This window comes from Malania oleifera, chromosome 8, assembly GCF_029873635.1.
Source record: "Malania oleifera isolate guangnan ecotype guangnan chromosome 8, ASM2987363v1, whole genome shotgun sequence".
NCBI lineage: Eukaryota > Viridiplantae > Streptophyta > Magnoliopsida > Santalales > Ximeniaceae > Malania > Malania oleifera.
This window is the reverse complement of record NC_080424.1, coordinates 77028892-77173070: the sequence shown is the minus strand read 5'-3', so window position 1 is coordinate 77173070 and position 144179 is coordinate 77028892. Positions and strand designations below refer to the sequence as shown.

General features: G+C 36.7%; 3 protein-coding genes across 9 annotated transcripts; 1 reads left to right on the top strand and 2 right to left on the bottom strand.

The window, feature by feature from the left end:
• Positions 1–18642: 18642 nt before the first annotated feature.
• Positions 18643–20946, bottom strand: LOC131162745 (subtilisin-like protease SBT1.7). Its single transcript, XM_058119350.1, has one exon. It carries the CDS (start codon positions 20944–20946, stop codon positions 18643–18645), a length of 2304 nt encoding a protein of 767 aa, XP_057975333.1.
• A 42424-nt stretch (positions 20947–63370) lies between these two features.
• Positions 63371–111777, top strand: LOC131161462 (uncharacterized). 7 transcript variants are annotated; one of them, XR_009138476.1, is made up of 3 exons: positions 63393–63832; positions 72675–72771; positions 83932–84698. XR_009138476.1 is itself a non-coding variant. In XM_058117234.1 (2 exons), exons 1-2 carry the CDS (start codon positions 63580–63582, stop codon positions 84122–84124), a joined length of 450 nt encoding a protein of 149 aa, XP_057973217.1. In that variant the 5' UTR covers positions 63371–63579; the 3' UTR covers positions 84125–84698. The 7 variants fall into 7 exon arrangements, 5 of the variants coding, with proteins under 5 accessions (XP_057973217.1, XP_057973220.1, XP_057973219.1 ...); XR_009138475.1 differs by having other exon boundaries at positions 63393–63836; XM_058117234.1 differs by lacking the exon at positions 72675–72771 and having other exon boundaries at positions 63371–63836.
• Positions 109070–111673, bottom strand: LOC131161461 (subtilisin-like protease SBT1.7). The gene has a single exon (XM_058117233.1). It carries the CDS (start codon positions 111671–111673, stop codon positions 109301–109303), a length of 2373 nt encoding a protein of 790 aa, XP_057973216.1. The 3' UTR covers positions 109070–109300.
• Positions 111778–144179: the final 32402 nt, after the last annotated feature.

Genomic DNA, 144179 nt, shown 5'->3' with positions numbered 1-144179 from the left:
ATGTTACAGGCTTGTGTATTAGACTTCGGTGATAGTTGGATTCAGTTTCTACCATTAGTGAAGTTTGTCTATAACAACAACTTGCAGGCTAGTATTGGGATGGCACTGTTCGAGGCATTGTATGGTCGGAGGTGTCAGTCTCCTCTCTATTAGGATGAAGTTGGTGAATGGCAGATATTGGGTCCCGAACTCATATAGCAGGCTTCAGAAAAGGTCACATTGATCAAGGATAGGATTAAATCAGCTCAAAGTCAGCAAAAAAGTTACACGGATATCTGCCGTCATGAGTTGGAATTTGAGGTAGAGGGTAAGGTATTTCTAAGAATCGCTCCAATGAAAGCAGTGATGAGATTCTGGAAGAAGGGCAAGCTGAGCTCGAGGTATATCAGACCATTCGAGGTACTGAAACGAATGGGTCCGGTGGCCTACAGAATTGTACTACCCCCAGTGCTCTAGAGGATCCACGATATGTTTCACGTATCCATGTTGAGGAGGTACATGCCGGATCCGTCACATGTGATTAGTTACGAATCTTTGGAGATTGGGGATGCTTTAGCATATGAAGAGATACCTGTTCAGGTTACGGACCGTAAAGTTCATAAGCTGTGTACCAAGGAGCTACCGTTAGTGAAGGTACTGTGGCTGAATCACGCGGTTGAGGAAGCTTCTTGAGAGTTAGAGATTGAAATATGCCAGAAATATCCACAGTTGTTCTAAGTAGTAGCTTGATAACAGGATCGGTATGGGTATGTATGTATGTATGCATGTATGTAATATTCTACTATTGTAGTAACGTTGTATGGTTAGTCTCTGGGGGAGAGTGTAATATTGTGAGCTCTCGAGACAGTGTATGTATGTAACCACGGTATTCCTTCGCCATTAGTGAGGGTATGTATGTATTTGGGATGGGACTGCTATGTGGGTGGCCGCTAACTCTTTCTAGAGTCGGGTTTGCGTTTAGGGATGTAGTTGAGTTGGTAAAAAAGAGACTACAAATTTCAAGGACAAAATTTTTGTAAAGAGGGAAGGTTGTAAGAACCTGACCTGAGATAAGTGTATTAAATAAATGAAGAAAAGAGAAGGAAAATTAAAAAGGTAAAATTTTGCAGGGCTCGTCGACAAGACTTATTTTTTCATCGATGAAGCCTCTTGTTTAGCTCGGTGATGAGATTCGGTAGCTCGTCGACTAGGAGATGCCGAGAGATTTTAGGAAATCCTAAAATCTCAGGCTTGTCGATGAGGCCACCATGGTGTTGACGAACTTCCTTCTGTAGCTCGTTGACAAGGACACTGTCTCATCAACAAGGCTAGCCGGGTCAAAGTGTTGTAAATATCTTATTTCACTTGCTTAATGGTTAATAAACCAAACTCTCTCTCTCTCTCTCTCTCTCTCTCTCTCTCTCTCTCTCTCTCTCTCTCTCTCTCTCTCTCTCTCTCTCTCTCTCTAGGGTTTTGGGCCTTCAGTTTCCAGAATCAACGATCCAACGTTACCACGTGGATCAGAAGGAGAATCTCTACGTTTATAGCGAATCGAAAATTCATTTCGAGGATTTGCGGGTTTTGACCCAAAACTAAGGTAAGGGTTTGATTTCAGTTTCGTTTCAGTATATATGTAGTAGTAAAAAATATAGTGAAGTATAGTTTTTGGATGTTTAGGTTTTGGGAACTCGGTTCGTAGTTTTGAAGCCATAGAGTTCGTATTTTGGTATTCAGGAAAAGGTAAGGGGATTCTATTTATATCAGTTATTTTTGAAATCGGAATCGATAAACATGTAGTTTACAATTGTATGTATGTTTTAGTTACTTATTTGGAAAACTCTATCAAGCAAACATGCGGGATTTTTGGGTTATAGTTTTTGGGAAAATTGGGGGTTTTGGGTATCATCTCTATTTCTGTTGGAAAATCATATGTTGGATAAAACTGTAGTAATGAGATGATCGTACCTATATTTGTATTAAGTTGTATTTCTAGAATTGAAAACGATATGATTTTTGTATACTCAAATAAGTGTGGAATGAAATGTTGTATGTAAAATGTTTCATGTTTTGTAAAATAGTTAGGGGCGGCTAATCATGGGACGCTGATGAGTATAGGAACATGAGTTCCAAAATTGATCCAGGTTTTGTAAATGAGCTAGGGGAGGCTAATTACCATATGTTGATGCCATGTCTCGGCTAATTACTGTGGGCGAGAGTGTCCAGCTCTATATCTAAGGGTGTGAAATATCGCATGTTTGTTTCGGCTAGTCATTGATGGGTGTGAATGGACATCGTATTGGCAACAATATCGCTATAAGGCTTTGGTTATTGTAGGGTATCACGTGCTTGAGTGTGACAACACTGACCGTATGTTTGGTATCGTATGTACTGGAACTGGATTGTAAAAATACTGGAACTGTATTGTGATATGTTTTGTGTTGAAATAACACTTGTATGCCACACACTGATATAACCTGCTTTCTTCTTTACCGAAAGGTGTCTCACCCTGAATATACAAATGTTTTTCAAGTCTTTCGGGTAGCTAAAACTAGCATCCTAGTGTTCGGGAGCATGAATGTTGGTTAGCTACGTAGAGTATTTATGTAAGTATGGATGTTGTAACTGGGTTGTCAGTATTGGGTTTTGTAGACACTCGGGGTTTGTAAGGTATTTTGAATGTAGATTCCAGTTATGTATAGACTCTGGTATAGTACGTTGTATGGTATAATGTATGTATAGAAAGAACATTTCCGCTGCATATTTAATGAGTAAGAATATGTATGTGAATGTGTATAGGGTGTATGTGTACCCCACGGGGTTGGACCCTCATTCAGCTTAGTATCATGTATGTTTTAATTGATACAGAGACAGGTTAGGTTACTAAAATCACACCTGGGATCCATTCGCGGGTTCGGGGTGTGATAGTCCCAGCAAATCCTCGGCGAAAACATCAAAAAAATCCCTCACTATTAGGATATCCTCTAACTTCAACTCCCTTTCTAATATCTCCTTCACACAGGCCACATATCCCTAACAACCCTCTGACAAGAATTGCCTCACATGAATGGCAGATAACAACTATGGAGGGGTGCGCACACAAGACCCCACAAATCTGTACTCCTATCCCCTTGGAGGTCTGAACACTAGCTCTTTGAGATAACAGTCAATACTGGCATAGTGCGTAGCTAGCCAGTCCATCCCAAGTATCACTTCAAATCCATGCATACCCAAGACCATCAGATGAACTAATAAAGACCTCCCCTGAATGCATACTGGAAAGCTCTTAAGTACCTTCTCACATGTCCCCACAACTGCTATCGGCATAGCCACTAAAAAAATGACACCCAACTGTTGTGTTTCTAACCCATAAAATTTAACAAACTCTCGAGCGATAAAAGAATGAGTCGCCTCTGAATCAAACAAAGCAGTAACTATAAATGACAAAATTGAAATTGTACTTGTCACAACATCTCTTGTCGCCTCAACATGCCCCGGTGTTAGCATGTAGACTCATGCTGGGGCGATATTCCTCTGCTATCCACCTCGAGGCGTCTGATGACCTCCTCTAAATGGTCTAGGAATAGGCACAATAACTGGTGGTGCTTAGCAGTCTCTCGCCATATGCCAGGCTGATGGCACTGATAACATATCACCTCCCTAAACCGGTATTCTCCCGAGTGTCTCCTGTAGCATATGGGACAAGAAGGGGGCATCTGCTTGCTCGGTACTTCCTGATCTCCCACTCCCTATCTCCGTATTCCTCCACTATCCTGCCTCCTCCAAGGCCCTTGGTTGAACTCTGCCTGAAAATCTGAAGGCACAAGCCTCTTTCCCTGGCTCTACGTTACGGTGCTTCTCTAAAGGCCACTCTCAATCACTGCAACTCCATGCATTACCTCTACAAATTTCACGGCCCGTAAACCTATATTCTACTCAAATAAACTCTGTCTTAGACCCTCCTTGAACTTCCTCGCTTTCCTTTCCTCATCCCGTACCAGATACGGAGCAAACCAAGACAGCTCAAAAAATCTAACTGTATACTATTGTACTGTCATCGATCCCTGCGTCAAATGCAAAAACTTCGCTGCCTTTGCACTTCTGACAGTAGCAGGAAAATATCTCTAGAAAAATATCTCCCTAAAGTAGCTCCACGTCACCACTACAGGGTCAGGTCTCTGCTCCTCCAATAATCTCATTGATCTCCACTAGTGCTTTGCCTCCCCTGTCAGCTTAAATGTCGCAAATAGTACTTTCTACTCATCCATATATAGGAGAACTACCAGCATGTCCTTCATATCTTGAACCCAATTCTCAACCACAAGTGGGTCAGCTCCTCCAGAGAATGATGGGGGTCTCATACGCATAAACTGCTCAATCATGCAACACCACTCCCCTAAACCTCTAGCCATCCCCGCCATCACCTGCTGGGTGACACTACATAGTATAGCATCAAGATCTCCACCACCCATACTGGAAGGCCCTACATCATCACCCCCAGCACGTGCACTACTATTCCCTGGATCCATCCTGCAAATGGTATAAAATGGTTTTAGAACTATAATTCACTAACACACCAAGCATACTAAAATCCACAAGATATTCTTCTATAAACATTTCTCTTAACATTCACAATCCCCATTTAAGATTCAATCCTACCACTTAGAAACAGGAACTGGCAATAGTATCCATGGTTTTCCAGAAGTCGTCACCTTAGGAAAAACACAGAAACAACCACGGAACTCCTGCCTCCAAATCACAAGACAAAACCATAAATTCCAATCTCATCCTCTAACAACAATAGACTCATATGTCGTCAATATCTATCAACTATTTCATCAAAATCCATTCCTATACTCTGGTATTGTATTCCGCAATTTACTAAAGTCTGTAGAACCTACCAACCTAAGCTCTAATACCAAACTGTGACGGCCCGATTTTTCATACCATTTTTTTCTCAATATAAATAAAATATATTAGTCACATATCGGCCACATCAACACCTCTGATACCATTTATACATAACCCGACCCGAAGTGGGTACTGGGTACACAATCATTCTCATATACACAAACCTAATAGCTGAAGTCATTATATATATACATACCACAGCGAATACACATACCAGAGTACTAATTCATCCATAAATACATGTCTAATATATTTCCAAAAAGAAACACAAAATGCTCTAGGGGAATCCTCCATCTGTAGCTCAGAACACTCACCGTGTCTATGCAAGGTATAAGCTCCCCTCTATCTCGGAGCTTTATCACCTAGTCTATTTTGGTTTCCTGAAATATTTAAATGATTGAGTGAGACACATCTCAATAAGACGAAATAAATTATCTACTATGTGTGGCAGTATGAGTTTCATTATATCGTAACATATATTCATTTTTGTGATAATATATTCTGAGAATAATACACCAATTCCACATTCATAATCATATAAATATAAAACACAAGTTTTCATAAGATTTTAATTTCATTTCCAAATCCATTCACACGCAACCCATACTTATCAATGAAATTCCTGAGAATAGGGGAGATTACACACCTATACATGTAGCTCCCCTCTACTCTGATATCATTTGTATCCTTGCTCGATTAACTCGAGTTTGACTACAACTCATACTTATCAGGGCGCTCACCTTACTCAGTAATTCCTCGGGCGAAATATTTTACTTCGCTTTCATTATTTATATTATTAGCTCACACTCTTTCATTTCTCATTTTCATTCTCATTTCCATTTTCATTTCCATTTCCATTCCATTTCATTTCCATTTCACATCTAGCTCATGAGTGTCCTTGGTAACCAATACATCCGCGTCTGTAACTCATGACTTCCAAAAGGGTATTTTTCACACCATGCTTCACCCCATGGTCGAGGTCACTCTCCATATTCCACGCCATGCTCCCCCCCCCCCCCATGGTCGAGGTTGTGCGGCCCAAAGGCTGGACCTAACCGCGGTTGGCCTACCCAGTTAGATCAAAATAAATGTACCATATACATGTTTGTAGTACGAATGACTTACCATATACCCTAATCCAGACTCAAGGGGCAAAACACTCCTTCACACTGGCTCATTCGACTTATCATGTCACACTCTCAGCGAGTCTGTGTGGTTGCACTTAATTACCACTAACAACGGTACCATGCTTATTAAAACAATACATCCATCCATCAGGGTTCCTATTTTCACATTTCTATATTTCACAATTGCAATATTTCACAATGCAATTTTTCACATTTCCAATATTCTCATTTCAGATTCATATTGCAGTATTCATGTAGCAATATTCCCATTCTCATATTCACATTTCAATATCCATATTGCAGTAATCACATTGCAATATTCACATTCTCATATGCACATATCAATATACACATTTCATCATTCTCATTGCAGCATTAACATTGCAATATTTTCATTTTCAGTAATCACATCTCAAAATTTACATTGTAGATTTCACATTGCAATATTTTCATTTCCTGCATTCACAACTCATTTCATCATTTCAATGATATTTCATCAATTCAATATTCATTTCATCTCATAATAACATAAACATATCTCATTTTGCGTTATTCAACATTTCTCAATAAATCATTTCCACATTTCATATTTCATCATTTCTTAGAAGGTACTTTTCAGTACATATCACTTTTCATCATCTTTCACATTTCAAATCTCATATTTCAGTATGTTCAGGTGTAATCACAAGAGGGGGGGTGAATTGGGTATTTAAAAATTCTTTGGCACTTATTTACCTCTTAAACTCTTCTTATATATTTACCAAAAACTTCTTGTTACTCAATTATGTATGTGTAAGACTATTCAACCTATACATGCAATATACACAATTTAAATACAGTGCTGAAAAATAAAGAGTTAAAGGAAGAGAGAGGAAAAACACAGTTTTACGAGGTTCAGCCGACTTGGCCTACGTCCTCGCCTTGAGCAACCACTCAAGGATTCACTAAACCTTGCTCCTTAAAGTGGGACGGAGCTTCCCTTACAATCCGCTGCTTACAAGAGGTATAGCTTCCTCCTACTCCACTGCTTACAAGAGATACAACTCTCTCCTCTCACACTGATTCACACACCGCACCGTATACAATAGAATCTGAAAATTAACACTCAAAACAATGCTTCTAACAAAAGTTGGTGAGTACAATTCAATTTCCTAATACATTAACATATGATATAACTTGAAGCTCATGAATGTATGAAAATGATACAATCATTTTATGTATGATATGCTTCAACACACAAATCCTTATTTAACCAAAACTCCCAAATAAAGACATATTTAAAATGTTTTGGAGTAAATTAGGGTTCTTGATTCACTTTGCAAAAAGGCACAAACATATTTGATGTGACCTTATTAATAAAAAACTTTGTCTTGAAAATTAAATCAATCAAAATCACAAAGTTTTATTTCAAGTATTCAATCACAAACTGAATACATTATTTTTCAGAAAAAATCCCTCAATAAAATGTATAGTTATAAGTACCAAGGATATTTAATCAAGCTTTAATATATCTAAATTATAGATCCTTTAGCAAACACATACTTGAATCAAACCTTTCAATCAATCACACAATTTAAATCAAGTAATGATCTTGTTTAGAATAACTATGTATATGCATAGACACTTTCAAGATCAATCTTGTAATCAAAATAGGTTTTTCAATAATATGCTCTATGAAAAAATATATATATATATATATATATATATATGTAAATTTATACTCTTGAATCAAAAATCAATCAACCAAGTTAAATAAGCTTTCTCAAGTAATGATCTTTTCAAAAATCAATTTTTATACGAATATGCACACTCAAGATCAAAACTTTTCTAATGATAGTCAAGAGCACGTAATGAGATGAGATGAGAAGTTCTTAAAAATAATAACTTAAAAGATCAAACCTCAATACTAGATTGAAGTACAATTGAATGAATGAATGCCCTTTGATTTTCAGAATAGATTTGCCCAAAGACAATGAAAGTAGAATGGAGTGCAGACAATCAGCTCAAGTTTCTCTACGATCTTGCAATACGATGTGATCTTCTCTTGTTGTGTGTCTTTATTTCTATTATAGGGTTTAGATGTTCAGAATATATAGTATATTACCCTTAGGATTGATCTCAGCCGTTGGATCAATAAAATAGCTCGCGAGTCCTTTTAATAAAAATCTGATTTTTAGACTTTCCCGCGACTTTAGGCAACTGAAGTGGGGTTCAGGCTCCTGAAGTGGCAACTTCAGGTGCCTGAGGTTCCAGGGTTAGGTGACCGAAGTACCTCTACTAGGTTCTGTGTTTCCCATTTGATTCTTCAGGCTACTGAACTTAATCTTCAGGCTCCTAAAGAAATTCTACAAGTGACTGAGGTTGAGTTAAGGCTACCGAAGTCCCCTTTTCTCAATTATTCATTTCCAGTTTAAAATTCTACTTTGCTTCTTTGATTGGGTCTTTTTATAAAACAAGTTTTCCATGATTTTAAAAACATTTCTAAGTTCATCTAAGTTCCCTGATGATGTACATGAAATACATGAATCCTAAAATCATTCTAAGTTATGTTGAGTCTCAAATTAAATCATACGAAAATGTAAATACATGATTTCTAAATACCCATTCCCAATATATTCTTGAACTTTGCCGCTTGCATCTTGATTCTCGTACTCTTTGAGTTCCATGGTGCTTTCCAAGATGTATTAGCTTTACTTTATGGCTTCCATGACTCGTTATCTTTCCATGCATGTTTAATGTAGGTCCTGTTCACAAACTCAATGCACAGATCAAATACCAAATGATTTGTCATTATCAAAATAGGATTGGACTCGTAGAGTCAACAATCTCTCCCTTTTTGATGATGACAAATGCACGAGTAAAATTATATAATGGGTTACACCTAACAAGGCTCCCCCTCAATTAATGCATCAAATAATCAGTAAATGACAATATGCTTATATTCATATACATAGTGTTTAGCTCAAATCCATATGAGATATGAAATATGCTTATGATGAATATGCTAGATTTCTCCCCCTTTGCATAACTTCGATAACAATTTTTGCTCCCGATTTTTCTTTGCTTCTAATTTTTTTTTTTTTTTTTTTTTTTTTTGTGTTATCATTTTTGCTCTCAATTTTTCTCCCCCATTTGACATCAACAAAAAGGTGTAAACAAATAAATCATGAATAAGTGTACCCTTATGTTCTTCTCCCCTTATAAATCTTAAGGTTTTAAATGTGTCCAATTGTTGATTAATGCAATACCAAGTGATTATATCGTAAATGATGTTGCTCCCCTTGAATTATATCATTTAACATGATTCTAAGCAATCTCTCGACTATGCATGAGACCTAATTCACGCCTAATTTAGATAAACCTATCCTCTGCAAGTGGTTTCATGAATATATCTGCCCATTGTTCATCCGTGCATACAAATTCTAGTGTTACATCCCCTTTTTGTACATGGTCATGAAGAAAGTGATGTCATATTTCTATATGCTTAGTTTGTGAATGTAATATGGGATTCTTTAAGATATTTATTGCACTCGTATTATCACATCTTATAGGGATTGTTTCATAGCTTAATCTAAAATCCTTCAGTTGTTGCTTCATGTAAAGCGTTTGAGCACAACAACTACTTGCCGCTATGTATTCAGCCTCAACTGTGGAATGAGCAACTAAATTTTGTTTCTTCGAAAACCAAGATACCAAGGAGTGTCCTAAGAAATGACAAGTACCACTAGTGCTCTTCCTATCCACTTTGCTACCCGCAAAATCAGCATTTAAATAACTAAGAATTTCAAAGGATGTGTACTTAGGATACCATAACCCAATGTCCACGGTTCCTATCAAATATCTAAGTATCCGTTTAACAGCTAGTAAATGAGACTCTTTTGGAGCAGACTGAAATTTTGCGCACAAACATATGCTAAACATTATATCTGGTCTACTGGCAGTCAGGTATAACAAGCTACCTATCATTCCGCGATACAGCTTGACATCTACTAGTATACCTTGTTCATCTTTGTCTAATTTCAATGAAGTGCTCATAGGTGTACCTAGTATTTTTCCGTCTTCCATATTAAACTTTTTGAGTAAGTCTCTAATATACTTTGATTGATTTATGAATATTCTATGATTTTCTTGTTTGATCTGGAGTCCTAGGAAGAAATTTAGTTCACCCATCATGCTCATCTCAAATTCATTTTGCATGGTGTTAGCAAATTCATTACACAATTCTTTATCTGTAGCTCCAAATATGATGTCATCTACATATACTTGCACTAGGAGAATATCATTTTTCTTTGACTTTATGAATAGGGTTGTATCTATCTTTCCTCTTATAAATCCATTTTCTAATAGAAAACCGCTTAGCCTTTCATACCAAGCTCTAGGAGCTTGCTTTAAACCGTACAAGGCTTTCGTCAGTCTATAAACATGATCTGGATTCTTATGATTTTCAAAACTTGGGGGTTGTTCTACATACACTTCTTCATTTATGTAGCCATTTAAAAATACACTTTTGATGTCCATTTGATATAACTTGAAATCCTTAAAAGCTGCATATGCTAATAGCATTCGTATGGCTTCCATCCTAGCTATAGGGGCAAATGTTTCTTCAAAATCTATATCTTCTTCTTGATTATATCCCTAAGCTACTAATCTAGCCTTATTTCTCACAACTACTCCATGTTCATATTTCTTATTCTTATATATCCATTTGGTCCCTATGATTGACTTATCCTCTAGTCTGAGAACTAAAGTCCATACTTTGTTTCTTTCAAATTGATTTAATCCTTCTTGCATGGACAACACCCAAGATTCATCCTCTATAGCTTCACTCACATTCTTAGGTTCTTCTTGAGATAGAAATGCAAAATGACTAACCATGTTCCTAAGAGAGGAGCAAGTGGCTACTCCACGTAATGGTTCACCTATTATTTGATCTATGGGATGATTCTTTATGTATTTCCATTCTCCAGGTGGTTCATTAACCTCATTTGTAGTTTGATCAATTTCAATGGATGGTTCTTTAAGTTCATTTTTATTTTTTGAATCATTCTCAATTGATAGTTCTTCTAGCTCCTTATTTAATTCAATTTCATCTTCATCAGTTCTTTTGGAGAAGGGATTTGACTCATCAAACACTACATGAATAGATTCTATGATCGCTAATGTTCGTTTGTTATACACTCTATAGGCTTTACTATCTAAAGCATACCCTAGGAAGATACCTTCATCTGATTTCACATCAAACTTTCCTAGATGCTCATTGTCTCTAAGCACAAAACACTTATAGCCAAAGACATGAAAATATGATATGTTTGGTCTATGGCCATTCCATAATTCGTAAAGAATCTTATTAAGTGATGATCTAATCAGAACTCTATTTAGTACATAGCAGGCAGTATTCATTGCCTCGGCCCACAAGTATTTAGCTAATTTATGTTTGTTAAGCATAGTTTTGGCCATTTCTTGTATAGACCTATTCTTCCTTTCAACTACACCATTCTGTTGTGGTGTTCTAGGAACTGAAAAATTATGGGCAATTCCTAATGAATTACAATAGTCTTCCATGCCTTGATTTTTAAATTCTCTACCCCTAGCACTTCAAATTTTAGTAATGGTGTATCCCTTTTCATTTTGTACTTTCTTGCACAGGTTTATAAATTTTCATATGCTTCATCTTTATGACCTAAGAATAGTACCCATGTGTATCATGAAAAGTCATCAACTATGACAAATGCGTATGATTTTCCTCCTAAACTCTAAATTGGGTTTGGTCCAAATAAGTCTAAGTGTAGCATTTGAAGTGGCCTATAAGTGGAGATCTCTTTCTTCTTCTTAAAGCTTGTTCTTGCTTGTTTTCCTAGTTGGCATGCATCATAGATTTTATTTTTAACAAATTTAATCTTAAGCAGTCCCTTAACTAATTCTTTCTTAACTAGTTTTGAGATTAAATCCACGTTTGCGTGTCCTAGCCTCCTATGCCAAATCCAGCTTATTTCATTCATAGCAGATAAGCATGTCACACTCTGTGAAGTTAAGTTATCAAAGCTTGTGGTATATATGTTTTCATGACACTTAGCAATGACCAATGCCTTATTATCAATTTTGTGTTCAACTATGCACTTGTCATGTTCAAATGATACTTTGTAGCATTTATCACATAGTTGACTTATGCTCAATAAATTGTGCTTTAAACCTTCAACTAATAGAACATCATCAATAATAAGTGAGAAATCATTACCGACTTTACCGACACCTGTGATCCTTCCCTTAACATTATCTCCAAAAGTAACAAAACTTTCATCCTTGAGTATGATGAATGTGAATTTTGCTTTGTCTCCGGTCATGTGGCGTGAGCATCTGCTATCCATATATAATCTATCTTTTAAGGATGTGGATCTTAAACATATCTGCAAGACACAATTAAACAACTAGCTTTGGTACCCAGATTGTCTTGGGTCCAAGGGGGTTAGTGCTAGATTAACCCTTGACCTTCCATACTTTCTTTATTTTTACATCTTTATTTTTGAAAGGGCAGTCAAATTGTATGTGACCCAACCTTCTACATTTAAAACATGTAGTGTTTCTATAATGATTCTTAGTTGGAACATATGACTTTGATTCTTTTGTAAAATACCCCATGTCAAGATGTTTTTTCTTTATATTTTCTTTACCATTAAAACCGAACCCTTCCTTTTTAAGGGAATTTCTTTGAGATCCTAGGAGCCTTTCAAAATTGTTTTGTCCTTCAATAAATTTACAGATAATTTCAGATTTAACTTTCAAGTCCTTTCTAACTCCTCAATTTTCAAATCTTTATCTTTTATGGAATATGCATGGGGTTCATTTTGGTGTTCAACTAGATTTGAAAGTTCTTTGACTTTGCTTCTCAACTCAGAAATTTTCTTTGTTTTCTTCTCAAGCATTTTAATAGTGTATAGGTATTCTTGTTTCAGTTCATCATATGACATCATATCATTTTCATTTTCGGATTCAGTAGAATAGTATGAAGATGATGAAAAATATTATTGTACCTTAAGGTCATCATGTGCCGTTAGACACAGATTGGCAACTTCGTCGTCACTAGATTCATATTCTGAACTGCTAGTGCGGTGTGTATCCCAGCCGACCTTCAGTGCCTTCTTCTTTTTCTTTGAAGCTTTTATGAGCCTAGGGCACTCGGGCTTGATGTGTCCAACTTCTCGGCAGTTGTAGCATGTTGGTGGCTTCTCCTTTTTTTTCTTCATGCTTTGCTCTCCACTTTCTGATTTGGAGTTCCGAAATTTTTTGTTGAATTTTTTGTTCTTTTTCAAGAACTCCTGAAGTGGTAACTTCAGGCCCTTGAGGTTCCAGGGTCAGGTGACCGAAGTATCTCTGTTAGGTTCTGTGTTTCCCATTTAATTCTTCAGGCTACCGAACTTAATCTTCAGGCTCCTGAAGAAATTCTTTAGGCGACTGAGGTTGAGTTTAGGCTAACGAAGTCCGCTTTTTCTCAATTATTCATTTCCAGTTTAAAATTCTGTTTTGCTTCTTTGCTTGGGTCTTTTATAAAACAAGTTTTCTATGATTTTAAAAACATTTCTAAGTTCATGTAAGTTCCCTAATGATGTACATGAAATGCATGAATCCTAAAATCATTCTAAGTTATGTTGAGCCTCAAATGAAATCATACGAAAATGTAAGTACATGAGTTTTAAATACCCATTCCCAAGATATTCTTAAACTTTGCCGCTTGCATCTTGATTCTCATACTCTTTGAGTTCCATGGTGCTTTTCAAAATGTATCACCTTTACTTTATGGCTTCCATGACTCATTATCTTTCCGTGCATGCTTAATGTAGGTCATGTTCACAAACTCAATGCACAGATCAAATACCAAGTGATTTGTCATTATGAAAACAGGATTAGACTCGTAGAGTCAACACAGTACACATTTCATAGACTTAATATTCTCAACATAAACCATTTAACTCAATTTCAAATACATTTGAGTATAAATCATATGCCACACAATTTTCATTTGATACTCATATCATAATAATTTCAAGTAAAATATCATATTTCCATTTCTTATATTTCTCAATCAATAATTTTCAGAAAATACTGCTATAATTTATTCCCCTTGCTTGACTTAATGAGAGGTCCACTAACACCCTAAATCATGCGCTCCTCGGCGTTCATAACTCAAAATCCTGAAATTCATTTTTTTCCCAAATCATTCAACGCAACCTCCACAATATTAACATTTAATATTCCCTAAGCTCTATATACTCCAAATTAACTTTAAAACTTTAAACTACCCCACTTACCCTGGTTTTGGGATGGTGCCCTAAAACCCCAAACTAAAAATCTACTCCATCTAAGTTGTAGAGAATTTTCCCAAAAACCTCATTGTGGTTTCTGATCGTCAATCCAAGCTTTAACAGAGCCCAAATCGAAGAGAGAAAGAGAGGGGTTTCATAGGGTTTTAGAGAGAGAGAGAGAGAGAGAATAATTTTATTTGATTAATGAAATGAGGCTTGCGGGTTCCCTTATGACACCCACTGTAGAGAAAATCGTCAACGGTTATGTGCACTATTCAAAAAATTGTCGACGGTTTGGGCTTTAACTTGTCCCTTTTTATTGTTTTACCAATTAGCAACCCACGGTAAAAAAAAAAAAAAAAACCGTCGACGGTTTTCTGTGGCCCTCACGAAACCATCGAAAATTTGGCTTCCCAAACCGAATTTCCTCCTTTCTTCAAATTTCTTTTATTTTTTATATTTTTTCGGGTCTCTACAGATAGCCAGTTTAGTTTGTGTGAGTGTCTATAAGAACTCTATTGTATGTAAATTATGTTTGAAGTCCCTGGATGTATATTAGGTGTGTATGGACTTAGGTGTTCTTTGTACTATACTATGATCTGTAATATGGATATTTAGAGACATTTGTTTATGAAGGTAGTTAGAACTCTAGTAATATGTTTTGTCGAATGTATCATTTATTTTCGCTACATTTTTACATGATGAACATGGTATCAGGTACACAGACATCACTAAAGTAGCACCCCGGGCCCACATGGCGGGTCAGGGCGTTACAATACATGTCTTATATCTATACTCAGTTGATCACTACAATTAGGTGTCTAAGTCGGGTCTACGAGGTCCAAACTTAGTGGGGTAAGCTCTCACATGTCCATGACATTGAGGTTGACGTGCCAAAACTAACAGTTCCCAAAAACTCTTCCTCAATTGAAAATTAGGCACTTAGAAGCAAATTTAAAGTACATGCCTTAGATCTATACTTAGTTGATTTAAGCACTCAAGTGTCCAAGTTGGGCGTATGAGGTCCAAACCAAGTGGGGTTAGTTCTGACACGTCCGTGACAGTGAGGTGGACATGCTATAATTAACGGAGCCCAAAAAAATCCTCCTCAACTGAAAGTTAGGTGCTTAGAACCAAACTTAGAATATATACCTTAGATCTATACGTTGTTGATTTCAGTACTCAGGTGTCCAAGTTGAGCATGCAAGGTCCAAACGAAGTGGGGTTGGAACTGACGGTGCCCAAAAACTCCTAACTCCCTGACTGATCAAAGTTAGATATTTAAAATTGAATCATTTGTTATTTAACTATATATAATAATTCTTGTTATCAAGTTATTTGCACTTATAGTATTAAAAAATTTTATGTTAATATTTTGTATAATTATTATTTTGTAGGGCCTGCGATTTGTCGAATAATGATAAGGACGACGATGATCACGATGATAATGATGCAGACTATTCTTTTTTTTTTTTTTTACATTTTTTGTTATGTGGATAGACCATATATCTATATATATATATATATATATATATATACACACACACACACACACACATTCTAACATTTTTTTATATAAATTTATTTTCATTTTCTTAACAATTATAACAATTAATTTGCAATTATGGTTCAATATGATGTGTGACAAAATTTAATTTCGCGCTTCTCACAGAAAGGCATGATTTTGTAAATATATTAATATGCCAATAGTGACGGTTGCTAATCGTCACTAAAAGTAAGACAATAGTGATAATTGTGAACCATTGCTAAAAGTTAACAATAGTGACGGTTTGAAACCGTCACTAATAGTAGGTTTTTAGTGACAATTTTCAGCCCAAAATTAGTGTTGGTAATACACTTTTAGTGGCGGTCCATCTCTATCGCTAATAGTCCATTATAACTTACGGTTTTCAAAATCATCACAAATAGTAAGTTGAGGTGACCGTTCTTGTCCCCAGTCTGTAAGCATCACTAAATCGTTACTAATATATAATTAATAGTGACGATTTACTATTATCAGTGATGGTTTAAAACCATCACTAATAGTCTTCTTTTCTATAGTTATAGGTACTATAAGACATGGCACTGCACTTGAATGTCATCGTATACTTTTTCTTCTGATGTAATTGGGTAAAACTTAACATGTCCGGCTCAACAGAGATTATTATTAAACTTGTTGATTTCAAATATATTTGGTTTCCATGATTTTCTCTATTAACTAGCCACATTTTACTCATTGAACGGGTTAATTATGTCGTGGTAAATGGAACTTGGGAAATAATCAATTAGAAATGACTCATTAAACTGCCCAATTTACTCCACCAATAAAAATAAAGAGAACAAAAGAAAGAATTCAATCAACTGAACACATTTGATTGTGCTTTATATGCCATAAATATAAGCTCTTGTTTAAATTATATTAAATTATTGTATTCTTTTCATCTACATTTTTTTGGTACTGCAGACATGATGCAGAGGGAGAAAAAGCTTGAATCTAAGAACTTGGTTAGTTTTGATCTTTTTTGCCATATATTTTTTCCTACTCATTAGTGAAGTACAACATGCCTATTTCCTTCATAAACCGATTACCTTAGGTTCTTTTAATATTCATTTGTTAGGACCCAATTAACAAATAAAGTAGAAAAAAGATTGCATTTTGCCATCCCTTGTGCCTGGTGGCTGGTGCAATGCCAAATAGGTAAGCACTAAGAAACATTGACCCATTTGTTGTTGATGCAGTGTGGTTTTGTAGTCATGACTAGGGTGGGTATATTTCAGTTATTCAAATTAAATTATTTTTTTTTACGAAATTTCTAAATTTATTGATAGTCCTCACTTATAACGGAAGAAAACCGTGACTATAAACGAGCCACAAGGGATTTACAAATAAACTAACAAAACCATCTCAAGCAACAAGACCAAAACAAACCTAACAAAACACGACTCAAAAACCAAACTAAATCAAACTAAACAATACCATATTAATCAAAAGAAACACAAACACAAACAAAAACCAAAATACCTGCAAACTGATGACAAGTACCTGCAAAACAAAAAAATTTGAGGAAAACATAGGAGAACCAAATTGAATCGAACTTTTGGTTCGCTAGAAAATGCAAACCATCATTGAACCATTTAAAATGGTTAACCGAAATTCGATTAACTGGTTTTTGGACTAATATCCATTGGTTAACCAAATCAAACCTTTAATTAAGCATAAATTAAAACTTTAAAGTCACTACAAATAATTTTTTTTTAAATAATAATCAACATATAAATTTAAAATGTTCAAAATAAAAATTTGGACATGAAAATTAGATTAATACAATTTTTTAAAATATAAAAATATAAAAAATTATATAATATTATATAAAATATGTATTTTTATATATAGTATATTGATTTGGTTTGGTTAGATTAATTGTGGTTATTGAATGGACCAAATTGATAACTGAAAAAATAAAAAATTTCAAATCAAAACCGGACCAAAAAAATGGTTAACCGATTGATCGATTCGATTTGGTTCAGTTTTGCTATTTGGTTTGATTTTTTATTTTTTATTTTTTGTTTTTTCTTGCCTATCCCTAGCCAAGACCATCACGATCTCAGCAATATAGATTCCTTCTATTTCATTTGATTCCATGCTTCATGTCTTTTGAGAAGAACCTTGCATCGATCAATTTTCTATTACAACTAGTAGAGTTGAAGTTTCGACTCATTTCCTGCCTTTCCAACCCGTTGGCACTGGGCCAAATCCATTATCTAATAAACTTCTACTTTTGAGCTATACCCCTATATCTAATACCGCAATAATCACCTAACTAATGGCATCGCAATTTGGCAAGGACGAAAGATCAGCACGATTCCCAATCCCAAGGTACACTCGTGTTCTGGCAATGAGGAGCTCATGTTTTACCCCAGGCGGGATGGAGAGGATGCCAAGTTGTCAGAGAGAGAGAGAGAGAGAGAGACCAATATGTTCAACTCTCAACTTTTGAGAGTTTCAACTTTTCATTTAAGATTATGCTGTGAAATTTGAGTGGAGATGAATAAAGTAACAAGCTGGTAAAATAGTCAAATGTCTCTAAGGTTTCATAAACCTTCATTTTTATACATACATATATATATATATATATATTATATTTATTCTAAAAGAGAAAGAGAGAGAGAGAGAGAGAGAGAGAGAGAGAGAGAGAGAGAGAGAGAGGCAATATATAATGATTTAAAATTGAGCTTTAATCCTCCAACAAACATACTCTTTATTCTAAAAAGCCCTTACCGGTTTTTGCCTCCAAAGTAGTATTGAAGACACCACAACATGAAAGTTACAATCATACCCACAACACAGTAATCGGACTGCGAACTTTATGTTTTCCGTCTGTCCATTCCAGACTTGCAAATCCATACGTACCGTAAGGCATGGCATTACAGTTGAATGTCACCGTATAATTCTTCTTCTGATTCAATTGAGTAAAATTTAACGTGTCAGGCTCAACAGAGATCCTCACTGACGCGCCCATCTGGGTGGACACTGAAACCTTGTACGTCGCCACTGAATTGCCAACATTAGTGACAGTTCTTAGGTACTTAAAAACTTCAGGTCTGTAGTAAGCTTCATTATGAACTGAAAAGGACGGATAATTTAGATCCTCCACGTTATATTTCTTGCTTCCATCACACTTGAAGTTGGCTATTTTTGCTGCACTGCTGAACAGTTGAATCGTATACGAGTTGTAGTTCAAGGCACAAAGGAAAGCCAAGTAGTCTTCAGCGCGTGCATCATAGACCAAGCCAGGATCCAAAGCCGATAGGATATTCACATGCCCAGCACCCAACTCGAGCGAAGTCGATGGACTCCCTGTGAAGTCTTCGACGGTTCCCCCATTTTTGTACGTGGTGTAGGCCGTCGTCATGAGAGCGGACCTGATGGCTGCAGGGCTCCAGCTGGGGTTTGCCGCCTTAACGAGAGCCGCTAACCCGCTTACATGCGGGCAAGACATTGATGTACCAGATATTATGTTGAATTCCACCTTTCTAGTGTCACCCTCTATCCCTGTGGGTCCAATCGTACCGGTCCAGCCGGCTATTATGTTGACACCTGGGGCGATAACGTCGGGTTTGAGAATTTTCGGCGTGATCCAGTTCGGACCTCTCGAACTAAATGATGCTACAACCGGCGACGGTTGAACGCCAAGCCGCGTCCCTCGGCAAAGGATTGCAGCCTTTGGGTTAGCAGTGGAGTTGATGTAATTCTTTATTAAATCGCCAGTTCTTTGGTCCACCGCTGCGGTAGGCACTAAGTGTGCATCGGCAAGTACGTCTTCATTAAGCGCCTCGTTCACTAGAATCATTCCTACGCCCCCAGCCTCTCTTACCACAATACCTTTTTGAGCTCTGGGATTTTTGCCTCGATCACAAACGACAATGCTTCCATTTAACTGGCCAGGAGCAAAACCACCCTTCATGCACAAATTTCCATCGACGCTCGTATTCACTTTGCCTGCATAGACAAGGGGGTAAAGCTTATCGATCAAGCCCCTTCCGCTGCAAATTGACACACCAGAGAAATTGTTATTGTTCCCAAGGAACACATTCACAGGAAAGTCGCGATCCAAGGTTCCAGCGCCTACCGTGGTCATCCATGGAGCAACATTAATCACGGATCCCTCATCGGGTCCATCATTTCCCGCGGCACATGACACGAAGACACCTTGTCCTACCGCTCCAAAAGATCCCTGGGCAACAGAGTCCAGGAAGTACTCCACTGCTCCTCCTCCAAAAGACAAGGACATAACATGAACGCCGTCTTCCACAGCCTTGTCCATTGCAGCCAGGAGATCAGTACTGAAACAACCGTCTGACCAACATACCTTATATGCGGCTACTCGGGCGCATTTTGCCATCCCTTGTGCTCTCCCAGGGGCATTGCCAAAAAGATTAGCACCAGCAACCATTGACCCAGCTGCTGTGGATGCGGTGTGAGTTCCATGGCCTTGATCGTCTCTCGGCGATATAGATTCACTCTTTCTCGGTTGATTCGATGCTTCAAACCCTTTTGAGAAGAACCTTGCGCCGATCAATTTCCGATTACAGCTTGATGAGTTGAAGTTCGGACCCGTTTCACATTGGCCTTTCCAACCAATTGGTACGGGGCCAAGTCCATTATCTGAAAAACTCTTGCTTTCGGGCCACACCCCTGTATCTAATAACCCAATAATCACCCGACTAACAGCATCACAATTTGGCAAGGACGAATGATCAGTATCGTTCCCAGTTATCCCAAGAAACTCTGGTGTTCGGGTCGTGAGGAGCTCATATTTTACCTCAGGTAAGATGGAGAGGACACCGGGTTGTCCTTTCAGTAACTTAGCTTCCTCTGTAGTTAGTTGAGTAGAGAAGCCATGGATCACGTTGTTGTAGGTGTAAAGCATCTTAGTTGACTCAGATACCAGTTTTAGAGAAGCCTCGTACCATTGGAGGTGGTCACTAAAGCTTGCCGGCATATGTGACTTGTCCATATGAACAATGTAAGTCGCCTTTTGTTGTTGATTCTTCATCTCCGATCCATCATAAGTTTGAAAAAGTTTCACAATTACAAATATTGATAACATAAACTTGCACCCAAATGATTTCATCTTCTTGACAAACTTATGTAGAGTTTAACCGGGAGGCATTGATGTTTTGAGTGAGTTTTGTCCACAATATTCTCAACCCTTTTTTTTTTTTTTTTTAATGTTTTTTACTAAAGGAGGGCACCACCTCTAATTATTTATTGATATACCCTCACTTTTGACGGACGAATACGGTGATCATAAGACAAGCAATGAGATATTACAAATAAAATAGACTTTAAAGGCCTCACAAAAACAACACCAACAACCAACTAAAACAGGATTACAAATCCAAACAAAACTAAATAAGAAACAAATCTAAACAAACCTAACAAAAAACAAACATAATATACTAAAATCAAAAAATTTAAACTAACCAAACAAAAATCGAGAGGATGAACTAATGACGATGGGAAGTGACACCCAACCTATCCATTTAAAAGATATCTTTCAGAAAACATAGTAAAAGATGTTGTTCTTCGTAAATAACATTATTTCTCATTTCTCTTTCTCTAGCGAGACGCACTATTATCTTCTCTATATTGATGGATCACCATGAAGTTCACTCCTTCTAACTCTGCCATAAGGTCCTAACCACTCAGCGATGTGGACCTTAAACCTAGACAAAGGACCTATACATTTGAGTGGCTAGACATTATTCCAAATGTCAAATTCAAGATGTTAATTATTTTCCTAGTTTAAGAATGTTCAATGACTATTGAAATTGCCAAAAGCATAGTCGCATGGGGTTATTTTTTAAATTAAAAATTTTTATTATCTTAAATTTAGGAAATGAATCATGTGATTGGTTCCTCGTTTTTCTATATTAATCAATCACTTTGTTACACATATTTGTTATCCTATAAATAGGTTATATCAACATAGTTAAAATGAAAACAATAAAAACGTTTAATGAATTAAACGTATAAAATTGCATACTAAATTCAACATGAGAAAGAATTTAATGTTCTTTTATTTTTCTTCCACTAGAACCTAACTTTTGGAATTTACTACAGGCTATTGAAATAGCACAAATTTTAAAAAAGAAAAAAAGTTATGTATCATGACACTAAAAACGTGAATTTATTAATATTTTAGTAGTCTAAAATATGTGCAATTAACTTTACCTTGTGCTCAATCTTGTTAGGCTAATTTTCTAAATATTAAACATTTTTATTTAAAATATATTTTTTTCCATGATTTTCTCAATTAACTAGCCACCTTTTAGTCATTGAACAAGTTAATTATGTCATGTGTTAGGGGTTGATAATGTGACCTCAGTTAAATGGGGAGGAGAGATGTTGAATAACTTGGATAATGGCTTGTGTGGTTGTTTTGTTGATTGAATATAACAACTAGTTTCACATGTCATTGAGTATGAAGGTCGCTTGTTTTCAGGAATTCATTATTGTTGGAACTAATATTTCAAGTCTATGATGACTTTCGAAAACCTCTCGAGTGTTCATAACAGCTGGATTGAACATGTAGTTATTGGCTAACTCCATCGAGGGAGAGCCTTGACGAGTGTCGCATGACCCATTAATTGAGTTGAAATTGACGATCCGTGACACCATGGTAAATGGAGCATGAGAAAGAATCAATTAAACATAACTCATCAAACTGCACAATTTATTCCACCCATGAAAATAAAGAGAACAAAAAAAAGAATTCACTGCTTGTACTTTATATGCCATAAATTAAATATAGGTGTAGGTCATATGCCTAGGGTTAGGTTTTCAAAATCTTACTTATTAGGAATACCTCTCTCAACTTGAATGTTAATATGAATTAAGTAGCTTAAAGGGGTACACCAGAATTCTTGCAATGGTGTACTGATGAGTAGTGTCTCGACCACTCACCAAAGTGGGCCTTAAACCTAGGCATAGGACCTACACCTATAAGTAGCTAGACATTGTTCCAAATGCCAAATGCAAGATGTTAATTATTTTTCTAGTTTAAAATAGTCATCAAGACAGTTGAAATTGTTGTGAGCTTTCTTCTTATTGGGTCGTTAAAATATAAAACCTAGTGACTAAATACATTTCATTTAACCAATGAGTCATGTTAGTAACTCCTTAATTTTGTCTATCATTTAATGACTTTTATTATTATATTTCATATAATTAGTTTGTGCCATAGTAAAGAGAACAAAAAAAAGCATTGAATTAACCAAAGGGAGGATTGTATGTTGACCTGATTGGTTACGCCCTGTTTTGATAATGACAAATACTCTTGGTACTAATGGTTGCACTAAGAACTGCATGCAGGTTCACCTTGTGCGCGCTTCAGGACTAAAAGACTTATCATGATGGCGTGCAGTGTTCGTGCCGATGAATGAAGAATCTTGTGATGCATTTGTATTTATTATTTAGTTTCTTCATTCTGGGATGTAATTTTATTATCGACTGTACACTCATATGGCTTGTAATAATTTGCATCTTGCATGATAGGTAGGTATGCTTAAATCGACCTTAGTTGGACATTAGGTACCTACACGGACTATAGAAAGACCTTAGGGTTTTCCTTTCGGTCGACCTTCGACACCGGACTTTTTTGGTGTCTTCAAATTGGACCCCAAGTGCCCCTAGGACACTTACACTTTCACATATATTTGTTAGGCACTTGAATAATGCTTGTTTGCTTCAATACGGGACCGAAATGCACACACGATGCACTTTCGGTCGACCAGCCAAGCCAGTTCATTTTAGCCTGGTCGATCGAGACACACTGGGTCAAAGTTTGACCACTCGGTCGACCAGCAAAGGTAGTTCAAAAGGCCCTGGTCGATCGAAACTCTCTGAAGTCAAAAGTTTGACCGCCTGGTCGACCAAAACTGGTAGTTCAAAAGTCCCTGGTCGACCGAAACCCTCCTGGGTCAACAATTGACCATCTGGTCGACCGAGAGCTTTTGTACTATAACTACTTGGTCGACCGAGGGTCCTCGGGAGCTGCCCCAATGGTCTGGTCGACCGAACCATTTAGTTCAAAATCTCCTGGTCGACCGAACCGCGCTAATTTGAAAAATCGCCTATCCCGGTCGATCGACCATTTAGTTCATTTTTCTCCTGGTAGACCGAACCTAGAAAAATTGCCCTTGACACATATATATAGTCAACCGAGCCTTCAGTTCAAAATCCTCCTAGTCGACCGAACCGTTTGTGTCCTGGTCGACCGAAACCTTTCTGGTTGACCAGACCTTTCGGGTTGCCCTGATTTTTACCGCGATTAAACATATTTTAAACATGGTTAATTATTTTAAAATGATTTAAAAATTTCTTAATAATGCCCAATAGGTCCCCAACGGTCAAAAATACCTCCTTGCCTATATATACCCATTCATTTATCATTATTAGTAAGGATTAGCAAACTTGATTAGGGCAAAACTCTCTCAACTCTCAAAACCCTATATTAGCCAAAAACTTCTTGCAAACACTCACATACTCTTCAATCTTTATTTCTCTAAGCATTGTGAGTATTTCTATAAGGCTATAATGTGTAATCTCTCTAGCTAATACTCTCTTTTGGTATAAAGTTTGATTGATTTTATTTGAGAGTATAGCCTAAAGTTCTTTCACGAATTTCATTTGATAAATCTTGTGTGTGAAGACTTTGAGAGTTGTGGTTCTTGCATTGTTGTTGCAAGATACCTAAACCTAGATTTTGTATGTAAAAATCCTTTTGTGAAAAGCTAATCTTTCAAACAACTCCATTGCGTTTTAGCATATTTGAAACCTTGATATGATCTTGTGATATTCGAATATTGTGTTTCAAATCTTGCTTAGATACACACTCTAGATCTTGATTGATTATTATACTTGATTGAGTGTTTAGCACACATTAGAGCACTGAGCATATCTACATATCATTAGTACTTGCTTTACTGATTGAGCTGTATTGGTGCACACATCTGCTTTTCTATAAGCATATTTCCGTGTACAAATTTTATACACATTTGTTGTATTTCCAGGCACAGGCTTGAAGAGGGAGACTAGCCCTGGAATAGTCCCGGATTGGCTTAGACCCACTTAGGAAAGCTAGGTGCATCGTCCTGTTAAGGCGTGTAGGTTGAAGTCAACCCCGCTAATTGACCTGGTTAAGGTTGAGGTCAGCCCTGTGTTAATTTGACCTGATTGTAAACGATGCCGCTCCACCCTTAAGTGAGCTATTAGTGGAATCCTCTGGCTTGTGAGTTAGAGGCGGGGATGTAAGCACTGTTGGCCGAACCTCGATAACATATCGTGCGTGTTCACTTACATTTCCGCAATTTACTTACTGCACATGTATGTTATATTGTGAATGATTAGGTTTACATTTACATAAACAAACCCTAGGTTAAGTAATACTGTTTATCTGGATTAACCTAGGCGATAAATTTTAAATATCCAATTCACCCCCCCTCTTGGGATTGCACCAAAGCTAACATTGTACTTTATAAACATAAATGTATGTTATTATTTTTAAGTAATTAACATTAGATTATTGTCCTTTTTTTAATCCATTTTTCAAAACATTGGATGTCAATGGAAAGAGAACTTGAATCTAATTAAAATTTTGTTTCTTTTACCTTTTCTCTCTATTTGTTTCCTCTTTTGACTTTTTGAGTTTGATCCATGTTTTGATACTGACCAAGCATATGTATCTTATGTGTGCATTTAGTGTTTGAACATGTCATAATTTACAACACACATATAAGGGAAAGAAAAATGAAAGCCTTAAGGACTTAAAGGCTCATACAGTTAGGCCCATTCTATGAAGACAAAAGAGCAAAGAAGAAGGAGACATTTATTATATTAATTATAATTACATTTAAGTTCTGATTTGTAATAATGCATATCATGCATGATATGATACTAAGCTCAGTGATAACCATAGACAAACCATAGTGGGCCAACATTTTTCACATAAAATATTTTTCATAAAAACTAAAATCATACAAAAAAGTTTAAATAATTTTTGAGAAAATAAAATAGGGCAAAAATGTAATTTTACCATAGCTCGATCGACCGATCGTTTCAAAGCCTTAATGGCTCAGTCGACCATCCTTGCCATGTGGTTGTTCTTGTAAAGCCTCGGCTGACTGACCATTTCCTTCTAAATAAGGCCAGCCGACCGACCATGCTCGATCGACCGGTCTAAATGACCTAAGAGTGCCCCAACTGACCAAACTTACGAAGATTTAGAAAATTGCCTTTTGCTCTGCTGACCGGCCATTTCCTCAGCTGACTGAACCCTGCTAAAATTTGAAAAATATACAAGGGTCAGCTGATCGATATTTTCCTCGGTCAACCGACCCACTCAAGTTGGCTTTGATTTTCATATGGTCAACCGACTAGCATTTCCCACAATCGACCGAACCTCTCGGGTTTGACTATTTTTCAGCCCCTAAATAAGTTTAATTTTTAATTAAACAAAATAAAAAAATACCCTTCATGTTCCCAATAATCATATTTTGAAAGAGATCTATAGATACCCTATCGTGATCCTAAAAAAAATTATTAAGTAATTATTTTATTATTATGAAATTAAATTAATTAAATGAATATAAGGATAAAAGTAATATATATATATATATATATATATATATATATATATATATATATAAGGATGAAAGTAATATATGTATATATATAATAACTTATATACTACACCTTTCCTGAAGATTCAGGAATGGTGATTTCAATTTGGAAATAGAAATCCAGAGAGCATTTACCACCCTACGCAAGTGTAACGACCTGTTATTTATTTTCCACTTCTGATTTTCTTTTTTTTTTATACTATAAAATTTATAATGCTCTGATACCTACTAGACTAAACCAAACCATCAACCTAAGCATCGAGAAGCGGAATTCATATAAACACATTCAAGAAAATGTACAATACCAGAGTGCTAAAATGTGTCCTCAAAATATACATATATGATTGTTTCCCAAAATACCCTCAATTAGGCTAGGGCTATACATAAATACTCCCAAAAATACTCACTCTACTGACAGGACAGTACTGAAACCCCTCTGTCTGCGAGCCTGATCTGCTCGCCTACCTGGATCACCTGAAAAATGTTAAATTCGTGGGATGAGCCAACGCACAGTAAGATGAAATATGATATTACTAGTGTGTGGCAAATGAGTTACAATACTGAGAAGACCTGTTTTTATATAATCACATATTACTGAATCTGTAAATATAGTACAAATAATATAACAACCACTTTCCCATGTTGCTTAACATATCTGTATTTTAGGTTTCTATACATAATACTTTTAACATATATATACATATATTCCCTGTTTTTGTGAAATTGTACATACATAATAATGACTGAAAACTTCCCTCAATGACTGTATGTCATGATTTAACCCTTCATGACAAGGTTGTGCGGCTCGAAGGCGGGATCTACCCTGGCTGGTCGACCAGGATAAACCACTATACTCCATCAATCTGATCAGCCCTCCTTAACTTATATCTGATGGGGAGCCTATCCACTTCTAGGCATTTGATCGACCTACTTACCACATATTATCTAAATAGGTGGTTGCACTCTATACTGAATATTTGTATATAGCAACGGTATCGTGCATATTTGTATATAGCAACGGTACCGTGCTCTACTAAATCTAATCCATCAGGGTCTGATACTAAATAATACATTACTATATACAATCTATTTGTTTTACCATGATTTTGTAATATCTGTATTAACCATGATGCTGTGATAAACTGTATCTATATCAACTGTATTTCTGAAATAAACTATAAAACTATATGTCATGGTACTAAAAACTGTATAATCATGGTATTCTGAAAATACTATAAAACATATTCCCTGTCTGTATAATCTGTAAAACATAATCCTAAAAATACTGTAAAAACATATTTCTGTACTATATCCATATTCTCATGCCACACAGTAATTTAAAACATTTTAAACGTATTTGATAAACTGTATGAATTCCTGTTGTGAAATAATAATCTGGTAAAAAAATATAATTCATACTGAAATCATACTAGTATTGCCTAGCGTTCCATATTTCCCTTACCTGATCTCTGCTAAAAGTTCCTTACTATGACGGGTCCTACACCCATAGGATTCTCCACTCAACAACCTGAAAATCATATATCCTAGAATGAAACATCATTATTTCTATGTCTATTGCATTTCCTACAACTGCTGGAAAGTCAAATTTCAACAAAAAGACCTTACCCTAAATCTTAGATGAAATCCAACTTTGTCCCACCAACGATCCGCTCCGGAAAACTTGAAGAGAACTTCCCCAAGAGCGTCATGGTGGCCCTAGATTGTCGATCTAGAGACTAACAAGGCCGAAATTGAAGAGAAAGAAGGGAGAGACCGTAGAAGAGAGAAAATAAGAGAGTTTTGCTAAAAAATTATGCATTTAACCCGGATTTAGGCTATTTATACTATGGGATTCGTCGACAAGCCACGTCACCTCGTCGACGAGTCCTGTAGAAAGTTTGTCGACGAATTTGCACCCTCATCGATGAATTTCAGACTTCCCAAAAATTCTCTCTCGATATCTTCTTGTCGACGAGACTGGACCTCGTCGACGAGATCCTGAAGAACCCTCTTCGACAAAACCCCTGTGTTTTTCGATGAGACTTGAAAAATTTCTTGGGATTATCACATCCAAAATGCAACTTTGTCGACAAACACGAAGCGTTCGTCAGCAAATTTGGCTGCCTACTTCTTTTCGTGCTTCCATTTCCCTCATTTTTTATTGTTTAAATATCATTATTCTTCGGGTCGTTACAGCAAGTCTCCCATGGCCAAATCTTCACTCTCTCTCTCTCTCTCTCTCTCTCTCTCTCTCTCTCTCTCTCTCTCTTTCCCCTCCATCCATCTCTTTCTCTCTCTCTTCAATTTTCCTAACAAACGCACGCCGATTAAAGAACGGAAAATATCCTTAGGTTCCAATTTCAGTTACCAACATTTTAACAAGAGTGGATTCGTTATTAGGATGTCGTAGGCACTACTCTTGGGATAAGGTAAGGGGAATAAATTATGTCAGACATTTTGAAAATTAACTGATTAATTTAAAGAATGAAAATAAGAAAATATTATATATGATTTTCTGACTCATCGAGCATATGAAAATAGTGGTTTTGAATTATCATATATTTTTATAAGCGATTATTATATTATGAAATATTACTCAAAATTTATGTGGCATGAGAAATGGTTTTGTTACTATACAATAAACATGTGGAAATATTTTATGATGAAATGTGATTTATAATGGTTTATGGCTGCCTCCTTCTGTTCCTGTTTCCATTTCTCTCCTTTTTTATTGTTTAAATACCATTATTCATCGGGTCGTTACATTCTCCCCTCTTTATAAAATTTCGTCCTCGAAATTTACTATTCATATAACTCATCATCCCTTAAGACAACGGTCTACTTATTTTATTACTTGCCCTCACTTATGGCGGAGGAATACCGTGGTTACATGGGTAGTTCTGGGAGATACAATTATAAAATAAAATTCCTAAAAACCAAAATACTACTTATCCTATACACTACAATTACAATTCCACTGTTTAAACAAAATAAAATTATTATTACCTTAATTATACATCACTGCTATAACCCACTAAACAGGTGGGGGTATTTCTATTTAATCTCGCCTTCAAGCTCCCATGAAGCTTCTTCTACTGCGTGATTTATCCACAAGACTTTCACTAACGGTGTCCTTTTGCTGCGCAATACATGTTCTTTTCTATCTAGAATTCGCACTGGAGTTTCTTCGTATGCTAAATCACCACTGAGTTTTAATTATGCATAGCTGATGATATGGGAAGGATCTGGGACGTATATCCTTAATATAGAAACATGAAACAAGTCGTGAATTCTAAATAGAGATGACGGTAAAGCCAGCCGATAGGCGACTGACCCAATCTTCTCAAGTATCTCAAATGAGCCAATGAACCTAGGGCTCAACTTACCCTTCTTCCCAAACCTCATGATCCCCTTCAATGGTGCGATTTTCAAAAATACATGTCACCCACTATAGATTCCAGTTCCCTGCAGCGAGTATCTGCATAACTTTTCTGCCGACTCTATGCTGCAATGATCCTATCTCGAATGAGTCAGACTTTATCGTATGCCTGCTGAACTATTTCTGGCCCCAAAACTTGCCTCTCACCCACCTCACTTTAGTATAAAGAACAACACTTTCTATCATAAAGTGCCTTATAAGGAGCCATGCCTATGCTAGCCTGATAGCTTTTGTTGTAGGCAAATTCCACCAATGGCATATAAAGAGTCTAGCTACCCCCAAAATCCAATACACACACTTGCAACATTTCCTCAAGTACCTGAATCGTTCTCTCTGTCTAACCGTCTATCTGAGGATGGAACACGGTGCTGAATGCTAGCTGAGTCCTCGATGCCTCCTACAAACTCCTTCAAAACTACAATGTAAAACGTGGATCATGGTCCAAGACTATGGATACCGGAACTCCATGGGGTCGAACAATCTCCTGTATGTAAATCTCTACTAACCTGTTCATAGGGTAGCTAACCTTAATGGGCAGAAAGTGTGTTGTCTTCATCAACCTATCAACAATTACCCAGACGGCATTTTGACCACGCGGCGCCGATGGTAACCCAATGACAAAATCCATGGATACATGGTCCCACTTCCATTCGGGAATGAAAAGTGGCTGCAATTGACCAACCGGCCTCTGGTGCTCAGCCTTAACCTGCTGGCACATCAAGCACTGCTGTATAAACTTTGCTATTTCCCTCTTCATGCCACTCCACCAGAAATACTCTTGCAGATCCCTATACATTTTCATACTGCCAGGATGAACAATGTACAAGGATCTGTGTGCATTTTCTAGAATCGTCTTTCTGATGCTATCATCAACAGGCACACACAATTTGGTGCGAAATCTCAAAGCCCCATCGTCACAAATGCTGAATTCTTCTCCCTGATCATCCTATATTCTAGCTATCACTTCTGCCAATTCTGGATCATTCCCCTAAGTGGCTTTAATCCTTTCATATAGTGTGGACTGTACAACCATATTGGCAATAAGCGCCTCAAGATCATCTCCTACTAACTCCACGCCAAGCCTTTCCAAGTCCATCTGAATCGAGTGCTGAATTATTGCTGCTAACTACGCTATATCCTCTAATTTATGGCTCAATGCATCAGCTACCACATTTTCTTTACCTAGGTGGTGACTAATGGTGCAGTCATAATCCTTGATGAGTTTTAACCACCTTCTCTGGCGCATATTCAACTCTTTTTGTATAAAGAAATACTTTAAGCTCTTGTACTCAGAAAATATTTCACATTTCTCACCATATAAGTAATGTCTCCAGATCTTCAGTGCATGTACAACTGCAGCCAATTCCAGATCATGCATAGGGTAGTTCTTTTCATATTCTTTCAACTGCTTGGATGCATACGCCACTATCCTACTATGATGCATCAGTACACAACCGAACCCTTTCAAAGACGCATCACTGTAAATCACAAAACCATCACCTCCTGATGGAATCATTAGTACTGGTGCAGTGATGAGCCACTACTTTAATTCCTGGAAACTCTGCTCGCATTCTACATCCCACACAAACCTAGCATTTTTCCTGGTCAACCGCGTGAGAGGTCTTGACAAGGCTGAAAACCCCTTAACAAACCAACAGTAATAACTAGCCAGTCCCAAGAAACTTCTGACTTCCTACACGTTTTTTCCGCCTCGCCCAATTCACTACTGCATCGATCTTGCTAGGATCATATGAAATACCGTCTCTTGAGATCATGTGGCCTAAACATGAAACTTTCTCAAGCCATAACTCACACTTGCTAAACTTGGCATAGAGTTTCTCTTCCCTGAGTGTCTGCAGAATTTGTCTCAAATGTACCTTATGATCCTCAAAACTTCTTGATTATACTAGTATATCATCAATAAAAACCACCACAAACTAATCTAGATACTGGTGAAAAACTCTATTCATGAAGTCTATGAACACGACTGGGGCATTCGTCATACCGAAAGGCATAACGAGAAATTCATAGTGCCCATACCTGGTTCTGAAGGTTTTCTTTGCAACGTCCTCTGCCTTTACTCTCACCTGATGATAACCTAATCTGAGGTCGATCTTGGAATACACCCGTGTACCCTGGAGCTGATCAAACAGATCGTCGATACGGGGTAGAGGATATTTATTCTTAATAGTAACCTTGTTTATTTCCTTGTAATCAATACACATCCTCAAAGACTCGTCTTTCTTCTCTACAAACAACACTGGATCTCCCTATGGCAATACACTGGGTCGTATAAAATCCCCTATTCAACAAGTCTTGCAACTGATTATTCAATTCTCTCAATTCAACTGGAGTCATACGATAAGGAACCTTAGAGATCGATGTTGTCCCTAGAGGCAAATCCTTACGATCTAATTTCAGTTACCAACATTTTAACCAAAGTGGATTCGTCATTGGGATGTCATAGGCACCACTCATGGGATGAGGTAAGGGGAATAAATTATGTCAAATATTTTAAAAATTAACTGATTAATTTAAAGAATGAAAATATGAAAATATTGTATATGATTTTTTGACTTATCAGGCATATGAAAATAATGGTTTTGAATTATCATATATTTTTCTAAGCGATTATTATATTATGAAATATTACTTAAAATTTATGTGGCATGAGAAATGGTTTTGTTACTATACAATAAACATGTGGAAATATTTTATGATGAAATGTGATTTATAATAGTTTATGGCAAATATTGAAAATATGACAGATATTGTGAAATGATGAAATATGATTTTATATTAGAATATGTGATGCCAATATCATACCGAAAATGAAATGACAGAAACGACAGTTTTTATACTGAGATGTGGAAATAGGAATCCTGATGGACCAATGATGTACTTGAGAGCACAGTACCATTACTAGTGAATGAGTTAGTGCAACCACACTACTCGGGGAGAGTGTTGGTATTGGAAGTCGATTGAGCCTGCGAAGAGATGTTGACCACCCCTGCGTCCAGACCAGGCTACGGTAGGTCAATTGTACTACAAACGTGTACAGTTTGACTTAGCCTGATAGGCTAGCCATGGTTAAGTCCCCCCTTTAGGCCGCACAACCCGGTCATGTGGGGTCATTACATGACGATGATATAAGAATGTCTGTTCGGGTTGGTTCCTCATTACAGACATGATGATTCTAAATTAACAGACATGTTATGTTTCGTACATAGAGAAACTTATTGAGCACGAGCATTTTTTTTTTTTTTAGAAAAATATATGATTGCAAATGTATATAGTTGAGTACAGTTTTCATGATTTCTTAGTTAAATTAATTATTAAATAAATGTGTTATGATACGTTAAAATTCATATTGTCACACACTGACAATAATTATTTATTCCTTCTTACTGAGAGGTGTCTCACTCCTATAATCTTAACATTTCAAGAAATACTAGAAATCAAGCCTAAGGAGCTCCAGGGCGGGATCTAGGAGGTGTTATTTAAAGTAAGTACCAGTGAGATACTGTTATGTATATAGGCATATATGTTTTGTCTAAAGGATCTGTAAAAATATTTTTGGAGAGTTATTTATGCAATTATGATGGTATTAGAACTCTAGTATTGTATTTGGGATTATATGTATATGTATGTTTCCGCTGCTTAGTTTGTCATGAGAGATGGACAGGTCACCCCAGTACCCCATTTTGGGTCGGGTTGTGATTAGGGTATGGTATCAAAGATATATGAATATTATAAAAAAAATTAGGGTGTTATAGTTTTGTATCAAAGCCTAGGTTGCGAGGTTATGCAGACTTCAGTGAATAGCAATACCAGAGTATAGGAATAGATCTTGATAAGGGTAGGAAATGGGTAGTTTGAAAATCTAGCAAGTCATTATTGGAAATTAAATAGAATCTTGGGTTTGGTTTCGTAGCCTAGAAGTAGGAATCCATTGACGATCTTTTGTGATTTTCCTGCGACGACGGTTTCAACAAAATTACGGCAAACCATTGATGGTCTTTGTTTCTAAGCAGAGAGATTGGAATTTGAGACGTTAGTTGGTTGGATTGATTGGAATCTTTGTGGATTAGAGGCTTGGTCCTTGAAATGGTTAAGTTTAGGATTAGTGAAGGGTTTTGGGCCAAACCTTCGATGATTTTGTGTGGCAGGGGAAAAACCATTGATGGTTTCCTTAAAATAGGCCCTCGAGATCTCAGGTTTTTTGCCAACGATTTTAGAGGTATCAGCAAAACCATCTACTTTTTGTGTCTGAGTTTCGTGTTGATGTTTACAATGAATATGTGAAATGTTAAATTGTTTTCTTAGTTAGATAATAGTACTCGTCACATTAAGATATTGAAATTCTAAGATTGTTTCTATCCTATTTTCAAGATGGACCCAGGTGGTAAAAACATGAATGTTGGAGGCAATAGCAGTAGTGACCTAAAGAATAATGGTATTTAAATAATAAAGAGGGAGGGAAATAGAAACAAAAATTAGAAGAAGGCAGCAGGTAACAACCCAAGAATTTAATCAAGGACTCGTCGACAAATACAGGGGATTTGTCGACGAGGATAACATAGGGTCTTGTCAACGAGGGTATGTTTCATCGACGAGAAGATATCGAAAGGCGATTTTCTAAATTCTAAAATTCATCAATGAGAGGATGGTGTTCATTGACGAACCTTCTTCGTGACCTCGTCGACGAGATGACGCGGCTCGTCGATGAAGGCTGCAGTATAAATAGTGTTAAACTCAGTTTTATCGCAGAAAATTCATCAAAATTCTTCCATTTCTTCTCCCCTACGAGTCCTCCTCCATTTTCATCGATTTCAGCCCCGTCGACAGCCAGATCAACGATCTGAGGCCACCACGACGCTCCTGGGGAAGTTCTCCCTAAGTCTGCTAGAGCAGATCATTAGTGAGACGAAGTTTGATTTCATCCTAGATTCAGGGTAAGGCTTTTTTGTCAAAATTTGACTGCCCAGAAATTGTAGGAAATTCTGTAAACGTAGAAATAGTGACATTTTATTCTGGGATATATGGTTTTTAAGGTGTTGAGTGGGAAGCCCTACAAGTGTAGGACCCGATGCAATAGGGGATTTTAGCAAAATCAGGTAAGAGAAATATGTTATGCTAGAAAATTCTATTATGATTCCGTACAAATAATATGTTTTAACAAATTATTATTCAAACCATATATACAATTTTCAGAGCCTGATAATATTGATGTTTAGTTATGTGGCATGAGTTTAATATTAGATCAGTACCAGGTTAATAAAATTTTTGGAATACCATGATTTTCAGTATACATACAGAAACTTGTATTTTATAGTATTTTCAGAATATTATGATTATGAATCATAGAACCATAACATTCAGTTACTACAGTTAATCAAATGCTTCAGTTATTCAGTTATACAGATATTTCATATATTCAGTTATTATGGTTTATTCATATTGGTTTATATAATGTTATGGTTATTTCAGTTGTTACAAAATCATGGTAAAAGCAGTATTTTAGAAATATCAGTTATTTATGTATAGTATCAGGCCCTGATGGACCATATTTAGCCAGTAGAACACGATATCATAGCTATATTAAGTTTAGAGTGCAACCCCTATTCAGATAGTAGGTGGTATTCAAAATTCGATCGTGCCTATGTTATAGACAGGCTCCCCATCAGATATGAGTTGAGGGGGTCGATCTAACTGTCAGAGTTTAGTTGACTTACCCTGGTCAGCCAGCCAGGTCAGGTCTGGCCTTCAGGCCACACAACCTTGTCATGAGAGGTTAAATCATGACTTTTAGTTATCCATCTAGGGAATTTTTCTCAGTTATTATATATATGTATGATCACCTTTACAAAAAATAGTTTTACCTATAAATATTAGCAGTATTATGGAAATAATATTCAGAAAAATCAATTTATGTTAAGCAACCTAGGTATGATTTATTTTGCAGCAAGTATACAGGTTTTATTCAGTTGTGTTATTTCTGGTATTTTTCTAAATTAGATTTTACAAGCATGTACCTCACTTGCCACACACTAGCAATAGCATATTTCGTCTTACTGAGCATCGTCTCATCCCATTAAATTAATATTTTTCAGGTGATCCAGTTAGGCGAGCAGAACAGGCTCGTAGATAGAGGGGGCTACAGTGTTACCCTACCAGTAGGGTGAGTGTTTTTGGGAAAGAGGGGTATTTTTGTGTAGCCCTAGTTCAGTTATGCATGTATACTTTGGGAGTATTTAGCACTCTGGTGTTGTATTGCATACGTATATGGTTGTAAATACTCAACTTCAAGTTCTCACTGCTTAGGTTGATGGTTTTATATTAATTAGAAAATAATGGAGCAGTGGAATTTCATAGTATTTATTAGTATAAAAAAAATAAAATTTTTAGCAGGTCGTTACAATAGCCATGTGGGGGCTTCCAGCTTAGGTGTCAGTGACTCAGATCAAGTCCTGCGTAGTGTAGCTCAGCAGGTTATGGCGGAGATAGCACAGAGTTTCAGGGAGCAAGGTTGCCTACCAATAGATCAGGGCTACACCATAGAGCAGACCACCCACATAAATCTCTTGGCTTTTCTAGGAAGTGCTAACCCAATTATAGCAGAGAAATGGATACAGGAGATTGAGAAGATCCTAGCAGTATTACATTGCACTAATGAGCAGAAAGTTCTCTATGCAACATTTAAGTTGACGAGTAAGGCCGAGCGATGGTGATTAGCGGTGAAGCTCCTAGAGGAGCAGAGGCAAGTACCCGTAACGCTGCCTTGGGGATGTTTTAAAGAGATCCTATTTGATCACTACTTCCCCGCCTCTGCTAGAAATACTAGGATGGAGGAGTTTCTGAATCTGGCCCAGGGTCATCTGACAGTGCCACAATATGCTGCTAAGTTCGTGGAACTATCCTGTTTTACCTCATTTATAATCCCAGATGAGTTTAGAAAGGCACAGAGGTTTAAGGGAGGATTGAGACAGGAAATATATGAGTAGGTGGCAGTTTTGAAGGTGCGGGATTTTTCAAAACTGGTAGATAAAGCCACCGTAGTAGAGACCAGTCGACAAAGAGGTACAAAAGGACAGAGTCAAAGGAAAAGGCCTATGCCCCCTGGATTTCGGGTAAGTACCAATCAAGGGCATCGGAGGAGATACGATGTGGGCCAGCGGCAGGTAGTGGGACATCGGGTTCTTCAGGGTAATCCAGCACCCCCTACTTGCCTTCGGTGTTATAGGAGACATATAGGGGAGTCTTGGGCTAGGGTAATTACTTGTTATCAATGTGGTCATCTTGGCCACATGGCACAAGATTGTCATGCCCCACCAGGTAATGCTCCCACTTTTAGACAATTCTAGAAAAACTACCAGGCACCCCGAGACAACCATGTTGACTCTATAAGTCCAATCATATTTTGACAATGACAAATTACTTGATATTTGATTTGTACAATGAGATTGTGAATAGGAACAATATTTAGCATGCATGGAATGCTAGAAATTCATCGAAGCCATGAAGATTAAAGTATATATATATCTTAGCACAATCCATGGAACTAAAAGAGTTGAAGAATGAAGATGCAAGGGGCAAGTTCATGATTATCATAGGAATGGGTATTTAGAGCTGAATGTATTTACATATTTCATATGATTTAATTTGAAACTCAAAATATACCCTAGGCTAGCCTTAGGATTCATGCATCTCATGAAAATCTTTAAGGGATATTTATGGACTTAAAGACCCTTTTTAAAACCCCAGAAAATATTTTATAAAAGAACAAAGAAAGAGAGCAAAACAAATTTTTGAAACTAAAATGAAAAAAAAAAAACAGAAAGTGTTCTATTTAGAAGACCGAAGTCCCTGCCCAAAAGTCTGAAGTGTCAACTTTAGAAGACTGAAGTGTACGCTCATTCATCTGAAGATTCAACTTCAAAAGACTAAAGTTTAAGCTCAATCATCTGAAGAATTTCTTCAGAAGACCAAAGATTAAGTTCAATCGTCTGAAGATTTATTGGAGAAACACAGAAACAGGTAGAAGCATATCATAAGACTGAACCTTGACTTCAGTCATCTGAACCCATAACTTCAAAAGTCTGAACCCCAACTTTAGACATCTGACCTTGTATCCAGTTCAATTTTTTGAAACTTTAAAGAACTTCAGTCATCTGAGCCCTAATCCTCAATCATCTGAACCTATAGGAACATTAAAAATTTAATCTTTAGTGAGAGAACATGCAAGTTATTTTTTAATCAAGTTGATCCAATGGTTAGTACTTATCCTAAGACCAAGATTACCTATATAACCAACCTTTAAACCCTAGTGCCCCAATTTTTTGGCATAAGATTGAGTGTATTGAACACTTAGCACAACTTGGGAGAGGATTAAACACACTGCTGAATTTTTGCTTGGGATTTCAAAGCTTATACGACTAATCTAAGCTAAGACTACATTGATCTTCAAAAGGCATTTTAGCGATTATTGTGCATTCAACTTGGTATTATGGTTTGGTAAATCGATATGCTTGTTACTTCTTATTCTCAAAGAGTTTTTCATTTCAAAATCTATCATTGAATATTATTTAAGAGATTGATCTTGAGAGTACTTATATACATATAGATTGTTTTGAAAGATCACCACTTGAGATAAGCCAATAGTTAAATATTTTTTATTCAAGTGTGTATTCATTTAAAGACTCGATATTTTTTATATTACAAAACCACTTGATTAAATATCCTTATAGCTCATAACTATTTATATTATTAAGGGATATTTTTGAAAAATATTATATTAGGTTTTTGATCTTTGAAACACATATCATATATATATATATATATACATATACATATACATATACAAAGATCATATTGTGTTTTTGATATTAGGAATAAAACTTATCGATCTAGATTTTTTGAGGAAAATAGAATTACATATTTTTATTGAGCTCATTTGGTTGGAGTCAATATTTGAAGCGGAATAGTCATATTCTTTTAAACCAAAGATTATTTAAAATACTAACTTCTCTAAAGCACCTACTTATATAATTATTTTGGGAGATTTGAGCAAAGGAAAATTTTGTGAAGCATGTCATTCATATAACGATTACATCATTACATACATACTGAGCTTCAAGTTTTATCATATGGATATGTATTAGGTTTTCCATTGTACTCACTAGCTTTGTTAGAAGCAATATTAAGTTGTTTTGCATATTTGAAATTCTATATTGTAATCACGGTTTGGGTTGTGAACTGGGTGAGGAGGAAGTTATGCCTCTTGTAAGCACCGGATGTAAGGGAAGTTCCATCCCAATTAAAAGAACAGGGATTTGGTGGAATCCTTGAGTGGGTTGCTCAAGGCGAGGACGTAAACTGGGTTGGCTGAACCATGTAAAAATTGTGTTTGCCTTCTCTCTTCCCTTACTCTTTTAATTACCGCAACTCATTTCATAATCTATCTCACATATATGTATGTTGAATAACCCCACACGCACTGGATAATTAATTGGGTAAACTCAAATTTATTTAGATAATAACTTGGATCAATTTCAAATCCCTGCAATTAATTTTTTAAATATATAAATAGGGATTAATTGGTAAATAATCTTAAAGAATTTTTAAATAAACCCAATTCACCCCCTCTTGGGATTACACCTGAATTAACATTTGGTATGAGAGCGGGTTCACATAGACTTAATTGTTCATTTTGTAAAAAGATCACATGGCACACATCGGTGTAACTCCATTCGGTGAGGGACACTCGTCCACTAGACCACCTATTTTCTGCGATGTAAATTACACCTACTGGAAAAGAAGGATGAGTATATATCTTTTAAATGTGAATTGGAAAGTGTGGAAAATTGTTTCCAAGGGAAGCCATGTTCCTATGAAAGTAGTTGATAAGGTTAATGTACCCAAAACTGAATATGAGTATACTGAAGAGGATAGGAAATCTGTGGAAATAAATGCTTCTACAATGAATATGTTATTTTGTGCACTATATGTAAATAAGTTTAATAGGGTGATGGCCTGTAACATTGATAAAGAGATTTGAGAAAAATTAGAAGTTACATATGAAGGTACTAAGGAGGTAAAAGATACTAAGATAGACATGCTCATTAGTGAGAATGAAACATTTAAAATGACTACTAATGAATCTATTCAATCCATGTACACTTGATTCACACACATCACGAATTCTTTAAATGCTCTTAGTAAATCTTACCCTACTTATGAGTTGATCAAGAAAATACTCAGAGGACTACACCAATTTGGGAAGCAAAAGCTACTGTAATAGCAGAAAGGAGAAATCTCAAGGATATGTCTGTTGATGAACTAATTAGATCACTCATCACCTATGAGCTTGCAATAAATGAGAGGAAAAATAAGAAAATTAAATCAAATAAAGCTACAACACTTATGGCATTATCTCACTGCTCCAGTGGGGGAAGTGATTCAGAATCGGATGAAAACATGGCACTCATCACTAAGAAATTTGGAGAGTTCATGAGAAAGAACAAGAAATGCATCAGAAAATTCAATGGCTCAAAAACAAACAAGGGAGAGTCAAGCAGAAGGAAGCAAAAAGATGATCCTCACATGTGTTATAGCTGTAGAGAATTTGGACACATCAAGTCGGATTGTCCCCATGTGAAGAAAGTGTCTAAGAAGAAGAAGAAGAAGAAGGCTCTAAAGGTGGGCTGGGACACTTACAGTACTAGCAATTCAGAATCTGAATCCAGTGATGACAAGATTGCGAATCTTTGTCTGATGGCTCACGATGACCACAAGGTACAATCCTTTTGTTCTGCTTCATCTTACTATTCAAATGATTCAGAAAATGAAAATAGTATGCTTTCTTATGATGAATTGCATCAGGAATATTTGTTTACCCTTAAAATTCTTAAAAAATGAATAATAAAAATTCTGGTTTGAAATTAAAATTGAAAGAATTTTCGAAGTTAGTTGAAAGTCAGAATGAACCTTATGCATCTCTCATGAAATACAAGGATTTGAAAATTGGGGAGTTAGAAAAGACTTTGAAAGATAAATCTAAGATTATTTATAAATTTACAGAAGGTCAAAATAATTTTTAAAAACTCCAAGGAGCTCAAATAAATTCCCTAGAAAAGGAAGGTCTTGGTTTTAATGGAAAATAAGAATCTAAAACAGAGACATCTCTACATAGGATATTTTGTAAGAGAGTCAAAATCGTATGTTCCAACTAAAGACTATCATATAAAGATTACATGTTTTAGATATAAGAGTTTGGGTCACATAAAATTTGAATGTCCCTTCAAAAATAAAGATGTCAAAAATAAGAAAGTCTGGAAAGTCAAAGGGGAATCTAGTACTAATCCCCATGAACCCAAGAAAATCTAGGTACCAAAAGTAGTTATCTGATTATGTCTTGCAGATATGCTTGAGATTGTCCTCCTCAAAGGACAAGTGGTATATGAATAGCAGATGCTCGTGACATATAACAGGAGATAAAGCTAAATTCGCATCTATCATATCCAAAGATGAAGGATTCGTTACATTTGGGGATAACTCTAAAGGTAAAATCATTGGAGTTGGTAAGGTTGGTAAGGAACTTTCACTTGTCATTGATAATGTGTTATTAGTTGATGGATTGAAACATAACTTATTGAGTATAAGTCAACTATGTGATAAAGGTTATAAAGTCTTATTTGAACATGACAAATGCACTATAGAGAATAAATCTAAAAACAAAATATTGTTTACTACTGATCGTCATGAAAATGTATACACCACTAGCCTTGACAACCTTGCTTCTCAACATGTTACTTTTTTTTCTGCTATAAATGAGATTAGTTGGATTTGGCATAAGAGACTAGGACACGCAAACATGGATTGAATATCTAAACTTGTTAAGGAAGAATTAGTTAAGGGATTGCCTAAGACTAAATTCGTGAAAGATAAAATCTGTGATGCATGCCAACTAGGAAAACAAGCAAGAACGAGCTTTAAGAAGAAGAGAGTAATCTCTACTACTAGGCCACTTCAAATGCTACACTTGGATTTATTTGGTCCAAACTCAATTCAGAGTTTAGGAGGAAAATCATACGCATTCGTCATAGTTGATGATTATTCAAGATATACATGGGTACTATTTTTAGGATACAAAGATGAAGCGCGTGAACAATTCATAAATCTGCGTAAGAAAATTCAAAATAAAAAGGGTTATGCTATCACTAAAATCCGAAGTGACAAGGGTAGAGAATTTAAAAATCAAAGCATGGAAGACTACTGCAATTTAGTAGGAATAGCTCATAATTTTTCAGCTCCTAGAACACCACAGCAGAATGGTGTAGTTGAAAGGAAGAATAGGGTCTATACAAGAAATGGCCAGAACTATGCTTAACGAACATAAACTACCTAAGTACTTCTGGGCTAAGGCCGTAAATACCGCCTACTATGTTCTAAATAGAGTTTTAATTAGACCATCTCTAAATAAGACTCCTTACGAATTATGGAAAGACAATAGACCAAACATATCATATTTTTATGCCTTTGGCTTTAAATGTTTTGTGCTTAGAGACAATGAACATTTAGGAAAGTTTGATGTGAAATCAGATGAAGATATCTTCCTTGGGTATGCCTTAGATAGCAAAGCCTACAGAGTATATAATAAACAAACATTAAGAGTTATAGAATCCATTCTTGTAATATTCGATGATTTAAATCCCTTCTCTAAAAGGATAGATGAAGATGAAATTGAGATAATTAAGGAATTTGAAAAACTATCCATTAAAAATGATTCAGAAAAGAGAAATGAAAATGAGGTTAATGAACTACCTAGAGAATGGAAGTACATAAAGAGTCATCCTATTGATCAAATAATAGGTGAACCATTACGTGGATTAGCCATATGATCCTCACTTAGGAATATGACTAGTCATTTTACCTTTCTATCTCAAGAAGAACCTAGAAATGTGAGTGAAACAATTAAAGATGAATCGTGGGTGATGTCTATGCAAGAAGAGTTAAACCAGTTTGAGAGAAACAAAGTATGAAAATTAGTCCCTAGACCTGAGGATAATACAATTATTGGAACAAAATGGATATATAAGAATAAGAAAGATGAACATGGGATAGTTGTTAGAAATAAGGCAAGACTAGTAGCTCAGGGATACAACTAGGAAGAAGGAATAGATTTTGAAGAAACCTTTGCACCTGTATTTAGAATGGAAGCCATTCGAATGCTTTTAGCCTATGCTGCTTTTAAGAATTTCAAGCTATATCAAATGGATGTCAAAAGCGCGTTTTTAAATGGCTATATAAGTGAAAACGTATATGTAGAACAACCCCCAGGCTTTGGAAACCATAAGAATCCATATCACTTTATAGACTAACAAAAAGCTTGTACGGTTTAAAGCAAGCTCCTAGAGCATGGTATGAGAGACTAAGCGGCTTTCTACTGGACAATGGATTTATCAGAAGGACGATAGACACAACACTTTTCATAAAGTCTAAGAAAGATGACATGCTCCTAGTTCAAGTATACGTAGATGATATCATATTTGGAGCTACAAATAAAGACTTGTGCAATGAGTCTGCAAACACTATTCAAAATGAATTTGAGATGAGCATGATGAGTGAACTAAATTTCTTCCTAAGACTTCAGATTAAACAAGAGAAACATGGAATTTTTATAAATCAATCAAAGTACATTAGAGATCTGCTAAAAAGTTTAATATGGAAGATGGAAAAATACTAGGGACACCTATGAGCTCTTCTTTGAAATTAGACAAAGATGAACAAGGTATACCAATGGATGTCAACCTCTATCGTGGAATGAACAGTAGCTTGCTATATCTGACTACCAACAGACTGGACATAATGTTTAGCGTATGTTTGTGTGCAAGATTTTAGGCTGCACCAAAAGAGTCACATTTGTTAGCTTTCAAACGAATACTTCGATATCTGATAGGTACTGTGGAACTTGGGTTATGGTATCCTAAGTATATATCTTTTGAGATTATCAGCTATTTAGATGTTGATTTTGCTAGTAGCAAAGTGGATAGGAAAAGCACAAATGGCACATGTCATTTCTTAAGACATTCATTAGTGTCTTAGTTTTCCAAGAAGCAGAATTCAGTAGCTCTTTCCATAGCTGAGGCAAAATACGTAGCGGCAGAAAGTTGTTGTGCTCAAACACTATATATGAAGCAACAACTGACGGATTTTGGATTAAGCTATGATACAATTCCTATAAGATGCGACAATACGAGTGCAATAAACATCTCAAAGATAAATATAATCTATCCAACAAGGAATATAAATGGTAGAGAGTAGAGGATAGATTTGAGTTCAATACAGTGATGTCATTCATTAAGGCATATAAACTATGATCGTGAGAGCATTTAATATAAATAGTCATAAAAGAGAGATGCTCCCCCTGTGTTATGTACTTATTCATTTTATGACTTTTCTTAGAATTCAAGTTCTTTAGCCAAGTGTTATAGTATTTTCAGTGATTATATCTTGGCGGTAGATGCATAGGCTTTAAAGGACCAAAGGTCACAATGTATATTCGTTTAAAAGTGATAAGCCTATAACTGCCTCTTTTCTCATCATCTTCAAAATGTTAAAGGCATGAGTTGGAATGACTTTTAGATTTAACTGATCACGCATAGGTTTCTTTCAAACTCCATTTCATAATCTAAATCCAAAACCTAGTGCAAATAATTTTAGTCATTCAACACATTTCTAAGTAAATGAAGCTCTAATAGAGTTGATTTTAACTCGAGAGCTTATAAAGTGAAAATAGGTAAATACCCTTAATAGTTAAATTATCATTTAGTTTAGAAGATTATTTAGAATGAGCGGACATATTCAATAATATTTTCGTGCTTAGTAATAGTGTCCGGGTATAAGCAAAGAGTGTATAGAAGAGTATGAATTTTTGAATATAGCTTTTTGGATAGTGGAAAGTACCCTATAAATATGATTACAATCTAAAGAAAGGATACAAGTAGATAGGTGTAACCTTACCGAATATGATCATGGTTTGGTAAGGATTTCCTATGAAGTGATTCAACCAAAATTAAAGGATTTGCGATTTAAGCTCAAAGGGACCAATCCCCTAGTGGATGCCTCTAATTTGGTTATAGTTATAAGAAGCACTCAAAATGTATTAATTATTTATGATCAATAGTGCTTTAAGCCTAGAGTGATGACTAAATTTTGATCCAGGATTTGGCTAATGAGATTAGGGTTAATAATATATAGAATAGGACGGATCCCTAAGACTTATTTTTGTGCAATGGACAACAGTTGCTTAACTTTGTGATTTTCATGTTAGCATGGATTAAACATTTAGAATTAAATATCGAGCTTAGTCTATTGGGAAGTGGATAAAGGTTCTTAGTATAACAAGATTGTGTATACTAAGATTTTTATTTTCAACAACAACCACTTCCTAACCCTACAGTCATCACAACCCCCTAAACCTAAACCTAGGATCTAAGGACATATTTAATAATTAAGTAATATTAATTTAAATCCATTTTCCTTAGGACCTACGAGGTTCGCTTTCATGATTACCACTTCATCTTCCTATCTAAACCTCTGGCACTTCTAGATGGACAAGTAGATTGAATGTGCCATTTCATTTTTCGAAATAAGCAGGCTTTGGATTTTCATGAAGGGACATGCTTATTTATTCCGTTTTTACCTAATGAGATATGACTATGGGTTTGATAAATAGAACATGAACCCTTTATGAAAATATTTTTCTCTTTAACTTCCAAGGGTTTATCATTGTTATTCTTTTCACAAGAGGGCTTGAAAATCATTTCAGGATAGTCTTCAGTTTTTCTTTCTAAACAAATGATTTTCAAAATATTCTCAATTTTTCTCCTTTCTAAAGTGGCTTGATATTGTTTCAAATCATTTAAGAGCTTTGCCACCTTTTCATTTTCATTTTTCAATAATGTTTTCTTCTTTGATATCTCAATTAGAATTCTATGCATTTTAAATGAAGTACATTCCAGTTCTTTGTTCAAGGGCATGCTTTCATTATAAACTTCAACATATGATTCATTACAAGATTTTTCACAACAAACATCGCATGAATCATTTATAGTATTATCACATGGTTTGACAGATGATTCAACATACAATATGTTACAATATTTTCCACAAGAATCATTGCATGCATCATTAATAGTATTATCAATAGATGATTCAGTATATGACACATCACAACGTTCATCAAAAGAATCATCAAACGAGCTAGAGTGAGAATCATATACCTTCTCGTTGATTTCTAGCTCATGATTTACCTCCTCCTAATCATTTGAGCTTGGAGCCTTCGGAGGAGTTACGATCTCCTTCTCCTAGGATTCTCCATATTTATTTTCAAGTTCATTCCAGATTTCCTATGCACTGTGACATGTCACAAACTCAACAAAAATATTAGAATCTAATGCAAGATATAACATGTCCATTGTAACGCCCCGAACCCTTAAACTTGAGTCCGGCGCGTTATACCTGATAAATCCATAATTAATGTATACGCAGCAAAAAACATAAATATAATCTCCCTATTATAATACCAAAGTTTTCTAAAATCTATCTATAATCCATAATAAATTATCAATCACCTGCATTTCCATAAATATGTAACTCCCCAAACAATTCAGTATTTTCACAATCATTCCTTACTTAATAGCCTTAAAACATAAAGGCATAAAATATAAATATTTACATTCCCCAAAATTAATATAGAAATAAACCATTTTCTTTTTCTATTTATCGATAATGCTATAAAAACCCTCGAGCTTTCAAAGCTTGATCTCGAGGAAATCCTGAAAAAGATAAATTCGTATTTGGGTGAGACACATCTCAGTAAGGAAAGAAACAATATATTAAAACAGTGTGTGACTAATATGAGTTTATATATGACATATTATTTAATATTTGAAAATCGTTAACAGAATTTTTGAAATTATTCCCTGAATCTAATCAAACACATGCAAATGTTTAATCCACGAGATTACCCAAGGATAGGGGTGATTACCCACCCATACAATTAGCACCCCTCTGCTCTGATATTTAGGCAACCCAAAGGTCACAACTAAAGCATACCAGGGCACTCACCTTACTCAGTAAGCCCTCAAGTGATAAATTGATCCCGTACTTACACAGTTCATACAAAAGTTTACCGGCAAAGGCCCTAAGGATAGGGAAATCTATCCACCCACCCATACAAGTAGGTTCCTCTACCCTAGTACGTTATGCGGCTACTACCACATCTGTAACTATTAGTGCACTCGCCTTACTCAGCAAACCCTCAACGAAAGGTACGCCTCGCCCAATCCTAACATGTTCTACGTACATACATACTTCTAATATCATAATACATCATTCTTTCTATCATTATTCAATCATACACATTTGTTCATATTCATGGCTTAACATTATATTACATTTCACTTTAAGTGACTTTTTCCCATTTTACATTGTTCACATTTCACATTTCATTTTCATTTCATTCATTTCCCTTTTCATTTCATTTCATTTCATACCCAACATCTTTCAGCTGTTTTACCCAGCATTTTTCACCTGTCATACATTTACCTAGCCACTTTCAACTGTTTCACATTTACCCAGCCACTTTCAGTTGTGACACATTTACCCAACCACTTTTAGCTGTGACACGTTTACCCAGCCACTTTCAGTTGTGACACGTTTACCCAGCCACTTTCAGCTGTGACACGTTTACCCAGCCACTTTCAGCTGTGACACATTTACCCAACTACTTTCACCTGTTACACATTTACCCAGCCACTTTTAGCTGCTACACATTTACCCAGCCACTTTTAACTGTTTTACCCAGCATATTTTAGCTGTTTACCCAGCATATTTCAGCTGTTTACATGGTTGCATTAACACACACAAACAACATAGTCCATGTCATGTTTTATTCACGATACATTACTTACTTGACCTGCATCTCATATATTTAACATATATTTCCACACAATATTCTATTTACTCATGCCAGATAATTTAGTAATAAAATTCACACACTGCCTGTAAAATAAGTCAACTAACATTTAATGTTTATATACTAAAAATACCTTTCATGTCTTACATAAATATTTTGAAAATATTTTTCCACTTTCATCAGTTCATTTTCACACATACATATCTAATAAACAGTTCCAAACTCGAAAAAAATATAATTTAAACAGTTGGCATTTTACCCATACGGAAACATATACACGTACATATAACATAATTTATTTTTTCATTAAATTCATAAAGTTCTGATTTAATATATATTTTTCCCCTTACCTAGTTTCTTGAACTACGCCAACAAGGATTCCGAAAAATACCTGTGGCGCTCACCCGGACCCTGAATCAAAAATCCTAATTCCATTAAATTAATCCTAAATAAAATATTTATTTAATACTTCTTAGGCCCTTAAATACCCAATAAATACTTATCTCCTTAAATTTAACCAAATTCTCAAATCCCACTCTCGCTTTGGAGTAGGGTTTAGAAAATCCCAATTGGAAAATTACCTGCGTCAAAATGACGATGACGACTAGGATCCCGTGGTGGTGTCCGATCGTCGATTTAATCGCATATTAACAGCGAAATTGAGAAAATGGGAAAAAATTACCTTTCCCCAAGAGTAGGGCCTAAGCCGTTCCCACGACAAATCTGCTCTAGTAGAAATGTTGACAGTGGAACCAGGAATCCAACCACACCTTTCGTTTCCCGATCCGCTACAAATCCGTCGAGAAATTGAGAGAAGGAGACGAAAGCAGGAAAGTTAAAAAAAAAAAAATTTCAGAGAGGGGGGGGGGTTTGCGTGCAACCTCTATGTTCTTCTTCTTCTTCTTCTTCTTCTTCTTACTTTACTTTATATACATATTATAATAACTAATATATATCATTCTAATTAGTTTTTTTTTTAATCCAATGTAAAAATATTTAATTTAATAACTAATTATTTAATTTATCTTAATTTAATTTAATTTCTTTATTTTAATTTTTTTTTCTTTTCTCACGACATTCCTTTTATTTATTTATCTGTTATTTTATTTATATATTTTTTTTTCTAATTATTTTAATTCTTTTAAATTTTCGGGTCTTTACATTCTCCCCTCCTTAAGAAATTTCGTCCTCGAAATTTGTTACCCGATCTTTCATTCCCATAATTTTACGATTTACCATATCCCACACCATAATCTCAACAACACAATTATATACTTTAAATCCAATACACATCCAAGTTCTCCATATAAGGACCAGTCTCATGGCTAAGAAACATCACCGTCGATGGATTTACCATGGTTTTCAGAAACTTTCGAATGAATCAGAAAATCACAGAAGTCCGCCAAGGGATTTCCGCCTCCAAGCTATAAGGAAAAATCCTATACTTCCCTACACCATACCTACTTCTTAACACCTAACCTAACCCATCCATTTAGCATCCTTATCCTAACGGTATCCTATACTCTGATATAAATCATCTCTAACCTAATACTTTAACATTTCCATATCCAGGCGATGTGAAATTAATCACACTTTCGGCTGGCGCTTTGATACCATCTGTAACGACCCCCCTTTTGAGCATTGTCACTTTCCCTTAAGGGCCTTGCGCCCGTGGCAACAACGGGTACCTATCAGAGCACTCACTGAGATTGAGGTGTTATGTATCGCCTTCCCTCAATTCAGTAAGCCCCCGGACGAAGAGTCTTACTTCGCCACAATCATTCATAAGCAAGAGTTCCCAGGGATCGGGGGTAACTACCCCTTTGCTCTGATCCGAAAGGGGGGTCGTTACAAATGGTATCAAAGCCAACACCCAGCCGGAAGTGTGATGAGATTCACATTGCCTAGGTTTGGAAATGTGGGTTCGCAACGAGGACATTGCGTTTTATAAGTGAGGGAGAATGTGATACCCCATTGATGAAAAGATTTAAAAAGATTAGATGTTACTACCCATATCAACAAGGTGCATCTTTCTTTTCGGGAGCTTTCCCATAAGAACTCCATAGTTAAGCGTGCTTGGCTTGGAGCAATCTTGGGATAGGTGACCACCTGGGAAGTTTTCTCAAGAAGTGTGTGAGTGAAGACAAAACACACTGAAAGGGACATATGTTGGTTTGTAGGGCAAGTCATTAGTATGATAAGGCCCGCCCCCTGTTGTCTGGTCTAGGTGGAGGAAGAGAGACGCAGTGCTCCCTGGTAGACCTAGGTTGGGGCATTACATCCATGGCATATGAATTCGCATGCATTAACCTACTATTGTTTTCATTTAAGGGCATACGAATTCCATTAATAATCACCCGCCAGGCCATCCAATTCATTGATATTATAAATATGCTCATTCTAATTTTCCAGGTGGTGTAATCGACACCACAAAATACATGAGGCCTAGAAGGTGACTGTCCCTCTTCGAATGGGGATACACCAAATTGAGTCATTGCGATCTTTTTGAAAAAACGTTTAAGTCTAACGCAACGAGGCATTGATACCAATTGTTAGTTTTGGTGTATTCCCAAGGGGGGGGGGGCGAATTAGAATTTAAAAATTTATTGCCTAGGTTAAACTAATCTAGCAGTAGTACATTCACAACCTAGGGTCTGTCTATGCAGTTCCAAATGCGCAGATAGATACAACGTTCGAAAATTAAAATCATGCGCAACATTTACCAGTTATAACATACATGTGCGGTAAATATAAAGAGAAGAAATATAAACAAGGCACACAATATGTTATCGGGATTCAACCAACTGTGCCTACGTCCCCGCCTCTAACTCGCAAGTTCTAGGATTCCACTAATGCTCACTTAAAGGGTGAAGCGACATCGATTACAACCAGGTCAATTACCACATGGCTGACCTCAACCTTAACTAGGTCAATTAAGGGGCTGATCTCAACTAACACGCCTTACCAAGATGGCACACTTAGCTTTCCTAACCGGGTCAAAGCTAATCCGAGACTATTTCAAAGCGCTAGTCTCCCTCTTTAGGCCTGTGCCTGGAAATACAATAGTATTTGAAATACAACGAAATGGTACGGTGATTAAGCTTTTATGTAAAGCAGATGTGTACCCATATACGTGTAGTATACTTAATCAATCAAATGCACATCAACAATGTAGGTAAATGTAAGCTCAGTGATGTGTATTTTTGTGCAAGCAACACTCAACTAGATATGATAACAAGTATGGTCAAGAGTGTTCTAAGACAAGCTATATCTTTGAAATAATTTATATCAAATCTCAATAGCAAATCAGGGTTTCAAAGATGCTAGTCAAACAATCCAACTAACTCAAAATATTTTCTATTAATGTAATGAGCTCAAGAGTAGTTTGAAAATTATTATAACTTGTAGAAAATATTTTTGCACAACAAAATCAAAACTATGGGAAACTTGCAATAACAATGCAAATATCCTAAGCTTGCAAGTTTATCCCAACACAAGATTCATACTATGAAAATCTGTGGGATAAACCTAAGCTAAACTCCCCAAAAACAATATCTCAATCACACAAGCACACTGGGAGTATTAGCAATACTAGCACAACAATATACTCTCACAACACTAAAATGTCTCAAGGGAATAGAAATTTGAGAGTATTTGGGCAAGAATAGGATTTTTGAAGTAGAGAGGATTTTGTTAATGATTTTATACTAATCTCCTACTAATCCTCACAAATGAATCCATATTTATAGACAAGGTTAAAAATATAACCGTTTGGGACCTATTGGGTATTCTTAGAAAAGTTTCAAATAGCTTAAACACAATTAACCCAATTTAACCCAAATTTACCATGGTTAAAATATTTTTAACCCGCCGAGGTTTGGGTGGCTGAACCGAGGTTCGGTCGCTCGAACAGACACAATGAAGAAAGGTCTTTAAATAGCTTCAGCAGCCCGAGTTCAGGTTCAGTGGCCCGAATCAAAGACAGAGAGTTTTGCTTCGAACTTTCGGGTGCTCGATCATAGGTTTAGTAGCCCGAACTCATATGTTTGGTCGCCCGAGACTTGATTTGAACTAAAAAGGTCGGTCGCCCGAGTTGGTGGAATGTCACTTTCGAAAGGTTCGGGCGCCCGAGGGCGATGTGCACAAAATAGGTTCAGTCGCCCGAAGCCTGGTCAAAATGTTAACTTCTCAACAGCTCGGGGTGCCCGAGGTGATTTATTCACCCGGGGTTCGATCGCCTGAGCTCTCTCAAATTCCTTATAAATATTCAATTTAAGCATATTTTTAACACTCCTATATTTTATATGATATGTGTACGAGTGTTGGGACCTAAGGCCATACTAGGGTCTTTACCAAGGCCGTTTTGAGATAGTCCCAAAAAATTCGGCATCGGTCGACCAAAGGGTGTCCTAAAGTCATTCTGTCCCTATGGTCATTTTACGGTCACTTTGAGCTTACACATAACTACATGCATGACATGCAGAGATTATTCAGACCGATATAAATGAAATTATTACAGACCCATTAAAATTACAACAAATAATAAATGTGCCAGGGTCTTCACTTCTCTTCAGGTTGCCGCATGCCATTATGAGAACCTGCACACAAACTTGGCAACCATTAAATACTTGAGTATTTGTTATCATCAAAACAAGGTATGACTTATAAGGTCAATAACTACAATCTCAGTAATCCTAGTAGTCACATCTAAGTTGCTTTGGCTACCTTAGAAGCATGTGGCATTGAGAGTTCCCAAATCCAAGTAATGATCTTCAAAGTTATTCTAACTATCTCAAAGGCATGTGGCGTTTATAGTTCCCAAATTTGAGTAGTTCCATCCAAGTTATTTTGGATAACTTAGAAGATATGAGTAGCCACATCCAAGTTGTCTTGACTGTCCCGGTAATCTGAGTAGTCACATCCAAGTTGCCATGGTTATTTCTCCAAATAGTCACATTCAAGTTGTACTAACCACTAACACTCTAAGTTGCCTTGGCTATTTCTCCAAATAGTCGCATTCAAAGTTGCACTAACCATTAACACTCCAAGTTGCCCTTGCTATTTCTCTAAATAGTCATGTCCAAGACACTCCAAGTTGTCTTAACTCCAAATAGTCATATCAAAAATGCATTAACCATTAACACATTCAAGTCACTCTAATTATCTCGTTAATTCGAGTGGTCACATTCAAGTTGTTCTGATTGTCTCAAAGGCATGTGGCTTTGGTCCCGGGGCCTAGGAAAATGTTGCTTTCACCGTACTCAACAAGTTTATCAAGTTGACATGGAATTCCATGCATTTTGGTAAGTTTACACATTGGTCTCTTTTGTTATATTTGGCCTAGTCCAAAATCTACGTCTACTGCACAAGGGAAATTGAGTAGTAATTAATATAGGGTTGGTTGTTGAAAATTAAATGCATCCCTAGGCATATAAATTGAGGTTCACGTGGAAAAATAGAAGCATAAAGATAGATAGAGAGTAACCATAATAGCAATATTGAGCAATTCATAAGCAGAGAGGTTCTGATATTCAAAAGTTGCCAATTGAAAGGGGCATCAATATTCTAATTAAAGGAATGGACAACAACAGGTAGGTATTTTGAGTTATTATTCTTTGTTATTTATTCAATATTCATTAAAAAACAAGAATAGAAACATTTTGAAATAAATTGGATTCGACCCATGGGTCTGCAACTGCCCGTTGACTCAACCCATGGGTTGACCAAACCCATTGACCCAGACTCCCCAAGACCCAAGTTCAAGTGGACCTGCATCTGTTGACCCATTGACCTACCGACCAAGCCCACTGCTCATTTTTAAAAAATAAAATAAAATAAAAGGCCCTAGGCCTATGTTTTTCTTTTTTTTTGAACCAATTGTTTTCTTTAAAAATACAACCCATGCTCAAAATTTTAAACCCAAAGCTAAGGGCCCAATTTTTAAACCCATATTTTAAAACAAACAGACCCAAGGCCCAATTTTTAAAATCCACTATTTTCAAAATAACAGGCCTATGCCCATTTTTTGTAATTAAGCCCACTATTTAGAGCCCAATTTTTAATTCCAAGCCCATTTTTAAAGCTCGGCCAATATTTTTAAAACTAAGCCCTATAGTGGGCTGAGGCTGATACACCCAAGCAGAACCCAAACAGAGCCCAAGTCCCCACTCGATAGGTTGACTCACCCCTAATTCAATCCAAACCCAACTCAGTGAGTTGACCCAAAACCAAACCAAAACCCCAATTCAATGGGTTAACCCAGCTTGGTGAGTTGACTCACCTCTAAACCAAACCAAGCTGTGCAAAAATCCAATCCAAACATAAATCCATGGAACCTGATTGAATCTTACAAAAATAAAACCTCTCCTCCCCTCTTATTTTTCAAACCTACAAAATGAACAAAAAAAAACAAAACAAAAATTGGAGAAAATGAAAGGAAACAGAACAGAACGGAGAAAAGAGAGTGAGAGAGAGAAAAACAGGATAAGGAGATCATAAAATAGGAAAGAAAGAGAAGATGAGAAGAGAGAGAGAGAGAGAGAGAGAGAGAGAGAGAGAGAGCAAAAGAAAAGAGAGTGAGGAGAGAGAAAATGATTAGAAAAAATGAAGGGATGAAAAAGAAAAATGCTTTTATATGGGTGGTTAGTGGGCCACGTGTCACCACCACAGGGTGACACGTGGCACATTCTAGTTCAAGTTTTTTATGGGTGACGTGGCTTCATTTGGATCGTTCAATATGTGTTTCCTTGGACGATTGGATTGTTGCTGCATCAGTAATCCCCGTCATTTGTTCAAGGCCACTCAAAGGCTGCCACGTGGGAGGGTAAAGTCATGTTGACGTCAGCCTCTGGCAGAAAATAAAAATAAAAATAAAAATAAAAAATATATAAAATAATAAAGTGGGACATGTGTCACCATACGTACAGTGACACGTCTCACAATCTCAACCCGTTAGATATGTGTTTTCCCTAAACAGTTGGATTGCTACCACATGAGTAATCCCTGTCATTTGTCTAAAACCACTTAGGGACTGCCACGTGGCAGGATGACATCATGATGACATCACCCCTGTTACAATAAATTCCAAAAAAACAAAATAAATAAAATTTACCACGTGATCACCACTTTGAGTTGACATGTGGCCCTCACTTCTTGAACTGGTTGACCCGGTTCAGACTAGTTGAACCAATCTATTTCATCCAAACCGTTTTTATTTATTTATTGTTGACTTTATGAGTCCTATCCTATTTTGATTATGACAAATCCATAGTATCTTACTTGTGCATCTAGTGCTTGAACAGATAATTCTCTTAGAAGGCACGTAGAGTCGAGGTATGATCAAAGCCATGAGGATCTCAAAGCTCATACTACATAATGGCAAGTAGGAGAGCAAAAATAATGAAGACATTTTATGTTGTATTGTAATGCATTTAAGTATTGGCCTATAATAATGCATATCATGCATAATGGAAATGAAAGCTCAAACACAAGACCATAAACTGGCCTTAGGTTCCAAAATTTTCATGGAAAACCCTTCACTAAAATGTCATACTCATACACATAGGGTTGGAATATTTTACGGTCAAAATCAAGGCAAAACCTTAGGCTTTCACTGACGTTGGTCGACCGAACTATGCACATTATAAATACCTCAGTCGACCGACCTTAGTTATTTGGCCAAAATACACAGGCCCGGCCAACCGGCCAATTTTTCTCCTAGAACGCCCAGTTGACCGTCCACTAACTCTCGGCTAAGTTTAAATCCCCAGCCGACTGGCCTTAATGAACTAAAAGGAGCCCCAGCCGACCGAACCAACGAAGGTTTGGAAATCACCTTTGGGCTAGGTGACCGGCACCTTGCTCAGCCGACCAACGCTTCCAAAAATTTGAATATAAACAAAGGCCAGCCGACCGATGCTTCACCCAACTGATAGACCCTCTTAGGAAGGTTGAGTTTCTCTTAAGGACAGCCGATTGGTGGCTTCCTCGGTCAACCGAACCTCTCTGGTTGGCCTAATTTCTCAACGCTAAATGTTATTAATTTTCTAATTAAACTTTTCTAAAATGACGAGTGTGTCCCTAATGGTCATAATTTTTTAGAATTCTATATATAGCCTATTCTAAAGCATAATTAGCAACTTGATAAGCTTGAAATTCTCTCTTAATTTTTTTGTACTGCTATTTCATATACTCTCATATATATGAGCTTACATTCATACTCTTTCTCATTATTCCTTAATATTCCTTTGCAAAATTTTCATAGAAAGAGAGCATTAAGTTCATCTTCTTCATTTGCAAAGTCATTGCGACTTGAAGATTGATTGAATACTTATTCTTGTGGGTTTTTACATTCATTTCAAAGCTTTTATTCTCATTCATTCATTCATTGTTGAAAATCCATTTTTAGAGTGTAAGCTTGAGTTCTTCCCATATTATTTGATTGATAAATACTTTTTGGGAAAAACTCTTTTACAGCTTGTGAATCTTTGCACATTCATTACAAGATTCGAAAGCTTATTTTTGTGCTTATTGCAAAAGTACTTTTATAAGCTAATCTCCAACATCTCCTATACTTTATTGTTGAAAAATATTTTTGGTGGAGATATTTCTTGGGCTTTAGATCTTTGAAATACACTAGAGTGTATTGTTTTTATTGTTGTACATATCTATTTATTGGAAAATCACTTTATTTGTACAAACATCATTTTGTTATCTTTGTATTCCCGGCGTGTGGTATCATCGAAAGAGGAGGTCACCATCTTATAAGGTGTACCAATTTGGCTCAGCCTGAGTAATTGAGTTAGGAAGGCATCGTCCTGTAAGGTGTCAAGGTTGGTTCCGCCAGGTAAGTTAACCAAGGAGTCTCTGCCCTGTAAGGAGAGGTTATAAATGGCGTCGCTCCACCCGGTTAAGTAAGCATTTAGTGAATCCTCAAGTGGGCTGACTTAAGGTGGGGACGTAGGCAGTATTGGCCGAACCTTGATAAAAACCTGTGTCACTCTTTCCCTACACTCTTTATATTTTCGTATTTGCTTGCTTATCCTTATCCATTGAATTTACTGATGCTATAGTTAAATACTAATTCGTGGTTTATTGGGACATTCTAGAACTATCATATTTGTTTAAATTATTTGAAAACCATTATCTATCCGATTTGTGGTTGATTAGATAGACCATAGGTTAAGTAATACTGATTGTGATTTTAAATTGACCTAAAATTTTTTAAAATATCCAATTCACCCCTCTCTTGGAATTATATCAAAAATCACATTTATTTATTTATTTATTTATTTATTTTATTAATTACATTTTTAATTAGTTTTTTTATTGAAAAAATAATAAAAATTTTAAAAAAATAGGAAGCAAATTCAGAAAAATTAGGAAAATTTGGGGAAAAACGAGAAAAAAAAATTTGAAGGTAAGAAAATATATTTTGGATAGTTTCAAACTGGAGAATGAGGAAAAGTCTTTAAAATTTTCAAAAAACTTTAGAAAAATATTTAAAAATTTTGAAAAATTTCTGCACAAAATTATGAAAAATTTGGGGATGTTTTTAAAGATTTTTTTTGCTTATAATTTGAAAATTTTCCCTAGTTTTTACTTGCATGTGTCCTTATGATTTTAAAAAAGGGCAATGAGGTATTTTAGACCTCACCTGTATTAGCTCTAAGGGACGTTTATCTAACAAGATTCCCTCATTTGGAGGTTTTTTTAGGCATTCCTAAATTATACTGAGGTTTAACCTCCTGTTAATTAATTTATTTGTTTGTTTATTTTAAAAGGGAGTTAATTAAAGGTTATTAAATTTAATTTGAAAATAATTCATAATTAATTTGGTACCATTCGTCAAACGGGTGTGTAAAGAGTGCAAATACCTTACCCTCACATAACTGAACTTCTGATCCCAACTCTAGTAAAAAAAACACCGAAACTATTGATTTCTTAATTTAGGATTAGTTTATAGACCAATCAAATAAGTAGTAATTAGGTATTCTAACCGTACCAAGGTAAATAATAGGTTAGTGGTGATTCTATCAAATTTTCAATATTATTATTTCTTCGCCGTTCGGGACCCTTCTTTGGGATGTTGCAACAAATACTAATGTATCACCAATTCTATAAGCTTAAAGTTGGACAAAGCTTAAAAAAAAAAAAAAAGCAAAAACAAAATGATCATACCCTTTTTTTTTGGAAAAAAAATTCATATTTTAACTTCTCCCCATAGTACAATAGTAAATTTGAATTTTAGTTTTAGCTTAAATGTTTCCTTGATTTTTTTGTGAGTTCAAGTATATAATTAACAAATAATTAATACTTTATCAGAGTTGGACAAAAATATTACATTTAGGTTATGTTTCATTCTCAAAAACACTAGGACAAAATATAATAAAAAATTTAACGGTAAGAATTCCATGACATTACCTTATCTACATATTTTATGGTAGGAAAAACTTTTCTCTGATAGGTAAAACTTAAGAACGAAAAAATATTTTGGCACATGAGAGCAATCAGTTTTTTAAAAGTAAAATTTTACTGAGATCTCATATTTTCTAAATAACTGAAAACACGTCCTCTTGATTTTTAACTTATTGGATACTTTTAATTTTTTTTTAACTATTATTTTGAAAAAGTATCCGAATACTGAAGGTTGTTGAAAATTATTTCTAAAAATGTTTGAAATGTATGAAAAATATTGTTAGACCTATGCCTATTACATCATTAAATTTTGCTAATTAGCACACAAAATTGAAAATTTCATTAAAATTTTATTTTTGAAATATTAACTCATGCTATGGTCTCTACTAGCATAAAATAAAGCGATGTCGTTTTACTAAGAAGTCTTCAAACCTCAATTCATTTTTTTCTCACTTAGTGTTGGGTTCTCTTGATCTCCTACATGCCATCGTCTCCCTTTACTCTTTCTATTAAGCTTAACCCCAGATCTAATGCATTATATGTACATTATGGCTAGTAAATAATGAATATAACATTTAAATCGCAAAATATAATTTGTTTTAAATTATCCCCAAATCAAAGAATCTCGAAATATAATATTACTACTTTTTTTTTTTTTTCCTTTTTTGCTTCAAAAAACTCAATTCCAAGATAATGGTAAACTGTAGTGTCAAAAATAACTAGTTTGAAATATTTATAGTTCGAACTTTCAATTACCAAAAAATTAAAGATAAAATGAGTGTTGATATTTTCCCATCTAATAAAAATTGTCTAAAAAAACTTAGGCGAGTTTGCTAGAATCCCTCAAAGTCTTGAAATAAAAAATGAATAAGAACATTACAAGGAATAAACGGCTATAAAAGCTAAAATGTAAAGAAACTAATAATAAAATATAATAAAAAACATATGCAAATTTAAGGGATAAAGAGTCAAGAAAGCATAAATAAAAATGATAATGGTGAAATAGAAAAGAAGATAGAATAAAATAACGGCCCTCTAGTATTTTGGTTGTCATGGATAATGCCAACTAAAAATATTTAAAATAAAATGTAAAAAAAAAAGACAATAAATTAAAAGTGTCATAAACAATAAAAAGATAAATATAATGTTATAATACAACTTTACTTAGAAGTTTAAGCTATTAGGTTGAGGATCAACAATGTATATCAAATTTTAACACTCTCTCGCATGCGCAGCCCAACAATACGTGAGATAAACACACAATAAATAACACCCATAATAGAGAATAAAATAAATTTTCTTCTAAATACCATAGCAAAAGACTAGAAGAATCTAAAACCTCCTGTCAACCGGCTCTGATACCATGTTAAATTATCACTTTACCTAAAAGGTTAAGCTATTAGGTTGTGAACCAACAATATATATTAAACTTTAACATATAAAAAGAAAGCAGTAAAATGACAATTGAAAAATAAAAATATACTATGAAAATAGTAGAAATATGATGTCAGGGAGTATTAGATAGGCTAGGGAAAAAAATAAACTCATAAAAAAAAAATCGTAATCATCATATTATTTGCAAGAATAAAAATAATATTAATAAACATGATGATAGTGTTATAAGTAATTAATAATAATAAGTAAATAATTAAAAAAAAAACCAACCTGAGACAATAATAAGGGATGACAAGATAAATGTTGTAATATGACACAAGCTATGAAATCAGCAAAACAATTTAGTTAATTAAAATTTAGAACTCAATTAAGAGTGTCAAAAAGATTTCGAATTGATTTGGAATGATAAAAAAAAAAATAATTAACACAAAATAATAAATAATAGGAATTTCAAAATATTATTGAAATTGTGAGTATGTATCTCTCTTGCATTATAGGGTTTTTCATAGTTTGCATGTCACTCCGTCGTTAGGTCGCATTTGTTGCTTGATATTACAAAAATCAATTAGAAATAAAATTCACAAAAAAAAGCTCACAATTTTCTTAAAATCAAATATAATGAAATATTTTTAGGTAAGTTAACTATTTTATTTTTTTTTAATTTTTTCTAACTTAATTAGCTCAATATTCTTTTATTGACAAAAATATATAGAGTATCCTTGTTTGCATACAGAAAAGGAGAGGTTTTTGAGTTTTAGATACCTACGTTTTTCATAAATTTTATTATAACAAACAAAAATACATTTTTTAATAAATTGCACAAGTGTTTAATAATTAGTATTTTGTTTTAGAAAAAAATAAATTTACATTTACTTAAATGAATACAAGTTCAGTGAATATTGGATAAAATTAAATTTATAAAATTTCTTTTAAATAAGTTACGATTTAAACTTTAAAAAAATCTAATTGATTAAAAAAATTTAAAATATAATTGTACTTAAATGCAAAATGAATTACACATCTCAAAATGAAATGCGTAAATTCCGTTGATCTCTTTTAAAAAATTATTGTATAGTGTTTAACATAATTTGGATAAATAACTAAACTCCTAAAAGATAAATTTTGGAAATAAAATTGTAAATCTAGGGATACCTCTTAAATAATAAAATTTAAATTTAAGAAATTCATTAATGTCTTGATCATTAAGTTAAACAACAATTACAAAAAATTTTAGACACCAAATCAAAATTTAGAAATTACAATAATGTTGTTGATGTTTTTGTTTTTCGGAAAAATTATATATTTATATTTTTTATAAAATAAAAAAAAATGAAAAAAGCATGTGTATTATTAGAATATGAAATTTAATTTTTTATTTGAAAAAAAAAGAAGAAATATATGTAATCTAGCTGGGTACATGTGGATTGCACATGTCTCTCCTATTAGTTTAAGACATGTATATATTGAACTCATTTTTTGTGCAACTACGATGACTCATACAATTTTTGTCAAAATTTATGGAAAAAAAAACAAAAATTTAAAAATAAAAACTAAAATAGAAATTATTATGATTATATTACCTAATTATTTTGTTGCTTTGTTTAGTGTTACAAGTGCAAAAAATGTCTTTAAATTTTTTTTAAAATGTATTAATAATTTCATTTTATTTATATTTTAAACTTACATGATCATTTTAATTCTAATAATATATAAAATAAATAATAAAATTCATAAAAGTAAATATTAAGGTCCTTTTTAGCTGTGTGAAATAATTTCCACTTTCCATTTCAGTTTCTAAAAAATTACAAAAAAATAACTTGATTTCCATTTTTACAACATTTGTATGAAATAAATAAATAAAAAATGTTTTGACACAATCTGTTTGTGGAAATATTTTTATTTTTTATTTTTTATTTTTCAAATAATTACAAAAACATAACCTTATTTTTTCATTTTAAATTTATATAGAAAAGTTGGGAAACATCTTTTTATTATTTTTTAAATTCCTAAGCCTTACTTTATGTAGAAGAGCACGTAAGTAGTATCTTAAACTTTTATTTTTGTGAATTATATATTAAATTTCTTCTAACTCCATATAAATCTAAATTCAAATATCCAAGTCCATGACATTACTTTACATAATTTTTAGAAAATTAAACAAATTAAGTTTTTCATAATTATTATAAAATTTAGAATTTAAAAATAAAAAAAAATTATTTTGCAAATTTTAAACGAACTCTTTATTTTTCATCTATTTAATGAAAACCTTATAAAAAATAAGTTAAAATTTTTATTTTCTTTCAAAAACAAGAGGATGAAAACAAAAAATAAAAATTTCAGAACTGAATAGCCCCTAAAACATTCCTCCAATTTAATTTTTCAAGAACATTTAAAAATAAACTGTAAAAATAAAAATTGAGTAACCTAAATAAACTAATATTACAATTAATTTTTACAGGATAAAAAGAAAAAAACAGAACCAAAATAAAAATATTGATATATAATAGAATAACAACCCCATGAATCTTTATATTTCAATTCATTTATGATCCACGAGTGTATAATTGTTATCTCTAAAATATTTGATGCTCGATAGAGATGTAAATGGATTTGGTTGGTCTTGATCCGCTCTAAATCCATTTTGCCCTCACTATTGCCCACTTAATCGAAACTCGTCCCAAATTTATCCTAAATATAAATAAATAAGCGAGCATCTATGTATGCATGCATGTAGTCGTGACAAAACGGGTCCATGGGCCGGATTTTGGTGGGTCATAAACGGATGAATATTACATAGGTTCGGATTTGAGTTGACTTATTTATTAAGGGATAAATAACTTATAAACTCAAACTTGTCCATTTAATAAACCGGTACACCTATTTAAAAATATAATTTATTTATTCATATTTTTCTCTAGCATTTCACCGAAACTAACTTAATTTTTTTTTAAAAAAATAACACTCATATAATTATTTATTTTAATTATTAATATCTTAACAAAAAAATTAAAATTTAAAAAATAATACATCTCTCAATTTTTTTTGAAAAAAATATGATTTAAAAATTAAAAACAATATCAATATAAATATAATGATTCACTTGCGTTATGCATCAAGTTTCCCTTTTCAAATTTTGTAAAATTAATTCACTACCCATACTCCCTATCAAACACTAAAGATGGAGTGGGTTACAAGCATAAAACAATTTAATTTTTTTACAACAATTTATTATTTACTTTGTAATAACAATTTAATTTGTTATAAAATTAATCAACACTAATTTATTAATTATATACGAATCAACAACCTGACGTGAACTAAACATAACCTAAAACTATCAAATAAGAGACATTATTTTCTCTTCAAGTTTTTAAAAATTTCAAAAATTTTTCTTGAATTTTGTAAAAAAGAACATAAATTTCTCTTTATATCTTGCAAAAAAGACAAAATTTTTTGAATGGATATCTATATCTTTTTAGACAAACTTCGGGGAAGTTTGCAATATTTTTGAAATCTTTAATTTTTAAAATTGACATATCCGGTTTTTTTTTTTTTTCATAAAATTATATTATTTTTATAATATAAAAACTTGAATTATTTATTTATTTTTAAATATATAGTTTTTGAAAGTTCGACATGATTCGGGTCTGCGGCTGGGAGGCTGACTCCATGATGAGGGGTGGAATGGTGGTATAAATAATGCTTCAAGATGGATTCGCAGCGGTATGCAGGAGGCATGATGTTTTTTGACTGGGCAAATTCGAGCTGTGCCCTTCCCACTTCAAACCCTTCGTCTACACGCCTCGGGCATCTCTACTGGCATAAACGAATTGAAACATTGTTCTAGGCTGAATGGGAGATCGGGCGTGCACGGACTCCGGGGGCAGCGCAGACGGGGCGGAATGGGAGCCGCCGTGCGAGGCTTCAAGGAACGGAGACGCGGACGGCAAGAGCCCGTCTCGTTATTGGACGGTGAAGGCCCCATCCCGCTCATGTGCAGCCGCCGCCGTTCTCAACGCGGTCAAGAGCCTGATGGAAGCCGCGGCCCCTGGAACCGGCGATTTCCCATGGATTTCGGCCAAAGAACCTTCTCAAGCTTCTCGATGTAGGTACACTGACAATTCTTAGTTTTCCAAGCCTTCGTCGCTCGTATTCTTTGTGCCTTGTCTAGTAAGGAAGAATGAAAGGAGATAGGAATGGCAAAATTTTGTGAATAAATACAAATGTGAAATAAGAACGCTAAAATGGATAAACACTTGTGGTTGTTCGCGAAAGATTTGAAACACGCCATGTTAACATAGTGGTTGGACTCACTATATATCTGACCTACATGATTGAGACACAAGTTCATGCCTCTCATATGTCTGGACCCAAATGCTAATGTTGCATTTTTTCGGTTCCAAATCCTACTCTTTATAAATCTTTCTAATTATAATGATGTTTTCATTTTTATCCTTATTTCCCTTTGGCATGAATATTTTTAATGCTGAAATGACTTTTAAACTACTTTTAAAAGTCGTTCTTCTTGAGACATGTTTCATAATAAATATTTTTAAGTTTAATTCATACAGTTTTCTAAGGAGAATGAATAGCTGTTTAATTTTTCATTCTATGAATAATATAAAAACAGAATAAATACAATTTATGATTTGCGATGTAGATTCAAAAATTTTTCTAAGTGGGCCACATGCCATACTAAGGCGGATGTGGTTTTGTACACTGATAAGATATAATAACTATTTTTGAGAAATAAATACGTGCATGTCTTCTCATCCTTCCATAAAATATTTCTTCTTCTTTTTATCACTACAAATAATTTTTTTTCTCAAATATCTCTTTTAATACCCATTTTCTCAAATGTCTCTTTTAATACCCTCATCTTCCGACTATTAGTTTTCTTTATTTTTAATTGTCCTCTCGTTCTTTTTCTCTTTTCTCACAAATGCTAACCAGATATAATCTCATCTATATATGAGGGCGGGCATTAGATCCATAGCAAGGTTATCCTTTGTAATTGGTTGGTCATGGGTTCGAATCCAAGAAAACAACCTCATTGCATAAAAGGTAGGGATAAGGCTATGTACATAGTAACGACCCCCTCCCTACCCTTACAAAGTAGGGAGCCGCTTGGCACGGTGTCACGAGTTAAGCTTGTTTAGGGCATTATGCTTGCCTGTGACCGCTTGCCTCGTGTGTTTGGATGAGTTTTCATCATGTAAATACTAGTGTAGAGTTATTTTTCAATATTTATTTCATTGTAAGGCAAATAAGGCAGTATGACTCCTCGGTCACTTTGATGTTTCCTAGTGTCAAAGTGAGAATGACCCAGAAAGCTCTTTAGGGTAGGGTGAGTGTTCATCAGTCATTGTAAAACTCACTAGCAATTATCAACGTGCTTAGCCTACTTGCCTCCCTCGCTAAGTACACCATGTCAACGGAGGATTTGTTAATGAATTACGTTTGCTTCAATGTTTATTGCTTGCTTGCCACGACTTTCATGAATTGATTACTGTTTCCGATGCTATTTGAATGAATGCTAATGAAAGTATTTCGTGGATGAATGTTGGTAAACGATAGGCTAGTTAGTTAAAACAAGAGTGCTTTAGTTAGAGCCGCACGACCCTTCACAACGGTGTGAAAATAGTCGGACTGTGACACTTGGTATCAAAGCCAAGGCTCAGCTGCTACGAGAATTCAGTTACCTTCATTGTTGGATTTTGGAAGCTTTGGTAATTGACCATGGCACCAAACAATGCTGAAAGACTTAGTGCACTGGAAGCACAGGTTGAAGAGACAACCAACAATATGGCCAATGAGATGAGCCAACTAAGGGGACTTGTTGATGAAGTGATGGGATCACAGCAGCATCAAGCAAGTTTGACAAGTGAAATGTTAGAGGACTTTCACCACACTGTGGAAACTTTGCAGGCCCGGATGGCTGATCTGGATGCAAAGGTGAATCTGATGGTTCTTGTTATGGGGAACTCCAACACTCCGGGAGTTAGTAAGACTAAGGTACCTGAACCCAAGACGTATGGGAGTGCCCGTGATGCTAAGGAGTTAGAGAACTTCTTGTTTGATATGAAACAATATTTTTGTGTTGTGAGGATGACCTCAGAATAGGTGAAAGTGGATACTGCAACCATGTACTTGGTAGGTGACGCCACACTGTGGTGGCATGCTAAGTACAATGACATTGAAAATGGAAACTATGTAATTGATAGTTGGGCAGACTTGAAGAGAGAGCTCAAGGCCCAATTCTTTTATGAAAATGTTGAGTACAATGCAAGGAAAAAGCTGAGAGACCTCAAGCATACTGGGTCGATCAAGGAATATGTGAAACAATTTTCTGCTTTGATGCTGGATATCCGGGATATGTCGGAGAAGGACAAATTGTTCTATTTTCTAGAGGGGATGAAACCGTGGGCAAGGACTGAACTTCATAGACAAATAGTTCAAGACTTGTCTACCGCACAAGCTGTTGCAGAACGCTTGACTGACTATGCTGGGGAGAATACCACTTCGTCCAAAGGATCTGGCGGAGAGGGAAACAATGGAAAGTCTTTCAAGAAAGGCAAACCCAAGAGTGGGGGAGCCGACTATAAAGCATCAACCTCAAAGGAAGTTTCGTCGTTTCGAGGGTTCAACACACCCAAGGGAAAGGGTAAACTTGAGTGTTTCTTGTGTCGAGGTCCTCATAGAGTTTTTGAGTGCCCTTACAAAGCATCACTTAATGCTTTACAGGCTTCCATTGCCGAACAGGCACTGGAAGACAATGGGGAAGAAGATGAGACCCCGAGGATGGGAGCAATGTGGCAGGTGAGCGCATTAGAAAAGCAAGCGAAAGCCCCAAATGTTACACGAGCTAGAGGGCTAATGTTTGTGGACTTGAGAATCAATGGGAAGAGCACCCGCGCTATGGTGGATACCAGGGCTACCCATAACTTTGTTTCGCAACCAGAAGCTTGGAGACTCAACTTATCCTTGGAGAAGGATACAAGACGCATGAAAGCAGTTAATTCTGTAGCCCAGCCTACTCTGGGAGTAGCCAAGCTAGTTACTGTGAAGCTTGGGCAGTGGGAAGGTCATGTGAATTTCACAACAATGCCATTGGATGACTTTCCAGTCATTTTGGGAATGGAGTTCCTGAGGGGAATGAAGGGAGTGCTGATGCCTTCGGCTGGTTCCCTATGTCTGATGGGAGATCACCCATGCATGGTGCAAGCTGCTGCAACGAAAGGAGACGATGGAAGTTCCTTTCAGCCATGCAACTCAAGAAAGGTTTGAGGAAGGGAGAGCAAACATATCTAGCTACGGTGGTGGTAGATAAAGAAGTAGGCAAAGAGCTAGTGCCTACAACCATCCAAGCGGTGTTGGATGAGTACAAGGAGGTGATGTCGGATAAGTTGCCTCACGAATTACCTCCATTACGAGGTGTGGAGCATGAGATTGAGTTGTTTCCAGGAGTGAAACCTCCTGCAAAAGGGCCATATCGAATGGCGCCTCCAGAGTTAGCAGAATTGAGGAAGCAACTTGATGAATTATTGGAAGCGGGATATGTTCGCCCTTCCAAAGCACCATTTGGAGCACCGGTGCTGTTTCAAAAGAAACATGATGGGTGCCTGCGGATGTGCGTAGACCACCGCGTGCTCAACAAGGTGACAGTGTGCAACAAGTATCCTATTCCGTTGATTGCTGATTTATTGGATCAATTGAGTCGCGCCAAGTACTTCACTAAACTTGACTTGAGGTCAGGCTACTATCAGGTGAGAATTGCTGATGGGGATGAGCCGAAGACTACTTGTGTGACACGGTATGGGGTATATGAATTCTTGGTGATGCTATTCGGGTTGACGAATGCGCCTGCAACATTCTGTACCTTGATGAACCAAGTTTTCCGCGAGTACCTTGACAAGTTTGTTGTGGTGTACCTGGATGATATTATTGTCTACAGTTCCACTCTGGAGGAACATAAAGAGCTTCTGCGGAAGGTGCTTGATAGGCTGAAGGGGAACAGTCTATATGTGAAGAAAGAGAAGTGCTCTTTTGCTCAGCAGAGTATCAAATTCCTTGGTTATGTGATTGAACAAGGTCACATCAGAATGGATATGGAGAAGGTAAGGGCAATTCATGAATGAAAGATCCCAACGACAATGAAAGAGTTGCGTTCCTTTCTTGGCCTTGCCAACTATTACAGCAAGTTCATAGAGGGGTATTCACGGAGAACGACCCCTATGACAGAACTACTAAAGAAGGGTCATGGGTGGAACTAGACAGAGGAGTGCTAGGGAGCCTTTGATGACTTGAAGGATGCCATGATGAGAGATCCGGTACTGGCTCTTCCGGATGTCATGAAACCCTTCAAGGTACAGACAAATGCATCAGACTTCGCCCTTGGAGGAGTCTTGGTACAGGAGGGGCACCCAGTTGCGTACGAAAGTCGTAAGCTTAGTGAAGCAGAGCGAAAGTACACAGCTCAAGAGAAATAGATGCTAGCGGTGATACATTGTCTCCGTGTGTGGAGGCATTACTTACTTGGGTCAAGGTTTGTGGTGAAAACAGATAACTCAGGTGTTAGCCATTTCTTCACACAGCCAAAGCTGACACCCAAGCAAGGCCGATGGCAAGAATTCTTGGCAAAATTTGATTTTTCATTTGAGCACAAGGTGGGGCGATTGAACCAAGTCGCGGATGCATCGAGTAGAAAGGCTGAACTGGCGGCCTTACAAATGGTAACACATCTGACTTTAAGTATTGTTACCACAACGATGCGGGAGCGCATCAAGGAGAACTTAGCCAAAGATCCAGTTGCGCAGAACTTAATGAAACTTACCAAAGAAAGGAAGGCACGACAGTTCTGGATGGAAGATGTATTACTGATGACCCATGGTAACCGGCTCTTTGTGCCACGAGCAGGTGATTTGAGGAAGACATTGTTGAAGGAATGTCATGATACCATGTGGGCCGAACATCCAAGATGGCAGCGCACTTTGACCTTACTGAAGTGGGGGTACTATTGGCCGCACATGCATGATGATGTGGTTGATTATACCTGAACTTGTTTCACTTGCCAACAAGACAAGGTGGAGTGGAGGAAAATTGCTGGGCTGTTGGAGCCCCTACTAGTACCGTCCAAACCGTGGGAAAGTGTCTCACTTGACTTCATTACCAACCTGCCCAGAGTGGGAGACGCAGGGTCTATACTTGTTATTATAGACAAGGTTTTCGAAGTATGGTACATTCATAACTGCACTGAAGTACTGTTCGGCAGAGGAGACAGCACAGTTGTTTTTTAAGAACATTGTGAAATATTGGGGTGTTCCCTACGACATTGTTAGTGACTGAGACTCAAGATTCACCGGCAACTTCTGAACAAAACTTTTTAGAATCCTCGGTTCACAACTATAAATCTCTTCGAGTTATCACCCATAGACAGATGGATAGACGGAGAGATTCAATGGGCTACTTGAAGAGTACTTGCGCCACTTTGTCAACGCCAACCAGAAGAATTGGGTGCAACTACTTGATGTGGCTCAGTTCTATTTCAATGCCCAAAAGTGCTCCACAACCAACAAGAGTCCTTTTGAGCTTGTTACAGGCCAGCAGCCGCTGTTACCTCACACAGTGGATGAGCCGTATAGAGGAAAGAGTCCCAGGGCATACGTCTTTACCAAAGAATGGAGACCGAATGCTTAGATTGCCCGAGCCTACCTAGAGAAAGCTACTAAGCGAATGAAGAAGTGGGCAGATCAGGGGAGAAGACCGCAGTACTTCAATGTAGGTGACTTGGTGCTTGTTAAGCTCAATCATGAACAGGTCAGGTCACTACGAGAATGAGATAGGAGACTACTTCGCAAATATGAAGGACCAGTGCCCATCTTGGCCAAAGTCGGGAAGGTCTCCTATAAAATTGACCCTCCGACTTGGATGAAAGTGCATCCTGTGTTTCATGTCAGCTGCCTTAAGCCGTACAATGCCAACGCCGACGATCTGAGCAGAAATCAGTCAACCAGAGCAGAAGTGAGTACAGTTCAACCTGACAGACGTGAAGTTGAAGATATCCTTGTAGACTGAGAGTTCACATCCTTAAGGAAGAAGCGGCAGGAATTCTTAGTGAAGTGGAAAGGCCTTGGTGACGAAGAAATTAGCTGGGTTTCTGCGGAAGATATGCAACCATTCGTAGACAAAGTTGAAGTGTACCTAGCGTCAAAGTCTACTAGGACGTCGACCGCATAAGTGGGGGAGAATGTCACGAGCTAAGCTTGTTCAGGGCATTATGCTTGCCTGTGACCGCTTGCCTCGTGTATTTGGGATGAGTTTCCATCATGTAAATACTAGTGTAGGGTTATTTTCCAGTATTTATTTCATTGTAAGCCAAATAAGGCAGTATGACTCCTCAGTCACTTTGATGTTTCCTAGTGCCAGAGTGAGAATGGCCCAGAAAGCTCTTTAGGGGAGGGTGAGTGTTCATCAGTCATTGTAAAACTCACTAGCAATTGTCAACGTGCTTAGCCTACTTGCCTCCCTCGCTAAGTACACCATGTCAACGGAGGATTTGTTAATGAATTACGTTTGCTTCAATGTTTATTGCTTGCTTGCCACGACTTTCATGAATTGATTACTGTTTCCGCTGCTATTTGAATGAATGCTAATGAAAGTGCTTCGTGGATGAATGTTGGTAAACGATAGGATGGCTAGTTAAAACAAGAGTGCTTTAGCTAGCGCCGCACGACCCTTCACAACGGTGTGAAAATAGTCGGACTGTGACACACGGGGATGCCCCTTTTAATAATCTATCTATATATGATTTCTAAACCCTGGATGGGGCACATGTTGCCATTAGGGTTTTTTTTTTTTTTTTTTCTTTTAACTTCTCTTTCCCCATCTCTATTTGGAGCTCCCCCTTTTCATGTGAGTGGATCCCACACTTTGTACAATTGGGACACATGTTGGTAGGCCTTGTTTCCACCTTTTTTTTTTTCTCTTTTCCCACCTATTTCCACTTATTTTCCTCCCTTTTCTTTTTCCTCCCCCTTTTTATTTTAATTATGTCTTTGTTTCTTATAGCAGCAAGCCCCCCCTCTTCTGGTTTCTCTCTCTCTCTCTCTCTCTCTCTCTCTCAAGCTATAGGCCCCCACCCCAATTCCCTACCAACACCTTTACACACATCTGCATTTATATAAATTAAAACTATTAATCTAGTCCAAATCATTGGCTTCCACCTTATTTATCCTTTATTTATATGCGTGTACATTAAAACTATAAAAATTAATTCAAATTATTTTAAATAGATGGGATTCTGTACATCGTGTTACATTTACATTTATATACATTTACATAATTAATTAATTTATATTATCTATGTTACATTTTTCTAATCTTAGAATAAATCCAATATGTTGTGTCATAAAATTGGGATTCAAAGTACTTAATAAGGCTTTGGATTAAAATACTAATTTGTCATATTTTTGTTTGCACTTACTGTAAGTTTGTTCTAAATTTTTTGATCCATCTATTGATGTTTTAGTTTCAAATCAGTACATACATACATACTATATATATATATATATATATATATATATATATATATATATATTTTTATGTTTACAATATTATTTTTTTTGCTCAATTATTAATGAGATATTATATTTGTTTTAAAATATTTCAATGAAATGTGTAGAATTAGTTCCTTTTTTTTTTTTTTAATAAAAAATTTCATTCTTAATTGTTAGGATCGGATGAGCCCATGGGTGGGTTTGATACACATGGGTGAACACCAACTTGACCCAAAAGTTTAAGCCTATTGGGTCTTGGGCCCAACCATGTATATAAGCACCCATCATTCACTCTAATTTTCCAATGTGAGACAAGCTCACAAGTGGAATTTTCAACAATCTCCCCCTCACTTGTGAGTTCCAACTGCTCCCTCTTAAACAGAAACCATCTCCTTTATGGGAGTATGCCCAATTCTCCAAAAGTTGCTCAAGTGGGCCTTACCATTGACGCCTTACGTCCGTTAGATTGCATTCCACGTGCCTTCTAACCAATCCTACCTCTCACGTCTTGACCCTATTCAGATCCATCCTCAGCCTAGATGATCCTTATTGGCCTCAGCCACACACTTGGTTCTCCAACTGTTAGCACGTCAAGAGAATTAGCTTCACGTCTCGACTTTTTATGATGTCGTTCACCCAGAGTTACGAACTGTTGGCTCTGATACCACTTGTTAGGATCGGAGGAGCCCATGGGTGGACTTGATACACATGGGTGAACACCAACTTGACCCAAAAGTTTAAGCCTATTGGGTCTTGGGCCCAACCATGTATATAAGCACCCATCATCTACTCTAATTTCTAATGTGAGACAAGCTCACAAGTGGAATTCTTAACATTAATTCTCCCATAGCATATTGCGGGCCCGTTTCACGTGTATAATATAAAAGCAAAATAGTAATGTTTAGAATTGACATGTAGTCTTTTTTATGCATGAGGAACTGAGGAAGTTGTCACATGGATGAGCTATTGGTTAATATATTATGCCTACAAATTGGAGCATGTTTATCGTAGATTTTTCTTAAATTTTATTATTTTCAAATGTAAATATTTTTAACTTTTCTATGTGACTTGTATCATCTTCTGCTTTAAAATATATTAGGTTCATAAACTTAATTCTTAAATGTTTTTCACCATTTGCTGTCTACTCCAATCACGTTTGATACTTCTCAAAATTTATATACTTTTCACTCTGCATGCCGTTAACTTTTTTTTTTTTTATTCATTTCTTTCTCACTCTTTCATATGAGTCTTTTCATTGAGAAATAAATTAAGGCATTTCACTACACTAATTGTGTTTCTTGGTGCACTCTTAACAATTCTACGTCAGTAATCACTTAGCTCTTCTTTTTCCAAGTTTACTATAAGCAGTATTCAAATCAATATGTGATGCAGGACTGCATCAAGGATTTGCAGCCAAGAGAGAATGTGGGAGAGATAGAGGGGAAGAAGAAGGAAGAGAAAGAAAGGACATACAAGAGGGAAAGTGCACGTAAGCTTTCAATTCAAATTCATCAAAACTTAACTCTTACATGGCTTTCACACACTATAAATAAGAAATCCTAAAATACATGAAATCACACATATACCCCTAAAGATGCATGAAATTAGAAATAGAATCTAAACTATGCAAACATTCAATCCAGCCCCAAAAATACATCATCCTATTACAAGCAAGCTAAGCATAAATAATAAACAACTGATTCTACAGAGTTGGGTTTAGGAACCAATAATCTATTGACCCTATTCTTTCACATAGGCCTCCAATTGGGCCAAAATGATACACCTAAATACCTGCTTCTTGTCCTACATCAGTATGCTTCTATACGATCCACAATACTAGTTTGACTTTTTGTTACAATTTTGTTTTGAGTTGCTTTTGTTTCATGGATGTGTGTTAACTTCATCAATTTGAAAAAGCTTATTAATTGTATGATATTTGTCTAATTCTATAATATTTTACATAAATCAATGTATGAGAACTTTCTATTTTCTTCATTGAAATATTCAATATCATATGTTTACACAAATTCAACATAATACAAGTGAATATGTTGGCATGGGTTATGTGAAATAAGAAAAGCTTATTTTCTAGTTATAGAATATATAAAATTATATTAAAATTAGAGTTTTCAATTTCTACTCCATATTTTGAAGAAATTTATACATTGATTAAATGACTGAAAGTTTCTTTTCCGTCCAAAGAACTAAGTCATCCTTAGCCATTTAGCAGCATTTGTAACAAAAAATCCATGTTGCGAAGGTGTTTTGCTTGCGAGTATGCTAGTAAGGGGCAAACAACAATGTCTTATAAGTGGCCCAGAAATAAATAAATTAGGGAAGGATTTGAAAAAGTCCAACTAAACCAACTAGAGTCACAACTAACATTGAAAGAAGTTACTTGTGAAATATAGATAACATCCATAGAATTAATTAAAAAAAGATCTTTATTCACTCTTTTAGTTTTGAAATGTGTAGTTTCTAAGAACTTCCATTAATTAAGGAATGGTTATGTAGATTTCCATTAGAATCTAATTCCTCATGGCATCACATAATTAAGAGTAAATGCGGAATGCATGGGAATGGGTAGGATCTAGGGGGAGTGGCAACGTTACTCGAGCCCTTGGATGTTTGTCTTCTAAGTAGCTTGCCTTTCTCTCCTTCCACATATTTTTAAGTGGGAATTGGGGATAAAATTCATTTCTGGGAGGATATCTGAGTTGGTTAGATTTCACTGGAGCTGTTTCATATTGCATTTATTTAAACTTCTCTTTTGTTCAATATGCATCATTTTCAACTTTTTATTTATGTTATGACGGCCTAGCCCCATTTGAATCCTTGGGTCAGCCATATATGAATGTTTCATGATAAATCTCTAATTAAGCTCTCATTCAAGAGGGAGTTACTTGTCTTTCCATGCCTTGGTCAATGCATTCATGCGTCAAAGTAAATCACTCATTCAAGAGAAAAGTTATTTGTAATAAATTGAGAGTCAATTATCTCTCTTATTAAATAGAGGGAATATATATATATATATATATATATATATATTGGAAGGCAAAGAAAAGAATGTTGACCTTAAGGGGAGTTAATTTTTTCATTCTTGATTTGAGGTGCAGTTAATTTGCTTTTCTTGATTTGAACGGGAGTTATTTTCTTTTTCTTTTTTTGGGGGGGGGGGGGGTTGTTATTTATTGATGCTTTTTGGGTCTTTCTTGGGTGCGAGAGAGTATAACATCTTCGATGTTATTTTCTTTTGTCTCTTCACAATTGTGAAGTTCTCCTGTTATCTTTTCCTGTGGATGTAGGCTATAAGCCGAACTAAGTAAAACTTGTGTCTACTTTCTTACATTTTTTTTTTCTTTTTTTCTTTTTACCAGCAATGAGAAAATAATATTAGCAAGGCATCAAGGGGATGCCAACTGTGGTACAAACCATTAACCTCTCTATAGAGTGTCACAAACATCAAGGATTACATAATAATCATTAACAACCACTAAGCCAGCTGGGGACAGTAGCAATCCATTGGTCTTTGCAAATTTGAAGTGAAGTAGTTGAATCTTTGAGGGCTCTCTTATTTCTTTCTTTCCAAGCACACCAAAAGATGGTGAAACGAACGAGGTTCAAAGCCTTTTTCTTCTCCTTGATGGCTCTGATGCCTTTCCAAGCCCAAATCTCCCCTTCGCCTCCAATTGAATTTGCCGTAGCCCACTACTATCCAGTTAAGGAAAGAAGCCAAATTCCCAAAGTTCCTTGTCCAAGGGTAGTGGAGAAGAATGCGGTTAATTGATTCTACATCACGACATACATAAAAAACACCTATTTATGACTGAAAGCCCGCTTTTTTTTTTTTCCCTAGATTGTTGAGGGTTAAAACGTTTCTATGTACGGAATCCCAAACAAAAAAGTTAACTATTGAATAGTGTTGCATCCCCCAATGTGAATCCATGGGAAGTTGTTGCAATTTGTTCCTAATGATGAGAGTTTCTTGTAGAAAGATTTAAAAATGAAAACACCATTTTTGTCCAAAGCCAATTTTGGTTCATATTGCATTTCTCTTTTATTATTCACTTATTTTCTCAGTATTGAAGGAGGAAAGGACTTTTACCAAGTCTCCTTTTTCTCATCAATCTGATAAGATTCTTTCAAGTTTTTCTATAGCTCCAAAAATATTTTTGATATGGAAGTTTGGTTTACTAATAACTTTTTGGGTACTTCTTTTTGCTATCATTCTTCTCTTAATTACCGCAATGGTCGTAGGGTCTGTAATTTTTTATTCTTGCAATGAGTTAATTAATTTTGGAAAAGGTTGCTCCTTTGTGCGGTTGGTCATAGGTTTGAGTCCAAGGAAATGGCCTCTTTGCATAAAAGCAGGAGTAAGGTTGCGTACAATATAACAATCCCCCTACCCTTGCAAAGTAGGGAGCCTTTTGGCCTAGGGATGCCCTTAAAGGTGTTGTGCCTACACCTATGGTTGACCTTAATGAAACGAATTAACTTTTTGCCAAAGAGATCTAGATTCTCTTGGAGGGACTTAAATCCTTGACCCATTAGGAAGTGAGAGGGATAGTCGGGGCCCAAAGGAGCTTCTAGATAGGTTGGGGTGCTCCATGGTTAATCCTTTAGGCCAAGCTATTAAGGTGGCCGTTTCCTTTAGAACCTGTCAAAGGAAGAAAAAGAGAGTGGAGAAAGAATTGCAAGAATTGTCCTCTAATATAAACTATGGAGGGGGGAGGGTAAGAGGTTTAGGGTTAGTAAGGTGGGATACCAGATTTACTAGCAAGTTGGGAGTTCTCATTGGTTCCTTTTGTGTATTTGTGCATTTAGATGTCATAAGAAAGGGCCAGTGGTTGTTTCCCTTGGTTTTAAGGACCGAATGATCCTAGTTGATAGTATTTTATGTGATGAATTAGCTGCAATTCATGTTTTGTGTTCCCTTTATTGGTGTTTGGGGGGTGATTTCAATGTCATTAGATTCACTAATGTGAAATCAAGAGGCTCTGAATTTCCTTAATGTTGGAATTGGTGTATTCTCAAGAGGGGGGGGGGGATGAATTGGGTATTTAAAAGTTTCTACCTAGGTTAGATCCTGATTCCACAGTTAGTATTACACAAACCTAAGGTCTTTCTATATAATCATAAACCCAATCAAATATTCAAACAATTAACCACATGTACTGCATATAATAAATCAAACCTAAAACATACATGTTCTGAAATTGAAAGTGCGGAAATAAAATAGAGAGCCGACACAAAATCTGATATCTGGGTTCGACCTGCCTACATCCCTGCCTCAAGCTCACAAGTAAGAGGATTGCATTATGACTCATTTAATGGGTGGAGCAACACCTAATACAACACCTTATCAGGATGGTGCACCTAGTTCTCTTAACCGGGTCTGAACCAATCCGGGACTATTCACAGGGCTAGTCTCTCTCTTCCGACTAACACGTCGGGAATACAACACAGATATGAATTTTGTGTACAAAGAGATGCTTCTAATACAAGCAGATGTGTACTACAATATGCTCAATACACTTACATATGATAAGGAATTAATGCTCAAGTGAGATCTTGAAAATTTAATTCAAGATAATATATTCAATAAAAGAATATTCAAGTTTACCTCAAAACCTTAATCAAGTATCACAAAAATATTTTATCAAATATAATCACAACAGATTCTTAGGGTTTATGGTTGCAGAAAATTTTTCAAATGAAGTATGCAAGCTCTCAAGTCTTGCAATTTGAATGCCAAGACTAGGAAGCTAAAACGAGTTATTTCCAATCAAATATTTATGTACGAAATATAATGGGAATAAACAATCAAGCAAGACTCTCAAAAAAATTTTTCAAATATATGTGAATATGTGAGAGTAATGCCAAGAAAATGGTTTGAAATGATGCACAATAACACAATCAAATCTCCCTACACCCTTGCAATTGATTTGCAAGTTAGGAGAACAATAAAAAGGAACTCTCTATTTCAAAATGATATGTGCAAATAAGTATGTAAGAGAGTATATGAAATTATACTTGAAAAGTTTGAGTATATAGCAAAGGGAATATAAAAAAATTTGAGAGAAAATTTGCTTAATCACTTTGCTAATTAGTTACTAATCTAAGCAAATGAGGGGTATATATAGATATCCCTCAAATTTTGACTGTTGGGGACCTATTGGGGATTTTGAAAAAGTTTAATTAAAAATTAATCCCAATTACCCTTAATTAACCACGGTAAAAATAAGGCAACCCGAGAGTTTTGGTCGCCTGGTTCTTCGAGTCGGTCGCTCGAATAGACACACAGAGAAAAGTTAAGATTTTGAGTTCGGGTGCCCGAGGAAGAGTTCGGGTGGCTAGGCGAAGGCGATTTTCCAAACGCTCAAGGTTCGGTCACCCGATGAACAGTTTGGTCTGTCAAACTTCATTATTCGGTCTCCCGGGATTATTTTGAACTTAGAGTTCGGGCGCCCGGGGAAGGTAAAAAGTGATTGTTCTTATGTTCGGTCGACCGTGGACATTCAGTTCAAATTAGGTTCGGTCGTCCGGGCCATGGTCAACTGTTGACCCTTTGCACATTCAGTTGCCCGAACTATTTTTAACACTCTTGGTTCGGTCTCCCGAAACCCTATTTTTGTCCTTGAACTTATTCAACCATGTGTGAATAAGTTAAAGCATTTTGTGCTAAGGTTTTAGGGTCCTAGTGGTCAGTCTATGGTCTCTTGAGATTTAACCCCAAAAATCCGACGTCGGTCGACCGAAGGTGATCCCTAAGATCAATCTATGGTCTTGAGCATTAAACCCTATCATGCATGATGCAGTTATTACAGACCATAATAAATTACAAACCAAACTGAATGAATGCAATTACAAGAAATAAAAGTTGTCTTCATTCCTTTTGCTTGTTCAAGAGCCATCTTAGACTTGAACTTTATGGACTGTATGACTTCCTTGTGTTCCTACCCTTAGTGCATGCAAAGGATGATCCTGTTCAAACAACTCAGTACAGTTAAGATACTTTATATTTGTCATAATCAAAACGAGATAGGACTCAAAAAGTCAACACTTATGCATGAAGGGTTTTTTTATATTTCTTAGGGATTATAATTTGACTATTTGAGGGATGTTTCATTTTCAAGTGCTCATTGTGCTTAGTTCGCTGATGGCATTAGATCAGTGACTACTAGGATTGATAAGTTCTTGTTTATCACTAATTGGGAAGAGGCTTTCCTACTCTTACTCAAAAAGTACTCCCTAGAGGTATTTCTAACCATTGTCCTTTGATTCTTGAATCTAATCCCGTTAAATGGGGCTTACTCCATTTAGATTTGAAAACATGTGGTTTTCTCATTCTGATTTTCGAAGTTTGGTTAAGAGTTGGCGAGTGGCGTACATTATGGAAGATTGGGAAGGTTTTTGCTTTATGAACGAATGGGGGTATTTGAAAGTGTAGTTGATAATGTGGAATATGGAGACTTTCGGTGATGTTAGATCTAGAAAAAAAATTTTCTTGAGGAACTTGGGGTGATTGATAGACTAGATGAGAGGTACCCATTTCTGAGGACATTGTTTAAGGACGTATTCAATTGTCCTATGAGTTTGAATAGGTTGTTTTAAGGGAAGAGGTTAGCTGGAGGTAGAAATCTAGAAGGAACTAGGTCAAGGGCGTAGATTGTAACTCTAGACTTTTCCATAGGGTGGTGAATGGTATAAGAAGAAGGAATTTTATTGAAGAACTTGAGGACTATAGAGGGGAGGTTATTAGGGATCCTCATCTTATTCCGAGTTTGATTGCTAATATTTATAAGAGTACTTCTTTAGGGGAGAAAGAGAGGAGAGTTATAGGGGTGGATTGGTGTTCTATATCAGCTCATAAAGCAGTTTGGTTAAAGAGACCTTTTGAGGAAGAGGAGATTAAGAGCTTAGTTTTTGAGATGGATAGAGAGAAGGTTCCTAGGCTAGATGGCTTTACTATAGCTTTCTTTCAAGATTGTCGGGAGACCTTCTCAAAGTTTTTCACAAATTCTTTGATAATGGAAGGAAGTAAGGAGTCTAAATTCTTGTTTTTATTACCCTAGTGCCCAAAAAAGATTGTGCTGTTAAAGTTAAGGACTTTAGACCAATTAACTTGGTTATGAGTGATTTTGGCTAAGGCGCTATCTAAGAGATTGGCTACAGTTTTGGACACTATTTCTTTTAGCTAGAATGGTTTTGTGCACTGGGCTGCCCTTTTTTTTAGAATGGTTTTTTAGGTGATAAACAGATTCTAGATGCTGCCTTGATAGCAAATTAGGTGGTTGAAGATGTTGCTCATAGGAAAAAGAGGGGTCTAGTGCTGAAATTGGATTTTGAGAAAGATTATGATAGGGTGAACGGGAGTTTCTTGGACAAGGTTATGGATAGGAAATGTTTTGGTCACAAGTGGAGGAAGTTGATTAAAGGGTGCTTATCTTCTATGATCTTTTCTATCTTATCAAATGGCGAGACTACGCCTTGGTTTCATGCTTCTAGGGGGAATTCTCTCTCCCCCTTTCTCTTTACTATTGTGGTTGTTGTTACCTTCAGTTTCCAGATGAGTCTATATTCTTCTTGGAGGACCATAAGTCTTTAGTTCTAAATAGTGGGGCTTCGTCGAATTTTTGAAGGGGTATTGGGGTTGAAGATTAATATGGGAAGAGAGGTATTGCGGCTATTAAAATGTGCTTGTAGAGAGTGTTAGGGAATTAGCCCCTTGGAAGTTAGGTGTGCTAAGTTGGGGTGGCCGATGACCTATTTAAGGATTCCTTTGGGGGCAATCATAGAGTAGCTAGTTTTTGGGATTTGGTGGTGGAGAGTGTCCGAGCGGTTAGATGGGTGGAAGGAAGCCCTTTTTTTTTTTTTTCTAGGAGGGAGGATTACTTTAATTTAGGCTTGTCTTTCTAGTATTTCGTTGTATTTTTTGTCTATTTTTAAAATTCCAATTGAAGTCTCTAGTGAGATTGAGAGAATTATGATAGATTTTTTGTGTTTAGGGGTAGGGGGTTTTACGGAGCACTTGGTGAATTGGAAAGTGGTGTGTAGGACTAAGGGTGGTTTGGGTCTTGGAAATTTGTTGTCTAAGAACACGAATCTTTTGGCTAAATGGCTTTGGTGGTTCCTGTTAGAAGTTTCCTCCTTGTGGAATAAAGTTATCAAAAGCAAATTTGGACTTGATGGGAATGGGTGGGATACTAATTTTTAGGTTCTAGATGTTCTTCGGAAAGCCTGTGGAAAGTTATCTTCCAAATTTACCCTCTCTTTATTCTCCACACCAAATTTGTGATGGGTAAGGGTTGCAACATTTAGTTTTGGAAAAATACATGATTGGGGAATGTTGTTTTCGCCACCTCTTTTCCTTGCTTGTTTCATTTGAGCTTAGGGCAAAATGACCCCTTTTCTTCTTCTATTGTGGATTCGGGCGGTCCTTTACCTTCCTGGGATTTTTGTTTTAAGAGAGCTTTCAATGATAAGGAAACTATTGAATTATCTTCTTTGTTGGTTGTGATGAACAATTGTAGAATGTCTTTTGAGGATGATAGTCAATCTTGGTTGTTGGATTCCTCTAGTTTTTTTTCGTGTTAATCTTTCTTTGATTTCTTGGTTGGTACCAATCATTCCTTTCCACTCTACAAAGTAAATTGGAAGGTTAAAATCTCCCAAAAAATCAGTGTTTCTTTGGTTGATTGTGCTTAATAGAATAAATATTAATGACTTGCTACAAATGATAAGACCTTTAGAGGCTCTTTCCCCTGATATATTTATGCTTTGTTTTGATTGTTTAGAATCTATTTCTCATCTTTTCTTGCATTGAGATTTTTCATGGAATGTTTGGAATAAGTTATTTAATTATTTAGAAGAAAGCTGGGTTTGTCTAAGAACAATGGAGGAGTTCTTGGCTATATCTTTTGTGGGGTTTGGAAGGAGGAAAGAAGCTATTGCATTATGGAATTGTGCTTTATTTGTAGTGCTATGGGGCTTGCGGAAGGACTGTAATTTGCATATTTTTTTCGGGAAAGAAGATTCCATATTGGTTGGTGTGAGAGAAAGTGCTTTTTAATGGGTTCTTTGCAGTGTGTGGGCGTAGACACACTATTTTGTCTGGCCAATATATAGCAAAATATAGGCTTTTAACCTTAGTTTTCATTTCGATTTGAGGTTTTGAAATGTCATCTAAGGCCTTTGTCTAAGTGATCACTCTTTGGGCAGAGTCTAGCAAATCTTTGTAGTTTTTCTTTTTTTCTAGCTTTTCCTTTGTGTTTCACATTTTCTTCTTTGCTTTGGCCATTTTTGATCATTCCAGGTAGCTTGGAATGGCCCAAAGTGTTTAGGTGGGATCAAATAGTGATTTTGCCTTTGTGCATGCAAATTAAGGTAAAATCCCTATCATTTTGGGCTTTTTCGATCCTTTTTTGCCAAATCCAACTGCACCGGGTGATTTGGGGTAGTCTGAAATGGTAGGTAGGGGTGTGACAATGATTTTGATTTTGGGCACACAAATCGAGGTGAAATGCCATCATTTTGGGCCTTTCTAGTCTTTTCCCACCAATTCTGAATGTACTGGGTGATTTGGGGTAGTCCGAATTGGTAATAAAATGTCCTCCAGCAATTTCGCCTTTCAGCATGAAAATTAAGACAAAAGCCCCACCGTTTCTAATTTTTCGGCTTGTTTTTTGCCAAATCTAACTGCACCAGGTGATTCGGAGTAATCCCAAATGATAAGAAGGGTCAATAATTTTGGGTTTTTTTTTTCATGAAAATTGAGGTGAAATTCTAGGTATTCTGTAATTTTCTGACATTTTTGAACACTCTTGGAATATTTGACCTTAGTCTATGTGTATTTTGTTTAATTTAATAAATTAAAAAAAATAATTAAATACTATAATATTATAATTAAACATATACGTACTCCCCCTCCAATATATATATATATATTTATCCCTATCTTCACCACTTTTTTTTTTTTGTAAATTTTCTATTGTTTAATAATTTTTCTTCCATTCACTCACTTTCTTCCCTCTGTCATTCTTCTTCTTCTTCTTCTTCTTCCCCGCTCTCCCTACATGCTTGGGTGGCCGAAGCATCGTTGGAATGCCATGGCTGGCCTGCCTCCCTCCACCGTTTTCCTTCATTTTTTTTTTTTTTCTCTATTTGTTTCTCTTTCCATCCACTCTCCCCACTCACATACTGCCTTTCCCACTCATTCCCAGCTGTTTTGGCACCATTCATGGTGCCCGATAGTGCAGCTCCGATGAGCTGCACTATCCCCCACTCCTTTCCTTTTTTTTTTTTTTTCATTACTTCTTTCCCTCTCTCTCATCCTCCTCTCACCTATATATAGCCCCGAAGGGCTGGACACAAAAGGGGAGAGGAAAACAAAAGAGAGGATTGGAGGAAAAGAATTGGAAGTTTCTCTCTCTCTCTCTCTCTCGGTCTTCTCTTTTTCTCTCTCTAATTCTCTCCCCTTTCCCTTTATTCTGGCTCTCCATTTTTTAGGCTGAGACCCCTTGACAGGTAGCCCTCTTTCAATCTTTCTCTTTCTTTCGGTTTTCTCTCTCTCTATCTCTCTCTCACGCTCTCTCTTTCTCTCACTTAGCTTTACCTCCTCTCTCTTCCACCTCATGTATGCGAGAATGTGTGAAGCATGCATGAAGGCATGCATGCATGTGTGTGTGTGCATGTGAGAGTGTGTGAGTGCGTTTGTATGTGAGGCATGAAGGGATGCATGCATGTGTACGTGTGCAGGTAAGAGCATGTGAGGCATGCTTGAAGGCAAGCATGCATGTGTGCATGTGCATGTGAGAGGATGTGAGGCATGCATGCAGGGGTGCATGTGTATATGTGTGTACGTATGATGTATGCATGTGTGTGTGTATGCTGTGTGATGTGTAAAGATGCATGCATGTATGCATGTATGTGTGCATGTATGAAAGCATCATGTATGTGTGTGTGTGTGTGTATGCGTGCATGGGTATATGTGCATAAGTGACATGTTTAATGATGCGTGCATGATAGTATGCATGCATATGTGTGAGGGTTTGTGATGCATACGTGCATGAATGTATGTGTGTGTGTGTATGTATGTATGTATGCATGCATGTGTGTAAGGTGTGCGTAATTATGCATGCATGATGGATGCATGTACATTTGTATACATATGTGTGTGTGTGAGAATGGGCGATACATGCATGTATGTGTGTGTGCATGTGATGGAATGAGTTATGCATGAATGTATGTATGCTTGTGTATATGTGGATGTGGATGTGAGAGTAATTATGCATGCGTAAATGTATGCATGTGTGCATGTGCGCATGTGCGTGCATGTGAGATCTGTGTATGCGTGGATGCATGGGTGCACTTGTGATTTATCCATTGTGTTTGTGTATTTATCCATGTGTGTATATTTGTTTATAAATATATATACCTATATATATGTGAAACTTTATGTATATATATGTGCGTGTGTACATGTATGTGTGAGTATGTGTTTTAGCATACATGTGTTTTTATTTGCAAGTATATCTGCATTTAGCATGTATTATTTTGGTCACTATTTTATTTTGGTGGCAATTGATTACTTTACGAAGTGGGTGGAAGCGCCTCATATGCCAGCTTTGACCTAGAACATTGTTTGCAGGTTTATGAAAAGAGAGATCATATGTCGACATGGCTTTCCTGAAAGACTGATCATAGGCAATGCAAAGAATCTCAACAATTCAACGATGAAGAAGTTATGTACTCAATTCAAAATCATGCATCATAATTTTGTTCCTTATAGACCAAAGATGAATGGGGCAGTAGAAGCAGGCAAGCAGCTAATAAGAATGTGAAGAAGATTTTAGAGAAGATGACTGAAACATACAATGATTGGCATAAGAAACTCCCATTTGTCTTGCATGCATATTGCACTACAACCTGAACATCTACTAGGGCAAACCCCTTTTTCCTTGGTTTATGGGATGGAAGCAGTGGTATCGGTAGAGGTGGAAATTCTCTCTTTGAATACTTAAGGAGTTGGAATTAGATGATGAGGAATGGATGGGGATTCGATATGATCAATTGAACCTCATACAAAAAAAAAAAAGATTAGTAGCTTTATCTTATGGATAACTTTACCAATTATGAATGATGAAAGCCTTCAACAAGAAAGTAAGACCAAGGTGTATTAAAAAAGGGGAGCTTGTTTTAAGATAAATATTGCTCATCCATATTGATCCTTGGGGAAAATGGATCCAAATTATGAAGGACCTTATTTAGTCAAAAGAGCTTTCCTTGGAGAAGCACTACTATTAGCAGACATGGATGGGGAGGATTTGCCAAATCCTGTGAATTTTGTTGCTGTAAAGAAATATTATGCTTGATGTATCAATTTGAGATTTCTGAAATAAATGAAAATTTCCCTTATGTTCTTTGTGCATAATGATTTGTATTTGAGTTAAATTGCCTGCATTAGGGGCTAAAGACAGGTGGCCATCGTTTGGCCGATCAATGAATCCGTAAAGAACCCAATTCAATTTTCTTTCCCCTTGCAAGCCTTTTGCGCCAAAATAAGCCATGTTTTTCAAAAGCCAGTTAACTAAAGATCACCATGGATTGGGGTACTATTAATTGACAATTCAATCGAAGAAATGGTAGGTATCAAAGTGGAAGTAGGCCATCTTTCTATTATATTTATCCATTGCTAGCCCCTTTGAGCCTATTTATTCATTCACAACTCGTCATAAGGTCATCCCCCACACTGGGGCAGTTTTAGGGATGAGGGAAATAAAAGTCATTGTGAAAGGCCAAAGAAAATGAAGGAGAGTAGAATTTGAGTAAAACAAAATGTTGAAAAATGAAAAAGAAAGATGATGAATAGAAAATTGAAAGAGAAAAGTATCTCCTTCAGTTAAGAAAAGAAGAAAATGAAATACTAATTGAGGTTAGAAGTGGTGACTATCTTTGAGAGGTTTTCTTGTGACCTGGTTGAAACCCTCAAGTCTTACAAATCCTTTCTTCTTAACCCACAACTATAGCCCACATTACGGTCCCAATGAAAAGCCTTGATTGGATCGATTAATCCGATTTTGCTTCAATTGAATTGTCAATTTAGGACGTGTGTCCTAAACTACGTAATGACCTAATCCCATAATAGGTATGTAGGTAGCTCATGGATCCTTGATTCATGAGTACGGTTGATTCAACATAAAATAAAAGGGGAAGCCCCGAGAAGTGGCAGATTGGGGATTTTGAGCCTAGTTGCCTACTTTTTCTTAAACCTAGAATCCTAGCCTATGTTTCGTCTGAATCTTTAAAGATCACCTCGAGGTCCCGAAATGTTGGCAATAGTACTCATGAGATAATTCAGTAAGTAACATAAATCAAAAGGAAGATGATCCCATTTAGCAAATTTCCACATTGTAGGCATTGATACATAGATATATCTCTTTGGATTTATAGCCTTTGTTCGGCGCCAATCATTGTTGAAAATCAAAATGGAGTTGAGCATTCAAAAAAGAAGAAAAAATATAGAAATAAAAAAAAAAGAGAAAAATGAAAATGAATAAAAGCATTGAGTATTCGAGGAAGATCATATTTCAGAACTGAACTTTGGGATTGTAATGCTAGTCAAGGAAAAGCCATTGCCTAAAAGAAAAGTAGGCAAGGAAAGCATGGATAATACATGATTGATAATATTTGGTTGTGGTGTGAAATTTTTTTCGTTTTTTCTTTCTTTGGTACATGTTTTGCAAATCATGAATTCATTCTAGAGAAATTTGAGAGCTTAGTGTCCCCAAATGTTGGTAACTGGGGCATTGTTCTCTCCTCAAATGTTGTTGGCTAGGGCATCTTTGTATCCCTGAATGTTGTTAAGAGGGGCATCATGGGTAAAACATGATTTCTCCTCTCCACGGTTTGGGAGTCAAAAGATTGTTAATGTTGAGTTGAGATACATTCGAAGATTGGTTTCAGAATTCCATTTGAGAATTGATTAGATGGACATTTTTTCACAAGCCTTCCTAAAGAGGAGAATTGTGCATCTTTATGCATTGCATGCATAGTATCAACAATGAGGTGAAACATTCCATATATTGCATGAGCAAAATTTGGATGTGTCCTCACTTCATGCATCATATTGTTCATATCATAAAAGTTTTTGTCATAAGATCTTGTGAGTAGTGTTCGATTCACCTCTCGCACCCCTGATTCATTACCTTTTGTAGTCCGATATGGTGTACACCCTACTTCCGGTATAAGGGTCGATTCTCCCCAATCCTTGATATTTTTCCTTTTCATAACCTCATATGGTCCTACCTTGAGTATAGGGGCCGATTCTCCCTAATCCTTGATAGTTTTCTTTCCAGCAAACTAGTACGTTTTCATCTTACTTTCGAAGGCATGTGGTTTAGTTCCCAAATCCAAGTAGTTTCTTTACAAATTGTATTGATTTGTCTATCTCGGGTATTGAGGTCGATTCTCCCCAATCATTAATAGTTCTCCTTTCTATAGACCAGTATGGTCTACATCCTAACTTAGGTATAGGGGCCGACTCTCCCCAATCCAGGTAGTTTCTTTACAACTCATGTTGATTTGTCTATCTTAGGTATAGGGTTCATTCTTTCCAATGCTTGATAGTTTTCCTTCCAATAGACCAAACTACATCCTACCTTCGGAGGCATATGGCTTAGTTCCCAAATTCAGATAGTTTCTTTACAAATCGTGTTGGTTTGTCTTTGACTTGACTCTAAAAACACCTTAGAGATTAACTCTTAAGTATAAGAGTGTCAGCAAGTAGCAATTAAGGGAAGTCCCTAAGTCATCTCTGTTGATTCAGGTGTAATCCCAAGAGGGGGGGGAGGGGGTGAATTGGGTATTTAAAAATTCTTTGACACTTTTTACCTCTTAAATCCTTCTTATATATTTACTAATGAATTCTTGTTACTTAGTTACTTATGTGTAAGGCTATCCAACCTAACCATGCAATATACACAATTTAAGTCCAGTGCTAAAAATAAAGAGTAAAGGGAAGAGAGAGGACAAACACGGTTTTACGAGGTTCAGCCGACTTGGCCTACGTCCTCGCCTTGAGCAACCACTCAAGGATTCACTAAATCCCTACTCCTTAAATTGGGACGGAGTTTCCCTTACAATCCGCTGCATACAAAAGGCACAACTCCCTTCTACTCCGCTGCTTACAAGAAATACTGCTCTCTCCTCATACACCGGTTCACACACCGAACCGTGTATACAATAGAATCTGAAAAATAACACTCAAAAATGCTTCTAACAAAAACGTGTGAGTACAAATCAATTTCCTAATACATTAACATATGATATAACTTGAAGCTCATGAATGTATGAAAACGACACAATCGTTTTAATGTATGATATGCTTCAACACACAAATCCCTATTTAACCAAAACTCTCAAGTAAAGATATATTTAATATGTTTTGGAGTATGCTAGGGTTCTTGGTTCACTTTGCTAAAATGCACAAATATATTTGAAGTGAACTTGTTAACAAAAACTTTGTCTTGAATATTAAATCAATCAAAATCACAAAGTTTTTCTTTCAAGTATTCAATCACAAACTGAGTATATTGCTTTTCAGAAATTATCCCTAAAAAATATATAGTTATAAGTACTAAGGATATTTAATCAAGCATTAAAATATATCTAAAATATAGATCCTTTAGAAAACACACACTTAAAACAAACCTTTCAATCAATCACACAACTTAAATCAAGTAATGATCTTGTTTAGAATAACTATGTATATGTATAGGCACTTTCAAGATCAATCTTTTAATCAAAATAGGTTTTTCAATAATAAGCTCAATGAATGATATATATGTATATTTATATACTCTTGAATCAAAAATCAATCAACCAAGTTAAATAAACTTTCTCAAGTAATGATCTTTTCAAAAGACAATTTTTATATGAATATGCTCACTCAAGATCAAAACTTTTCTAATGATAGTCAAGAGCACGTAATGGGATGAGATGAGAAGTTCTTAAGAATAGTAACTTGAAAGATCAAACGTCAATACTAGATTGAAGTACAGTTGAGTAAACAAGTTCCTTTTGAGAATCTAAGTTGATTTGCCCAAGCTCGAAGATTAGAGATTGAAGTGTAGGCAATCGTATAGCAATAGGAGCAAATTTTCATTGTTCTTTCAACAAGGTGTATTCTTCTCTTTCTTGCGTGTCTAACCTTTTTTCTAGGATTTAGATATTCAGTATATATAGTGTCTTACCCTTAGAATTGATCTCAACCGTTGGATCAAATAAAAAGCTCGCGATTCTTTTTAATAAAAATCTGATTTTTAAACTTTCCCGCGACTTTAGGCAACCGAAGTGGGGTTCAGGCTCCTGAAGTGGCAAGTTTAGGCGCTTGAGGTCCTCAGTTCAGGCGACCGAAGTGCCTCTGCCAGGTTCTGTGTTTCCCATTAATTCTTCAGGCTACCGAACTTAATCTTCAGGCAATCGAAGAAATTCTTCAGGCGACTGAAGTTGAGTTCATGCTACCGAAGTCCCCTTTTTCTCAATTATTCATTTCCAGTTTAAAATTCTGCTTTGCTCCTTTTCTTGGGTCTTTTATAAAACAAATTTTCATGATTTTAAAAACATTTCTAAGTCTATGGAAGTTCCCTAATGATGTACATGAAATACATGAATCCTAAAATCATTCTAAGTTACGATGAGCCTCAAATTAAATCATATGACAATGTAGGTACATGAATTCTAAATACCCATTCCCAAGATGTTCTTGAACTTTGCCGCTTGCATCTTGATTCTCATACTCTTTGAGTTCCATGGATCTTGCCAAAATTTGTTAGCTTTACTTGAAGGCTTCCATGACTCGTTGTCTTTTCATGCATGCTTAATATAGTTCCTGTAGTTCTTGTTCACAAACTCCATGCACAGATCAAATACCAAGTGATTTGTCATTATCAAAACAGGATTGGACTCGTAGAGTCAACAATCTCCACAAAGAATGGTGTATGTGAATTCCAAATTTAACTATTGTCCGAAATTGAAGAGAATTAAAACACTACAGCTAACTAAAATGGTATTTACAATGAAATGGGGTTTCCGGACATGATCAGAAAATGGTTCCGGACCTGATCCGAAAATGGTTATTTTTCTTGATTTTGTATGAGATGGTAAGTTATCTAATCAATGGACTAAATGAAATTAAAACGCAACATGTTCATAACCCAAGTAAGACAAAATATAGTTACGTAACAAGTTCAAAAATTCGCGCACCAATGTCCATGTCACCAACACTATTTTTGTCCCTAAATCATAAGAAATTGAGGATGTGCGTTGAATGAATAGTGATTATCCTTGCTTCGAGGAGCTAAATCACATTCAACAACATCATCTAATCCACTATTTCTAACAATAAATGGTCAAATATAGTGTTCATGCTCTAACGGAGATTTTATCGAACACCTCATGTGCAACCTTGTTACTTAACCAAATTTTAATGTTTTTGTGTTTTAAAACATCCCATGAATGCAAGTAAAACCTAAACAACTACGCAAAACCAACGCAACCAATATTACTCACTCAATGATTCATTCAAACAATAAAATAAATGATAACAAAATTAAATGAATAAAATAATCCTACGTTTAAACATTCAAACAAAGAACCAAATCCTACGTTTAAAAATTCAGACAAAGGACCAAAAATGGGAACTTTATTAATCAAATAAAAAATTCAACCATAAAATTCTCAATCCAACATTAATTTAAACAAAACAAACTCAAACCAACAACTTAAATGAAACAAACTTAATCCAACAATAAATCAAAATACGGTATTGAAATAAACATGAAATTTAAGCAATAAAGGTCAAAATATGGAAGAATGAAGTAGAGGAGAGAAGATTTCGCGGTGTGGCCAATTGGAGGGGATTTCTCTCTAGGTTCGGCTGCCCCATTAACTCCAATCTGCAGCTTTGCAAAGTCCCTCCAATAGCCTTCAAAATAAACTCCAAAATGGTGAACACAAGAACAAGGAATGGAAGAATAGAGAGGGAAGGAGGAGAGAAGAGTAGAGAAGAGGGTTCTAATCCTTGTGATTACACAAAGATGCCCCAAAACTCCCAGCTGCTGCTGCTCTCAAGCTCCCGGCCTCCAACCCCCACAAACTCACGGCCATCACATGCTAAAAACCCTTCTTTTCTTGCCTCCTTTGCTGCCCTAGCCGTATTCCCCTTGAGATAGGGTCGTGGGCCTCTTTTGGGTGGCCCATGTGGCTTCTTTTTTTCATAACTTGGCTGCCCTTGCAGCCCTGAGCCCACACACAAGTGCACACGGCCTCCACTTGATAAAACTTATTTTTCCCCCAAAAATCAGCCCTAGCTGTGTGGGACTCCTTCAAGTGGGTGCATGGGCCCATTTGGATGGTCCATGTGACTTGTTTCTTCATAGCTTGGCTACCCTTTGCAGCCCACAACATATATGCACGAATTTGCAACCTTCAAAACCCCAAATGCAACCAAGAATAGCCTTTTTAATCTTTTAAAACTCTAATCCAACAAAGGATAGCTGCATGGGCCTTCTTTGCATGGCCCATGCTCTTGTTTCTCTTTAGTCTTCATGGTCCATCAAGTGTGTCCTCCTTGTGCATCCTTCATTGCTTTAAAATATATGTGCCTTCACCTTTTATTCCCGAGCATTTCCGTGCAATAATTAAGCACGAATGTCATAAATTTATGGATAAAAATAGGATAATTATCTCAAAATCATCAATTGAGCTCAATGTTGAAATACTGGACATAATTAGGCATTTAAGTAAATTTGTAATACTTAATTAAAGCATTTAAACACCTAATTATACAACTTTGAGGTGTAATCAGTCTCTCTTGGGTGTAGGGGCCAATTCTCCCCAATCATTGATAGTTTTCCTTTACGTAGGCTAGTATGGTCTACACACTACCTCGGGTATAGGGGTTGATTCTCCCCAATTCAGGTAGTTTCTTTTCAAATCGTGTTGATTTATCTATCTCGAGTATAGGGGTCTATTCTCCTTAATCCTTGATAGTCTTCCTTTCAGTAGATTGGTATGGTTTGCATCCTACCTTTAGAGGCATATGGCTTAGTTCCCAAAATTCAAGTAGTTTCTTTTAAAATCGTATTGATTTGTCTATCTTGAGCATAGGGGCCGATTCTCTCCAATCCTTGATAGTTTTTCTTTCCATAGACTTGTATAGTGTAAATCCTCCTTTAATTGGAGCTTTTGTTCCGCTATCTTCTTCGGTCTGATTCCTGGTACGTATTGAGTCTTCCAACTTTGGTCTCCGTAAATTTGCATGTTAAGTCCATTATCCATTTGTCCATGCTCCCTAGCCAAAATGGTTGTCTACGTCTTTATATGTTCCCTATAACAACATATAATGAAGTAACACTTCATCATATTTGTAGCCAACATATAAAAGAGGGGCAGCTATAGACACCCTATTTCATTCAGTCGTTGTATAGCAAACTATAGGCCTTTTACCTTATTTTTCATTTCGATTTGATGTTTTGAAATGTCGTCTAAGGTTTTTTTCTAAGCCATCACTCTTTGGCAGAGTCTAGCAAGTCTTTGTATTTTTTTTTTCTAGCTTTTCCTATGTGTGTCACCTTTTCTTCTTTGCTTTGTCCGTTTTTCATCGTTTCTGGTAGCCCAGAACGTTCCGAAGTGTTTAGGTGAGGTCAGACCGCGATTTTGCCCTTGTGCATGCAAACTGAGGTAAAACCCCTACCATTTCGTGCTTTCCTAGCCCCTTTATGCCAAATCCAACTGCACGAAGTGATTTAGGGCTGTTCGAAATGGTATGGTAGGTGGGGATGTAATATTGATTTTGATTTTGGGTGCACAAGTCAAGGCAAAACCTTGTCATTTTGGGCCTTTCGAGTCTTTTCCCACCAATTTTGATTGCACCGGATGATCTGGGGCAGTCTGAATTGGTAAGGAAATGTCCTCCAACAATTTCGCCTTTCGGTGCGAAAATTAAGACAAAAGCTCATCATTTTTGGTTCTTTGACTTGCTTTTTGCCAAATCTGATTGCATCGTGTGATCCTTAGCGGTCCTATATGGTAAGAAGGGTCAATTTGTAATTTTGGGTTTTTTTTTTTTTTTCACAAAAATTGAGGAAAAATTATAGGTTTCTGGAATTTTCTGGAATTTTTGGATACTCCTAGAATATTTGACCATACTATGAGAAACCTGTGAACCTACTGAAGTTAGTTAATTTAGTTATTTAGTTGAAAAGTCAGCAGACAACTCAACTTACAGTCAGCAGAACATTTAGCAAAAAATTATTCAATTAGCAAGTTGCAGCTAGTGTGATTCTTATTCAAAGTTCTGCTCAGTTTTTCAAAGTGGAATACAACTGTCATCCATTAATAGCACATGAGTGAGTTATTTAGTCTTGGAACTTGTCATATTCTTTGCCTTGTTTGTAGGTTTATTTAATGAGTTGTTAAGTTCCTAGAATATTAAAATTTCCCATCTATTCCCTATGTACTCTACCTTATAAATAGTGGCCTTATCCCAGTCATTTTAAGTAGTGAAAAATAGAAAAGAATCTCAAAAATCCAGAAAAAAGTGCTGCAACACTGTAGCTTTTTATATATGTAATTTATTCATCAAGTCAATAAATTAAAGAGGCATTTTTCAGTATTTTTCTTCTCTGTTTTTTCTATTCTTTTGTTCCAACAAAATTTGGTATCAGAGCCATGTCGTCCAGCACCTCTTCCTCGGCTGGAACCATGTTCAATTATTCTCAAAACCAAGTACCCATCTTTGAAGGAGAAAATTATGGGTACTGGGCTGATCAAATGAAAATTTTCTTCATTGCACAAAACTTATGGGAGATTATTGAAGAAGGGTATGATGATTCGACTTCAACAAATGATGATTCATCCTCTACAAACACAAGCACAACAACCTCATCTCAGAGATCTGCCCAAAACAAAGAAAAAATAAAAAATAATGCTCTTGCTTTGAGTTATCTTCATCAAGAGATCAACATGACCATCTACCCCCACATCTTTGGCATTCAAAAGGCTAAAGACACATGGGAAATACCGCGGAAGGAATTTCAAGGAAACAATAAAGTAGTCTCGATCCAACTACAATCTCTTTGGAAGAACTTTGATTGCTTGGCAATGAAAGATTCTGAAAGCATCAAAGATTTTTTCTCCAAGGTTGTTGAAATAGTCAACCAAATCAGAGCTTATGGTGATCGGATAGAAGAAAAAAGATCGTTGAAAAAATTCTCAGAAGTTTACCGCCAAAATTTGATCATGCAGTCGCAGCAATTGAAGAATCCAAAGAACTCTCAATTATGACTATGTTTGACCTCTGTGGTTCTTTAGAATCACATGAGGAAAGAATTAAAAGATCTTCAGGTCAACCCTTGGAGCAGGCTTTTCAATCAAAGCTCAATTTGAACCGGAAAAATCAAGAGAGGAAGCGAAATTTTCAGCAACAAGATTAGTCTCAAAGAGGCCAAAATAATTAGTGCCGTGGTCGTGGAAGAGGCCATGGCAGAGGCAGGAATTTTCAGCCTCAAAGGTCCAGCAATCAAGGACAGAATTGCATTATATGCAAGAAGTCAAATGACACCTCAGTTGAATGCTATTTAAGGTGTAAAAGGTGCCGCATTCCAAACCATTCAGACCGGGATTGTTGGCACAAGAAGAATGAAAGTTCAGAAGCAAATTTCAGTAAGGAAAATGATGAAGAGCAAGTGTTTCTCACTTGTCTCAATGTTGAAAGCAAGGACGACACGGTTTGGTACCTTGACTGTGGCTGCAACAGTCATATGACAGGTAACCATGAGTTATTTGTTAAAATTGATGAAAATGCTTCAAATTCCGTTATTCTTGGTGATGGGAAATTTGCAAAAGTTGAAAGAAAAGGTGTAATAGCAATGCAGTCCAGATCAGGTGAGCTAAAATTTATCCATGATGTTCTTTATGTCCCAAGCCTTGCTCACAATCTCTTAAGTGTGGGGCAGTTAATTCAAAAAAGGATATCAAGTCCATTTCGAAGGAAATGAATACAGAATCATAGACAATAAGAAGAACTCATTGATGGCTAAAGTTGAGATGACTCGAAACAAGGTTTTTCCATTCTCCATCAATTACACAAGTCCAGTGGTTTTGAAGAGTGAAATTTCAAAAGAATCTCAACTATGACATCTCAGATATGGGCATTTAAATCATAAGGGACTGCAACTTCTCAAGCAAAAGGATATGGTTCGTGGTCTTCCCAAATAAATCAAATCGAAGGAGTTTGTGAAGGCTGTATTTACGGGAAGATGCGCCACCTTCCTTTCTCCAAAACTTCTTGGAGGGCCAAAGCTCCTTTGGAGCTTGTTCATGCGGATATATTTGGTCCCACAAGAACACCATCTCTTGGAAACAAAAGGTATTTCATCCTTTTTGTTGATGATTTTACTAGAATGATATGGTTGTATTTTATTCAGCAAAAATCATATGCCTTCTCAATATTTCTGGAGTTCAAAGCCCTCGTTGAAGGGCAAAGTGGGCTGAAAATGAAGACCTTAAGAACTGATCGTGGAGGTGAATTCATATATCACCCATTCATGAATTATTGCAAGAAGGAAGGCATTCAAAGGCAACTAACAGTGAGTTCAAGCCCTCAGCAAAACGGAGTTGCTGAAAGAAAGAACTAGACCATTGTTTAAATGGCTCAGGGCATGTTAAAAGGTAAAGGACTTCCTAATTCTCTTTGGGCTGAAGTTGTACATACCACTGTTTATATCTTAAACAGGTCACCAACAAAATCAGTGAAGAATAGAACTCCCTATGAGGCTTGGAGTGGGCGAAAACCAGATGTTAGCCATTTGAAAGTATTTGGTTGTCTAGCCTACTCACTCAACAAAGCTCCTAATAAGGACAAGTTTGATCAGAAGGGAGAAAAGCTTTTGTTTAGTGGGTACAGCCAAGGACTTAAATTTTGGTCAAAATGTCGAAATTTCGACCGAAATTTTGAATTTCGAGGGGTCCCGAAAGGAAATTTAGAGACAAATTCGATTTTGAAAAAATTCGACCGAAATTTTGAGCTTTCGGCAAATTTCATTCGAAATTTCGAAAATTTTGGCTGTTCTTCCAAAATTTCCTAGAAATCAGGTAGAAGGAAAAAAAAAATTTAAGGGAGGAATTTCAGCACTATTTTGAGTATTCTCAGATTTTTTTTTGCTTTTCCCACGTGATTGTGCACGTTGTGAAACCCGTGAGCTTATATAGTGAAAAAAAAAATCTCGCAGAGATACTCTGCACTCTGCAAATCCATTATTCAACCAAATAATTTCACCGACCACTACACAAATTATTTGTATAAATTAACATGCATTCGGATACATACCTCAAACTCAAACTCTCAAAGCCTTCTTCTTCTTCTTCCATCTTTAAACTTCAAAAAAAAAAACCTTAGATTCTAAATTTCTGCTACCTTCTGCCTCCACCTTTGAAGTTCGAACTCCGAAAAGCCCTAGCCTTCGAATCCCCTCCTGCCAGCCCTTCGAGCCTCTGCCTCTAGCCTTCGGCTTCACCCTCCACCTCCATCGTTGTCAGCGTCGCACACAGTCGCAGCCAGCCGCAAGAACTCCGGCCTGCAATCTTCCTTTTTGTCGAGGCTCTCGCAGAGTTGCGAGCAAGAAACCGAGAGAAGAGAGACGAGAAACAAGGGACGAGAGTCTGGAGCCTCTATCGCCCCTCCCTCCACGAGCAGCAGCAGCTCCACAAAATAAAAGGGCTGCCTAAAGGCTGGTTTATATTTTAAATAAGATGTCTTAACTCTTAAGTTTTTTCATTTTCTCAAAATCCCCCTTGCCCCCAATATATTTACAGCAATGCCCTCCTCTCCCATTTACTATTTACCCCTTAGTTAATTTTACTAACTTACTAGTTACTACTTTCTACTTTACTAGTATACTAAATAATAAGTTAGTATAAATGTATAATAAATAATTAGTTAATAACTAGTAAATTTAATAACTAAATAAAATTAGAATAATTTACTATTATTGTCTTATTATAGTATAAATTAATAAATTTATTTCATTTATTTAAATATATTCATTTTAAAAATTTATTACTTAATAATAATTTTCTAAATACTATCATTAATTTTGTAATTTTAATTTAATAATTTAATATTTCTCTTAGTAATTAATTTATATTTATTTAGCATCGAAATATTTTTATTTTAAAATTATAGAGTAACATCCAAATAATTTTTTTATTTTTTTTTTTTTTACAAATTTAGAGTTATTTAACACCTAATCAGTATAGCCTAGTAATTAAATAAATTAAAGTACTTATTAGCTTAATATAGTTTAAATTAGTAATTTTGTACATTATCATTAAATTTTGTAAATTTAATTTAATATTTTAATGTTTGTCTTATTTATTAAAATTATATTGATAATAATACATCTCAAATAATTTTATTTTAAAGTTGTTGACTAATTTAACACCTAATTTTCGATTCATTGTTACCTTGTAGGAAAGTAAAATTATCTACAAAAATGTCTGAAGGAAGAAAACAAGATCCAGCATGGGAACATGGATATCTGATGCCCAATGTCAAGAATGGATTTATTTGCAAATACTGCAGAATACAAATGAAAAGTGGTGGTGCAACAAGATTAAAAATGCTCCTAGAAAATTACGACCCGCAGCATAATATAAAATTCTACGACAAAGTACCTCCAGAAGTTGAGCAGGAAATGAGAATTGTTTAGAAAGAAAAACAACAGCTAAGGCCAAAAAAATAGAAAGAATGGATCAAATGAAAAATGAATTGCATGGGAACTTGATGCAATCACAACAAATTGATGAAGTTGATGATGTTGACGATATTACATACCCGCTTGACATTTCTTCCTATGAAAGGTTTGCATATCGTCAAGCATTCTGTGCTTCAAAACAGACGGAATGGGAAAGAGACCAATCTCATAGGTTTGCTGGTAGGCAACAAGGAGGCAGTTCAGGGGCTGGTAGTAGTGCAGGGCAACCTCATAGAGTCATATATTTCAAAGCCTTCTCAACATTACAAGTCAGATGTAGCGAAGCAAAGAAACTTGAAAAATTTATTCAAAGGGGGTAAAATAAAAGAAGAAATGAATAGGTTGATTTCGAAGTTTTTTATATATGATAATGTTCCACCTGAGAAGGCAAAATCACCTCATTTTAAAAACATGGTATGGGGTTGCCAATCAGCTGGAACGGGAGTCGATCCACCGACACCCTATGAAATCAGAACAAAATACCTTGATTTAGAGGTAAAAGAAATGGAAGACCACGTACAAGAAGTGAAGAAAAAGTGGGCCACGTATGGCTGCACTGTAATGTGTGATCGATGGACAGGCCCAACAAAATTATCCCTCATAAATTTCATGGTTTACTCAAAAGGAAGCACAATTTTTCTAAAATCGGTAGATGCTTCTGACAAAATAAAAGACCATGAATACATATATTCCTTATTAAAACATGTTGTGCAAGTGGTAGGAAAGCAAAATGTTATCCAAGTGGTGACCGATAATGGTAGTGCCTACAAGAAAGCGGGTCTAAAATTAATGAAAAAATTCAACTTGTATTGGACTCCTTGCGCCGCTCATTGTATTGATCTCATTTTTTAAGAGATCGGAAAAAGATAGGCAATAAGTATAGTGATCTTGCAGGGGAGACAGATCACTAATTTTATATATAATCATGGATTATTGCTTGCTAAAATGAGGGAGCACTGTCAAGGGGATATTGTGCGTCCAGGGGCCACACGATTTGCTACAAACTACATTGCACTTGATAGCCTACAAAAAAAAAAGAGTAGGTTTAAAATCTCTATTCACATCGGATGAATGGGCTGAGCATGGTCTTAGTCGAACAAAAATGGGTAGAGAAATTGAAAGTACAGTTCTTAACCATCAATTTTGGGATAGAGTGGCAAAAGTTTGTAACATTTATGAGCCTATATATCGAGTATTGCGTATAGTTGACAGTGAAGTGTGACCAACATTAGGAGTTGTGTTTGAAGCAATAAGGGTGATGAAAGAGGCCATTGAAATAAGTGCAAGAAGTGCAAGATGGGTTCTCAAAGTCATTAATGACCGGTGGGAAAGAACCCTTGAACATCCTCTTCATGCAGCAGGTATAAAATATTTATAAATTTCAAGAAATTCATATATCAAAATACTTATTACGTATTTATATTTTACTTTATTTGATTGGCAGCTTATTTCTTAAAATCCAAAATGTCAATACAAAGAAGGTGTTGGGGAAGATCCTTATTTTCTTGATGTAGTTCACAAAATTTTTAATACCCTTGAGCCACATTCCTCGGGCCTGGATCAAATTGGAAATGAGGCATATTTTTAAAATAAAATTTAAATAAAATAAGTCTTAATCCATGTTTAATTATTCAATAACAATATTTTTTTTTAGATTATTATATTTAGAGATGCTAAAAGAAGTTTTGGAGAAGCAGCTGCTAAAGCAGCTAGGGCAACCATGATACCTGGTAAGTATTTTTATATAAATGTATAATACAAAGTTACAAACTTCAAGTACAATCTACTAAGTAGTAAATACTAACTTGTGTTCTTAAAACATCTTGCACAACTGATTGGTGGATGATGTATGGATCAAGTGCTCCAATCTTAAGAAAACTAGCATTGCTCATTTTGTCACAAACCGCATCTTCATCAGCTTGTGAACGAAATTGGAGCACATTTGCACTCATTCACACAAAGCAAAAAAATAGACTAGCCTACAGCAGACTTCAGCAGCTTGTTTTTTGTTATTACAACATGAAGCTTTGAATAAGAGATATGGAGGCCGAAATGGACAAAGTGGCTGAACAAGATCCCCTAGACCTTCTTGACATATCAGTTGAATTGGGTGATGAGGATGAGTATCCACTTTTTCAATGGATTAGGCCATCCCATCTTGATGAACGAGATGGAAGTCCCCATCCACAAATGGCCAAGCATGCACAAGATGACTTTGGCATCGATGTTAATCAGGTAATGGTAGAAGAAGTAATATCTAGTAGTGATGATTCTAAAATGAATCTTGATCTAGATATGGAACTTCATCCACTATGCCCTCTAGTGGTGATGATGATAATGACGACGATGATGCTGGTGGTAACAGATCTAACCCCGGCGGTAGCAGTGGGCAAGGTGGTGATGGTGGGGACTATGGAGGAAATGAAGGATGGCAAGATTATAGACTAGAAGTGGAATATACACGTCCTTCCCAACTAGAAGATGAGGATCCACAAAGAGAAACACGTCCAGTTGATAGGCAGTACAGTCGTAGAAAAGGAAAAGGGAAGATGCATCAAATAGAAGAGGATACCTTTTCCCTTAGTATGGAATCTATGAGTATAGGAACAGAGCACGACTCTAATAGTTATGGTGGTTATGAATCTACACAGAATAGCTCCTCACAATCTACATATGGCCAACCGTTTTCACATGCAAATGAGCAGGCACAACAATATGGAAATTGGCAACCACATGTCTATGGGTATGGACAAACAGGTCAAGAATATGGGTATGAGTATGACCAGTATGCAAATGCAAAACAATCCTATGGACATACACAACAAGTAGAACCTGCAAGAAGAAATCCTAACACACGAAGATCTTCTGGCCGAGTAGAAAATACCATGAACCAGATGACTACGAAGGAGTATGAACAACACATGTACACCTATACTCAATATTTTGGAAATTATATGACATGGAGTGATTATTGTAAACAATATATGTCATCTCGAAATCCTAATGATAGGGATAGGAGAGATGACTTTGAGTCACCAAGAAAGTCCATGTGGTATTAGATCATTAAATGTATAATTTTTATTGAAAATGTAGTTGTTTAAATGATAATTTGTTGCCTTAAATCTTAAAGGAATAGTTTCAAAACTTTATAATCATTTGAATGCTCTTCAGTTCATAGTTTGTTTCGCGATATGCAGTTTAATATCCTACACACTAGAAACTTGTCATATATGCATTTTTTTAATGTATTTTGATACCATATTAAGCATAATCATCTATTCTAATATTTCCTAAAGTTTTATTGTAAATTTCCATCATTTACTATAAATTTTCGTAATTTCTTTAAATCGAAATCGAAATCGAAATTTCCGTAAATTAAGACCATCGAAATTTCCATCGAAATCGAAATTTAAGTCCTTGGGTACAGTGATGAATCAAAGGGCTACCGGCTGCTGAATCTTGTTAATCAAAATCTGTCAGTGGAAAGAGATGTCATCTTTGACGAAAGGGGAGTATGGCAATGGACTTCCAGGGGCCAGAACTCAACAAATATTCCATATTTTGTACCAGCTGAAGCAACAAGACCTAAATCATCTACTGAATCTCAGAATCCAGTAATTTCAGAATCTGAAATTGCACCCGGGAACCTTAGTTCAAAATCTAAAATTTAGAAAATGAAGGAACTTCATCCTCTTCACCTGTCCTAAGAAGATCTGAAAGAGTTAGAAGACCTCTGGAAAGATATGGTGATTTTAGAAGCTATTTTTCTAATGAAAATTCCGAATTTGCTCTTTTCTCTTGTGAGCATGGTTTTAAATAAAGGCCACAACCGTTACGGTTTTTTAGGTTACCGATACCGTTACACACCACAAAATCGGTGGTAAGAAAAATCACGGCTGTAGTGGCTGTTACAGACCGTGACCGTTACGTAAAGGCTGCTACGGCCGTTACGTAACTTCTATAGGATTATTACATCAAAAAAATTATTTTATTTTTTACTTTTTCTTCTCACTTTTTCCCTCTCATTCATAAATCATTCTCAATATACCATTTGTCGAGAGGGGGAAAAGATTATAATGAGGATGACAATGATACAAAATTTACGATTTCTTTAAATACTCACAAGAGATGCATTAATTAACGATTTGAAAAATACTAACTTAGGAAAATATTTTATTTGACAGTATTAGTAATGTGATATTTATGTTCTATATTTTTCAACTTCAACCTTCTTTCTTTTCTAGCTATTTTATATTTGTATTATTCGTATGTCTTATGTGTCTAACAGATTAATGGAGTGTATAATGTATCTTGTTTTATTAATTGATTTGGCAAACATAAGAATTTATCACAGATAAGAACAATGAGAAGTAAAAATACGTATACACGCGTAATTTTTCTATCAATGGTGGTTTAAAACAAATGTAAACTTGTTGCCCTTACGAAAAAACTTAGTTACTCGAACTAAAGGATCCAAAATACACTAAAACTCTTTCTAAAAAGGGCTAAAAGCTTAAAACATGCAAGTACGCTAATATGCACAAGGTTGTGCATGCTTCAAAAAAATTCACAGCCGTTACACCCGCTTCCCATTATGTAACATCCGCTATTCCCACTCCTTGCTACACCCGTTACCGTTACGTTACGCTACTCGCTACCGCGATTTAAAACCATGCTTGTGAGCCACAGAATTTTGAATATGCAGTGGAGGATAAAAAATGGAAAAAATCCATGGAAGAAGAGTTGAACGTAATTGAAAAGAACAACGTATGGAAGCTTGTAGATCCTCCCAAAGGCAAAGACATTATTGGTCTCAAGTGGGTTTACAAAACCAAGTACAATGAGGATGGTTCCATTCAAAAGTACAAGGCTAGATTGGTTGCCAAAGGTTATTTTCAACAACTTGGGGTTGATTTCAACGAGACCTTTGCACCGGTTGCAAGGATTGAGACAATTCGGCTTGTACTTGCAATAACTCTCAAATTGGAGTTAAATGTGTATCAAATGGATGTTAAATCTGTGTTTCTCAACGGAGAAATGAATGAGGAAGTTTATGTTGAGCAGCCACGTGGATATGAAGTGAAGGGCAAAGAAGAAAAGGTGTACAAACTGACCAAGGCTTTGTATGGCCTCAAACAAGCTCCATGAGCTTGGAACAGTAAAATTGATTCTTATTTTTAGAATTCAGGATTTTAGAAAAACTCTCATGAACTAGCTCTTTATTTTTTTTAAAAGGAAACTGATTTCATCATTGTTTGCTTGTACGTTGATGATTTGATTTACTTTGGAAGCAATCTTCATTTACTTGCTGATTTGAAGCACTTAATGATGAAAAATTTTGAGATGACAGACTTAGGGATCATGAAGTACTTCCTTGGGATGCAAGTTAAGCAAGGAAGAAGGGAAATTTTCATTTCCCAAGCAAAGTATGCAACTGATATCTTGAAGAAATTTCATATGAAGGACTGTAAGGCTATAAGTATTCCTATGACTCTAAATGAAAAATTAAATTCTGATGATGGAGCTAAGAAATTCGACAAAAATCAGTATAGGAGTTTAGTTGGATCCTTTATTTACTTGACTCATACTAGGCCTAATATTACACAAGCTGTTAATATGTTATCTAGGTTCATGCATAGCCCAAGTGCACTTCATTATGCAGTAGCAAAAAGGGTATTAAGATACCTTAAAGGCACACTAAAATTTGGATTGAAGTACAACAAAGATTCTGAGTTTTTTTTGACCGGTTTCACTGACAGTGATTGGGTCGGATCGGTTAATGATCGAAAAAGCACATTGGCATATGTTTTTGCCTTGGAAATGGCACCATTTCATGGTGTTCAAGAAAGCAAAACACTATTGCCTTGTCATCTGCAAAAACATAATATATTTCAGCAGTAGAGGCTGCTTGTGAGGGAGTTTGGCTGAGGAAATTACTTAATGATTTAGGACTGAAGCAAGAGGTTCCTACAACCATTTATTGTGATAATATGTTAGCAATAGCTCTAACTAAGAACTCAGCTTTTCATGCCAGGACAAAGCATATTGAGGTTAGACATCACTTTATTTGTGACCTTGTGCAGAAGGAAGAAATTCAGCTAGAATTCATCAACACTAATGAACAACTAGCAGACATGCTCACAAAACCTATTACTACTAAGAAGTTTTTGAAGTTCAAAGACATGTTAGGACTCATGGCTTTAGAGGGGAATTTGTGAGAAAGCCGTGAACCTATTGAAGTTAGTTAATTCAGTTATTTAGTTGAGAAGTCAGCAGACAACTCATCTTACAGTCAGCAGAACATTATTAAGCAATAAAATTATTCAGTTAGCAAGTTGCAGCCAGTGTGATTCTAATTCAAAGTTCTGTTCAGTTTTTCAAAGTGGAATATAGCTGTCATCCATTAATAGCACAAGAGTGAGTTATTTAGTCTAGGAATTTGTCATATTCTTTGCCTTGTTTCTAGGTTTATTTAATGAGTTGTTAAGTTCCTAGAATATTAAAATTTCCCATCTATTCCCCATGTACTTTGCCTTATAAATAGTGGCCTTATCATAGTCATTTTAAGTAGTGAAAAATTAAAAAAGAATATAAAAAATCTAGCAAAAAGTGTTGTAGCACTATAGCTTTTTATATATGTAATTTCTTCATCAAGTCAGTAAATTAAAGAGGCATTTTTCAGTATTTTTATTCTCTGTTTTTTCTATTCTTCTGTTCCAACACATACTCTATGTGTAGTTTCTTAAATTTAATAAATCCAAAAAAATTAATTAAATATATATATATATACTTCCCCATCAATATATATTGCACTACCCTCCACTACCTATAAATTATATGTGTATTATCCCTATGTTCCCCACTTTTATTTTTTAATTTCCTTCTCTCCTCCCACCCACCATACTTGGCAAGCTGCACCAGTCCCATTTTGTTTTTTTTAGTTCTTTAATAATTTTTTTTCTTTTCTCTTACTTTCTTTCCTCCACCTTCTTCTTCTTCTTCTTCTTCTTCTTCCCCCCCTCGCCCCGCATGATCAAGGAGCTGGAGCATTGTTGGAACGCCATGGCCAATCTGGCACCCCACCTTTTTCCTTCATTTTTTTTTCTCTCTCCCTCCACTTTCCCCACTCACATAGCTCCTTTCCCACTCAAACCTGGCTATTTTGGCACCATTCATGGTTTCTAATAGTGCAACTTCGGCGAGCTATACTATCCCCCTCTCCTTTTTTTTATTCCTTCTTTCCTTCTCTCTCATCCTCCTCTCGCCTATATAAAGATTCAAGGGGCTGTACACAAAAGGGGGAGGGGAGGGAAACAAAAGGGAGGATCGGAGGAAAAGAATTCGAACCTCTCTCTTTCTCAACTCTCTTTCTCTCTCTCTTGACCTTCTCTTTTTCGCTCTTTAATTCTCTTCCTTTTCCCTCTATTCCGCCTCTTCCTTTTTCTAGTCTGAGACCCCCTAGCGAGTAGTCCTCTCTCACCCTTTCTCTCTATTTTGGCTTTCTTTCTCTCTCTCACGCTAACTCTCTCTTTCTCTTACTCTGCTTTACCTCCTCTCTCTCCCCCCTCAAGTATGCGAGAATGTGTAAGGCGTGCATGCATGCATGTGTACGTGTGCATGTGGGAGTGTATAAGTGCATGTGTATGTGAGGCATGAAGTGCAGGTGAGAGTGTGTGAGGCATGCTTGAAGGCATGCATGTGTGTGTACGTGTGCACGTGAGAGGATGTGAGGCATGCATGCAGGGGGGCATGTGTATATGTGTGTATGTATGATGTAGGCATGTGCGTGTGTGTATGCCGTGAGACGTGTAAAGATGCATGTATGAATGCATGTATATGTGCATGTATGAAAGTGTCATGTGTATATGTGTGAGTGTAAGTGTATGCGTGCATGGGTATGTGCGCATGAGTCATGCATGTATGCATCACATTCCCTAACACACATATGCATGCATCATTAAACATGTCACTCATGCGCATGAATGTATGCATGTATTTGTGTATATGTATGTTTGCATGTGTGTGAGGTGTGTGTATATGCATGCATGTATATATATATATATATGTCCGTGTGTGAGAATGGGCGATACATGCATGTATGTGCGTGTGCATGGTGAGTGAATGAGTTATGCATGATTGCATGCATGCATGTGTATATGTGCATGTGGATGTGAGAGTAATTATGCATGCATAAATGTATGCATGTGTGCATATGCGTGTGTGAGATGTGTGTGTGCACATGTATGTATTTATCCGTATGTGTGTATATTTGTGTATATATATATATATATATATATGAAACTTTATGTATATATTTGTGCGTGTGTATGTGTATGTGTGAGTATGTGTTTTAGCATACATGTTTATATATATACATATATTTATTATTTATATATATGTGTGTGATATAAGTTTAATATTTATGTAATATATATGCAATAATGTGTAGATTTTTTTTTATTAAAATCCCAACTTAATAATAGCTCTCACTTATGGCGGAGGAAAACCGTGGTTACAAACATGACATAAGAGAATTACAAATAAACAAGCAAAACCATCCCAGGCAACAAAATCAAAACAAGCCTAACAAAATCCGTACCATTAACCAACTAAAACAAACTAAACAAGATCATATGAATCAAAACAAAACAAACACAAATAATAATGAAAATACCTGCAAACTGATGACAAATACCTGCAAAACAAAAACCTGGGGAAAACATAGGAGAATCAAGTGATGACATTTAAAAACAAAGGTTTGGAATACTCATCTTATCCATACGAATTAGACCTCTCATTTTACTCGGCAGCACATCACCTACAAAATATTTCCTCGTGTTGCCTTTCTCGCCTTGACGAGTCAAGTAATCCGCCACCTGATTACTTTCTCTAAATTGGTACTTTATAGAGAGCCGAAGGCCTTGTAGCTTCTCTAACAATTCCTAAAAGTCCCATAAGTACCAAGAAGAGCAAATTCCAGATGTGATCTATCCCACCACCAATTCTGAGTCGCTTTCAATACAAATATTTTGATATCCTAACTCTTTACAGAGTCGAACGCCACTAGTACTCCTATCATTACTTGTTCCAGGAATGGTTACTATAATTAAGAGTTCACAGTGGACAATAATGTGTAGATGTGTTATATATACATGTACAAATTCATGAATGTTAGTATGAATGAGTATATGTGTATTGGTGTATGAGTATGTTTTAGCGTGTTTATGATTACATATTTTATTTTTATTCAAAAATAAAAATAAAAAAGCTGAAAACCAAAAAGAAAATTAGAAAAATGTTAAAAATCAAAAATAAAAATCAGGAAGGTTGAAAAATCTTTATCTATATATATATATATGACTCTTTGATATGTGGTTCTCACAAGTTATTTTCTAAAACCCCAAGAAAAAAATTCATGTTTTTATAATATTTTCTTAATTTTTAAGGCCAAGGATGAGGCCCTAGATTTTCAAAACTCATGCATCTCATCACATTTCATTTTGAAATCTCTCATTTTCAAATTCACTTTTTTCTAATATCGGTAATGCAAATCCTGTCCCTCTTTATGAAAGTTTGGTTTTTGGAGTTGGTGATGTAACCCCAATATTCTCAAAATCAACTGTTTTAATGTATTTGTTAACTATCACCATCGTTGCATTTCTTTTTTATTAAAAAAAGTAGGATTCTAAGGTCAACCCCTTTTAGAGCAGCGCTCTGGGCTCTTTGAAATCATATTGGAGTGTTTATACAATAATCACTTTACTGAACGACAAAAGGGGATCTTTTCTCTCTTTTATTTTCTTTTCTTTTGTCTTTGCATGGTTTCTCTGTAATTAAAGGACAAATAATTAAATATAAGAATCAAGGTCTTGATGGGTCAAATTTAAAAGTAATCCTAGGCTAATCAAGTACCGTTCGCTGGGCAGGTGTGAAGGGGTGCTAGTACCTTCCCTTTGTATAGTTGTACTCCCGAATCCAAACCTGGTAATGCAAACCATTGACTGCTGGTCTCCTTGGACCTCGGTGACCAATGAATTGGTAATATATTATATAGGTGTTCTAATTACACCTAGAATAAAGAGGTTAGTGATGACTCCATTGGTTTTAAAAGAAAACTCATTTCTCAATCTATGTATTGCACGAAGCATCATACCCCACATTACATCGAGGTCACCACTCGGTTGGTTCGGGATTTCAATCTCACACCAGTGTTGTGGGGTCCGCCCTCCGCGACGTCACGATAGTGGGCAATGGAAATTTTAAGGGTATGTGTTTGACAAATGTTCAACGAGATTGGAAGTCCCTTCTGGGGTGTGCTGATTTGAGTTTGTTGTATTTTTTGTGCTTTCTCTTTTGTTTGTTTTTTTTTTTTCCTAGGGATTCCCAAATTTCATTAAGAAGATGTCTTCTTTCCCGATTGTACATTTTTTTATTTATCTAATGAATTTATTTTTTACAACAAAAAATTAAAAAAAAAATCGCGGCTTCGGGATTTTGTCATCCCATGACACTTGGTAGTGAACTACTTTTGCAAACTCAACTATCGCAAAGAAAGGTCGTCAGAATAGAGTACAAACTCTTGGGAGAACAAATGATATCTCCAATGTTGGAGGGTCCTCACTACAGCATAAAACTCTTTATTGTGCCATATTTCTATATGGCATTTGAGAGTCTCTAGAAAAATGCTATAGGAAGTCTCTTTTGACTCAATACTCCACCTATACCTACCCTAGAGGTATCACAAGCGACCTAAAAGTTTGGATCCCTAAGTATAGGAGTCACGCTCTACATGATGTCTGTAAAAGCTTTAGCTCCAATGAAACTCCCCTTTCTTCAAATGATTAGTGATGGGAGCTGAGAGCCAAAATAGTGCCAAAAAGCCTTATGAGTCACATATAGAAAGTAACCATACCATGAAAGCTATGAACCTCAAGAATAGTCCTTGGCTCAAGTTACACGTTAATGTCTTTAATCTTTATTAGATCAGTGACTTTTACTTGTTCAGAATCTAGAAAACCGAGAAAGAGCACGAGTCTGAAAAAAAATGCACTTCATGAGGTTAGCATACAACTTAGCATCCCTTAAAATGACAAAGACCTCATGAATGCGTATCAAGTGCTCCTGCCTTAGTCTTACTATAGACCAAAATATCATCAAAATAGACCACTAGGATTTTTCTAATGAAAGGCTAGAAAACGTATGCCATTGCCCTCATAAAAGTGCTAGGAGCATTAGAAAGTTAGGACATGACCATCCACTCAAATAAACCATCTTGGTTCTTAAAGTGGTGAACAGAAAGTGGTGACAGTGCAGAGAGTTAAGGGGAGAACAGGACAGAGAAGAGAGTATGAACTATGAACAGAACAGATAGAGAATAGAAGGAGAAGGGACAAAGAAAGAAGAGGAAGAAAAGAGGAAGAAGAAGAGGAAGGGAGGACTGAAGAGGGAAAATGAACTGGAAATCTGATTCAAGTATGATGACTGTCTCTTACAACTCATACTTAAAAGTATTAATGCCTACAAGGCTACAACTAATTAAAATACAAAATTACTTATAAAAAATTCCAACATAGCAGGAAATTGCACAACTGAAAAAAAAGAAAATCTAGTACAATCATATTTCCTAATTCTATGCCTAAAGTAAGTTTGACAAAAGCAAGCAGCTTAGAGAATGTAGGCGGCCCTCCTTCACTGTATCTCTTTCATTTTCTTAAAAAATTTTAACCTTTAATTGTACAAAAAAACATGCTGCATTATGCTTGAAATTTTACATAAAATTAACTAGGTGCTCCTTTTAATCCAATTTGTAGCCAATCTCAATTTAAATATTTAGCAATTAAGTATTTACTGCTTTCAGGCCACTGAATCCCAAATGACACTGGAATTATTGAGTCATGACAATATCATATTAATTTTTTAAAGTTTGAATAATTAATTACCTTCATTGTTGCGGCTATTGTAGGGACCATGGAAGAAGAGAAGAGCATATTGGTGGTGGGGGGAGGGGGGAGAGGTTAAATTTCAACTTGGACATCCAAAAATTATAGTCTGAGATGAGACCAACAAGGGCACGGATTTTATTATCTTTTGCTTCAGATTCTCTACAGTATTCTTTATTCTTTAAGGCTTTAGGTTTATTCTTTGCAAAATGTTCCTGATAACACAAGCAGCAGCAGCAGCATCACAATCTGTTATTCAACATTATGATGATGATTCCCAAGAGAAGGTGATTGGACTACTAACAACATGTTTCCCATCTGACCAATCCAGACGTGCAAAGCTGGTGGTGGTGCTAGAAGGCATGGAACTGTAATTGAAAGTCACAGTATAGTTCTTGTTCTCATTCAGCTCACTAAAACTCAAGACCCCTGGCTCTACAGAGATATTCACCAACTCTGTTTGTGATGACACCAAAACTTTATACGTCGTCGTAGGGCCAACATTAGTAAGAGTCCTCCTATACTTAACAGTACTGAATGCTTCATCACCACCACCTTCGCTTGAAGTTGTCTGCAGCTGAACTGCAAAAGATGGGTAATTTAGATCTTCCACATGGTATGTTTTGGTCGAATCACAATTGAAGGTTATATTCATTACACTGGTAAACAGTTTAATCTGGTCTGAGGTGTAGTTTAAGGCACAGAGAAAGTCTAGATAATCTTGGAAACTCATATTATAGACAAGTCCAGGATGGAGGGCTGATATGAAGTCCACGTGTCCGGCGCCGTGATCAAATGGAGTTGATGCATTTTCTGTGGCAGAATCTTTGATGGTTTCTCCATTTTTGTACGTGGTGTAGGCTGTGGTCATGAGGGCAGACCTAATAGCCGCCGGGCTCCAGTCTGGGTGTGCAGTCTTGAGGAGAGCAGCTAGCCCACTTACATGTGGGCATGACACGGATGTACCTGAGATGATGTTGAAGCTCACCTTTCTTGTGTCAGCCTTCCATTCTGAGGGTCCAACCTCATCTGTCCACCCAGCTATTACTTCGACTCCAGGTGCTATAATGTCAGGTTTGAGTATGTTCTCTGTGACTCGGTTTGGACCTCTTGAACTGAATTTTGCTACGATTGGTGATGGTTGAATACCCAACCGTGTGACCCCGCAAGCAATTGTGGCTGTTGGATTTGTGCTCGAGTAAATATAGTTCTTTATCAAATCACTAGTTGTCACACCCACTGCTGCAGCAGGCAAGAAGTGTACATAAGCATTTACCTTCTCTTCATTTGACTTGGGGTTTGCTAGAATCATCCCCAGGCCCCCAGCAGCCTTTACGACAATACCCTTTTCAAGTTCAGTGTTTTCACCGTCTCGATCACATACTACAATTGTTCCATTTACCTTCTTGGGAATCAAACTTCCTTCCGTGCACTGATGACCAGTTCTATGATGACTCACGGCAGCCCCATAGACAAGCGGCAAGAACTTACTAGGTAGGCCTTCTCCATTACAAAATGCCACCCCAGAGAAATTACTTCCATTCCCAAGCTTAATGTACACTGGAAAGTCACGATCTAAGGTTCCAGCACCTACTGTGGTGATCCATGGTGCAGTGTTGGACGTGGATTGAGCACTGGGTCCGTCGTTTCCTGCCGAGCATGACACAAAGATTCCTTGCACTACTGCTGCAAAAGCTCCCAGAGCAATATAGTCTGAATGGTACTCCTTTGGCGGCCCTCCCAGTGACACGGATAGAATATTCACACCATCTTCCACAGCTTTGTCCATTGCAGCAAGCATGTCAGAGCCAAAACAGCCACGCATCCAACATACTTTGTACATGGCCACACGAGCACATGCAGCGATCCCTTGTGCTGTTCCGTTAGCATAACCATAGAGGTTAGCACTGGGAACAACTGACCCTGCTGCTGTACTTGAGGTGTGAGTTCCATGGCCCTGATCATCTGCTGGAGATTTTGATTCTGTTGTTTCATTTATTGATCCTGAGTCAGCTTCATATCCTTTTGAGAAGAACCTTGCACCAATTAGTTTTCGGTTACAGCTTGATGAGTTGAAGTTCTTACCCTCTTCACACTCGCCCTTCCAGTGACTTGGAACTGGTCCAAGTTCGCTATCTTTGAAGCTTTTGCTCTCTGGCCACACACCTGTATCTACCACCCCAATAATCACCTCACTACTAGCGTTGCATGTGGGTAGTGAAGTCTCTGTACTACTATGGAGGCCAAGAAACTCAGGTGTTCGAGTTGTGTGCAGCTCATATTTCACGTCTGGCAGTACAGAGAGAATACCGGGCTGCCTTTCCATCAACTTAGATTCCTTGGCTGTCAGTTGAGTGGAGAAACCATGGACCACATTGTTGTAGATGTAAAGAATCTCAGCTGAGTCAGATACTGATTTTAAGCAAGCGTCATACCACTGGAAGTGATCAATGAAACTCACTGGCATATGCAACTTGTCCATGTAAATGATGTAGGTCTTCTTTTGCTGGTTCTTCATTTCTGTGATGTAAGTCCGGTTAGGCCACGGGTTCTTCGTTTGTGTGGCCGCATAAGCTTGATGTAAATTGAGGAGTATTACCATTGCTAATAGAAACTTGTGCCTAAGGAACTTCATCCTCTCACTCAAAAATCTCTGCAAATTCTAAGATACAGTTATTCGAAACATGAGCTTTTTAAGGCAATGGTTTTGTTTCAAAAATGTGGAAATGGTTGTGAAGCTCACATACTGTTTATATGAGAGTAATTGGTTTGCCTCATTGTCTGCCATTCCGCTATAATGCTGAGTAATTTATTTATGTTTAGGCCAAACGGAAATTGAATGGCAGAGTTTGATGATACTGCATTGACTAGATCATGTGTATAAAAAAGCCTAGGTTGATTATTCTTGAATTTTCATTGCTTAACCATGGGACTTTTGAATGATGGTCGATTTCTTTTTTTCCTTTTTAACCTGGAGATTGACTGTCTTCGATTTAAAGGGTGAATCATGTGATCCTTCTCATGATTTTCTATATTAATTAGCCGCGTTTGTTATTGTATCCCATTATCCTATTAATAGGTTTATACAGTTTAAAGAAAAAACGAGAACAAAGTCAATGAACATACACAAGTAATTGCGCTTTACTTGCCATGAAAATATAGGTGTCCACCATGATAGGGACATCCTAAGAATTGCCCTAAATGGCTCTGTTATTCTCATCGTATCCTTTCGCAGCCAGTGAAATCTGTGTTTGAGTCTACACATCCAAATTTAACGCCTCAAATTTGCATTTCTCACAGGGAGCATTAGGGTCTGGATAGAATTTTTTGGGTTGAAAGACCCTTGATCTATTCTTTTGTAATTCTGATGTTGTTGGCGAGACTTGTGGAAGGAGCATGTGCTGCAAGGAATGCAGGACCTTTGCACATGCTGGCCTATGCAAAGCTAAATAAAAATGATTTGCTGCCAAAACGACCTATCTCTTAGGCCGGCCGTATGTTTAATCTCACACAACGGTGGCTTGGTTTGGTAGCATGAAAAAATTAATATAAAAATTTGCTTATTGAGTGATTTCTTGGTTTGATTAGAAATTTCAAGGTTGATTTGTTGTTTAGAGAAAGAAAAAGAAAGTAAAATAAGAAAGGAAATTTATTTTTCATTATTTTCTCTCTATTCAACATTATAAAAATAAAAAATTGTTATGGTATGATTGAAAATTAAGAAAAATCAAATGTTAACGATGAAAATTGAATTTTGGTTCATTGATTTCTCGTATATTTTTCACTTTTTTTTATTACTAAACATGAAAAAAAAAAAAGATTTTTTTTATAATGTTTTATTTATTTATTTACTTCTTCAATATTTTTTAGGTTTTTAATAGAGCTTAAAAGCATGAGAAAGGACGTACGAAAATTTTATTTTTTAATTGTCAAAAATGTTAGAAACATAAATAAATTTTAATTCAATAAAAGGAATATTATATTTTTAAAGTAACCGTAGTTCTAGGAAAAAGAATTGTAATTGTATTGGACTAGGTTATGTTAATCATATACCTTTTCATTTTGCACGTGTCATATAAAAAATTGAACAACAATTAGAGGAACACTGTTCGGGGGATAACTAATCCAAGAAGTTAGTAATAATTATTTTCGAAAAATCTTGGTGGAAGATTTGATTTAGGGTTTAACACCTCCTTTATTATTTATAAAGAAACTTCAAAACTGTCAACACGGATTGTGAATAACTGTGTCTTTGAGATAAAAGGAAAAAAAAATATTCAAATCAATCATTATTTTTTTTTACATAAGTATGAATAGTGTAAATTATTTTATAAATAGAAGATTTTTATTTGTTAAAGTAAGAAAAAATATTATATACAAGATTAAATTAAATTAGTTAAAAGTTTATTTAATATAAAGTAAGGTTTGAACCTAGAGAAAGAAATTTATATAATAATAATAATAATAATAACCACAACAACAACATCATCATCATAAATATTAAATAAAGAGATATATCACAAAAAAAAAAATAAATACAAAATGAGTGAACTATATAACTCTTTTGTAAATTTATTGTAAAGTCTTCAATATCAACTCAAGTAAAATTTATTGTAAAATTTTTTATGTTACAAATAAATTATAGACCTAGAAGTATCTTCCAGATAATCTAAGCTAAATCTAATTTAACTTAGAAGAAATCCACTAATTGATCATTAAGGCTTAGTTTGGCCCTCTAAGAATTTTTAAAAAAGGAGCTGATGAAAGTGAATTTTTTAATATTGTTCTAAAAGTGTTTTGACTCCCAAAAAGGAGTTGTTAGAAAGAAAAAAGTTAACTTTGAGTGTTTGGTAAAAAAGTCATAAGGTGCGTAAAAATATTTAAAATGGTTACAATAAATATGCATTTTTAGGAAATATAATTAATACATTGATAGTTTTGTAATATTCAAAAAAATAAAATTAAATTAAGGATAACAATGAAATTGAATAATTTATTAGAAAAAATTTAATTTTTAAATTCTAAAAGTTTCAAAATTTTAATTTTTAAAAGCTCAATAAAAAAGTTAGACATTGGCTTTTAAAATTGAAAAGAATTGTATACCAAATACATTCAATCCAACGTTTATTCTTAAAAAGGAGAAGTTAGGGCAAAAAGGAGAGAAGAGCAAATGAGAAATAAAATCTTAAAAATTTAATGAAAAAACCTCAATGTGTTTGCGTAAAAGCATGAGTAATACAAATAATATCATCCTTTTATTTTGAGATTAAGACAATATTTTTTTAAAAATTAAATTCAATTGAAAATGAATAAATTATATTATGTTTTTATGTTAGACAAATTTTATTTTAAAATCATAATATCTAGACAAATTTCATTTTAAAATCATTATATCCTCAAAGCTTGTCCATTTGTGCGTTAAATAAAAAATAATTAGTGGAAGGAACACATTCTTCCTTTATGACAATTGGCATCTGTAAAGTCCCTAAATCGATAATTTCGATTTATGCACTTTTGTTAAGCTTGGTCTTGCCTCTAATGCTAAAGTTTCATAGTTTGTCAAGGGTCAAGAGTGATGGTCAAGAAGAACATCCTCTAGAGTTGCAATTATCAAATGTATGATTGTAGGTCTCTTTTTTTCTTGACTTTGTTAAATTTATCACTTGGAGTGTTATAATGATATTTTTATTCTAACTATATGCATAAGAATAAAATGAAATTAGAGGAAATGACATCAAATTTATCACTTGATTTTGTCATCTTATTCATTCAAATCTTCATTCATATCCTTTCCTAGTCCTTTTCATTCTGCATGTTGACATGTTGCAGACTGGGGTCTCAACTCGAAAGGCGACTAAGAGTGTTTCTTTTGTTTGAGATAAAAAGGGTCTTTTAAAAGTTATATGGAGTCGTCACTAACATGATATTTCCTAGGGGTTGTTAGATTACCTAATTACTACAAATTTCTTAGTCTCTAAATTAGATCTAGGTCAAGGAACTTGTAATCTTGGTCTACGTACCTAGAGTAGGACTTGAGAGTATAATTATGTTAGGGGAAGGTATTAATACCCTTATACACCCGTTAGGACGAACGGAATCTAATTAACCTATGATTGCCCATTTTAATTAATCAATTGATCAAGATTTAGACTCTTTCATTTTTGTTTCATTTCTAATCCTTTAAATATTAGATGAGTTCCTACCATTGCAAGGATTATCCTCACCTCCAAAATCTCAAAAGGATGCCATTGCCCTGTTTTCAAGTTCTGTTATTAGATTATTTAATCATTATCTTCAATAAAGGAACACAAACAAATGTGTCGCATAAAGGGTGCCAAGACACCCTTTCCTTGGGCATATAGAAGAGACTACATTTACCCATTCCTATTAGTGTTTTCCACTCACTAGGATAGTTACATGCGCAAACACATGCACATACAATAACAATAGATCATACAAAATATTTAGCAAAGAATTAATACTTCGGATTACTCAAAGCATAATCAAATTCCCATTATCACTCCACATGTTTATCATTCATTTACTCATATTCATACTCACACTCTTGCATTTGCATCCCAAAACCATGCAAGACTACTTATTTTACGATATCTAAAATGCACATGCACTTAGGACATACGAACACACATCTCAATATGCATGCATGTGTGTGTCTCTTATTAGACATAAATCATGCTTGCACATTCATTGTTTCTCATATAGACTACATGTTTGCCTATATATACCAAGCTTGCTACCATGGGTTCGGATGTGTCTACCATCATAAGCTAGCGACACTTTCTTGCATGTAGATGTCCCATTACTCAGTAATTTCAAGATTTACCTATAAATGCAATAATGCATAATACGTGTATATCATTATCTTAGTTCCCACAATATATTTTATCCTATGCATGAGTGCTTTGCCAGAGCAAACTCACCCATGAGTTACATATGCACTGTTAACATACTCTCAAATTCCCAAGTTATTGTATGCACAAATTGTCTTACTTCGCATCCTTATGTATGTGCCCATAACCATGCATGCATGCCACCCATGCATGTAGCAATATGAACCCAACCTATATGTTCCATGCTTATAGTCACACTTATAAAAAATGATAAGATTTCCCCCTTTCCTATGTTACCTATATACCCATCCCTATTTGCATATGTTGATGAATACATTTAATCACACCTAAGAATTTCATATTAGATATTCATACATTTATATATACTTGAGAACATATATACATTGTAAAATGTATAAGTTATGCTTACCCAAGTATCCATACATGTTTGAATGTTATTCACTCATAGAGTCATCCATATGCATACTACTTCACACATATAATCACATATAGCTTGCACATCTCGCCCCAAACCCCATGCACACCTATACAGCTATGTACATCTCGTGCATACCTAGTCACACACACATACACACTCATGTCTATCATGGTTCATTCATTGCATATACCTTTTTAGTAGTCCAAGAATTCGCATATGCACTAGGTTCCTACATGCATGCATACAAGGAGGAGAGAGAGAGGAAGAGAGATAATTTATGCATACATTATGTATATCAATTAACTGTCTTGTGTCAATTTACATGGTAGCAAAAAGAAATTGAGAAAGGGGGAGGAGAGAGAAACATGTAGTCAAGGCTGGATGGCAAAGGTGTTGCTAGAGTTGGGAATAACGTGAGTTTCAGCCTTGATTTTTCTTGGGTATAAGTGAGCTTTGCTTGACTTGTGAAAGGACTAGGGGAATAGGGAGAAAGGGTGTTTGTTTTTGCCAGAAAATTGAAGCGGGGAAGTGTGGTCGAAGATGCAAGGGTGGTGTGATCTCTTGGGGTCCCCTCTTTCCCTCACGTATGTATCAATTTATAAGCCTAACATGCTAGTTAATAACTAGGGATATGCTAGTGACCACTGAGCAAAGCACAAGACTAGTGGGTAATATACTAGTTAGTGTCTTTTTGGCTTGCAACTAATAACATGATTATTATTACTGATAGTTTTCAATGAAGAGGCTGGACGTTAGCCTCTATGTGTGCCTAGTGCAAAAAAGGATGTGAAGGAGTCAATTATCTCTTTCTACATTGTCATTTCAGCAAGCAGATTTTGGCTCTTATTTGTCAGAGGATGTTAAATCACATAGTCATGCCGAATACCTTGACATTGATGTTTTTAGCGTGGAATTTCTCAAAGCTTAAGGGATGTCTTAGAACGATGAAAGAAGTAATTTCGGCAGTTATATGTTGGAAAATTTGGAAAGAGAGGAATGGAAGAATCTTCATAGAGAAATACTCTATAGTCTTAAATGTGTTTGACTACTGTTTATCAAATATGTTTCATTAGACTGGGTCCAACACCCCCTCTATCATCCTTATACTGGGAAGAGTTTTCTTGTATTTTCACAGATTTGGGAGGGATATTTTACTCACACCACCATCCTTTGTATTTCTTTTTTGTTCAAAGAATCCAAACTACTTGCTTGAATTCTCCTCTCTTTAATGAAATTATTATTTAAAAAAAAAAAAAACATACTAGTTAGCATGCTCTTCCTTGGCCAGCTAAGTTTTCACGCTTTAGGTAATCTCGAACAATGGGGAGAGAAAGGAAAGGATTACAGGCTATTTTCGAGTGCTCAACGGTGGTAGAGGGCGGCAGGGAAGGTTAGGTTAGTCATCCACCAGAAAGCATGGTGAAACAATTGCCGACCGAGGCAGTAAACGTGAAAGAAAACAACGGGAAGAGGGAGACAACTAGAGAGGCCATGAAATGACACCATTTCAGTATCCCCCTCTTATTGGTTTTTTATCACTAACCAAAACACCATTTTGATTTGGAACGAGAACTCACGCATGTAAATGTGAATGACCAATCAAGGGCGAGTAGTTTCATATGCTTGGGTAATTTTTTTGTTTTGTTATTTATTTATTCCTTTCATTTTTGAATTTATTTTCCATTTACTTTTAAAAATTGATTTTTCCTTTTTCAAAAAATAAAAATTACTTTTTATTTGAATTTTTTTTTTTAAAGTTTCATTTTTTCTCTTATCCAAAAATATTATTATTTATTTTTTAATTCCCTTTTCTTTTAGAATTTCTTTTTTTTTTTTCCAAAATTCACGTTTTCTTTTTTAAAAAAGAGGTCGCTCCTCTTGAGAAATTTTGAAAAATTTTCTTTTTATTATGAAAATTTCTTCACAACTCTTCTCCAAAAATTGTATATATATATTAATTGGTTTGGAAAAAAAAATTCTTCAAAAAAACCTCTTTTTGTTTAAAGATTTTCTCTTTTTCATTTTGTAATTCCCGAACAAAATAGATGTCAAAAATTATACTCTTTGAATATTTTTAGGCAGAATATTATGAAGTGTCACTTTGTTATATTTTATTGTAGGTACCATATAAAAATGTAAACAATCTTTTTGACTAGGGATAAGGATAAATGCATGGATGGGATTAGTTAAGGGAGAAGTCATGCCTCAAGACTATTACATGGATTGGAGCTAGTGTGGAACTACTCGTAGGGACTGAAACAGCTGTGCCAGGGTTAAGATAGAATCCCCAATGTGTACCGAACCATTTTCTCTAGGGTTGAGATGATAAAAAGATTGTTGGTAGGGAATGTACGAACTATGCTAGAGTTAGGATAATAAAGAGATTGTTCGTAGGGACTAAATTAACTACATCGGAATCAAAGGGAGAACCATTGGTAGGGATTGAACTAGTTGTGTTGGGATAAGATAATAAAGAGATTGCTAGTAGGGGCTTAACCAACTACACCGAATCAAAGGGAGAAACGCTAGTAGGGACTAAACCAACTACGTTGAGGTTAAGATAATAAAGAGATTATCGATAAGGATTGAACCAACTACACCATAATCAAAGGGGGAATCATCAATAGGGATTGAACCAATTGGGTTGGGGTTGAGATGATAAAGAGATTGCCAGTAGGGACCAAACCAAATGTTTCGAGATCAAGATGATAAACAAATGACACGTCTATTTTAGCTTTAACAATATTTTGATCTTTTTTGCTTGTTTGTTTTTCTTTTCAACGAGAGTGAGATTCCAAATGAAAGTGTTTTTTTTTTTACTTTTTATTCTTTTGTTCTATTGGATTTTAAAAATGAACACTCAAAAATGTCAGTGCCTAATGGGTGCAATATGCAATATTGGTTTAATGAAAAGACAATTTAAATGAAGATGTATTTCACAAAGACTATGCATGTTCAATCACGATGTCTTCAATTTGGCCAAAATATGTTAGTAGTATTTGAAATTGGGACACCTCATGAGTGGGGGACATTGAATGGTTTTTATTATACAAATGTTATGTGGGTTTACAATGAATTGGACACTAGATGGCTCCTATTTTACTTTATGCTAATCTGAACTGGGCTGGATGTATGAATTGCTTATCCCAGATAGGATTGAAAGAAATGATGAATGCTTATTATACATGTTGGCCAACTAAGACAAGATCAAGAGGAAGAATTGCTGGTGAAGATGGAACCAACCGCGCCAAATTTAAGATGATAAAGAGATTGCCTATTTGTGAAATGCATTAGGCATAAGTGTATATGCCATGCTCATTTCTTAATTATGCACCCTTAGGATGTGGCTTATCTTATGAAGATTCTTCGCAATCAATCCTTGACTTTTGATTTGAGGTCTCTCTTTTTGTTTAGTTGAATTTGGGGGCAAGTTTGTGTCAGTCTTACTTCTAATACCATTGATGTTTACAAGGCAACTATGTTCATTCCCCATTTTGTGATTTCTTAGCCTTTTAGGAATTTCTTTATTCTATGACGAATCCAATGATTATTCAATGTCATTTAAAAGGTTAATCTAAGAAAGATTATAAATATCTTGTATGTACCTTGTTGTATTTTCAAAACTTGTTTGACAAGAATGGCTTTTATTAATCAATAATTCTCACTTTATTTTTACCCTAACTTCCTTGTAGCTAGATCAATTTTCGTCATATTCCTTTCTCCCTTCTTTCTCCCCTCTTTTATTTTCTTCTCCTTTCTTTTATTTCTGCCCTAAGTCCCTTATAATGCATAGTTTAGTTTACATCATGGGTTGGTGCCCGTAAAATGGCCACTCCTTAAGGTTTTGGTCAATTACCTAAGTAATGCATTCAAACACCATAAAATTTGTGCCACCTATAATTTTGACTCATCATTAAGAACCAACTCATTTTATCTTGGGATGTGATTTTCCTTTCTTGAATTGATAGTTGATATGCCCAAAATATATTAGTTGATAAGAGTGAGTCAATACCAAAGTCCTCACCCCCCAGGTCAAACCCTCTGGCGAGAGCAATTTAACTCCACACCAATAAAGAAGAGAAGAGATCCACGTCAGAGACTTAAAATAGTCGGAGTGATGCACGCAAACACTTTATGACTAGGAGCGATTCATGCCTCCGCGTCATAAAGACGAATCAACCCAAGGATCAACTCCAACCCCTATAAGAAGAGACGCGGAGAAGAGGCCAAGGTAAGTGATACCATCCATTCTATTGTTGCATTCAGCCTCTCTAGAGCATTCCTTTTACTTAGGCATCAGATTGATCTCACGGAGTATACCCCAGGTCCTCTAAGCCTTTCTGCTTTTGTCTTTTTTAGGTCATCGGAGTTTTGGGAGCAGTTTCATTGGTCATCACCAACTTTATCCCGCAACAGTTGGCATCGTCTGTGGGAACTGCTTCAGAGAGGCACTCATCTTACTCTCGACCTCCGACGTCCAAAAAATTCCAACCACACACGACTCTAGCTCTGGCCCTGTCAAAAAAGAGTCTCCCCAGACCATCCACTCCACACCCGCAGAACCTTGAGGAGCCACTAGAGAAGAGTTCCTTGCCTTCTAAAAGAAAATGGAGGATATGTCCAACCTAATCCTACAGAAAAAGTGTAATAACCCGAAGAATTATGATATTTAAATAATAAAGAGTGAGGGAAATGGAAATAGTAACAGAAGGAGGCAACAAACTTCATCAACGAATGCTTTGCGTTTATCAAGGACATTGCATTTTGGGAGTAACAATTAAGGAAATTTATCAGGTCCTCGTCGACGAACACAGGGGATTCGTCGACAAGGATATAAAAAGGTCTCGCTGACGAAGCCAAGTTTCGTCGACAAGAAGATACCGAGAGAAGATTTTTGGAAGTCTGAAATTCATCGACGAGGGTGCAGGTTCGTCAACGAACGTTCTACACGACTCGCCGATGAGGTGATGTGTCTCATCAACGAATCCGACTCTATAAATAGCCTAAAACTCAGATTTAATTGCAGAAAATCAGAAATCTCTCACTTCCTCTCTCTCCTCTACGGTTCCTCTCTCTTTTCTCTTCAATTTCGGGTCGAATTTTCTCCGGTTCGACGATCTGAAGTCACCACGATGCTCTTGGAGAAGTTCTCTCCATTTTTACCGCAGCGGATCGTTGGTGGGAGCAAGTTGAAATTTGTCCCTGAATCAAGGTACAACTTTTTATGCCAAATTTGGTCCTTTAATAGTTATAGGAAATGATATTCATGTGAAAATACTGAAGTTTAGTACTGAAAGTTTTCATTTTCAGGGTATTGATAAGGAAATCCTACGGGTGTGAGTCTAGGAATTCATAAGGGCTTTTTAGTTGTCAGGTAAGGAAATAAACTAAAGTAGTTATTTTCCACAGATATTATTATTATTTATTGGCAAATTAATTTTTAGAAAAACATGCATGATATTTAAATATTATTGAGAAAATGTATGTTATTGGGAAAATACTACTATTATACGGAAAATGTGATTTCAGAATGAAATGTACGAATTATTCAACTTGTGTGGCATGAATGTTATTTTTCATGAAAAGTAATAATATGATAAATTTTACGAATAAAACATGTTTTCAGCAGTTATGAAAAGATACAGTATATTATGATGATTTTGATAAGTATATGATAATTGATTATTTTCAGAATGATATATATGAAATGATTTCGGTGCGAGGCCGTATTTATGAAATGTTTGGCGCAAGGTCGTATTTATGAAATGATGTTCAACGCGAGGTCATATTTATGAAATGATTTTTGGCACGAGGTCGTATTTATGAAATTATGAAAAATGCTATAATATCATGTATTATATATTATCAGAACCCGGATGGTAGTTTAGTACAGTTTCAGGAGCACGGTACCGTAACTTATAGATTATATATCTATGTTCAGATTGGTGCTAACCATCCCACGAGGGGGTGGGAGATGGATAGTCGATGTGACTTTCAGTGTAGAGTGTAGACGTCCACCTAACAGTCTGGACCAGGGTGTGGCGGGCTCATCGTACTTACAGACATTTTTGACTCGGCAGTGGTCGACCAGCCATTATCGGGTCCCGCCTTCGGGCTGCACAACCCGTCATGGGGGGTAATACATGACATCAGTTAGCTATTCATCTTGGGTATATTTTTCAGTATTATTAGCTATACCAGACAATTATGATTAGTATGATGTATTAGAAATATGAAAGTATAAGTTTTTGCAGTTATTAAATGATGAATGTTTTCTGGTATAAAGATTGTACTATATATCTATATTATCATCAAGTATTCATGTTGTCACACAGTTGTATTTAGTTTATTTTCCCTTACTGAGAAGTGTCTCACCCCCAAACATTAAATGATTTTTAGGAAACCCAGAAAGACCAGCGGAGCATGGCCGCCGTTGAGGTTGTCGAGTTACCCCGTTAAGAGGGTAAGTCTTGTACTAGGATCAGAAGATTTTTGTTGTAGGATCCTAGATGTATTTTTGATACTTTGAGGAATGTATATATAAATATAGTATTTTGGAGATATAATAGACTCTGGTATTATGAATTATTGGTTGATGGTTGTGATTTACATTTACTCCTGCCTAGGTTTTGTTGTGTATGACAGGTGTCCCCGCTACTCGTCGGGTTTGGGTTGACTATTTTATTTATTATGTTTCATTTTATATTAAGACAAGCAGGACGTTACAAAAAGAGTTAGGAAGGGTATGTCCCCTATCAACAACAAGTGAGTCCTGATCCACCCAAGAAAGCAGATAAACCAAAGGAGAGCGAGGATAAAACCTTCCCTACCAAGAAGGTAGAAGACGCAAATAGCGTAGATATCAACCAACAAAGGTCCTCGGAGCTGGAGGAAAGGATTAAGAAAATTGATCAGATAGAAAAAATGATGAAAGAAGGTAAGACCAACCTCTTTTATGGGGAAGCGTCTCTAAAGTCCTCGAAGCCGCCATTCGCCAGAGAAGTGATGGAGGTCCCACTGTCGAGCAGATTCAAGATGCCCACTTTTGAAAGGTACGAAGGTCTCTCCGAACTAATCGACCACTTGGATACCTTTAGGGTGTTGATGCAATTGCAAGGTACTCCTGATGCCATTATGTGCCAAGCTTTTGCTACAACCCTTAAAGGTAGTGCCAAAGATTGGTACCGGATCCTGCGACCTAGATCGATTGGCTCCTTCTTGGAGATGGGCCAACTATTCACCGGCCACTTCCTTAGTAGTCGGAGGATCGTTAAAACAACAACCCACCTAATGAGCATGGTCTAGGGAGATAAGGAGACAGTAAAGAAATTCATACATCACTTCAACACCGCGACCCTGGAGATCCGAAACCTAGACAGGGGGGTGGCTTTGGCAACTCTGGCCACGGCCCTTCAGCCCGGAAGCTTCCTATACTCTTTAGGGAAGAAGCTGCCAGTTGATATAGGAGAACTGATGGCTCGAGCGCATAAGTACATCAACTTGGAAGAAATAATGGACACCAGGGGAAATTGCATCGAGCTGAAAAGGAAAAGTAATAGTCGGGAGATGGGAGAATCCTATAGATCGACAAAGAGACAGGAGACTAGTACGCTACTCACCAGCCCTAAGATAAGAGGGAAGTCGGGTAAGTTCTCCACATATACACCCCTAAATTTACCGCGTTCTAAAGTACTGATGTAGATAAAGAAGAAGGAATATGTCTCGTAGCCCGAACCTATGCGAACCCCTCTATATAAACGAAACATGTCTAAGTTTTGTACATTCCACAGGGATCATGGGCATGGCACAGAGGAATGTATTCAACTGAAGAATGAAATTGAAGCATTGATAAAAAGGGGATACCTGTCAAGCTTTATAAAGAAAGAAGATCCATAGAGGGAACCTCGCGAGCAGAGGAGACCCAACGGGAATAAGAAGGAAGAACAGGTCATAAGGGAAATCGCGGTGATCTTTGGAGGATCCGCTAGTGGAGGAGATAGCAGAGGTGCTCGCAAAAGGTATGCTAAACAGGTGCTCTCAACGGAGACGGGGGAGCCAAGTGGCAAAAGAAACAAACAAGATGATGATATCATCTTTGACAGCCGAGACGAAGAAGGAATACAACAACCACACGCGACGCACTGGTACTCTCCCTACTAGTGGCGAATTACAAAGTTAGACGCTTATTGATAGATAATGGGAGCTCAACAAACGTTATGTTTTGGTTAGTACTCGAAGGAATGAAGATCGGTAAGGAAAGACTCAAACCAATCTCAACCCCCTTGATTGGGTTCGGTGGAGACATAGTTCATCCCATGAGAACAATCACACTACCGGTGATAATGGGGACAACCCCGCAGCAAGTTACTTCGCTAACAGAGTTTCTGGTGGTCAACCGGTCGTCGGTATACAATATCATATTGGGCCACCTGTTGATTAACGCGGTTCGGGCTGTAACATCGATGTACCACCTCAAGATGAAATTCTTTACATCGCACAAGAGAAGGGTGGTCAAGGGAGATCAGGGGCTGCTCGGAACTACTATGTAATGGCCCTAAAAGGAAATATGGAGGCAAAAGAAACCTTAACTGTGGAAGACCTAGAAGTAAGGTGGGAATATCCCCAAATTAGCACAGTGGATAAATACATCATGTGCGTACCTCTAAATGGTCACCAAGAGAGATGTGTGCAGATTAGGAGTCACTTCCTGACACCTTGCGAGCGGAGCTAAGCGAACTGCTGAATGAATTCGTAAATGTGTTCGCCTGGTCGACCGAAGACATGCCGGGCATTGATCCTACCATCATAGAACATAGGCTGTAGGTTGACCCCAACCACCGACTTGTGAAATAGAAGAAAAAGAGTTTGGTAATGGAGCGAATCAAGGTAATTGATGAGGAGGTGACAAAGCTGGTGCAAGCCAACTTTGTTAGGGACGTGAACTACCCGGAGTGGCTAAGCAACGTGGTTCTAGTAAGGAAGCCGAACGGAAAATCGCGCACCTGCATACTCTTCACGGACCTAAATAAGGCATGCCCGAAGGATAGCTTCCCTTTCCCCCAGATCGATCAGCTGGTGGATTCGACTTTTGGGCACGGACTTCTCAGCTTTATGGATGCCTACTCGGGATACAATCAAATCCCAATGCATCGAGTTGATGAAAAGAAAATATCTTTCATCACCGAGAGGGGGCTATACTGTTATCGAGTGATGCCCTTTGGATTAAAGAATGCAGGAGCCACGTATCAGAGATTGGTGAACAAGATATTTAAAGATTAGCTCAGAAAAACTATGGAGGCATACGTAGATGACATGCTGGTGAAAAGCTTAAAAGCAGGGAGGCACTACAAAGACCTGAGGGAGACATTTGAACTTTTGCGCAGGTACCAAATGAAACTAAACCCATCGAAGTGCATGTTTGGTGTTTCAATAGGAAAGTTTCTTGGGTTTATGGTGACGCACAGAGGTATAGAAGCCAACCCGGACAAAATAAGAGCACTGCTAGAAATAGAGGCTTTGCGGACGAAGAAGGAGATCCAAGTCTTGACAGGAAGGATAGCCTCCCTCAGTAGGTTTGTCTCCTGCTCAGGGGACAGAGACTTACCTTTCTTCAAAGCGCTAAGGAAGAAAGGAGGATTTGAATAGGGGGAGGAGCATAGCAAAGCCTTCAAACAGCTCAAGCAGTATCTCGGCTCCCCACCTCTATTAACGAAGGCGAAGACAGTAGAAGACCTCTACTTATACATAGCTTCGACGGAAAATGCGGTCAGCTCAGTCCTAATCCGGGAAGAAGGCAGGAGGCATCAACCTATATATTACACTGGCAAGGTGCTGAGTGGAGCCGAAAAGAATTACTGTATGGAGAAAAAGGCAGCCTTCTCCATCATCTGTGCCGTAAGAAAATTAAGGCCTTACTTTCAGGCCCACAAGGTAATTGTGCTGACCAACCTACCAATAAGGCAGATTCTGCAGCGGCCAAAGAGTTTGGGAAGGATGACGAAGTGGTCCATTGAATTAAGTGAGTTCAACATTCAGTACCTACCGAGGCCCGCTATCAAGGCCCAGGTGCTCACCGACTTCGCAGCAGAAAGATCCATTGAATTAGCTGCAAAGTCGGATGTATGGGCGCTACACGTTGACGGTCATCTAATGTAGCCGGAGGAGGAGCAGGATTTATCCTCATGGCCCCAGACAGTATTGAAACTCTTTATGCCCTAAAGTAGGAGTTCTCAACAACGAACAACGATGCTGAGTATGAAACTTTGTTAGTAAGTCTATGCTTGGAAGAAGTACTAGGGGTAGCACAGATCAAGGTATCAAGTGATTCCCATTTGGCGGTAGAGCAGCTGAAAGGAGAATTTGAGGCTACGAATCATAAAATGAAGAAGTATCTTGCAAAGGCCCGAGAATACGCAAAGGCATTTTTTCATTTTGATATAGAATGTGTACCAAAGGCCGAGAACACCAAGGCTGACGAACTCACGAAATTGGCCTCAGCCACCAACTCGGAATGAAGGGATGCTAGTTACCTAGAGCGGGTCAGGAAACCCTCATATGAGGAAGGCAGCGTTAACCTGGTGGACTTTGAAATTAGCGAGGGGGACTGGAGGGCGCCTCTATTGCAGTACCTCCAAGATAGATCCCTACCAGAGGACAACAAGGAGTCTCTAAAGGTGAAAAGGAAGGCAACAAGATACACACTGATAAACTAGGAGCTATACAGATGATCTCTAACGTTGCCATACCTTCGTTGTCTGAGCAATAAGGAAGGGGAGTATGTACTAAAGGAAATCCACGAAGGAGTGTGCGGAAACCACCTAGCCAACAGGGCCTTAGCTCACAAAGCCTTGCGGCAAGGATTTTACTGGCCCACAATGAGGAAGGACGTGGTCGAGCTTGTCAAATGATGTGACAGGTGCCAGCGGTGCATAGCAGTACCATATGTACCATCTAACCTTCTCTCCCCTCTGACCAGTCCCTACCCCTTCGCTTAGTAGGGGATAGATATCCTAGGACCTCTACCTTCGATGACCTGTCAAAGGAAATTCCTGGTGGTGGCAATCGACTACTTCACTAAGTGGGTAGAGGTCGAAGCCTTAGCCTATATAACCGAGCAGAACATTACACGATTCGTATGGACATCGGTGGTTTGTCGGTTCGGAATTGCGTGGGCCATAATCACTGACCATGGGAGACAGTTTGACAATGAGTGCTTTAAAAAATTCTGTTCATACCTATCCATTAAACTCCTTTTCGCATCAGTGACCCACCCCCAAAGCAATGGACAGGTGAAAAACATGAACTGAACGATACTGTACAGCTTGAGGATGAGGCTTGAATCTATGCAAGGCAGGTGGACAGAGGAACTCCCCTCCATCATATGGGCATACCACACCACCCAAAGAGTAGCGATGGGGAAACCCCATTTATGCTCGCTTTTGGCGTGGAATCAATCATCCTAGTAGAAGTAGGGGTCCCCTCTTGGAGAAGGCAATACTTTAATGAGCAAGACAACAATGATGAGCTCAGGGCAGAAATAGACTTGCTGGAGGAGAGACAAAATCAGGCCAGCCTTAAAAATCACGGCATACCAACAAAAGGTGGCAAAGTACTACAGCACTCGCGTAAGAGTGCGAAATTTCCAGTGCGGAGACTTGGTCCTCGGGAAAACGTGAAACGGCCCACAAGAGTTCGGCTCGTACAAACTAAAGCCGAACTGGGAGGGTCCATACCGAGTTACAGCAGAGATAAAACCGGGGACATACAAGTTGGAGGATGTAGGAGGAAAGAAGATTAACAATACGTGGAATTCTGATATGTTAAAAAAATATTAAACTTGAGCATTTCATACAACGTAGTGATAAAGTTCCAATTACAGAACCCCACTCGATAAGTCTTGGCGGTGTCCATGACAAACTGCGAAGAGTCCTTATACTCCCTTACTGCAGCTCGTGCAGCATCAGGAGCAACAGCAGCGGCAGTAGTAGGTATTTCTCCTTATGGATCCGTTCGATTTCCACCTGAAGGGCCCGTTCACGGGACTCGGCATCGTGAAGTTCGTTCTGAGCAACCACATATTTTTCCCGGGCATCCAAGGTCTGCCGGTATATCTCCAAAACCTTCTCTTGTTGTGCTAAGGCCATTGTCGCGAGCTAAGAACAAACAAAGGGAAAACAGGTTAACAAAAATTCTAGGAAAAAAAAGAAAATCGTGGTCAAAAAGCACAAAACAGATACCTGATAGAAGGTGTGAAGAATCTTCACCGAAAGGACGTCGAGAAGAGAACACTGAGCCTGCACGAAGTCTTCCACGTAGATTGCCCGGCATAGAGCGGAAGCAGAATGAGTTGCCTCATGAAAAATTGCTTCATTATAAGCCATAGGAATCGGGGGAGGCGCCACCGTGATGTTCTCCGCAGCAAGGGCCTCACTGTCACCCACAGCAAGTGCATCCCTCTGAGATGATTCTCCTTCAAGCTCCCTTCTCTTCTTCGTGCTCCTACTTGCTCTTTGTTTCTTGGCTTCCCCCATAAGAGACTCGTATTTGTTAAAATCCATAGCTGCAAAAGTATAAGAGGGGATTAAAACACCAACAACAGCGAAAGTGGTTGAATATATATATATATATAGAAACCAAAGGCAAGACAAAACTTGGGGAAACGGGGCTGATCACCAACTACACGAGGACTCGCTCCTTGAGCAGCTCCTCATGAGGGACAATCCCTTGCTAACCAAGGGCTCGTAGTTCTTTCAAGATGGCCTGCTCGCCGAGAGAGAGCCTCAGAAAAATATGGTGCACTTGTGCTAAAAAAAAAAAGGAAAACAAGTAAGCAATTGGGTACCCTACACACATCCCCTGCATACGAAGTAAATAAATAAAAGGGAGAAGAACATCACCATCTAGAGGAGCAGACCAAAAGCAAGAGCCCGTATATTTGAACTCTCCAGAGGCAAAGAAGTACCGAGACTTACAATTGTGTATGGAAGAGCTGCCATGAGTGAAAAGTTTATAACCTGTCAAAGAGTTGAAATAATACAACTCCTTCTCTACAAAGTGCATCCGCATCTAGAAGCAACTCCGAAAGAGAGGCACTGTAGGATGATGACCCAGTCTGAGTAGGAGAACGGCAAAACAAGCAAGGGAAAGGTAGGACTTCGGGACAAGTTATAAGGGGGCTATTCGGTAAAAATGTAGTACTTCAGAAATAAAGGAGGGAAAAGGAAGTCTAAGACCTAAGTCCAAGTAGTCAGTGTACAAGCAAAGCTCGTTAGAGCTCATATCAAGGACTGATTCCGATCTGGCGGGCAGCCTAATAGTAATGTTTGAGGGGATAGCAAAAAAGTATCAAATATTTTGTATGTCGAAGGAGGTCAGGTCACATCGAGCGCTCCTTATCGTGGTCGGAGCCCTCATTGGGTGCGAGGAGGACTTGCGAGGAGGACTCCATCACAAAATCGAAATATGGAACCAATGACACGAAGAACTTATGCAAACAGATCAAACAAGCGAGCCTCCCACAAAAATAAGGAAGACAAGATGCCAAAAAGATCAAATGGATAAACTTGGCATGAAAACATGAAAGCTACTATACAAAAGAATATTAAACAAGCAAAGTTCTAGCAAGAACAGTGAAGAACAAAACAAACATACAATTCAACACAAAGTCGAAGAAAAACAACTAGGAGAGGGGTCAAGGGAGAGCGTACCTAGCGAAAAGAAAGAACCCTTTTGAGTGGACGAGAAGTGAATGAAGGGGCCCTCTACCTTTATAGAGGAAAACCTGCACGGATCCTCGAGGGTGTTGGAATATCAGAGGGCTCAACGGCAGAAAAGGGATGGCATCTCAAGGGAAAAGATACAAAAAATCCTCGTACGTACCAAAATCCATGTACGCACACTGACGTGACGCCAATACCCAGAATTTGAGACTTCCCAAGGTACGACTGATTTAAACGTGCATTCATTACACTTTTGCAGGAAGGACGACGTCATAAAAGTACTACAATGTCGCTTTAGAAAAAGCATCTTACTGACACCCCCCATAAATGAGAACATCTCATCAGACAAGGAAAGCCCAATAAAGCCTGTCAAACTGACATCCTCATAAATGATGACAACTTATTAGGCGGGACAGGCCCAACTGATGAGCATGACTTGTAAGGCTATCAAGCCCAACAAATGGGCACGACTCATTAGGTGAAATGACCCAACTGATGAGCACGGCTCGTGAGGCCAACAACAACCCAACATGAGCACGATTCATTAGGCGAAATGGCACAACTGATGAGCACAACTCGTGAGGCCAATAACAGCCCAGTGAATGAGCACAACTCATTAGGCAGAACAGGCCCAACTGACGAGCACGACTCGTGAGGCTATCAAACCTAGAAAATGAGCACGACTCATTAGGCAAAACGGCCTAACTGACGAGCATGGTTCGTGAGGCCAACAACAGCCCAGCAATGAGCACAACTCATTCGGCAGAATAGGCCCAACTGACGAGCACGACCCGTGAGACCATCAAGACCAATAAAATGTGCACTGCTCGTAAGGTAGACAAGGCAAAAGTGACCCAGAGGTCAGCCCAACACAAATGTTTCAAAGAATAACTCGTCAAAAACTGTCCGAGAGAGTGGCTCGGAAAAAATGCCCCAAGTAGCAGCTCGACAGAACCAGTTAGGCAAAATTGCTCAAGAAAGTTGCTCGAAAAAATTGCTCAACGAAGCGACCCGGCAGAATTGCTCCATAGAGCAGCTCGGCAGAACCTACTCGGCAAAATTGGTCTCGGCATAACCTACTCGGCAAAATTGCTCAAGGAAGCAACTCAGCAGAATTGCTCCATAGAGCACTCGGTTGAGCTTGCTCGGTAAAGTTGCTCTATAGAACAACTTGGCAAAACCTACTTGGAAAAATTGCTCTCGGTAAAATTGCTCAAGGAAGCAGCTTGGCAGAATTACTTCATACAGCTCGGCAACACCTGCTCGGCAAAATTGCTCAAGAAAGCAGCTCGGTAGAATTGCTCCATAAAGTAGCTCGGCAAAATTGCTCCATAGAGTAGCTCGGCAGAACCTGCTCGGCAAAAATTGCCCCAAAGAGCAGCTCGGCTGAACCTGCTTGGCAAAATTACTCCACAGGGCATCTGGGTAAAAAATTACTCCACAGCACAGCTTGGCAAAAAGCCTCGGAGCAACAACTAGACAAAAATGGCTCTGTAGAGCAGCTCGGCAAAAATTCCTTCAGAGGGCAGCTCGGCATAAGCTGCTTGGCAAAAAGGACTCCATAGAGTAGCTTAGCAGAAGTCTTCTCGGCAAAACCTCGGAGCAATAGCTTGGCAAAAATGGCTATGTAAAGCAGCTCGGAAGAAACTTGCTTGGCAAACAACCATAGAGTAGCACCTCGGCAAAAATTCCTTCAGAGGGCTGCTCGGCAAAAAGGTCTCCATAGAGTAGCTCGGCAGGAGAACTCGGCGAAAATTGCCCAAGGGAGCAACTCGGAAAAACCTACCTGGCAAAGTTCACTCCATGTAGCAGCTCGGCTCAAAATACCTGCTCAGCAAATATATATACATAATGTATATCGAAGATAAAGGAGAAAAATGCGAGAACACGACATCTTTTCAAAATTCCTTCCAAAAATTTGAAACTAAGGGGGGGACAACTGATATGCCCAAAATATATCAGTTGATAAGAGTGAGTCAACACCAAAGTCCTCACCCCCCCTAGGTCAAATCCTCTAGCGAGAGCAATCAACTCCACACCAATAAAGAGGAGGAGAGATCCACGCAGGCAACTTAAAATAGTCGGAGTGATGCACGCAAACACTTTATGACTAGGAGCGATTCACGCCTCCGCGTCATAAAGACGAATATCCCCAATGGTCAACTCCAACCCCTATAAGAAGAGACGCAGAGAAGAGGCCAAGGTAAGTGATACCACTCATTCTACTGTTGCATTCAGCCTCTCTAGAGCATTCCTCTTACTTAGGCATCAGATTGATCTCACGGAGTATACCCCAGGTCCTCTAAGCCTTTTTGCTTTTGTCTTTTTCAGGTCATTGGAGTTTTGGGAGCAGTCTCATTGGTCATCGCCAACTTTATCCTGCAACAATAGTGATTTTCTATCCTCTAGATGGACTTAGAGATTTGAAAGAAATGTGGGTTAAGGTTTAGGGTTTAAGAAGAAAGAAAAACCATAGTTCAAACTTCCCAACCTAGCACTTTGCCTCCTAGTGACGTTTGTTTGTGAATTGGTTGAACTTGTTGTTTAACAAGTTAGGATCAAATCATATATGTAGTTCAAGTTATATGTCCAACTTGTTTGAGGTAGAGAATAATTACCCAATCTAGTTAGGATTTTCTTTTGGACCGTAATGTTGGTTAAAAAGTTCCAATTTAAGGAGTGGGATTGAAAGAGGTTGAAAATTAGTAATCATTAGAACTTTTATCTTATCGAAGATCACTTTTGCAAGGTGTAGGATGCATATTTTCTTCAATTTACAATCCTCCCTTTTCTTTTGTTTCCATTTTACTCCTTTGGTTTTTTTCTTTTGTTCCTTGCATTTAGTGACTACTAATGATATTTGAATTAATATTTTCTATAATCGGAAATCATAATTGAATATAAATATTTTATAACGGTCAACATTAGTTGACGTTAAATTTTTATTAATGGGAATAGAACTATTAATAATTATTATTTAAAATAACCTCATAAATGAAATAATTAATATTTCAAAACCACCTCATAAATTTTAACTTAGTTGATCTAATATTTAATCATAATTATATTAATTTACGTAATTGCTAATAAATTGATATTTACCCTAATTATTTAAATTCTTAATTTATTAATGAGAGTATACTTTTATTTGTAATAATTTATTTATGTTATGAGTATAAAAATATATACAATATATTAATGACATTAATAAATTTAGAGTTTGGAGTATACTAGTGATTCAGAATTAAGTCCAAAGTGAATGAGACCTATTAAATTCAAATTTCAAAATAAGTGTTATAACATGTTGGAGATAAATTAATTATTTAAGTGATTGCAAAACAATTTAACCAAGTAAAATAGATCATATACCCCTTGAATATTTTAGAATACTTGTCATATATTTCGAGCATTTTCCTTAAACCAATTTTGGTGAAAACCTTAAGTGTTGTGCTATTTTTTTTTTTTTTTAAATTCTTTTTAGAAATATGAAATTATCCAATAAATTTATAATTTAACAAGATGATTAATATTTTAAAACTAATCCATAAATAAAATTATTAATAATTTAAAATTTTATTATAAATTGGTAATTTAACTTTTGTAGTAGCTAATGATGATTGAATTGAAATTTTCAATAATCGTTAATCATACTTGAGTTAAAATTTGTTGTGATTGTTCATATAAGTTGATGTTTACAATCTTCTTTAGCTTTTTTTTTTATTATTTTATTAATGGGAGTATTCATTTATTCATAATTTTTTAATTATGTTATTAATGTGTGTGTGTGTGTGTGTGTGTGTGTGTGTATGATATATTTACAACACTAATAAATTTAGAATTTAAAATAAATTATTCATAATTCTTCTAATAAAATTAAAATAAAAGATATAAAATAAAAAAAATTCAAAACCATCTAAATTAAAGAGCTTGAAAAGGAAAAAATAATTCAACTTAATAACAACAACATTTTCCAAAATAATATTTGTTACACAAGAATAAAAAAAATTAAATTGAATAAAAAATTGCTTTCAAATATATTATTAATCTAATTGTAATTAACTTAAGTAATTATTAGCCATTAAAAAATTAAATTATAAATTTATGAGATTGTTTTCAAAATACTAATGATTTAATTTTATGAGGGTTCAAAATATTAATTCAATTTTGAATAGCAGTTGAAAAATTAAATTACGAATTTAAATTACAAAAATGTTTAATTCAATTAGTAATTTCTTAATGACGTTTCAAGATTCGTGTCAATATTCTTAATCAATCAAAAAACGATGCATGTGTACAAATAACACTCATCCATCTATTTTTCCCTTTGCTACGCATTGCAACTTGAAAAATAGTGGGAACCTTGCTGTCGATAATAATGAATGCATAAAACACCTGAATGCCAAATTTACTCCTGAGTGGTGGTTTGATAATGCACCTGGGCCCACCGTGATCCTACTGGTCTCTCGAGCTGAAATTCCCTGCAATATGAATAATGCCATCTCTATCCTGAGTCTGTAGCTCCACCTACATCACATGGCCATTTAAACTATGATTCTATTGACCCGAAATAGAACTCCCTACATTTCTGCCCTGAGTATCTAACTCCACCCGAACCATATGTTTGGTGTTGATGCATATTTCTAGCATTTGTTTCTTTTCCTTTACCTGAGTATGCTGCCCCATGACTTTCTCACCAAAAGTTATGTCTCCACTAATCATCACCTTGTTTGCCACAGGATCACCCATCTTGAACCCACCTTTTGTATACCTCAGAAAGATGTACTGTCTAGACAACACCAAGCCTAGATCCAACATCACTAGAAACGTGCACCTGTGGACATCGACTCACACCCGAGTAGTCTACCGCAAAACTTGCCCACAATTCTCCTACAACTCTCCAATCTAGTGATACCTTTGGCAATTGGTTAAACGAGAAACGCGTCATACTCATTGACTTCACCAAGAAGTTCCTTGAAAGCCATGCAAGCAACCTGCCCTGCTTACAAAACTCTTTGAACAAAACTAGCATACCCAGTCCCAATGTCTGACCTGAGGATCTCTCTCCCAGTCTAGTTCTCCACCTCAACCACAAGTTAAACCAAGCAAACACCTCATACTTATGCCACATGAGATACACCAAGACCTTTCATGATAAACCCACTAAAAACATACGTCTTGTTGACCTCATTGGTCACACCCAATTTTGATTATGACAAATACTCTTGGTACTGATGGTTATACTGAGAATTGCATACAGGTTCACCTTGTGCGCGCTTTAGGACTAAAAGACATATCATGATGGCGTGCGTTGTTCGTGCCAAAGAATGAAGATGTTTGTGATGTATTTGTATTTATGTGTTTATCTCTTCATTTTGGGATGTAATTTATTATGAACTGTGCGCGTGTATGACTTGTAATAATTTGCATCATGCATGGTAGACAAGTATGCTCAAAATAACCATAGTTAAACTTTAGGTACCTACACAAACTTTAGGGATCACCATTCGGTCGACCGACACCGGATCTTTTCCGGTAGGATAGAAAACCCTTAGGACTCTAAACAAATGCACAAAAAGTCTCCATTATCATCTTCATATCAGGAGAATTACAATTGTCTAAAATATAGACTTGAATTGAAAAAGTTGAGAGGATTCGGGCGACCGAACCTATGCCGTGTAAAGCTGCTTCGGCGACCGAACAAGTCAACATGTTGACTTAGCTTCGGGCGACCAAACCTCTTTTGAACGTATCTCCCTCGGGCACTCGAGTGCTCCTCCGAGCACTTTCCAACTACTCGGGCGACCGGCTGTTTACGTTCAAATAGAGGCTCGGGCGACAGAACTACCTAGTTCGGTTAATCGAACTCAGCTTCGAGAACCCCAACCTCTTAAAGTTGAATTTTTGACTGTGTCTATTCGGGCACCCGAACCTTAGGCCGGGCACCCAAACCTTGCAGGTTAAAATAATTTTTACTGATTTTTAAATAGGGTAAACTGGGTTATTTTTCTTAATAATGTTTTAAACAATTCTAATTATACCCATTGTGTCCCCAACGGTAAAAAAATCCTCTTTGCCTATATATACTAGTTCATTTGTCTTAATTAGCAAGGATTAGCAAACTTGATTAGGGCAAAAATTCTCTCAACTCTCAAAACCCTAAAAACCCTATATTAGCCAAATATTTCTTGAAAACACTCACATATTCCTCATTCTCTTTCTCTAAGCATTGTGAGTATTTCTTTAAGGATATTGTGCTTAAACTTCTCTAACTAATACTCTCTCTTGATATATTGATTAATTGATTTTACTTGAGAGTATAGCCTAAAGTTCTTCTATTGATTTCATTTGATAAATCTAGTGTGGAAAGACTTTGAGGGTTTTTGGTTCTTGCATTATTGTTGCAAGTTACCTAAACCTAGATTTTGTGTGCAAAATCTTTTCTCAAAAAGCTAGTCTTTCAAACAACTCTATTGTGCTTTATACATTGAAATATCCTATTGAGTTTGTTTGATTTATCTTGCTTAGCATATTTGAAACCCTGATCTAATGTTGTGATACTCAAATATTGTGTTTCAAATCTTGCTTAGATATACACTCTAGATCTGGACTGAAAATATATACTTGATTGAGTGTTTAGCACACATTAGAACACTGAGCATATTTACATATTATTCGTGCTTGCATTATTGACTGATCTATATTGGTGCACACATCTACTTGTGTTGAAGCGCATTTCCATGTACAAACATTTTTATACACATTGGTTGTATTCTAGGCTTGGGCCTGAAGAGGGAGATTAGCCCTGTGGAATAGTCCCAAATTGGCTTAGACCCGGTTAGGAAAGCTAGGTGCGCCATCCTATTAAGGCGTGTCAGTTGAGGTCAGCCCCTTGAATTGACCTGGTTTGTATAGGTGCCGCTCCACCCGTTTAAGTGAGCATTATAATGGTAATCCTTATGCTGGTGTGGCCGAGGCGGGGACGTAGGCATAGTTGGCCAAACCTCGATAACATATTATGCATGTTCTTTACATTTCCGCAATTTACATTTACTGCACGTGTATGTGTGTTTTATGATTGCATAGACTAACCGTAGCCTAAATTGCATTGTTGTTAAAATCAGTAGACCTAGACAACAAATTTTTAAATACCCAAATCACCCCCCCTCTTGGGGTTGCACCATAACTATCATGTCTACCCCATGATGTTATACTCACCAATCCCTAAAACATCTAAATATATGTAGTCACTCATATACCCTAATCGCATATGCCACATAACATTTGACTCAGATTCTACACAGCTGCAGCTCCACCTATAACTGTGATACCCTGCAGTGCTTAGATATTTCCTGCTACCTTTTGTCCTTTCATCACCATCAAATTGCCTTCACACACTTTCATTCCCTCACTTTAAGACTTGTAACTATATCCATTAAAATCTAAAGTGCCTAATGAAATTACATTCTCCCTTAGATCCAGTACAAACCTTATATCACATAAGGTGTGACGACCCGGCCCTTTATACGAACCAGCACCGTTAACCCTAATACAAAATACTTGTACCTATTCAAGATACATAGACAACCCGCCCTAAACAGGGACATACGAGTATACATGATTACAATGTAAATGTTGCGGAAAAACATAAACATTCATTGGGATTTCTGCTAGACTTATACCATAGTTTACTATTACATCCTCAAGCACACAAAGTTAGACATAAAATATAACCAGTTATTACAACCCTTAAAAAAAAAAGAACTTCATCTAAGTTTGATACATGATTTGAACGCTTACGTAAGCTAAACCAAAACAATCTCCCCAGCCCCTCTAGCTACTAGGACCGACGTCTTGATGGACCTGAAAACAAAGGTTGTATAATGGGGTGAGACGCCTCCCAATAAGGAAGAAAGTATTACAATCAGTGTGTGACCACATGTGAATATTTCAATTTAAAACGTGTATCCATACGTATGAGACAAAGGTTTTCAATACCGAAGCACTACACATATATTAATATAAACAATACCGTTTTTCCATATCAGCTTTTAAATCATGTATATAAATATACAACGACCAATAGGTTTGTATCACATATAATGCCTATTTTACCCTGTGGCACGGGTTGTGCACTGATACCTCTGACAATTTCATGTTCGTGCAGACACTGTCGAGCATCTATCATCGTCCGATCGCCCCCTGGTTTATTTTTACCAACAGTTTACTAACTCCATGCAGTTTGACTATCTTATGTACCCACAATGATCCCTCATGTGTGGTTGCACTGTACCCTTCCAGCTGAGGAATTCCCTTCCATTAGGAGTATCTTTCACCTCCACAAATGAAGCTTTTTCAACTTCTCACACTAAAGTATCATTCAACTCCTTTGGTAGCAAGTTGTGGTTCCATTTATCATATATACAATTTATGATGAAAACATAATAATCTGTACAATTCCAGTATTTTCACAAACTCATATATCCATATTAGGTTTAAACCGACACATATCCTCTCGGTTTTCCCTTTTCACATATACAACTCGATGTATAACCGGCCTCTATTTTCTACATTTTCAGTATAACAAGTTGGAACTCTGTTCCCATAATCCATATCAATAATATCAAATGTTCACAAGTTCAATTTTGTCCACATGTCACACTAATTTAAACAAAATCCGTTATATAATATATATGATATAATAAACATCATTTTACATAAAAATAAAGGATTCAGGCATCTCCTACATACATAATAATCCAAATAAAGGAGTTTTAAAACATTTAGAGTCCATACGCCAAAATCCATATTTTTACCAAAAATCAAAAAATCGAAAAACCGACATTTCTATTTGATGAAATTTAGCAAATAAGCAGTTAAATCATACATATAAGCATAACCTAACTTTTTAGCAGTTTAGTTTTTCCAAATATAACTGTTGTAATTAAATTCCCCTTACCTTAAACTTGACACGAAACTTCGTACAAAAACGATCCAAACCGACAACCCAGGATCCTTAAAACCTAAAAACCATAGAACATTACGTTACTATACTTTTGACTACTATCCAAATATCCAATCAAAATTTGAGATCAAATCCTTACCTTGATTTTTGGGAAAACCCAAAAATTCCCAGAACGACAATCCGATCTACTATATTTGTAGAGTTTCCACCTTTAATCAATGCAAGAACCTCCATTTTTAGAAACAGACGTCGAATGGCGAACAATCTTAGAGAGAGAGAGAAAGAGAGAGAGAGAGAGAGAGAGAGAAAGAGAGAGAAAGCTTTGGAAGAAGCTTAGCTTCTAAGCAACCAAAAATGGATATTTATAGGGCCTTTGATCGAGTCAAACTCATCGACGAGGCGGCGTCTTCGTCGATGAATCTGCCACACAACTCGTCAACGAAGCCATTCCTTCGTCGCCAAGCCCAATTCCAGATATTTCTCTGACCTGCTCGGTATTTGCTCGTCAACGAGGCTCTGAAGGACTTCGTCGACGAATGTGACTCCTTCGTTGACAAACCCAGCTTATTACGAGTTTAGGTCTCTACAATCTCCACTCCTTATAAGAATTTCGTCCTTAAAATTTACTAACAATTGCAAAACATAATCTTTTCTTATAATCCCGCTTCATAAAAGAGTCAGCCGTCACCTACAAAGTGACTTCGACCCAAATTCATTACATACCCTCACATATAGCAGAGGAATACCATGGTTACACAATAGATACTTCGGAAGATTACATACATAAACAAAACTCTCCCAAAGATCATACCATTTAATCTACATTATCTACACTACTATATACCTACGTACTATCAAGTACTGCGAGTACTTCTGGCATATTTCAGATTCTAATTCCTATGAAGCTTCTTCCACTGCATGGTTACGCCATAATACCTTCACGAGAGGTATTTCCTTAGTCCGTAACTGCTGCACCTTCCGATCCAATATCTGCACTGGTACTTCCTCATACGATAAGGCATCACTGATCTCTAGAAGTTCGTAACTCAGTACGTGTGATGGATCTAATACGTACCTCCTCAATACAGACACGTGAAATACATCATGGACTCTGGATAATGTTGGAGGTAGAGCCACCCAATAAGCAACTGAACCTATCCTTTCAAGGATCTCAAAAGACCCGATATATCGAGGACTTAGCTTCCCCTTCTTCCCGAACCTCATCACTCCTTTCATCGGAGCGATCCTCAGGAATACCATATCTCATACCTCAAATTTCAACTCTCGTCGACGAGTATCAGCATAACTCTTCTGTCGACTTTGATCTGCTTTGATTCTTTCCCTAATTAATTCGACCTTTGTAGAGGTCTGCTGAACTATTTCTGGACCCAGTATTTGTTGCTCACCTACCTGATCCCAATACAACGGAGATCGACACCGACAACGATACAAAGCCTCATAAGGTGCCATTTCTATGCTCGCCTGGTAACTATTATTATATGCAAACTCAATGAGCGGTAGATATCGTGTCCAACTATCACCGAAATCCAGTACACAAGCCCGTAACATATCCTCTAACGTCTAAATAGTCCTCTCCGACTGTCCATTCGTATACAGGTGAAAAGACGTATTAAACATCAGTCATGATCCCAAGGCATCCTGTAAACTCTTTCGAAAACGAGATGTAAAATGCGGATCCCGATCTAAAACAATAGAAATAGGGACACCATGGAGTCGTACCAGCTCCTGCACATACAATTCTGCCAGCCTATTCAGAGAGTAGCTGACTCTAATTGGAATGAAGTGTGCAGTCTTCCTCAGCCGATCCACTATAACCCAAATAGCATTCTGCCCATGTACCATCGTAGGTAGACCCGTCACAAAATCCATCAAGATGTGTTCCCACTTCCACTCAGGGATTTCAAGTGGTTGAAGTGGTCGTGCCGGCCTCTAATGTTCTGCTTTGATCCGCTGACATTTCAGGCATTGCTCTACAAATCGGGCGATCTCTCTTTTCATGTTGGACCACCAGAAAGATTCCCTCAAATCCCAGTACATTTTCATACTACTGAGATGTACAGTGTAGAGTGAACGATGTGCCACCTCCAGAATGACCTGTTTAATCATGGCATCATTCGGTACACAAATCCTATCGCGTAATCTCAATATCCCATCACCAGAGATACTGAAATCTAGCTTTAACCCCTTTTGAACTCCTTTCATAACCTCAACCAACGCAAGATCCTCCTTCTGCGCCACCTAGATCCTCTCTTGTAAAGTCAGTTGTACCACCAAGCTAGCAAGGACAACCTGATGATTTCCTTCTACAACCTCCAAACTCAACCTTTCAAGGTCCATACAGATCTGATTGAACCTCCATTGCCGAAACAGACGCATCCACAGACTTCCGACTCAGAGCATCGGCTACCACATTAGCCTTTCCTAGGTGATAGCTAATAACACAGTTGTAGTCTTTAATAAACTCAAGCTATCTACGTTGTCTCATGTTGAGCTCCTTATGGGTGAAAAATTATTTAAGACTTTTATGGTCGGTAAAAATATTACACCTTTCACTGTACAAGTAGTGCCTCCAAATTTTCAGTGCAAACACTACCGCTGCTAACTCCATATCATGCGTTGGGTAGTTCTTCTCGTATTCTTTGAGTTGATGAGAAGCGTAAGCAACCACTTTGCCCTACTGCATTAAAACACAGCCAAGACCTTTTTCGAAGTGTCACTATAAATAACAAAACCACCATCACTAGATGGAAGAGTCAGAACTAGAGCAGTGACCAGTCGCCGTTTCAGTTCCTGGAAACTCAGTTCGCACTCATCCGTCCAATCATACCTCACATTATGCTGCGTGAGCCTCGTCAAAGGACCTGCTAAATTGGAGAATCCTTCCACAAAACGACGGTAGTAACTTGCAAGACCCAGAAAACTTCTGACCTCTTGAACATTCTTCGGTCTCGCCTAGTCCACTACTGCTTCAATCTTACATGGGTCCACGGATATACCTTCTTTAGACACCACGTGCCCCAGAAATGCAATCTGTTCTAGCCTGAACTCGCACTTCTTCAGTTTAGCATACAACTTCTTATCCCTAAGAATTTGCAATACAAGCCTCAAATGAACTTCATGCTCTGCAGCACTCCTAGAATACACTAGGCTATCATCAATAAATACTACGATGAACTGGTCTAGATACTCGTGGAAGACCCTGTTCATCAAATCCATAAATGCTGCAGGTGCATTATTCAAACCAAAAGGCATAAACATGAATTCGAAATGGTTATACCGGGTTCGAAAAGCAGTTTTCGGGACAACCTCCGCTTTCACCTTCAACTGGTGATACCCAGACCGTAAATCAATCTGAGAGAAGATTTGCATGCCCTGAAGCTGATCAAACAAATCATCAATTCTGGGTAGCGGATATTTGTTCTTTATCGTCACCTTATTCAATTCTCGGTAGTCGATGCACAATCTCATCGATCCATCCTTCTTCTTCACAAATAACACCGGTGCTCCTAAGGGAGAAACACTGGGTCCAATATACCCCTTGTCTAGCAGCTTCTGAAGCTGCTATTTCAACTCTCTCAATTCAGCTGGAGCCATACGATACGGAGCTTTCGATATCGACACCGTACCTGGAGCTAATTCAATGGCAAATTCTACTTCACGGTCCGGAGGTAAACCTGGCAAGTCCTCTGGAAACATGTCAGGGAACTCGCGTACTACCGCAATCATCTCCAGATCCCGTTGATACCCCTGGCACCCTTTCAAGAGTAGCCTTCTAGCTTGCAAAGTAGAAAGGATCCATGGTGTAGAATGCACACATGATCCTAAAAACTGAAATTCCTGTTCCCCAGGCGATCTGAACAACACCTCCCTCCTGTGACAGTCAATACTGGCATAATTGGATGACAACCAGTCCATCCCAAAGATGATATAAAAGCCAAACATGTCATACACCATAAGGTCAACTGGTAGCATCCTCCCCTATATTTCAACCAAAAAGTCACGGATTACCTTACTACACCCGACCGTAGACCTAGATGGTGTAGCTACTATGAGTTCATAATTTAACCATTGCACCACTAATCCACACAGTTTAATAAATCCATGGGAAATAAAAGAATGTGTTTCCTTATAATCAAATAATACTACAACTTTATAAGAAAGCATGTAAATATACCTGTGACAACATCGCAAGCATTCTTAGCATCTACTGGAGTCAAAGAATACACCCTAGCCTGGGTCGTACCCCCTTGCTGACCACCACGCTATGCCTGAGCATTCCCTCTATATGGTTGCTGCGAGGCTCCACTACTTCCCTGTACACTACAGTCTCTCACCTGGTGCCCTTGCCTACCATACCGCATACACGCCCCCGTAGACAACCAACACTGCCCCGAGTGTCTCTTTCCACACAAAGGGCAACATTAAAAACGTGTGGTGTTATGAGACATACCACCACTATTTTTTTTCCAATTACCCTGCTTTGCCCCATACGAAGAACTAGGAGGCGTTGGGCTCTCCTTTGGAACCTGGACTTCAGCGTCCTCAAACAAACACTCCTCCGCCACCGTGACTTTATCTACCAATGTAGCAAAGTCCTACAACTGCAAAATCGTCGTCTACCTACGGATCTCCTTCCTCAGACCCCTTTGAAACTTCCAGGCCTTCTTCACTTTATCCAGTATCACGAACGGAGTGAATTGGGACAGCTTCTGGAATTTGACAGCGTACTGCTGCACTGTCAACAATTCCTAAGTCAAATTCATGAATTTTTCCATCTTCGCGTTTCTGACCGTGGCCGGAAAATACCGTTCAAAGAATAACTCTTTGAATTGGGCCCACATCAATGCTACTGGTATCGGTCAAAGTTCCTCCATCTTCTTCACAGAAACCCACCATCTCTTAGCCTCCCCTGCCAACTTGAACATGGCAAAGGTGACCTTTTGATTCTCCGTGCAATTCAAGACATCCAGGATCTTCTCGATCGCCTGGATCCAATTCTCAGCACGAACTGGATATGCACTTCCTTCGAAAGCTGAAGGCTTTAATATGGTGAACTGATCAACGAAGCAACCCATCTCCGTTGTAGAACGGTCCTGTCCTCTATTCGTCCGCACTACCTCAGCCATGAGCTGCTGTGCAAAATCACGCAA

What these genes read in the sequence shown, in the direction of transcription:
- LOC131161461 (XM_058117233.1), bottom strand. Translation starts at nt 111,673, where the DNA reads ATGAAGTTCCTTAGGCACAAGTTTCTATTAGCAATGGTAATACTCCTC.
- LOC131161462 (XM_058117234.1), top strand. Translation starts at nt 63,580, where the DNA reads ATGGGAGATCGGGCGTGCACGGACTCCGGGGGCAGCGCAGACGGGGCG. An exon ending in TCTCAAGCTTCTCGATGTAG is followed by an intron (nt 63,837 to 83,931) that starts GTACACTGACAA and finishes CATTGTTTGCAG; the next exon opens with GTTTATGAAAAGAGAGATCA.
- LOC131162745 (XM_058119350.1), bottom strand. Translation starts at nt 20,946, where the DNA reads ATGAAATCATTTGGGTGCAAGTTTATGTTATCAATATTTGTAATTGTG.